Here is a 142,364-nt window from a genome sequence, read left to right on the forward strand (position 1 = left end):
CATCAGTAGTTGAATAGAAAATGGAGTTGCAGCATGTATATATATATAATGAAATACAACTCACCCATAAAAAAGAAGGATATTTTGCCATTTGCAGCCCTTCATTCACCTAATTTTTCACTTCAAAAACCAGAATTTTATAACTGGCAGAGACATTTCCATTACATCAAAAACAACAAAATACCTAGAAATAAACTTAACCAAGGAGGTTACCTATACTCTGAAAACTGAAATGACACAAAGAAATATAAAGATTTCTTGTGCTCTTGGATTGGAAGAATCCACACTATCAAAATGGCTACACTACCCAAAGCAACCCACAGATCCAACGCAACCCCCATTAAAATACTTGTAACATTCCTCACAGAACTAGAACAAACAATTCCACAATTTATAAGGAACCACAAAAGACCCCAAACAGCCAAAACAATCTTTTGTAGGTCTCTTTTTCTCCCCCTCTTTCTTCTTTTTATTCTCTTTTCTTATGATCTGATGACAAGAGAAGTTCCTTTAACATTTGTTATAAAGCTGGTTTGGTTGTGCTGAAATCTTTTAGCTTTTGTTTATCTGTGAAGCTTTTGATTTCTCCACCAAGTCTGAATGACAGCCTTGCTGGATAGAGTATTCTTGGTTGTAAGTTTCCCCCTTGCATCACTTTGAATATATCTTGCCAGTCCCTTCTGGCCTGTAGAGTTTCTGCTGAAAAATCAGCTGTTAACCTTATGGGAGTTCCCTTGTATGCTATTCATTGCTTTTCTCTTGCTAATTGTAATATTTACTCATTATCCTTAATTGTCAGTTTGATGACTACGTGCCTTGGTGTGTTCCTCTTTGGGGGGGTTGATTCTGTGTGGTACTCTCTGTGCTTCCAGGACTTGGGTGACTGTTTCCTTTCCCAAGTTGGGGAAGTTTTTGGTTATTCTCTCTCCAAAAATTTTCTCAGGTCCTTTCTCTCTCTCTCCTCTCTTTCTGAGACCCCTATAACGCAAATATTAGAGTGCTTCATGTTGTCCCAGAGTTCTTTTAAACTATCCTCATTCCTTTTTATTCTTTTTTCAGTTCTGAAGTAGTGATTTCCACTAATCTGTCTTCTAGCTCAACGATCTGTTCTGCCTCATTGAGTCTATTTTTGGCTCCTTCTAGTGTATTGTTCATTTCAGTGATTTCATTCTTCAACTCTGTTTGGGTATTCTTTATATTTTCTAACTTTTTGCTAAAAACTTTACTCTGTGCATCTGTACTCCTCTTGAGTTCTCTGAACATCTTCGCCATCATTACTTTAAACTCTCAGATTAATTATCTAACTCCTCATCACTTATTTCTTCTTCTGGGATTTTATCTTGTGCCTTGGCCTGGGAGATACTCCTTTGCTGCCTCATATCATCTATCTTTCTATCCACAGGCTTTGGGATTATTGTTTTCTTATTTCTAGTATCTGCCCCTGGTGGTTGAGGCTGGACTAGAGGCTTATGCAGGTTTCCTGGCAGGAGGAGCCGGTGCCTGCCTACTCCTGGGTGAATCTTGGTCCTGGACCCCTGATGGGCAGGGCTGTGTCTAGAGGCCTTTGTGGCTTAAGAAGTCTGCTGATTTGTGGGGCTGTGTTCCCACCCTGTATGTTGTTTGGCCTGAGGCTTCCCTACAGGCTTTTGGGTGGGGCTAGGTCTTGGTGCTAATGATCCAATCAAGATGTCAGTCTCCAGGAAAGCTCATGTAGATTAACACTCCCTGAATGTCTGCCACCAGCTTTTATGTCCCCTGAGTAAGCCGCAGCCATCCCCCACATCCGCATGAGACCCTCCAAATCCAGCAGGCAGGTCTGGCCCAGAAATTCTGATTTCTATGAATCACCGCTTCTGCCCTTGGACCTGGTGCACGTAAGTTTCCGTGTACCCATCTCAAGTGAATGTAGTCTCTGTTTCCCCCAGTCCCATGAGCCTTCTGGAGCCAAGCACCCGGCCTTCAAAACCAGATGTCCTGGGGTCTCCTTCTCCCAATGCCAGGACCCGAGCTGGGGAGCCTGACGTGGGGCTCAGAGTGCTCACTCCTGTGGGAGGGCCTTGGTGACTTAACAAATCTTCCACTTGTGGGTTGCCCACCCGGGGTGTATGGGGCCAAATTGTATCACGAGCACTCCCCTCCTACTGTCCTGCTGTGGTTCCTCTTTATGTTTCCAGTTGCAGAAGATCTTTTTTGCTAGGTTCCAGTCTGTTTTCGATGGTTGTTTAGCATTCAGTTGTGGTTTTGTTACAGTCGCAAGGAGAGGCAAGCTCGTGGTCCTACCACTCTGCCGTCTTGACCGGAAATCCAAACCATCTAGCATTTGCTCTTGGATACCTGAAGCCTCCATGCTGTGAGAAAGTGCAAGCCACCACAAGAGCCCACATTGGGACATCTGGTCGACAGGCCTGACTGACCCCTAACCATTTGGATCTTTCTTGTAGGCATCCCCAACTTGGTTGGGTAGAGGTAAATGAATGCCCCAGAAGCCTGAAAAACTCCTCACCCAGACTCTGGCCTACTTCAAAGGTTGTTATTTTATGGGCTAAGTTTGGAATGTTTCATTCCCCAGGAGTAGAAACCTGGAAGATTATATCTGTGGGGAGAATGCATGTAGGTATTTGTATGTACATGGATTCTTTCTAGAAGGGTTCCCTGGACACAGGGGCTACTCCCAGGGAAGGGACCTGGGTGATTAGAGGGTAGAAGAGGCTGCCCTTCCACTTTGGTGTCTCTTAAAACAGATATTCCTTTGACCAGAAAAGGAAATAAAAAGCATAAATACTGGAAAGAAAAAGACAAAACTGTTCTGTTCAGAGATAGGTAACCCAAGAGAGTTATCTGGCAAATGATTAAAATGAATGAGAGAATTCAGCATGCTGGTCAGGTTATAATGTCATTAAGCTAACATAGGTCTTCCCTCTGTTCCAGGAATAATCAAGTTGAAAATGCCATGACAGCAACAGAAATAGCAACAAACCCCATCATTAGTGATTTTAGTTTCTTCACTATACTGCCCCTTTTAAAAGGAAGCCCTTCAGGACAGTATGGAGGTTCCTTAAAAAACTAAAAATAGACTTTCCGTATTATCCAGCAATCCCACTCCTGGGTGTATATCTGGAAAAAACTCTAATTTGAAAAGATACATGCACCCCAATGTTCATAGCAGTATTTATAATAACCAAGACATGGAAGCAACCTAAGTGTCCATCGACAGTTGACTGGATAAGGAAGTTGTGGTATATTTATACAATGGACTACTACTCAGCCATAAAAAGGAGAAAATAATGCCATTTGCAGCAACATGGATGGGCTAAGAAATGCTCACATTGAGTGAAGTAAGTCAGAGAAAGACAAATATCATATCATTTATATGTGGAATCTAAAAAAAAATGATACATATTCTATTTACAAACCAAAAACAGGCTCACGGACATAAAACAAACTAAGGTTACCAAAGGGGAAAGGGTGGGGGAGGGACAAATTAGGAGTTTGGGATTAACAGATACACACTACTGTATATAAAATAGATAAACAACAAGGACCTACTGTATAGCACAGGGAACTATATTCAATTTCTTGTAATAACATAATGGAAAAGAAAAAATATGTATGTATGTCTATGTATAACTGAATTGCTTTGCTCTCCACATGCACCTAACATTACAAATCAACTACACTTCGATAAAAAATAAAGTTAAAAAAAGAAAATAAATAAACTAAATTCTCCAGGAAAAAAAAAATATAAAGAAACCCTTTAGAAAAGCCATCTTTAACTCCTCATCGCTCAGGCTGAATGTCTTTTCTCCAGAGAAGATGCAGCAGGTGTGGAGAAGGGTGCAAACAGCCAAGGGGCCGCCTTGATGTTGCCTTGAATCTCGCTCCTCCTGGAAGGTTTAAACAGGACCACAGCTGGCAGCACAGAGGAGTGCTTGGCCAGCAGGGAGAGGGCTAGGCGACAGAGGGAGGTTAAATAATGACCAGTTCTCCGTGGTCTCCTCCGGGCCTCCGCCTTCCAGGGCTGAAGCTCTCTCTGAGCCATGGCCCCGCATGGGACAAAGTCCGAGGAGTGAAGGGTTAATGCCTAAGCCAGTGGTTTTCACCCTTTGGTACCTCCAGAGCCCCTGGGAGTAGAGGTGCAGCAAATGCAGATTCCCAGGCGCCCCTCTCCCCGGAGCCCACCTCACCCGAGGGGTCCGGCCCGGACCTCACGCACAAGCAGGGCCTGGGCTGCTTCGCCGCGCTGGCCCGCGGGCAAACGCTGGGAGCCGCGCTGCCCGCCGCAGGGCCCGGCTGCCTGTTGGAGACAAGACACGTGGGATTTGCTCCCATAAGGCATCCCCTCGCGGGGGCGCCACATCCTCGGATCCCTCTGCCCATCTCTTGACTTTGTTTTCTCATCATTTTCTCCTTATCTCCACCACTCATCACAGGAACAGCCGAGTTTGTAAAATCCCAATGCCCATGCCCGCCGGCACCCCAGACCAAGTAAGTCAGAATCTCTGGGGCCCGCCGTGGGCTCAGGGTGTCCGGAGCGCCCCAGGGAACCCAGTGCGCAACCAAGGCAGCCATCACTTAAGGGAGACCCCATCTGGTTGTCTGTGATTGGTTCAGGGATGGGCATGTGACCCAGTTCTGCCCAATGAGAGGTGAGGAGAAGTCTTGGGGGGCGAAGCTTTTGAAATTCTCAGTTCTGAAAGATTATTCCGTCACAAAAAAGGAGTGAGACATTGTGCCCTTCAAAACCATGATGCTTTGAGCACTATTTACAATAGCCAAGGCAAGGAAAAGACCCAAATGTCCATCAACAGATGACTGGATAAAGATGTGGTCCATATACACAATGGAATACTACTTAGACATAAAAAAGAGTGAAATAATACTATTTGCAGCAACGTAGATGTACCTGGAGATTGTCATTCTAAGTGAAGTAAGCCAGAAAGAAAAGTGCCAAATGATATCACTTATATGTGGAATCTAAAAAAAAAAAAAAATTAAGGACACAAATGAACTACTTATTATTTATAACTTAGATGATTGATTTCTTGAATATGTATAAGCACATTTGGCTGTCCTTTATGATTGGATTATCTCATTCTGTTGATTCTTATTTTGTGGTTGGCTTTATTCCTTTGATAACTATGTAAGTTTAAAAAGCTAAAGCTCTAATCTGTTCTTAGAAACAATGATCAATACATATATGTAAACTAAAAAAAATTTGTGCAGTATATTGTATATATGTATTTACATACTATATAATTTATATGTGCAGTCAAATTGTAATAATTCTACCTAATAAAACTGAAAAAGAACCCCCCCAAACCCCATGATGCTATGTTTAAAAACCAGTCAAAAAGGCAACATCTTGTATTAGTCCACTTAGATAAATGTCCAGAATTGGCAAATCTATTGAAACAGGAAGTAGTGATCTTTCTAAGGTTGGGAAGAGGAAGAGGATCAGGGAGTGTCTGCTTAATGGTTACGGGGCCTCCTTCTGGGCTGCTGGAGGTGTCCTGGGACCGCATGGGGTGATGGTCCTGTGACATTGTGAATGATGAGGCTCCACTAATGGTCACCTTGGTTACGTGTGTTTTACTGTGCACAGGCGGAGTCCGTTTGTTCCCTAAGAGAAACGCAGGGAGAGGTGGCACCTCTGTGTCAGGGTGAAAGGAAGTGGCTCTCTGGACCCCGGGAGCAGCCTGAGGAGGAAGCCACCGCTGGGAAAGGCGGCGCAGAAGATGGGGCCAACCTGGTTTCAGGTGTCATGGCTGAGCCGCCGAATCCACGCCCCTGGGGTCCATCCTACCTCCAGGCGCCCCCGTACTGTTGACAATAAAGGCCTTGTGGTTTAAGGCAGTTGGGATCAGGGTTTAAGATCACACGTTTTAGATCTTCCCCTCATTCGTTGCTGCTGCTGCTTAATTGGGCTCAGTAGGTCTGCCAGTGGCCCACAGTGAGCAGTGATGTCCATCTCACCCAAGACGTGGAGCCAGACTTCCGGAGAGCCTGGAAGGGAGTGGTCCTCCATCTGTAAGAGGCGCTGAGTAGGGCAGACCACACACACTGCCCCCCGCAAAAAAAAAAAAAAAAAAAAAAAGCCAGCAGTGACCTCTGGGAGGCACCTGTTAGTGACTACTGCTAGAATTTCCACAGGCACACATGAGTTCTTGGTGCCAGGGCTGTCCCTCCGACCTTGCCCATAGACACACAGTGCAGCTAGACCCAGCTGAAGAAAGCGTGTGTTATGAAAGGGGCAGTTACAAAAAGTGGATCACCACTCCTGGGCATATATCCAGAGGAAACACTAATTTGAAAAGGCACATGCACCCTATGTTCATAGCAGCACAATTTGCAGTAGCCAAGACTTAGAAGCAACCTAAATGTCCATTGACAGGTGACTGGATAAAGAAGTTGTGGTATGTTTAAACAACGAAATTCTACTCAGCCATGAAAAGAATGAAATAATGCCATTTGGAGCAACATGGATGGACCTAGAGATTATCATACTAAGTGAAGTAAGCCAGAGAGAGAAAAAAATACCATATAATATCACTTATATGTGGAATCTAAAAAAATGGCTACAAATGAACTTGCTAAAAAACAGATAAAGACTCACAAATACAGAAGACAAATTTATGCTTACCAAAGGGGGAAGGTGGGAAGGGATAAATTAAGAGTTTGGGATTAGCAGACACAAATTAATATATATAAAATAGATTAAAAAAACAGCCATCACTGTATAGCACAGGGAACTATATTCAATAACTTGTAATAACCTAAAATGGAAAAGATTATGAAAAGGAATATATACATGTATAATTGAATCACTATGCTGTACACCTGAAACTAACACAACATTGTAAATCACTAGACTTCAATTTAAAAAGAGAAGAAAAAAAAAAGACATCAGCCAGTGAACTCGGGCTCTGGCCTCTGTTGGGGTGTCCTTAGCCCACAAGTCTGCCCTCCTGGTCCTCACAGCAGGGCCACACTTAAGGAAGACATCAGGGCGATATAGTTCTGGACCAGGGCCACTGAATTTGGCCACTGATGTGCCAACCTCAGGGAGGGGAACTTGGCCCCTGGCAGCTGAATTTCTCACTGTCAATTCAAACACTGGTGTCTGAGGAGCCCCTGGACCTGTCCCCTGTGCCGACTGAAAGGAAAACGAATTAAGTTGATTTGGAGACTTACTGAGGACTATGGCTCAGGTGACAGCATCTCACCTAGCTCTGAGGAACGGCTCCCAAGAGGAAAAGGAGGAGTCAGGATATGGATGAATTTTTTTTTGCTGGGAAAAATGTGTAGTCAAGCATCAAAAGATAACAGACATCTCAAGTGAATGATTTTAGTGCTTTTCCACATATGGGATGGTGCAAGGTCTGGAGTCATTTGAAATTCTTACTTAAATATGCACCGTGACTGTCTAGGGGTCAATATATCCAAAGCGCGAAATGTTTCCTGTTTTCCTCCATCCTGAATTCCCCTCGGGGCTCACTGTCGGTGGACAACGGCAGTGGTCTGATTCCTGTAGAACTAGAGTGGCAGGTGACATTTTTTCCCTCACACCTGGGACTGGGTGACATCAAGTGGCTTCTGAGACCACCTCCACGTGATATGCCCACCAGCTCCCAGGGCCGCTCCACCCCTTCTGGCTCTCCTGGGCCCCCGCCTCTGTGCTGCAAGGTCTTTGCAATAGGAGGGCACTTTATCCCTGGAATGGAGGGGCAGGAGCCTCCTCAAACTGCCTCCTGTTTCTCTGGAAGGAGAGCAGCTTCAGTCTGATTCTGCAGGACGAGATGATCAGTGGGTCCAGACGTCAAAGACTGAAGGGAAAATCGCCTGGAGACTCATGACCAACTGCCACTCAAACAGGGCCTCGTGAGTGACCTAGGCACCTGGGGAGATGCCAGCTGGAGGCTTCCCGGCACTGCCAACACCGTCATGGCTTTCATACCAGGAGTGCTTCCAGGTCCATCCTGGGAGAAGTTGTGCCCACCCTCTTGCAGGTGAGATCTTCCGACCGCCTGCCTCCCACTCCCCAACCAGGCTGCATGAGCAACGTCCAAACCCCGCAGGGCTTCTCTCTGCCTGTCTTCCCCACCTATTCCTTCCCCTCTCCAGGGGTACTAAGGTGTCCCCCCTTCTCCAACCCCCAGGAGTTCCTCTCCTGTTGCTAAGATATGGCTGCATCGTTAACCCTCAGGTCGACTTCTGTCCCCTCCTTTCCACCATGGGTGGAAACGGACCCTAGACCATTAGGTGGACCGCCCCTCCCCCACCCAGTTCCGTCAGAGGGTGGACACGCCCTGCAGACTCCCAGCCTCCCTCAAGCCCCCTTCAGGCTCTTACTCCTCCTTCCCCGTGTCCCCCTCACCCTTCCTCCTCCACTGCTCATCTCCCAAGGGCCCATCCTCTCTGTCTCCCCCATTTATTCCCCAGCCCTAAGCCCCTCTCGGTTCACTGATGCCCTGGTCTCTCCATTTAAACCAGTGCCAGTGTTTGGGACCCATGGGCATCTAATTCTCAGGGCCTCACTCCCACCTCACAATTCCCTGACTCCCCACCTCCACGGCCTGCACACTGGGCAGGTGGCCCTTGCTTGCTTTACCTCATCTTACTGCTTCACTGCAGACTCACGGGGAAGTGCTGTTTGTGGGCTCACACAACTGGAATGAACAAATGAATGTCTGCTTTCCTACAGGTGTGGGTGTCTCTAGGGCCTCTGCCCCTGGCTCTGACACACAGTGAGGCCCCGACAAGGATGGCTGATTGATTGGTGAACAATTCCGTGGTACTAGACTCAGTTCCTGGGTTTCAGGGATAGGGGATGAGAAGGCAGAATGACTTGTCAGGACAAAGGTGGCTGATGGGATGCTGAGCCATTGTCCATGAACACTTCCCTGGGCTGGCAGCTGAGATCCACTGAGCCCTTCCTGTCTATCCATCCATCCATCCATCTATCCATCCATCCATCCATCCACTCATCCATCCATCCATCCATCCACCCATCTATCCATCCATCCATCCACTCATCTATCCATCCATCCATCCATCCATCCACTCATCTATCTATCCATCCATCCATGTATCCATTCATCCATCCATCCATCCACTCATTCATCTATCCATCCATTCATCTACCTATCCATGCATCTGTCCATCCATCCATCAATTCATTCATGTAGCTTAGTGCAGCTGTCCACAAGACAATGTGGGTACCATGGGTAAGTGGAGGTCAGGAGGAGGCCCAGTGGGCTCTGATAAGGACTGGGAGACACTAGGGAGCAGCCAACTATTGCCAAGAGGAAATGTGGGCCCAGTGGGGCCTGATGCCCTGATTTTTCTAGAGAGAATTCAGAAATGAGAGTTTTTATATAAACTCTCACATCGTTAAATGTTGACAACTAATCAAGTTTAAAACACCAGGCAGGCCTCAGTTGTGCGAGTCAAGCCAAACATGGGTAGAGGCTGGAATCGGCCGAGGGGCCACCAGTGTGCAGTCTCTGGCGTTAGATCCAAAACACAGGCTTCAGAGTCAGAGATATAACCTTCTCTTCCACTGGCTGACTAGCTAGTCACCCAACCACTCTGAACCTCAGTTTCTGTAAAGTAGGGTGAGATCTACCCACCTCCAGGGTGGATGAGAAGCACCACGCACAGCACCTCCTTGGAGCGCCTGCTCAAGATGGAGGCTGTGTCACTGTTTTCATCACCATTGGTGAGCGTCTGCTCTGGGCCTGGCCCTGTGGCCGTGAGGACCCTCCTGGAGCAGCCTCTGAAGGCTCAATGGTGCTGGCTGCAGGAGGGGTGGCCTCCCGCGGGCCCTGAGGACCAAGAGGAGGACGAGGGGCCCCCCCAGTCGGGACTTCCCCTCCTCTGTCCTTCCACCTTCCCTTGGCATCCTTCCCCGGTCCTCTTCCCGTATGTCTGCTGAAAGTGAAAAGGGGAAAGGGGGTTTTTAAAAAAGCAGAACAGAGGTTTTGGTTATAGTTTTTTGTTGTTGGTTTGCTTTCGAAGCCTATTTGAAGTCCCAGTTTCCAGAAAAGCCATAGGCCATGAGGTAAGGGCAGGGGGTGGAGGTCATCTTCGCGGGGCTCAAAGCCTCTCAGAAATTTCCTCCTCCAAGTGTCTCTGCTCAGTGGGGAAGAGGGGCTGCAGTGAGGAGGCAGGGGGCGGAGTGAAGGGAGTAGGGACAGGAGGGCCCCTTGATTTCCAGCTGAGCGTGTCATAGATTCTCCTGGTGGCTTGAGTTGCCCTCAGTTAGTTTCTGTCATTTGAATCCTAGATGGAGTTGTTTCGGTTTCTGGGAGCAGAGACTGACCCACATTCTTATAGGCCAGAGAGGGTTCACTGTGGGTCCCCGGTGGTTCTCCTCTGGGTCTGGGCCCCCCAGGACTCTTATTGCTTCCTTTGGGGTCCCTACAGCTTCTGTCTCTCCTGTGATGGCTGCTGGTCCAGCTGCCTGTCATGGGGGTCAGTGGGTCATGGTGGGCTCCTGGGTGGGCCTGGGTCCTTGGTGTACCTTCCACTCCCACACCTGTGCTCTACCCACCTCCCCTCCCCTCCTTTCCTCTCAATCTCTCTCTCTCTCTGCATCCACATGTGTTCTCTCACTCCTGGAGGGTTTCCACCTCACGAATTCTCATCTCAGCATCTGTTGCTGACCAGCTAATCTTCTCTGGGTTTCCCAATTCAAAGAAAAAAGAACCCTGTAGGGAGGGGTCTGAGAGCACTTCTGGTCACTTGGGTTCACCATCATTGTCCATCCTGTCTTTCGTTGCTGGCTTGCTCCTGGATAGATTGCCCTCTGCAGGCCAGGTGTCCATTTCAAGTGCTGTGTGACCTTGAGCCAAGTCCTTCACCCTCTCTGAGCCTCCGTTTATCCCACCTGCCAAATAGGGACATTAATGTCCATCTTACAGAATCGTGTGACCCACAGGAGTATAATCCTGGTACTGTGAATTCCTTGAGGTCAGGGACAATGTCTTACTCATGTCTAGACACTTAGATTCAGGTTCATGATAAGTGCTCTAAATATCTGTTGAGTTAAGTTATTTGTAAGTGGTTATGTATGTATCAGTTAAGAATGCTTTTTGCTATAAGACACAGCAAATCCTCTTTACAGAGGCATAGTCAAAAAGCAAGATTCTTCAGATCAGGCAACTGCTTGTTAGTTCAGCCACTTATATCCTTGTAAGCTTACCTGCCAAGTCTCTTGCTTATTGCCTTGTGATCACAAAATAGCTGCTGTGGCTCCAGACATTTGATTTGTGTTCAGCATGAAGGAGGAAAAGCCTCACATTTCCCTTTAAACCAGAAAAACAAAATCCTCCCTTAATTCCAGAAAAATTTCACATTTCACAGAGCTTTGTCAAATGTCTGCTAGGTTTCAGGGGAGGTTGGGAAAGCGAGTATTTAACTCTCCCAGCCTCTTTAAGAAGCAGCAAGGACCAAGGGCGAGAAATCCTATTGGTTTAGCCAACTGCAGTCTGCCCCAGTCCTGTTTCTTTTTCTATCCTCCTTCTGATGCGACTGTGGGATAGAGGAATTTTTTGAGCTAATCAGGATTGTGTCTGGAGTAGGAGGGGGAGAGAGAGAGAGTCAAGTACAGGATTCAGGGATTCAGGCCTGGGCACAGGAGGTTTGTGTTACAGCAAGCAAGGCCATCAGCTGGACTTGGGCTTCCAGGCTCCCTAATGAGGTGACTGGACAAGGTAGTGTCTGAGGGCCTCCTGGCTTGTGTGGTCGTTCATGTCATCACTGTGCGAAGGCTGGAGAGGAAGGAAGAACAGAGTGGGAACAGAGAGTCGAATTCAAATGTGTGTGTGTGTGTGTGTGTGTGTGTGTGTGTAGCTGCACATACGTTTGCAGGCAGTGGGAACTGAAATGCTGATTGCAGCATCCCCTGCACCAGGCCAACCAGGACGGAAGTGAAAAAGCTGTGGGTTACTGTGTGTGTCAGTCCCCCAAGGCGGGCAGTACCCCCAGGTGGCAATAACTTCAGTTGGCAGCACTCCTAGGTGGGTAGTATACCCAGGTGGCAACACCTCCAGACAGACAGTACCCCCAGGCAGCAGTACCCCCAGGTGGACAGTAACCCCAAGCAGCAGCTCCCCCCAGGCAGATAGTACCTGGGCTTCAGAGATGGTGCCAGCTCCCTGGGTGGACAGACTGTGGGGCAGGGAAGGTAGTATGAACAGCCCTTCAATTTCTGTCCTGAAAGTCAGAGGTCTGGGACTCCTTCATCCCACGTCCTTCTTGGGAAGCACTTATCTATCATTGACTCTAAAACAATAAGAACATCTACTCTTTCTTGAGCTTGTCTTTGTTTTCTGCTTTTCTAAAAGCTGGGTCCAGGCAGGGTTTGCCATCTTTTAAAGGAAGAAACTCTCTCTCACCCCAAGTGTGGGCTTAAATTATATTTTTAAGTTAGCTTTATTTTTTAATTATTATTTTTTTAGTTTGTGAGAATGATATAGGCTTATAAAGAAGTCACTCATTATAAAAAAATAAAAACTGAATTTCTGAATTTTTGCTGTTTTTCACTAACTTTGTACATTTCCTTGCTGTTCAAGAAAGAAGAGCTACAACTGCCTTCATTGTGAGATCTCTGCTCAAAACTAAAGTGTTTTGATTATAACATTTCTTAAATATACACAAATATAAAATTAAGTATACACTTCTTATGCTGATAGCTCTTAAAAACCAAAACAAATTTAGAAATCATATATGAACAACATTATAAAGTAAGTAAAATTCAAAATAACATTAATATAACATGAGAGATGATGGTGTTTTTCTGAGAATAAATAACAATCTACAGTATTACTTGGAGGCAGAAGACTTCACTTTTGCTTTTTGTTTTGTTTTTGACTTTGCTCAGCATACCTATACTTCTAAGGACAAAGGAATTGAAAACAAATCTTAAACTCTATGTAATAGTTTTAGTCCTCCAAGTAATACTAGAAATGCAGTTTTGAAATTGATGCATATTGTAGAAGAAAGTAAATAAATACATACTAATTGGAACCAAGATTTTCAGTTTAAGGGGAAAATATACAAATATAAACTCAAAGAAGTTAAGGGGGAAAACCCTGTAATATTAAATTTGAATAGGAAATAGCAATAAGAACATATATATCTTTTTAAATGTGAGTTTTCTAGCTCAGCTCACTGAAGGGGCCCAGGAACAACCATATCTCAGTTACAATGAGCACACCTAGCATCCAGATTTTGGTTTCTAATACCATTTCCACTGAAAGCAATTGGAAATCTTGGAGGAGTGGCTGACTCCAGGGATGGAGAGAGAAAATACAAGGTGAGCTTGGAATATCTAATGCCAGAAAGAACTTTTGTGTTGGTAAATTTTATGTGTTAACTTGGCTAGGCTATGGTGCCCAGATGTTTGGTCAAATATGAGTCTAGATGTTGTTGTGAAGGTGTTTTGTAGACGTGATTACATCTATAATCAGCTGATTTTAAGTAAAGGAGTTTACTCTTGATAATGTGGGTCACCCTCATCCTATCAGTTAAAGGCCTTAGGAATAAAAACAGAGGTTTCCTGGAGGAGAAGGCATTCCACCTGACTGTAGCAGAAAAATCCTGTCTGAGTTTCTAGTCTGCTGGCCTACCCTACAGATTGTAAACTTGTCTGTCTGCACAATTATGTGACCCAATTCCTTAAAAGAAGCCACACACACACACACACACACACACATATGTTTATAAAACATATTTTTATTGGTTCTGTTTCTCAAGACAACTCTGACTGATACACCTTGAAAGACTAACAGGGACATATCAAAAAGACAAGAAACCAGCTAAAAGGGGCTCCCACTGGCCAAATCTGGGACAATTTGAGCATCTAAATAAATAAGGACTGAACTGATTAAAAACATTGAATGAATAAAAGACCATGAGTCCATAGCAATGTTTAAAAAGAAAGAGAAGAGAGAAAAAATCCCACCTCACTTACTGTCATCAATGACTCATACCAATTTCTGATTCTGGAAATAAAGAGAAAGAATTAAGCATTTATCCTATCGTTTTAGCTGGAAATGTAGAAGGAACGGTAGCGTTAAAAAAGCAATCATTTTGCAATCCCTGATGGAATAATTGATTTGGGAACGGATCATCAATGGAGACTAAAACTCCATTAGCTGAAAGTGTGCTAGATCGGGGTACTTGCGTGGTGCCAAACTACCACCCTGCCTCCCGTCTGCTAACTGCAAGATAAAAACACACCTTCACAGTGGGAGGAGCAGGCTGTCGCCACTTCAGTCAAGCGGTCCAACTGAGCATCTCTACCAGTGGGATCAGCTGACATTAGGTACCACCCATAGTGATGTGCTGTGAAGTACAGAGCATCGCCTGTCATGTGAGCCTGCCAAGGAGTGTTTAGACTCAGCGTCCAGTTTGTGAGAAGTCCAGGGAAGCAAGGCAAGCCAAACCCCGAGGAAACACAGTTCAGAATACGGGACATCCTATAAGACAAATGAGCTGGTTTCTTCAAACAGGCAATATCATATCCCCCCAAAAGACAGTGAGACTCAAATGTCCCAGCAGCAAGACCAAGACATGAATATTATTTGAATCCCATTTATGAACAAACAAACAAAACCCCCATGTAGATATCTTTTCTTTCTGTTTGTTGTTTTTTAGGGGGAGATAATTCCATTTATTTATTTATTTATTTATTTATTTATTTATTTATTTATTTATTTATTTATTTATTCTAATGGAGGGACTGGAGATTGAACCCAGGACCTCGTGCATTCTAAGCACATGCTCTACCACTGTGCTATGTCCTCTCCACTAAACGTCTTTAAATGTACCTATATGTCTTTGTGGCAAGTGGTAAAATTAAGTTTAATTTAATACGGATTGGATGTTAGATGGATGAAATTAGATATACTATTGTTTAATTTCTCAGGCATGACAATGTTAGTGTAATTTAGGAGAATTCCTTATTCATTGGAGAGGCACTGAAGTTTCATGAAGGATTGAAGTGTCATGATGTCTGCAGCTAAATTTCAAAAGGTTCATATATATTACATGAAAATATATGTAATATATAAATTATATAGACATTATATATAATATATACATGGCTTATGTATACATTTGTATATATGATATACATTATATGTAGAGAATATATATATAATGTTTTTACTACATATATATGTGGCAAAGTGTTCACACTTCTTGCATTGAAGTGATGGGTATATGAGTGCTATGCCGTTCTTTCCACTTTTCTTTATGTTTGAAATTTCCCATTGAGAAAAGTCGGCAAAAGCTGTCAAATCAATAAAATCAAAATAACAGCATAACTGTAATGTGATGGAGGATGTTCCTGCTTTGCTTGCAGCCCTTGGAGGCCGGCTCTTGGCACTGTTTTACTTTCCGAGTGCTGCATGTCCAGAGAACTTGGTGTCGTGAGGCAACTCAATTCCCCAAATATCTTCTCTGCGCAAACTATTGTCAAACCTTTCTTTGGGAGCATTATGAAGTTGTGTGGACTACGACCAAGTGGAATTTATTCCAGGGGTGCAAGGCTGGCTCAGTATTAAAAAGAATCAATCAATGTAATCCATGGCATTAACAGTCTAAAGAAGAAAAATTATATGATTGTATCAGTTGATGCTGAGAAAGCATTTGACAAAATTCAGGACCCATTCACAATTTAAAAAAAAAAACAACTCAGAAAACTCAGGATAGGGGAAACTTCCTTAATTTGATAAGAAAAAAAAAAACATCCAAAAGAAACTTGCAGGTAATATCATAGCCAATGGTGAAAGACCAATGTTTTCTTCCTAACATTGAGAGCAAGGCAAGGACATTAAAGCCGTACAGATTGAAGAACGTAGAAATAAAACGATCTCCATTTGTAAGTGACATAATTGTGTGCATAGAAAATTCTGATGAAAGAGTCAAAAAGGATCTAAATAAATGGCGAGACACAGGGTGCTCATGGGTTAGAAGACCTCATGTGAAAAGATGTCAATTGTATTCAAATTGATATACAGTGCACTTCCTCTCAAAACCCAGCAAGAATAGATATAAACAAGATTATCCTGAATCTATATGGAAAGGTGAAAGAACTATGATGGCTATTTCATTTCAACATTTCAACCCCAACTATTCTGACACCAATGGATGTACTGAGGTATAATTCTGACTCTAACCCCCCAGGTTAGTGCAGACCCCGTAAATCAAAGGACATGGTCGCCAGCAAGACTGCTCCCACTTCAGATTCCAGCCACAAGTCGAGTCCCAGGACGCTGGCACTTCTGATGAACTGGGTATATCTGGGGGTCCCCAAGACCACCTCAGGTTAGATAATTCACTAGAACAACCCACAGAACTCAGAAAAACGCTGTGCATATGATTACAATTTCATTGTAAAGAACACAAATCAGGAACAGTCAAATGAAGAGATACACGGAATAAGGTTTGGGGGAGGAAGGCAGAGCTTCTGTGCTCTCTCCTTGTGGAATCAGGTCACGTCAATGTGTTCACCAACCGGGAAGCTCCACTGCGCTTCAGTGTCCAGGGTTTTTATTAGGGTTTCATTATGTATTGAATCATTGGCCGTGTGATTGGACTCCGTCTCCCATTTCTCTCTGATTTCCCTGAGTTAAGAGGTTGGGCTGATGTGATGTGGCTCAAAGCCCCAGTTAATCACAAGGTTGATCTTTCTGGTGACCAGCCTCCACCTGGAGTCATTTCATCTCAGAGCATCCCTTACTTATTCCTGAGTAACAGAAATTCCTATTACTCTGGACATTCCAAAGGTTTCTTCTCTCTCCCAGGAACCAAGGACAGACGCCAGTCAAATCCTTTATTATGTAATAACAGCTAAAACAATTTTGAAAAAGAAGAAGAAGGTGGGAGGAGCCCCTCTATCTGCTGTTGTGACTTATGCTGTAGCCAGTGTTACAAACACGATGTATGGGCAAAGGAATAGACACATAGGTCAATGAACAAAGCAGAGAGCCCAGGAGGAGACCACACAAGTATGACCAATTAACTTTTGACAAAGGTACTAGGGCAATTCAGTGGAGGAAAGAGAGTCTTTTCAGGGCACAGTGCTGGAGCAATTGGATACCAATAGGCAATCCAACACCTCATATCGTTTATAAAAATTAACTAAAAATGGATTGTAGATTTAAACATAAAACTATAAACCTTTTAGAAGATGATATAGGGGAAAATCTTTGGGACCTAGGTTATGGTGAAGAGTTCTTCAATATGACACTAAGAGTGCAATTTCTGAGAGGAAAAAAATTGCGTAAATTGGACTTTAAAGTTAAGAGCCTTTGTTAAGACTTTGTTAAAAGATCCTGTGAAATGATGGAATACGATTCAGCAATGAAAAAGAATAAAATAATGAATGCCTTTTGTAGCAACATGTATGGACTTGGAGATCGTCATTATAAGTGAAGTAAGCCAGAAAAAGAAAGAAAAATATCATATGATATCATTCATATGTGGAATTTAAAAAAAAAGAAAGAAAAAGAAAAGACACTAATGAACTTATCTACAAAACAGAAACAGACTCGTAGATATAGTAAACAATCTTATGGTTACACAGAAAGGGGCGGGAAGGGATAAATTTGGGAGCTTGAGATTTGCAAATGATAACCACTATATATAAAAATAGATAAAAAACAAATTTCTTCTGTATAGCACAGGAAACTATATTCAATATCTTGTAATAACCTTTAATGAAAAAGAGTATGAAAATGAATATATGGATATATATGCATGACTGGAACATTGTGCTGTATACCAGAAATTGACACATTGTAACTGACTATATGTCAATAAAAATAAATAAATATTAAAAAATTCAAAAAATTCAAAAAAAAAAAAAAGATCCTATGAAATGGATGACTATAAGCTGCAGACTGTGAGAAAATATTTGCAAACTGCCTGTCCAACAAAGGACAACTACCTAAAATAGACAAAGAGCTCTCAAAATGAAACAGTGAAAAAACAGGCAATCTAATTGGAAAATAGGAAGACAAAAAAATACATTTCACTGAGGAGGATATACAGATTGCAAATAGGCACAGAAACTATGTTCAACATCTTTAGCCATCAGGGAAATGCAAATTAAGCCTGTGAAGGGTTATTACTATATACCTATCAGAATGGCTAAAATGAAAAATAACAACAACACCAAGTGCTGACAAGGATGTAAAGCAACAGAGACTCTTATTTGTCACTGGCGGGATGTACAATGATACAGCAACTCTGGAAAACAGTTTGTCAGGTCCTTAAAAACAGAACATACGCTTATCCCCAGATGTGGTAACTGCACTCCTGGGTCTAAACACTCTGGGATAAATAACAGAGAAATAAAAATTAGGCTCACATTAAAAACATGTACAAGATTGTTCATAAGTCTTATTTATAGTAGTCAAAAACTGGACTTAACCAAAATGTCCCTTAACATAGGTGAAGCCAAGTGTGGTACGTCCAACCACATCATAGAATACTTCTCAGTAACCCCAAGAGTAACTACAAGAAATGAACTATTGGTAGAGGGGAAAAGCCCATCTCCGAAAGGTCACATCTGCCACGATTCCATTTATATAACATTCTTGAAATGACAACATTATGGAATCAAAGAATGGATTAGTGATTGCCAGGGTGGGAGGGTGGTGGGGAGGGTGAGACTATTAAGAGAGAGCACCAGGGAGGTCTTTGTGGGCATCTTGACCGTGGTGGTAGTTCACATGAATCGAAACACGTATGATAAAATGACAAAGGGCAAAGCACATACATTGAACCAATATCAGATTCCTGGTTTTATATTGTATCATAGTTACGTTAGCTGTTACCAAAGGAAATGGGGTGGAGGGTACATGGGATCTGAATGGCCTTGTCACTTCCTGTGATTTGTCGTTATTTCAAAATCAAAAATGAAAGAAATGGGGGGAGGGTATAGCTCAGTAGTAGAGTGTGTGCTTAGCGTGCATGAGGTCCTGGGTTCAACCCCCAGTACCTCCGTTAAAAATAAATAAATAAACCTAATTACCTAACCCCCAATAAAATAAAAATAAAAATAAAAAAATCAAAGAAATAAAGGATGGCAAAATTAAAAAAAAAAAAACTTCTTTTAGGAAAAAATTATTAAGATGGAGTGTATCAGGGCCCACAGTCCCCATGTGAGAATCACGGGGTCGGGGCGGAGGGGCCGGGATTGAGGCCTTTTCTGTGCAGATACTGTCTGGTTGCCTGGCAGGTGCCCCGATGAAGTTAGCAGCGCTTGCCCCAGAGGAGCGCGCCATCAAGTCAAAGGGTACCGGTAATACGACATCCCTTGCCCCCTGCCTCCCACTCCCTGCTTCTCCCAAGCATCAGGTGCGTCATGCATCAGGGCTGTCGGGCACCGGGGATACGATGATGAATAACGTGGAGGCCTCCTCTCAGGACGGACAGAGAAGGCGCTGGAAGGAGAGCTGTGGGGTCTCGGAGCAAAGGCAATGGTCCAGCTGGCGGACCTGGGGAGACTTCCTGGATGGCGGAGTCTTGAACTGGGTCTAGGGAGATGAGCTGGAACCAGTGAGGCAAAGAAGGGGAGGCTGGTCAGACAGAGCGGAGAGCTCGGGCCACGGCATGGGGGTGAGGAGGGGCGGAAAGGGCTGGGCGTGCGGGCGGAGGCAGATGTACGGCCGCGGGCGGGGCCTCCGGGGCGCTGGGTGTCTATCTAAGGTATTTGTAATTTATGCTGCCGTCTCGGGGGAGGCAGTGAAGGGCAGGAGAACGGCATGATCAATCGATGAACATCTTAGAAAAAGATCTCCCTGGGCAGTGGGGAGGAGGCAGGTTGGAGGGGGAAGATCGGGGTCCAACCAAGAGGGCTAGGCACACGACGGAGCGGTGGTAGGGGCGGTTAGGAGGGGTGGGGGTGGGCCCTGAAGGAGGGCAGGCTGTGGGCGGGAGGAGGAGGACAGGAGGAGGATTCGGGCGAGGCCGACTTGGGGGGCGTGGTTACTTAGCCGTGTAGATGCAGCGTAGATACGATGGTTCCAGAAGCCAGCCCAGGGCCCTCTCCAAGAATCCCTGGAACTCAGCTTCCTCTTGGCTGCCAGATTGTCCTCGCCTGGACCCTGGGGCAGGGTGGACCCAGCCCCGGACTACCTCACAGCTTTCTCTGACCTGCTGGGCCAAGAGCCTGCTCACTGCTTGGGAATGTCTTAGTTTCTGCAGATGACTTGCAAAAGTGTCGGGCTTTTGGAGTGGGTACCGCAGGGTGCTAGCTGCCGGGAACCCCACCCCCACCCCCATCCCCAAGAGCTGCAGCTGCAGGTCCAAGTCCACTTGGGGCAGGTGCTCTCCTCCAGTGGTGTCCACGTTTGTGTGGCTGCCAAGCCAATTCACAGTGTCTACCCTTGTTCGGGACGCTCTCCCACTGGTAGAAATTTGGGCCACAGGCAGCGCCTTTATGATGTTATAGATGAGCGTCTCCCTTGGGTACTTGTAGGGGACTGCCTGTCTTCCTCCCAGGCTGAGGACTCCTTGTAGGCAAGACGCTGCTTGATTCTACTTTGTGTGTCCCCGGTGTCCACGGCTGGCTGGCTCAGTGCTTGCCTAATGCTGGCTGGATGTTTCTCTCAAGTCCCAGAACAGACCCACGATATGGGTGACACAGGACCCCAGACTGGAGAGAGGCCAGGGAGCACCCTGTGGTGTATAGAAGTGTCCAGAAGGCACATGTGAGAACCAGAGCTTTCTACGTCTGGAGAAATGGGAGTCCAGCCGGGGCGGGAGTGACCTGCTGGTGCAATAAGGTTTTGAGAAAGAAGAATAAAGGAAGTCGATTCTTTCCTGCACGGCCAGGACCATGGATTGTGATCTGTCCCCACTACCTTGGAATGCACATATTTTCAGCCACTTTTTTTTTTTATTTAAGGAAGCATTGTTGTGTATTGAATCGGACATTGTCAGCTGTTTACTTGAAATGAACAAAAACTATTATTATGTTCTGTGTCCTCCTCTGTAAAATATAAAATGTGAGAAACATGATTTCATTGCAAGAGTGATGCTGGCCACCTGCACTCTGTGAATGTGCATCACTGTCTGTCCTGCCACACCCCTACACCCCAAGGTCCACCAGTTATAGCTCAGCAGTGTCCTCAGTGCTCCCACCAGCTCCCCGGGTTGGGGAACTGGGCTGGGGTGGCAGAAGCTGGTTTTAGAAGCAATACAAGTCAGCAGGAGATAAGTGAATCACTCAAGGTCAGTGGCATAACCGTAAGCCAATGCAGCATACTTCAGGTAGCAAATGTCAGTAAGGTGGGGAGGGTATAGCTCAGTGGTAGAGCACATGCTTGTCATGCATATGGTCCTGGGTTCAATCCCCACCACCTCCATTAAATAAATAAATAAATAAATAAATAAATAAATAAATAAATAAATAAATAACTACTTACCCCCCCCCCAAAAGAGAGGAGGTGACAAGGGTGGGGCATATATGGAAAGACAAGGAGGCAGGTGACTTTGAACGAATGCAGCCTATCCACTAGTAAGACCTCAGCTCTGGTAGATCTCCACACTTTGGTGCTGAGCGCCTCCCTGAACTTGGGTGGATCATGCCCAGCGCCACACACAGGGGTAACATCCAGCATCCATTGGCTGAGCACCTGATCTGTGCCCAGTCACGTGGAGGAGATCGGGGGTCAGAGCTAACCAGACCCAGTCCCTGCCCCTCAGGAGCCTCAGTCGGAGGCTGTAGTTCTCAAACTGGGTATCACGTCCACTTAAAGGCAACCACAGTTCCATGCAAGGGGTGGTCACTTCTCAACTTGGAGTATGAGCAAGAAATGTTTCTTCCTCCCCAGAGGAACATAACCTCCTCTGCCAGCTCTGGTCGTCACCAAGGCCAAGAGGAGCACAGTGAATGCTAGCAGGAAGAGTGAAGAATTGACTCCCAGAGTGCCTTCCCCCCACTATTACAGAATGACTTTTTGTCGGGGATGCTAGGTGTGTGAGAAAGGCAAGCACAGGACTCTGGGGAATACAGAGGCGGGTCACTGAGCTTTGCCTGAGTTTGATGGGTGGAAGAAGGCTCTCTGGAGGATATGATGTGTGTGCTGGGTCTGAAGGATGAGGAGGGGTCGCCAGGCAGCCCGATGAGGAATGAGGGCAGGAGAGTTGGGTATGTGCGTATGTCCTCAGGAAGGATACATTCAAAGCCCCAGTGCATATTGGGCACTGAAGGGATGAGCTGGGCTCCTTCCACCAAGGTGTAGCCACAGGACTCTCTGGGGGTGAAACACGCAGATGGGCCCAAAGCAGAGGTAGGAGAAAAAGAGAAAGAAAAAGAAAAATTTGTCATGAGCAAAGGAGGAATCCGAATCAAGGGAAGATGTGGCTCTCGGCAGAATTCTGGTTGCTTCACATCTTTGTCAACATTTGGTGTTGTCAGTTTTTTCATTTTAGCTATTTTGGGGAGTGTGTAGTGTCCGCTCATTGTGGTATTAATTTGCATTTTCCTAAAGACTAATGAATTTTAGCATCTTCTCAGGTGGCTTATTGCCACTTTCTTTGGCGAAGGTTTTTTTCCCAGATCATTTACCTGTGTTTTGTTTTGTTTCCTTATTTTTCTTTCCTTTTTTTTTTTTTAATGGATTGTTTGCCTTCTCCAGGAGTAGTTTTTATCCGAGGCGATCACTTTCTCATTGTCCTAATGGTATCTTTAGAAGAGCAGACTTTCTAAATTTTGAAGAAGTCCCATGTATCAATTTTTAACTGTGGATTAATACTCAAAATCTAGATAGACTGAAATTTAGAAATTAACTTATTTCACCAACTCATGCTTGGACATTTAGGCTGTTTCCAACTTTTCACTGTTTCTCTTGTAAGGAATGTCATTGTAATTGTGCTTTTAACTGTTTTAAAGGATAGTCTCAGACGCATCTTAGGAGGCCAGTGTTCGTAAGGCTTTTGTTACATGCCCTGAAAATGCTTTCCTGAAGGGTGCCTCGTATACTGTAAATGAAGCCCAGCTTCAAGGGACTGGCCAGTTCTCTTAGTATTCCTTCTGATGGCTGGCTAGTTTGTTTATAGATAAATGAAACTTTAGAAATGCTTAAAAACGTACGTGGGCAATCTTGTTGGGACATTTTGTTTTGTAAACCATTTTTTTTCCAAGATAAGACCAAGACAATGATCATAAATCTCCAGTGAGCGTTTCCAAAGGCTGGACTCTTGCTTCTAGAGGAACTCAGGCATGACTTATTGAAGGAGAGTGCAGGGCGAAGGGCTATTTGCTTTTCTGTACCCCTACTGACCTGTCTGTCAAGCTGGCAGAGGTCAGCCTCCTGTGCCTCAGCAGCAAAGAGGACCACAAACCAGATTAACTAAGAGACACTGTCCCTGATCTTCAGGATGGGATGGCAGAATAGTTAACTGCCATTTGCCAAAGTCACTAAGCACTGGGTTGGAAGCCAGGAGGTGAAGCCTAGCGACAGATCTCCATTCAGAAGATCCTTGGGGGGGGGGGGCGTGCCCTCCCATATATGCAAATGTCCCCTGCAAGATGACGTGACAGGCCTGGGAGAATGGACAGGCATTTGTCCTGAGGACCAGCCTGACCATAGGCTGTGAACTGCGTGCCCTTAGCTTCCTTTGCACTGTATTCTGCACTCCTACCCATTGACTCTGTATTCAGAAGTCGCGATTTGCCCAGGTTAGTCCTGCGTTAGGCCTAAGATCCCAGTGTAATTATTTTTCCCCTTTCACGCAAAACTATCCAAGTTTGGGCATTTTATATTAATTCAGATGGACCAGGTAGAGATGCTCAAGAGAAACTCTAACTTGAAAGCACTTGTAGCATTAGGGATTCACCAGGGTTGCCTCTTAGAAGGACAGGTTTTGGGTAACTGTGTATTAGTCATGACAATTGTGAGTGACCTCAGATTGGCTTTAGAAAGAAAAAAAAAATGTGTTGGCTTGTTTAGCTGGATAGTGGGAGGTGGGGAGTGAGCAGGATTCTGGCATGACTGGAACCAGGCTCTACAATAATATTGTTATGTCTGTCTCTCTGTCTTTGTTTCTCTCTCTGTCCCCATCTCCCAATTCTCAACACTTGTCATCTTCATTTTCTAGGCAGGATCCTAGACATATCCCCTTCTGGTTCTGCTACAGATTCTTCAGCATCCTCCCTGTCTGTGTAAGAAGTGAAGCCTGCTGTTCCAGGAGGAAGGTTTGGAGCTAGTCTGTTCCCCACACTGGAGATGGCCAGGTGCTAAATGATCCGAGCCCAGGACCCATTGGCCGCATGCCTTTGGGTCGACCTGTCTTCTCCAAGTTTCTCCAAGTCTTCATCTACAAGAGAATGGCAAGGGGTTCTCCTGCTATCGAACACAGGATTACTCTGACAGTTGAAAGAGAATAAAACAAAAAGTCTTGCTTTGTAAAGGACAGGATGAGGTTGATAAGAGCCATGGTGCCAGCTCTGAGCCTCTTATTCAGTTCTTGAAGGACTGAAGAAAAGCTGGCGCAAAGCTCTTTTGTCTCCCTTTGCTCGTCTGACTTTTTCAGGGTTTTAAAAAAAAATCATTTCCTCAGACCTCATGGCTCTGACACGCAGGCCATCAGGCGTGGCACAAGCTCGATCACACTGTGGTTTTCCAACCAGAGTCTCAGGGAACAGTTTCCTCCTTTCAGTCTGTATTTTGAATAGCATTTCCTTCTGATTACAAGAAGAGTGCATGAATGAAGTTTGGAAAATAAAAAAGAAGAGGGAAAAAAACCAAACAAAACCTAAGCCGAACTGCTTCACTCAGCGAGACTGACCACATTTGGATATCATTTGGCGTTCTCCTGTTGTACAATTTATTTTTATTTATTTAAAAAAAAATGAACTAATAGGCTTTTTTTTGAAGGGGAGGTAATTAGGGTTTTATTTATTTACTTACTTAATTATTTTTATTGAAGTATAGTCAATTACAATGTGTCAATTTCTGGTGTGCAGCACAATGTCCTAGTCGTGCATATATATACATACATGTGTTTTCATATTCTTTTTTATTAAAGGTTATTCCAAGATATTGAATATAGCTCCCTGTGCTATATAGAAGAAATTTGTTCTTTATCTTTTTCAGTATATAGTGGTTAACATTTGCAAATCTCAAACTCCCAAATTTATCCCTTCCTACCCCCTTTCCCCCCGGAAAGGGGGAATTATTTATTTACTTTTAATGGAGGTACTGGGGATTGAACCTAGGACCTTGTGCATGCTAAGCATGTGCTCTACCACTGAGCTATGCCCTCCCCACCCCCGCTGTATAATTTAATATCCTGCATTATTTCATTAACGCCCGTTACAGCAGTTCCTCATCCCAGACACATTAGGAGTGTTGTTTTGCTAAATATCTTATGTTCAGCTAGACTGGAGTTTAATCACTGTTGGTATCAGGCCTTGGGTATAGGCCAGGGGTTGGGCTGGATGGGCAGCCAGGTTGCTGTCAAGAGCGGGAGGGATGCAGAAGCTGGGAGGCCTGGGTCCTAAAAGTGCAGAAGGAAAGACACACCAATAGCACGTCGGATATTGTCTGCTCATCTGATGTCTGCTCATGGATTCCTGCCTCGGTATTTTCACAGGTACCAGGCTCCCCTCCTTGCCCTGTCAGTGCCTCCATCAGGTTGTCAACATCACTCCCTCAAAGGGCCTCCCACCTCTCCCAGCCCCAACCAGCCGTCCACACAGTGAACTCCAGAGGAAGGGGCTTCATCGCCCCACCGCTGGCAGAGCTGAGCCCAGGACAGTTACCTAGTAAGTGCTAAGAAACGTCTGGAGACTGAGGGAGTGCACAGACACGAATAGTAACAGCAACAAAAATAGCCAACACTCATGCTGTCAGTCTCGTACTATTATTATGTGATAAACATCTGTGTGACTAACGCTTTGCTAAAATTGTGAGTTATTTCCTGTACTTGGGATTCGAGAGTTGCAGAATATAGATATTTTGATGGTTCTTAATACACACTCCAAGATTGCTTTCCAGAAATTCTGTATCTGTAGTACGTGAGAGTATCCGTCTCTCTGATTTTAAGTAACATAATTGAAAAGACGATTTGCTGACTTGGTGAAAGTCAGGGCAAGAACGGTCTCACATTGATTTAACAAACACTTTTTCTTTTTCTTTTTCTTTTTTTTTCCTGCTGAAACAGAACTCTTAATATCCATGTCCTGATCATTTAAATCCCCAATTTTGTCAATTGTCCTTTTGTGCCATTTGTTCATTTATTTGTTGGAATATTAGCTTTTCTTATGAATTGTGAGAGTTCTATTTTATTTTCAAAAATGTTTCCCACTTTCTTCTACCTGTTAATTTTTAATGCCAACTTTCTTTTCAAAGTGGAAATAACTTAATTTTTTCCTGAAAAGTTTATGTTTTTCCATCATAAAAACAATGGACTATCTCAGTAAAAAGTCAGATACCATAAAAAACTATGAAGAAGAAAGTAAAAATCTCCTACATTTCTACCGTTTGGACTTATAATAACCTTTTGGAGAATTTCCTTCCAAATTTTCATCCTACGTGTTAATGGTATTTTTTGAGGTTTAAAAAATTTTTATTTTTCCATACCCTCAAACTAGCACTTTTTATTTCAATACGTTTTCCAATGGTTTTGTGCTTAGAAAAGTCTCTCCATTCCAGAGATCAGATAAAGAATTGCCTTCTCTAAAGAGATGTGTGTGTATTTTTTAGTTATGAAAGTAACACAGCATATTACAGAATATTTAGAAATCAAAGGGAAAAAAATCAGTCATAATGCCTTGACCTATTTCCTTGTGCCTGGTTCTTTTGGTCTTTGATCACGAGCATTTATATTTATTTTTGTGTGGTTGCAAAGTTAGTGCACGCACAATTTCCTGTCTTCTTTTCAGTCATAATTATACCTAAGTATTATTTTCATCATCACTGGCAAGTGATATTTTGAAACACCGCAGTCCAGCCAAGCAGAATCTCCCCGTTCCCTGGGGGCTGACTGTAATACGATTTGATTTCCTCCTTTTCTCCGAGGACTGCTGGAAGAAATTGCCCCTCGAAGATGGTTAGAAAAGTGCCAAACATAAAATTAGAAGGAGAGAGACCATGAGGTGAAAGCATGATGAGCTTTCAGGCGAAAGCTGTCTTAGAAACCCAGTCTGCATGGTTTAGGTTTTGCTTTTGTAACTCAGGAATCGGGCCCAAATTTATCGTAATAATTTTGACAGAGTGCTTTTCCTGGGAGGCAGTTTGGGGTATCAGCTGAGGGCTTCAGTGCAGGAGAGCCTGGGTCTGAATTTCTGCTTATCCCTTGTTCCCTTGTGATTTTCAGCAGCTGTAGAGCCTCGGTCTGTTTTCCTCCGAAACAGGAATAATGCTAGGCTAAGAAGACTGAGGTGCTGAGAGGCCTTGTAATAAACCGGGTGGAGTAGCCAGAGAGATTGGGGAGGAGCCTTCCCCGGGGAACCCAGGCTGAACCTTTTATTCCTGGGCCTCAGTTTCTCCATGCGTATGGGGGTCTTGGTGTAAGAGCCTCCCTGCTCCTCCCAGGGACTTCTGCCCTCACTCCTCCGGGGCGCTGGACACATCTGGGCCCCCTCAGCATGGCCTCCAGGGCTCCCCTCTCCAGCCAACTCAGCCCACATCCCTGAGGAAACTTCCAGGGACATACCCTGTCCTCTAGGGCAGTGCTGTGGCATCCTTGGGGAGGGGTGTGGGTGGTATGAGTAGACCCAGTGGACATTTATTAGTTTCAAACCAGTGTCATTGGTCTGTTGGCAAAGTTGTCACTGGTCGGTTAGCAATAACCTTATCTACTCTTTGAATAATGACCATTGATCATTTATGTTCCAGCCCGGAATAGGAGACAACCCCAGAGATGGTGGCTGAGAGCCTGGGATGGAGAGTCAGAGGTCTGGTTCCAGGCTTCTCAGTGCCTTATTTGTAAGACGGAAAAATAATAGCACCAATCGAATAGGGCTGCTTTGGAGACTGATTCTGAGATAATGCCTGTCGAAGAGGCACTGAGTGTACTGTTAGGCTCTTATTATAATAATAATAGTTATCCGCAAATTAGAAAACCGAGAGCCTGGTTGGCCTGGAACTAGGCACGGGGGACAGCTGACCGGAGGCGCCCGAGACCCCAAGTCGAGAAGGGTGAGCCTACAGGCCAGGAGGAGGCCGAGGGTCGACAGCGGGGCCAGAGGTAAGCCCCGGGGAAGGAGAGGGGGCTCCGGCGGCGCGCTCCCAGCCCGGGCGCTCCGATTTCGGGGGCGCGCACCAGTCACTACACTTGATCTTTGGTTTTTGAAAGCACCCTTCTCCTCCATCTAGCCTCCTTTCCTGGGCTGCAGGAGGCGACTACTTGGGAGGGAGGCGGGCCCGCGGCAGCGCGGGTCCCAGGACTGTCGTTGTAGTCCCCGCCCCGGGGCGGTGTCATCGGAGCCACCCTGGAGTCCCACTCGCCGGCGCAGCCTCGGCCACAGTGGGCGCCGCTCCCTCTTGGCCGGCCGAGCGGTTCCAAAGCCTGGAGTGGCCCTTTAAAAGGCAGTGTCTTGTCCGGAGGGGCGGGCGGGGGGCGCTGACCGCTGCTCGCTCTAGGCCCGGCCCCTCCTCCCCCTCCCCGCGTCCGTCCGTCCCTCCCTCGGTCCCCGCGTAGCTCGCTCGCTCGCCGGGCGCACGCTCCGCCTCCGTCAGTCGGCGCGGCTGTCTAGTGCGCGGCGTGGAGCCGGAGCCGGGGCCGGACGCGCGGCGGGGGCCGGGGCCGGGGGCTGGGAGATCGGCGCCCGCCACCGGGCGAGCCTGAGCCGCGATGGCCGAGATGGGCAGCAAGGGGGTGACGGCTGGGAAGTTCGCCAGCAACGTGCAGAAGAAGCTCACTCGCGCGCAGGAAAAGGTGAGCGAGCCTGAGCCCCGGCCGCCGCGCGATCTGGACACCTGTCCCCGACCCCCGCACCGGGGGCTGGACCTCACCCGGGGTCTGGCGCTGTCACCTGCGATAGACCGTTGCCAAGGGCCCTCGGGGGTCCGCAGGCTGCGCCCCCCCGGCACTCTGGGTGCCCTGTGCGTCCGCGTCCTCTGTCTCCTCACCTCCGGCGGGGGCAGGAGAGGGCGCAGCTGTCCCCTTGTCCCCCTCCTCCCCCCGCCGCCGCTCTGCATCTTCGCCGCACGTCTGCAGCTAAGAGACGGCCCACGCTCTTCTCGGGGCGCGAGGTCCGGGCTAACCTCGCCCTGGAGGCCGAGGCCCGGAGGCTGGGAGGCGAGGTGGCGCCCCGAGCCCTCTGGGACCACGCGGGCCGGGCATGCGGAGCGGGCGCTGGGGGGAGGGGGCCTGTCCCTGGTTCCCCGGGTCGCTCAGTTCCGGGAATCCCGAGGTTGCCCCTCCGCCCGCGGGGCCCGCGCGCTCGCTCCAGGCCTCTGGGCGCCTCCAGCGCCCGCTGTTCCCTCCTCTCCACCCGCCTCTCCACCTTCTTTCCCCGCGGGCCGAAGGAGGGGTCAGGTTTCCTTGCCCGAGAGGTGCCTGCGGCCTGGAAGCTTCGGCCTGGCTCCCGGGGAGCAGAGGGCTGCGCGCCCCTCCGGAGGTGCCCTCGCCCAAGCAGGGGCTTCGCGTTTCCGGCGGCCGGGGAGAGGGTGGCGGCTATGGTTTCGGGAGCCCGCGGCCGCGGGGATGGCGGGCACCGCAGGAAACCCGACCCCCTGGGCGCGGAGAGCGGCTGGCCCTGGGCCGGGGGCATAGAGCCGGGGCTTCCCGGGGCACCCTGACACTGCAGGAAATGCAGGATGGGGCGGGGGGCGGGGGTCCGCGCTCGCTCGTCTTTCTATCCCTAGCTGCCTCTGGCTTATTGAATTGGATCACGCCAGCTGCTGACGCCACTTCCCCTGCCGACGCCGACTCTGAAATCTGAGATTGCAGAATCTGTGCTCCAGCCAAGGTGGCCCCCCTGGTGCCCCCCTGACTGGGTCTGTCCCCTCTCCCGCCCGACACACGGCCCACGGCCGGTTGGGAATCCGGAGACCGGCCTGCCTTCCCCCGCCAGGCTTGTGGCTGTTTATAAACAATGACTTTTGCAGCTGAGACCTGCGGGCTCCCTGAGGATGCAGCCACGTGATGGTGGGGGTGGGGGTGGCCTGGGCGGCGAGAGCTTCCCCTGCTGCTCATCCTTGTGGTCCCGGGCTAAGGAGGTGGGCGGGTGTGCGTGGAGGGAAGGGCCCTCAGCCAAACTCCAGATCTGGCCTGCCCCAGCTGTCCTCCTCCCCTCCCGGGGCCGGCCGAGGGATTAGAGCCCCACAGATAGCTGGCTGGGGCCTGGGAAGATTCAGTCGCCCAGGTTGGGAGGGGGGACATGCTGCTGCCCTTGTGGCACCCCCCCCCCCCGCCCCGCCAACTCCCGTGACTGATAATCCATTTAGGTGCCCTGGGCCTAAGCCTGCTTCCTGCCCCTAAGGGGCTGAGGAAGATGAATGGGAAGGAGAGGAACAGCGGAAACAATTTCCCTGCCCCCACTCCACTGATGTCCAGGTTCTCCCCGGCTTCCCTTTGCTCTTGCTGTGTCCCCTTTGCCCTATTTGCCTTGTTCCTGCAATGGCACCTTCCAGTAACTGCAGGGGCAGTAGGCAGCCATGGGCTGTATCCCCTCTGCGCACGTGGCGATGTGTCATCACTGACCCCACTAAGCTGTCACCCTTCCCTCTTTGGCCCCTGCTCTGTGGCCATGGGCAGTTGGCTGACAGCTGGTCAACTATGGATGCTGGCCTTGGCCAAGGGCTGGCCCTGCCGGAGCCTGGACCTCTGGGGAGCTGGTGTTGCTGAGCACTGCTGCTGTTCCCTGCCCCACGGGCAGGTGCTGGTTGGGAGACCCTCCCCCATCACAATCAGAGCACGCCCTGACTCAGCCAGGGAAAGTAGACTCCTTTGTTGGCCTGACTGCAGTCCCCTTTCCCAGGAAGCTTGACTCCTCTGCACACACCGGTCTTTTCCCTGTGCCCTCCTGAGGCTCAGAGTCTGTGTGGCAGCCTGGGTTCCGCTGACCTGGCTGCCTCACTGTCTTCTGCGGCATTCAGGACCACATCTAACTCGCATGGTCCGTGGCCTCAGAGGCACTCCGCCCCCACCTCACCTTGGTCACATCTGTGAGTGATGGGGAAATTACAGTTGGCCCATTGGTATAGTAGGGCCTTTCCAGACCAGGGACAGGAGGAGCTTTGGTGGAGGTCCTAGGTCTAACCATGTAGAAAGGAGGGTCCGATCTCTCTCTTCTGTTCCTCTCCCTCAATTTCCCCGCATCTCCTTTCAGCCCCAATATCTGCCTAGGCTTAGATGGACAGCATACTGGAGAAGGGTTGCCCTCTGGTGCCTACCTGTGGAGCCAGCCCTCCCGTCTCCCTGCTCAGTGTGAGTCTCACCATGGGCCCTGGCTTGGTGTGGCCCGTCCATCTGCCGTCCTCCACTCCTGGTCTGGTGCTGCCTGTGCCCAGCGTTCATCTGGCCCCAGCTGGTGCAGAGTGACTGTTTAGGAACAAACAAGGGTCTTTGGGGGCTTGGCTGGGGAGACCTGATGCAGGCCCTTGAGTGGGCTGACTTGTGCTGTGTGCTGCCCTGCCTTCCCTGGTTCAGCAGATCCTGCCTGGACCGGTGTTCGGTGCCTGGTCCTGAGCAGAGCCCAGGGTGCCTTGGGGAACAGGGTGCACACAGCTCTGGCTGGCAAGGGGATTATCGTTGTCAGGTCTTGTGGCCTCTGACCCTAGTGTGAGGGGGCATGAGACCATCTGGGAGGGGTCCCCAGGGGCTGCCAGCCTGGCTCCATCACCGCTAGCCTCCCAGTCCCCGGCTGCCCCCAGGGCCCTCCGGTGCAGACCGCGTGCCTGGAGTTCGGACCCAGGCCCCATGAGGTCATCTTCCCATTGCATTTGGCTGGTCGGACCCTCTATAAATGACTCTGTCCATTTTTGGGCCTCAGTAGGTGGCTGGGCAGAGCTGAGTTGGGGGTGGAGCCTGGGTCAAATGACAGAGGATTAGGGATTGGCGGGCTGGGTCTTTTGGGGGATGGGACTGTTGGGGAGAAGGGACAGCTGGGGTGGGGGTAGAATCTGGCCTGCTTGCCCCTGAGGTCCACTGCCCAGAAGTGCTCGTGGAGCAGGCAGGAGGGAGGCCGGCCTGTGCTGGTGGAGCCGGACCAATGAAAGGCACAGGGAGGAAGTCTCTCTGCCCCTGGTCTGCCCCCCACCACATCCTTGAGCCCACAGGGGATGGGGAGGCAGGGCTTGGAGGGGCTGGGCCCCGGGGGGCTGTCAGTGGGCAGCCTAGCCCTGGCATGTCGGGGCAGATGCTTACTGGAGAAAAGGTGCAGTGGCAGTCATTTTATAGGACCCTGACATATGGCCACCATGGTGCCATGCTCATTTGCATGATTAAGGTTCTCATACTGTAGCCACAGTGGTCTCCTTGGGAGGAGCCAGGCCTTTACCACCAGACTTTGTGCTTACAGCAGCCTTCAGAGCAGCCACGCCACACCGAAGGCAGGTGCCCTGGGAGCAGGGAGCCCACCTGGGCCTGCTAGAGGGCCTCTGAGGCCCCGGGCCCCAGCCAGCGGGGCTGTCCTCCACCCAGATCCCACATTGCCCTCCCCTTCATGGTGTCCACCTCTCTTCCCTGGGTGTCCTCTCTCTCATCTGCCCCCATGTTGTCTTTGCCCCAGTCTCTCTGTACCTCCCTGCCCTGGGTCCCTTTCCTCTGATCTTGCACCAGGTTTTCTGCCCTTCTCCCTGGACCTGAGTTATTTACAGAGATGGTGCCTCTTGCCAGTGCTGGAGGAAGGCTTCCCAGCCAGGCGTCCTTCCTGGGTAGGGTGTTCATGGAGGCTTGGTGGACATTTGGCTGAGGACTGTGGGCGTGGAGGTTGGAAGCACGGCCTCCGGGGTGGGCTGGGGCCCAGACGTGAGCTGAGCTCCTGTTTTGGGCTCATGGCAGGGCCTCAGGCAGGCTCAGGCTGTTTTGCTCAGGGGCCTGCAGAGGACGGTCAGCTCCTGGGGCTGCCTGGAGCCTGGAAAAGGTGTTCCCTGAGGGACAGAACTGGGCCAGGGTGTGTGCCGGGGAGTGGAGGTGGGCTGGCTAGTCACCAAAAGAAGGGTGGGGTGTGTCAGGAGTGGTGACGCTGGTAGACTTGGGCCGGATTTCATAAAGTCTTGAGTGATCTCTGTATCCCGTGTGCTCTTGGAGACGCTGAGGCTTGAAATCTTCACCTCCCTCCTTCTCAGATGATCCTGCCAGGGCCCCCTCCTCACCTTCACCCCCGGCATCCTCCCAGGCCCTTGCCCCTGGACTAGGCGATCTCTGCCCAGCTTGCCGCTCACAAGGCATGTGGATTGGACAGGCATGTGAGGAGAATGCTCTGTCCCTCCCTCCTGCTGGAGGCCAAGGCCCGGACTCACATAGTTCTTTTTCCATGAAGTTCTAGAATCCCTGGGTCCTACCCTCGGCTGCAGGGGTGTGTCAGAGACGGAGCAGGCGTGTGGCCTCGTGGGCAGGTGGTCCCAGGCTCCCCTGACCAGCGGGGACACTGGGCAGGTTGCAGGACCAGCCTGAGCCTGGTTTCTTCGTGTATAAAATGTGGATAATAATGGTTCCTCTTCGCTGGCTCGTGGAGACTAGAGCCTTGGACAAGGGCCCATCACACAGCAAGTGTGATGACCTGCAGGCCTCCCTCCCCCACAGCCCCTTCTCTGGGCCCCTGTCCCCGCGAGTGTCCATTACAGGCCTCTATAGACAGCTAATCCCAGCTGAGCCCTGGACTGATGAGGGTTTATAATGTCCCAGCCCAGAGTGGTGTGTGTGTGTGTGTGTGCCTGTGCAGAGGGGCTGGGAAGGGAATCGGGTGGTGCCAGGGGGGATCTGGACTCACCTCCACAGAAATCCGGCAACCCTGGCTTAGTTTCCCTCTTCCTGGGCTTTGCTCTGGCCATCAGTAAAGTGACTGCAGGGTTTACTTACTCACTCATTTATTCACAAAACAAATATTGAGCACCCACTCTGTGCTGGGCACTGTTGTAGGGACGGGGGATACAGGGCTGAACAGAGTCAAGCCCCCATCCACCTGGAGCTGACGTTCTGGCTGGGGGAGACTGTAAAGAAATGAAAAGTACTGCGGCAGGTAGCTTCCCTGAGAGCAGGGAAGCTCTTCCTCCATGCAGTTTGGTTGCTCAGCTCAGCCTTTAAAAGTGCAGATCATCCTTCTTCTTCTTTTTTTAAATGATCATAGTTTTTTAAAGAATTTATTTAAAAAAATTTTTTGAGGTGGCGGTAATTAGATTTTTATTTATTTAATGGAGGTACTGGGGTTGAACCCAGGACCTCATGCATGCTAAGCACGTGCTCTACCACTGAGCTGTTACTCCCCACCCCACCACTCATTATTTTAAGCAAAGTAAGCCAGAAAGAGAAAAATACTGTATGATATCGCTTATAAGTGAAATCTAAAAAAAAAGAGACACAAATGAACTTATCTGCAAAACAGAGACAGACTCACAGACATAGAAAACAAACTTATGGTTATCTGGGGGGAAGAAAGGTGGGAAGGGATAAATTGGGAGTTCAAAAGTTGCAGATACTAAGTACTATATATAAAACAGATGAATAACAAGTTTCTACTGTGTGGCACAGGGAACTATATTCAGTATCTTCTAGTAACCTATAATGAAAAAGAATATGAAAACAAACATATGTATGTATATGCATAACTGAAGCATTATGCTGTACACCAGAAATTGGCACAACATTGTAAACTGACTATACTTCAATAAAAAAGAATGCAAAAAAAAATTTTTTTTTAAAGTGTAAAGAAAAGGACACTTAATGCTGAAACCAGTCAGCAGGGCACCACCAGTTGTGGGCCTGGGCAGCTTGGTGGGCGGGTCTCTCACCCAGGATGTGGGAGGGGAGGTGGGAGGGGCCGATAAAAGAGGAGGAGGAAGGCTGCAAAGGTGGCAGAGACTGGGGAGGACCACCTGTAAGGTTTTTCACATCCAGCAGCACCTCAGGGTGGTAGAAGCCACCAGTCTCTAGGCAGCTGGGGTTGACTCCCTCCCCCCCCACCCCGTTACTACCCTTGCGCAGGTCACGTTGACCCCTTTGAGCCTCAGTTTCCTCAACTGAAGTAGGTGGTGGGTGCCCCAGAGGATGCTGTGAGAATTAAATGGACACGAGCCAAGGGCAGGGTGGGTGGTTCTTGCGCCGGGGTTGGGGCCTGCATCGGGGGAACTGGGGGGGCTCCTGGGGCCTCCCTGAAGAGGCTGCTGCCACCCCAAGAGGCCACGTGGTTCTGGACTGGGCAGTGAAGCTGGCTTAGGGCCAAGGGCTGGCAGGAGTCAAGGCTGGGGAATTCAGAAGAGAAAGGCGGGCTCTTCCTGCCCTAGGGGAAGCCTTTGTCAAATATTAACTTAAAGGTAGCCCGGTTTGTGGCCTACTTGCTGAGTGCCAGGTGCTGTGTAAAAATGATCATCCTCGCTGCAACCAGGTGAGCGTTGGCGTGACTTGTGCATGAGCTGTCCTGGTCAGCTGTCTGGGGTGCCGCGACTTCCTTGGTGAACAGCTGTCAGGCCTTGGGGGAGGCCTGGACACTAGCAAATGGGTCTTACCAGGGAGAGAAAGCCTGTCTTCGGGGGGTATCATTTGACAGACTTGGGTCCCCACACCTTCTCCCCCATTAAATGAGATCTGGGATTGTTTATCTCCTTCTGGACCCCAGCCTGGGGTCTAAGCTTTACTTTAGGGTATGACCTTTCTGTTTTGGGAGTGTTTGGTGGGCTCCAGGGTTAGGGGACAGCCTGGCATTTCATGATGCAAGTCTTGGGACACGACTTCTGCTTGCAGGTGAGGACAGGTGAGGCAATGTGCGTGTTGTCCCAACTATAAAAGCTGCCTCTGGTTTATTCAATATAATAGAACATACTTTATTCTGAGATTATATCTCCATTTGTGTGTATTGTTGCAACAGTGTTTCTTTTATGAAATGATTGTTTCTTCATGTTCTTGGAGAGGAAATAGTTATACCGATGAACACACACACACACACACACACACACACACACACACACACACACACACACACGGAAGGTTTTCCTAGAAGTCTGGGACCCGCAGCTCTGGGGAACTTGCGGTCCACCCTGTGGACTGGCTGCCTGGAGCCGGGGTGGGGAGGATGCTCTCCCGGGTCCAGGCTTGACGCAAGCTCCCTAAAATATCTGCTCTGTGCAGGTGGGTCCTGCCTCCTGTGGTTGCTGTGGCACTCCCAGCTCTGCACACAGTAGGTGCTCAGTGTATATGTGTTTCTTGGATGCCTGGATTCTTCTAGCGGGTGGAGACAGGCCCATGGCCGGCAGAGGCCCGGGAGGCCACAGGGTTTCAGGGTGTAGGGTGGGAGGGGTGGGGGAGGTGTGGCTGCAGGATTTCCGGCCCCCAGAGAGCACAGGGGCCGGTTTGAGCTCAGGTCTTGGGGTTGGGTGGAGGGGGTGCAGCATACCCCAGCAGTGGCCATTCCGGGGGACCCAGGCATCACCATTCAGTACCTTTTCTCTAAGTAAAATGGCTCAGGGCTCCGGTGGGGCTTACCTGAGCTGGGGGCTGCAGTGCTCCGCCCAGAGACCTGAGTTCTCAGGAGTGAGTTGGGGCCCTCCCGGGGGTCCTTGTCCTACCTGGGAAAGCTTTGGGGTGACAGAGGTGCGGGGGGTTGCTGACCTGGGGGTTGTGGAATTTGCTAGACCCAAGAGTCACTTCTGTCCTTAGACCCCTTTCAGCTTGTTCTTTGCCAGGCCTTTGCCCGCTGCCTCCTGGACCTCACCTTTGGCCCCGGCCCTTGACCCCGGTCTGAGTCCCACAGCAGATGGGGTGGGATCAGCGCCACAGTATGGGTGGACGGTGGGGTTGGAGCTGGGGTAGGGGCTTGGGCCTTGGGTGCTGGGAACTGTCCATGGTGCCCCCGGGAGTGGGCATTTGTACCCCCCTCCCCATGCTGTCCCCAAGCCTGGGGTGACTGCCAGGTCCCCAGTGCTGTCTCCGCTCTGTGGAAGGGTGGCGACACAGATATCTCTGCCTCTGCAGCTCGAGGCCCGCAGTGGGGCAGCGGGGAGCCGGCCCCGCGGGCTGGGAGTGAGTGGGCAGCAGCCGCAGCTGCAGCAGGGCTGGGGGGAGGGGCTGGGCCAGGGCTCTCAGGCCTCCCGGGCCCCTGCCAGTCTCCCCATCCTGGAGCCCCCAGGGCACCTGAGAAGGGCATCCCCGCTGGGTCCTTGCTTTAGAAGCCTCAGCTTCTTATGCTGAATTAGCTGGTGGAGGCTGGGATGACCTTATGCCATCCTCTTGCTTGTGGCCTGCCCACCGCGGCCAGGATGCTGAGGCCTGAGGGCACCTAGAGGAGAAGAGCTGGCCCCTGCCCTCAAGGAGCTCCCAGCCCCCTGCACAGTGCCTATCCCAGCACCGGGGGTGGGGTTGGGGGGGAGGCAAGAGAAGGGCCCTGGGGCCCTGAGGAGCGTCCCTTCTGGCTTGGGCAGTCAGGGAAGACTCCTTGGAGGAGGTGGCATCTCCTCCTGATGGAATGACCCCTGCCAGTGTCCAGGAAGGCACGGAGGGGTCTGGAGTAAGGCTGCCATCCTGGAGTCGTTGGGGCTGGGGCCACTTCCTGGAAGGGCCAGTGTACCTCCTGTGCCCCCTCCCATTACATGCATACCTGCTTCTCTCTGTCTTTCTTGAAGCCCCAAGGTGACACTGAGGAGCGGATGACGCCGCTAAGCTTGTAGAGCTGGACAGCAGGGAGGGCTCGGTGGATCTGCTCACCCCTGTCCAGGGCACCCCTGTGTGCTCTCCCCTTGCAGGCCAGACCACAGGGCCAGGTGGGGGACCTCTAGCTCCTGGATCAGAGCCGGGGAGGGTCCTCAGAGGATGAGGGGGCATGCCAGCCGGTGGGGACCCAGGTTCCAGGCGTAGACGGCCGGGCGAGTCATGGACGACAGTAAGGTGACGTGTGGATGAGGCTTGGGGTGAGCGGCTGGCTGGTGAAGGGTCGGGCTTCCCCCCACCCTGCCCCCACCCTGTGCTGGAGGAGCTTGGACGCTGTGGGGCCGGAAGGGGGACCGGGTAATGGAGACTCTCCAGCCCTTTTTCCAACAGCTGCTGCTACTTTCTTTGGACCCTTTGCTCAGCTCGGCCCCTCCCTAGGATGACGGCCAACATGCCTGGGCCCTGGGTGAGCCCAGGCCCGCCGTGTGGCACTGAGGACAGACCTGGCACAGGGAGACCAGGGCCGGAGAGACCCCTCGAGGGGACCCCTGCTACCCCTCCTGGCTGACGTGGGCCCCTTGTTTCTCTGCTCTGAGAGGGCACCCATCTCTCAGGACAGGTCCTCCAGCCCATCAGTAACCATCTTGGGGCCTAGATGTGGGTGATGAGTGAATGAGAGCAAGGTGGGCAAGGGTCGAGGTGACACTGAACGAGGGAAGGAGGTGGGGGGCGTGTGTGGGAGGAAGACAGACCTGGACAGAGAGGAAAGGAGCCTGGCCCCAGAGACCACCCACCTGCTCTGGGGCCCTGGGCAAGTCATGCCCTCTCTGATCCCCATTTCTTCTTTTGATAATGGGATGGGGCTTCCACACAGGGCTTGTGGAGTGGGCCCAGGAGGCAGTGAATACGGGAGCGAACACATGGGTTCTGTTCTCTGGAGCATCTTTTTTGGGGAGAGGGTAATTAGGTCTGGTCTGTCTTGTCTGTCTGTCTGCCTATCTATCTATCTATCTATCTATCTATCTATCTATCTATCTATCTATCTATCTATCTATTTAATGGAGGTACTGGGGATCGAACCCAGGACCTCATGCCTGCTAAGCACATGCTCTACCACTGAGCTATACCTTCCCCCCATCCAGGGAGCATCTTGAGGAGCCCCGGGAATGCACAAGTGCAGACCATTCTGGCTTTTGTATTGTGAGCTGTTTGTTTTTGCTGATACAGGATTTTTGAAATTAAACTGCATTGAGTGCCTTTTTTTCTCTTTCTTTCCTGTCTAGGCTACAAGCACAATTAGGAAGGATGATATTGCCTCCCTTAGGAGGGAAGTCAGAGCCCCCCCACCACTACCCATCCCAGCCAGAGCTTGATTGAATGGGTGGGGGGAGGACTGATGGTTCCAGGTTTGAGGGGCCTAATGAGGGGAGGGAGCTGGGGACAGAGATGAGGGGTCTCTCATCATTCATTCATTCATTCAAGGAGTCAGGTGTGTGGCAGAAAGAGCCCAGGCTTGAGAGACCTGGGGTTGAACCTGGGCTCGGCCACCGAGCCTCAGTGTGCCCATCTAGGGACTGGGAAGCGAGATTCCTCTCTAACTGTGGGCAGGTCACCTCTGGGACTCTTGGAAGTGACGGTGGCAGAGCTGAGTTCTGCTGGGTCTGGCTAGGTCCAAATGATTCTGTAGGGGAGGGCCATGTGAGCATCTCCATGACGTTTTGTACTTTGCAAGAAAATGCTCTCTCCAGCCGTTTCTCATTTGTTCCCCTCAGGGACCTAGGAGGTAGGCAAGACTGGGTAATGGTTCCACTTGGCAGATGAGGGCCCTGAGCTCAGGGAGAAGCTGTGATTTCCTCCCATTCAGTGTCAGACTGGGCCCCAGGTTGGCCTTTCCCAGGGGCTGCCACTCCCATCCCTGAATCCCGATCCCTGAATCCCGGGAGAGGGCAGTTCAGGATGCTTGGGGGAGACTATTGTGGTGCAAACATGACTGCTTAAGTGTTTTCAAATGAAAATTGGTGTGTGTGGGCTGCCTTTGTGGGTGAATACTTGGGTGTGTGTGTGTGTGTGTGTGTGTGTGTGTGTGTGTGTGTGTGTGTGTGTGTATGTATTGGGGGACGGGGAGGGTGGGACCCTCGGTTGCCCCAGCAGGCCGGCACAAAGCTGACCCTGCAGAGCCATGTCAGAGATTTCCATGTGGCCCAGGGATCCCCGACGACCCCACCAAGGAGGTGGAAGGACCTGACTTCACGCAGGAATCTAGGGACTTCAGAGTGCCAGGGTCGGATTTGAATGGAGCGGACCTGACCCTGCACCTCCCAGGGAGCCCCAGGTAGAGAGACCTGGGCGCTGACACGAAAGCTCCCAACCTGCATGAAGACAGAGATAGGGAGGGTGGGGTTGCCGGGTGACGGAGGGGACGGGGGAGGGGAGACTTAGGGAGGGAGTTAACGCCAGGAATATGAGTTGAGTCTTGATTTAAACCGAGAAACAGAATCCACAATGGAGTGTGTGTGTTTGTGGAACCTGGGACAGGACGGAAAATATTGTTTTTCTGAAATATAAACTAAGCCAGGCGTTTCCGTGTCTGTGTGCCTAGGCAGGTCCTGGGCCCTTCCTGTGGACACTGCCCTGGGTCCGTTGGACCTGGTGGGAGCCCGGTGGTGTGCCCCAGGAGGCTGCCCGAGGTCGTGGGAAGCCCGAGGTCAGCAGCGGGACAGAACCGATTTCTGCGTCCGGGCTTTGAGTCGCCACACCGTCGGGTCACAGTGTCTGCTGCGTGCCTCGATTGACCAGGGGAGGCCACCCCACATCCTGCTCTTCCGAGCAGTGTGGTGAGGAGCGGGGCGAGTGCAGTCAGTGCACGGGAGGCACAGGGCTGAGGCCTTAGGCGGGGCTGGGGTCTTCCGCTGGGCCCATGCCCTCTGTGTGGGTCCTGTGGGGCCCTTCTGCCTAAGTCCAGGCCCACCTTGGCCCACCAGCGGTAGACGAGTCCAGGCTCAGCTTGGGATCCAGGTGGCGGGGCCTCAGGGGAGGAAGGAAGGGGAGGGGTTGGCCCAGAGAGGGCCTGGCATAGACCCCTCTACTTCCCACCACATTCAGCCCTCCCACCCTGGTGCCCTCTCTCTGTAGGCAGCAGGAGTCCCTTCCAGTTTTTAGATGCTCCAGAAGTGTCCAGAGCACATGCTGGCTGGGGGCCGACCTCCCAGGGTCTCGGGCTGGGCGTCCGTCCCCAAGCATGTCCTGAGCTGTGCCTTTCTACTCTCCTCCTTTGGCTGTTTCCCATGATTTTGTATTTTTTTAAGGGGGGGAAGTAATTTGGTTTATTAATTTAATTTTATTATTTTTTTAATGGAGGTACTGGGGATCGAACCCTGGACCCCATGCATGCAAGCACATGTTCTACCACTGAGCTATACCCTTCCCCCTCATTTTGTCTTTTTTAAAGGACATTGGTGACTCTGTCTGGCTGCCCAAACTCTCCTTACCATTGAACTGCATCTCTCCTGGAAAGAGGGCCCTGGGGGAGAAAAGGAACGGGAAGACATGAGACCCTCTGCAGTGAGGGGTGAACTGGTTTTACTGTGATTTCTGGGGCCCAGCGCCCTCTCTTTTGAGTGTGTGTGTGGGTCTCGGCCACTCAGTCCTGTCTGCACTGCCTCCACTCTTCTTGCTGAGGGATGCAGGCCAGATCCTGGAGACCTCCTTAGACGGGGATACTGGCCCCAGGGCCTACACTCTGCCCCAGCCCTGAGAAGTCAGGGATGAAGGGGACCTTTCGTGCTCACCTGGTCCTCTCTGCCCCACTTTGATTGTGGAGGCAGGACGCCAGGACCTGGAGGGCAGTGACCTGCCCAGGCCTCTGGAGGCCCCTGCATCTGCTAGGTGGGAGGAACAGTGCCTTCCCCTCTGGCCCCTCCTCACCCACCCTATTTCTGTACCCACTTCCCTCCCACCCTGTCCCAGCACAAGAATAGCGGGGTGCAGAATTGGCAGGTGGGAGCCTGGAAAAGCCCCTCTTGTCCCCTGAGCAGTCGTTGCATCTGCTGGGGGCTGGGGCACCCCCTGCCTCCCCTGTCTGTTCTGTTCTTGGCCCCTTTTGTTTCCCTCGTCCCCATCTCCATCCTTGATCCGATTACCTTCCCTTCTGGTCCCATCCCAGCCCTCCTCCAGCCTCCACTTGAGTGGAAAGCAGTGGAACTAGTCCTGGGCTGGAGGCAGGACCACCTGGTTCTGCTATGGGTCCCTGAACCAGTGAGTCCCCCACCCCGACCCTGCCCCACCTTGATTCTCCATCTGCAAAGTGGGGTGTCCTCACAGGTACTGGAAACTCGGCATCTGTCCAGGGCTGAGGTGGGACAGCTCCCCTGCAGCCGAGGGCCTGGGACTGGCCACAGGGCTAGGGGGCGGCCCTCCCCACCGCTGTCTCGTGTGTCTGTGCTCTGGTTGGCAGGATTGGGTGGAGCTATTTAAAGCTGACTCTGGGCATCGACTCCTTTGAATGACAAAAATAACAACGATAACCCAAGTAATAGCAATAATGCGTTTGGAAAAAATACCACGGGTCTTATGTCCTTCAGGTGCTGTTTAACAGTTTCAGATTCACAGATGTGGGTGTGGAGGATTCTGAGTGGTGAAATGAAGGAATAGCCTGGTTACATGTTTCGGTCGAGCTTCGCAGGCAGGAACAGACATACAAAGGGCTGAGGGCATTCTGAGGGACAACTGAGTCCCTGTGCCTGGAGTGGGGGTAGTCAGGGAAGGCTGCCTGGAGCAGGTGATGTGAAGGACCAGCATGGCCTGGCATCAGTAGGGAAGCGGGTTTCCTGATGAAGATTGTGGGGTTGTCGGTGGTCCAGCTGGGGTCAGACCTTTGCTTGGCCCCAGGGGGTGGGTGGGGTCGGAACTTCACCTCCCCTGCTTGGGCTCTGTGCTCTGCTGAGCTGTGGGCTGAGCTCAGGCTTTGCGGCCCCACCACATGGGCTGTTCCTCCACTGAGCCCAGGAGACAGCTGATGAGGGGCTGGTGGGAGGTGGCTGGGCTGGAGGGGCAGATTCCACCCTTCTGTTGGTGGCTGGCATCCTGGAGCCTGGGGCTGAGAATAGCACCCACACTTGCATGGAGGGGACAGGTGGGCGGGCTGCGGCTCTGGGGGTGGCGGTGCTGACATTTCTGAACAGGTGGCGAGGAGGGCTGGGCCAAGGGTGGGGCCGTGCCTGTCCTCCACAGGCCCCACCCAGCAACTCTAGTGGCCAGCAGCGGGTGGCCTTGTGTCCCTCCCATCCCAAGTGCCCTGGCTGGGAGCCCTCCTTGACCTCTCTGGGGAGTGGGCTGCGTCCCGGGCTCCGTGCTGGGATGTCACACATCAAGGCCCATCAGGGCTGCTTGGGGCGGGTGCTGCTGGTCCTAAGAGGCCAGTGCTTTCAGCTGCTGTTTGGACCCCAGGGGGCCTTTCCCAGTTTATCCTTTTACCCAAGGGGCAGGGTGGTGGTGGTTGGGCTTGCCAGGTCCCTGCAGAGCCGTGGGGGAGGAGGCTGCTGGGGGTGGGGTGGGGCGGGGAGTGGGAGGTGGGGTGGGTTGCTGTCTGCTGTCCACGAGGAATGTAAGCTTAAGCCGGCGTGAGTCACAGGGAGCAGGTGCGCGGGGCGGCAGGCACCAGGCAGGGGAAAGGCATGTGGGGGCTGGGGCTGGGGGCTGGGGGCTGGGGGCTGGGCCTGGAGGCATGCAGGGGACCAGGTGGGAGAGGCTGCTAAAGCTTTCTGGCTTGGCTAGTAGGAACCTAAGACAGCACGGGAGGAAGGGGACGGGGACGGGGGTTGGGGGGAACCAGCCAGCACTCTTCCTGACACAGCCTCCCTGCATCCTTGCACCCCCTGGAGGGAGAGGTCTGGCTCTGGTTCACTGATGGGGCTCAGGGCCCAAAAGGTTAAGTTCCCTGCCCCGGGCTGCACAGCCTGGGCTGTTCCCCATGCCTCCTGCCCCGAGGCCTCCCCAGCAGAAGGGGTCCCGAGCCAAAAGTGCCTCTTCCCTCCTCCCCTTCTTTTCTCTTAGCAGCTGTCCAGACCAGACACCAAGCTGGTCACTGCCCTGAGCAGGTGGCCGGGGTGGGAGACACTGAGGGGGCAGGAGCCCGATGGCAGAGTCTGTCCTGGCTGCCCTGGGGCTCCTGGCTGTTGTATCTCCAGCTCCCTCCCCAGCATCTCTGGCCACCTCAAACTCACTGTGACCCCCATGTATCCCCCTCTCAGGGTATTAAGTCTCCTTCCCTCTTGTTACTCAAACCTGGCGTCCCCCTCACTTCCCTGCCCACATTTGACCACTTCTCCCCATCGCCTTTGCTTGCCCTATACTGTCATTTCCCCTACCTGAGTCATTGTGGTCACCTTGAAAACGGGCTCCCTGCTCCAACCTGCTCTGCATCCTGTCCCCACGCAGCAGCCTGGGCTTCCTGGTTCATGCTGGAGTTTCAAAGCCAGAGTTTTCCTGGGGCCTCCAACCAAGGCCCTGTGACCTGGTCCTGGCTGCCAAGGAAGTTTTGTGCATTGGTTAGAGCACATAGCCTCTGGAGCCAGGCTTGGGGTTGGGATCCTAGTCACCCTGCCGGCAGCCCGTGTGACCCTGGGGCTTTTTTAAGGCAGTGCCTCAGTTTCCTTATCTGCGCAATGGGGATGATGACAGTAGTTCCTTCGTGAGGTTGCAGAGGGGATTGACTGATGAGTCATGCCAAGGGCTCAGTACCTGTGTTTCTGGGCATCTTCCTCCTACGCCTGCCCTGTTGCCCTCTCTCCACACTCCAGCCTTGCTCTGCCAACCTCAGGGCCTTTGCACTTGCTGTGCCTGCTACCTGGTGTGCTCTCCCTCCTTCATCAGGTCTCAGAGCTCACTTCTCTGAGCCCCACCCTCTCCATGCTCTGCTGTGTTTTTGATCAGAGACCTCCATCACCACTGGACATGCCTCCCGCTGTGTGCACCAGCCCCTCCTGCTTCCTATAGAATAGAGCCAGGCAGGCTGGGAGAGCGTGTCCCAGAGTCCAGGGGTGGGGACTCCTCCCTGTGGTAGGAACGTGGGATCCTGGCAGTGAGGGGAAAATCAAGTGAGGGTCCCTGCAGAGGGAGCAGCTGGGGTCCACCTCTAGAAGTTGGCGAAAAGTTCCTTTCTTCCATTTGATTGTGGAAGTGGGTGGCCAGCTCCGTCTGGGTGGTCCTGGCCCTTCCAGAAGCCCTCTTACTGACAAGGAGGCCTGGTTCTGGTTCTGATGATGTCTAGAAATGGGCTCAGCCTGATGGGTGGTCCCTGAGGAGTGGGGAGCCAGTCACCACCAAGCCCAGGCCCCCCTGTACTCCTTGGGTTCCTGGGCACCTCCTCTTGGCTGACCTCCCACGCCCTCTCACGTGGAAGGGGCTCTGTTAGAGCCACTGGCTTGAGAATGGATGACCACATTCAGATTCTAGCTCTTGCTGATGGAGCCCTGACACCTGGGGCGTTGAGCCTCAGGTTTCCTCGTCTGTGGAACACCTCCCTCTCAGCACAGGATTCAGAGAACACCTGTAAGACTCTGGGACGCCGCTGGATTCAGAACCGCCTCTGTTTGGTGGCTGCCTGTCTCATTCCGCCAGCCCAGCCCCTCCCAGCTCCCTAGCCCCTTCCCCATCCTGACCGTAACCCCTGCTCCCCTGTGCTCCATTCTGGGCTGTTCTGCTGCCCTCAGCACACCCTAGTTTCCTGTGGGGTCTGGGTGGCCCCACTCTGGCTGCTGGCCACTGACTTATCTGCTGAGGCTGGATTTTCAGGCTTCCTGGGAGGGGAGGGGAGAAGGGGGTGGGGGAAGGGCTTCCTGGCTGGAGTCCACTGGAAACTCTTTACCTGGGCTCAGAGCCCTTCCCTTCCACCTAGTGATGGGTGTGGAGGAGACCCCAGCCCCTACCTTTCCCAGGGGTTGGGCTAGCCCAGTAAAGGGCCCTGCTGGGAGGCAGGTGGGGTGTCTGCACTTTGGTTTCATATTTGAAGGCATTGTTATGGGGCTGAGATAGGTGGCAGCCAAGTTTTTATGCACCAGTGAAGGATGGAATAAAAGCAAACCAAACATCACTTTTTACTCTCGCCAGTATTTCAGAAGAAAAGGGAAAATCACTAAAAGAGGAAGAAGGTAATTTTAGAGTGACAGTCTCCCGAGAAAGGGCAGTTGGCTTCCCCAATCAGTCAACCGTTCTTACCAGGGGCCCATGGAAAAGGATGATGAGTCTCTGTGGACTGGTGTCAGGGGACAGTGACCTCTGGAACATGAAGACTTGTGAAAAAAAATAGATCACCGAGCTTCGGGGATGGGGGTGGAGGGGACGGTGCAGCCCGGCCTCAGTTGGCCAGTGGGAACCTGGAAATGCTTTTCAGTTTTGCATTTCATTGTAAAAAAATCTTTGCAGACTTTGCATTCGAATACTCAATCTGTCTCTCTTGGTTATGTTGCAAAAGTGGTTTCTTTACCAGTTAAATCTTTGGAACGCAGCAAGATGGAGTTGTAGTAAACAGACACCCTGCCTGTTACCCCCAGCTGTCTGTGTACCCTCGTTGAAGAGTCGCAAGTTGGGTTTGGGCTTTGAAACCCATCAGGTTTGGGGTCCGGGCTCTGTCACTCGTTAGGAGAGTGACCTCTCTGGGCCTGTTTCTTCAGCTAGGTAACGGGACCAATGGTCATCCCTTGGGATGTCCTGGTGTTAAGAACCCACTTTTAAGGGGATGTCAAGGATGGTGGCCCCCCCTGGTGGGTCCTTGGACTGGGCTTCCTGGGGTCATGCCCCGCAAGGGGATCTTTGTGGAGCTTCAAAGGAGCCAAGCAGCCGATGCCCGGGTCTCAGCGGGAATCTGCGAGGAGCTTCACTGGCTGGACTGGAGTGTGGCTGAGAGCGGAAATCTGAGGGTGAGGGGACCCCTCTGGGGCAGGAGCTGAGCTCACAGCACTTCCCCTGAGAGGAGGGCAAGGTGGCAGCCCCTCTGGCCACCACCTCCCAGCCAGCCTCTGGGAAACAGATCCTGAGTGAGGAGGGGGGTGCTGAGGAACCAGGGGAGAGGACTGAGGCCCTGGGTGCAGGCCCATCTCTTGGGGGCAGCCCTGCATGTGTGTTGTGTTGGGGAGAGGGAGGTCCCCTCTCCTCCTCGACACCTATCTGCCCAGAGCTTGCCCTCCCTGACCTGGAGCCCCTCTGGCCACCCTGGGAGACTGTCAGTTCCCCTCTGGTTTTCTCTCCAGCTCTCTCTGCATTCTAGGTTCTTCCGCACTGTCTCCTGGCCTCTGCTCTGCTTCTTGTCTGGCTCTGTGGCCTCCTCGTGGTTCCTGCCACCTTCCTGCTGTGCCTGGAAATGACTGAAGGGCTGTGGACAGGAGCCTTGTCGTGTGCATGTGTGTGTGCCTATGTGTGTGTGCAGACACGTGGTTGACACCAGCACATGGACACGCGAGACTGCAGATGGGTGCTGCGTGGGGGCCCGAGTTACGGGGTGTTCTGGACCCCTGGGGGTTCCGTGCTGCTCCTGGCTCTTGCCCAGGGCCAGGGTTTCAACATTAATCTTTCTTAAAAAGTCTTCACCCTGCTGGGAAGCAGTAAGGCCAAACCTGATGTGCAGCCAGCCCGGCACTGCAGCTCGGCACCAGGAGATTTATTGGCTGGGCCTCTGGCCATTTGTTCTGGACTTGCTTTCTGGGCCCAGGGTGCCTCTCCCAGGCAGCAGCCTGAGCTGCTCCTTGCCCCTGCCAGCCACAGCCCAGGAAGGCCAGGCCCCTCATTCTTGCAGATCACCAGCCTTGGGCGTGAGCGCCACTGCCCTGGAGGTGATGGACACGTCTGTGGGAGTGAGCGCACGGGGCCCTGGAGGGAGAGGCAGAGTTTCTGTGGGCTGGGCGGCAACTGAAACTGTCCCCTCCTGCAGTGACCAACCAGCCTGGGGGCAGAGCCACCCACCTCCCTCGCCAGAGTTGCACCCAATAGAAGGGACTCACGGGTCAGGAACCTGGGGTCCAGTCCTGGCCAGTCCACTGTCCCTTCAGTGCTTTTGTCTCCTCCCTCATAAAGTCGAGGTACCATGCCCTGGGGCTCACATTGCAGCTCAGTGCCAAGGAGGGTTCCACCAGGCCAGCAGGGCGTCCCTGGGCCAGAGCTGTCTCTGCATCCCCAGTGCTCAGTCACTGGGCACGTGGCCTTGGCCGGGACACAGTGATGGACCCAAAGGGCAGCTGCTGTGGCCTTGAGTCCAGCTCACTTTGCCATGGCAGATCTGAGCCACACTTGCCTGGGTACCACAAAGCCACTGAGTCTTGGCTCTGCTCCCTCTTAGCCCCGTGGCCAATTCCTGACTTTTCTTATCCCTAAAGTGGGGGTGAGAGAATGTAGCTCAAGGCATAAGATAAAAAGAAGGACCTAGAATCAATGACACCCAGGAGCAGTGAGCACCCCCTCCCCACAAAGGGGAGCTTGGCTTCTTGGAGAAAGGGCTGATTCTGGGGCCGGGCAGCACACACTGAGCCTGGGTGAGCCTTGGGCATCCCGTAGTGTCAGAACGCAAGGAAGTGCTCAAAGACCAATGGAGACGTGTCCACAGGCTCCCGCTGGCCAAATTAGGACAGTTTGAGCATCAAAAGAAATAATGATGGAGGTAGATTATAACACGCTGAATGCAAAACGGAAGCAGGAGTCCATAGTGGTATCCCCATAAGGCATGGCCAAGGGAAAGTCTTCTTTCAGAACACCAAGTGGTGTAGAGTGGGTGATGGAGGCCCTAACAGTTGGCTCAGGCAAAGACCAGGGGTGCAGAGCTTCTCAGGCTTTAATGTGCATCTGGAGCACAAGGGAGTTGTTTAAATGCACAGGTAAATCCGGCAGTTCTCGGGAGGGGCCTGAAACTTTCTACCAGGCTCCATTGAACCACTTTGAGTAGCCAAGTATTCAACGGTTGTAAATGTAGGCATGGGGTGAAAAGTTATCAGCCGTGGACATTCACAGAGTGATGCTGTGTCGCGCCTCACTAGGGTACCCCTAACTGATGCTCATGAGCGAAGTCACCTTTGCAGCAGAGGTCTGGTAAACCCTGCCTGAGCAGCGGGCACGCAAGCTCAGCACGGCCAACAGGGGACGTCCTGATGGGATTCTGCTGGAGGGACACACTGCCTCTGCAGGATGCTTGCCAAAACAATGCTGAACCTGAGCTCCGTCTCATGGAAACCAGCAGATGGACCTGCAGGAAGGACTGGTTTGTCCTCTTTAAAAATGTCAGTATCACGAAAGAGAAAAAAATCCGTACAGGTGTGCAGGGGAATATTCTAGACTAAAGGAGATAAAAGACGTGACAGAAGCCCTGTGTGAGCTGTGTTTGGATCCCAGATCAGAAAAACAAACAAGTAACCCAGGCATAAGGGAGATGTGGGGGCCCACGACGGGTGTTTGAATAGGGACCGCGTACTGGAGGAGAGTAATAAGTAAAGAGTCAACACATCGGGTGTGCTCGGTGCTAAGCAGATGTAGGAGAACATTCTTAGGGAACCTGCAGAAGTCAGGAGTGAAGGATTTGGGGTAAAGGGTCACGATGTCCGCAGCCTGTTTCCAATTGTCCAGCTAATGTACAAACCAACTGTGTAAATAGAAAGAAAGAGATAAAGCAGAGGTGGCCTCGTGTGACAGTGGGTGACTTGGGGGAAGGGTAGATGGCAGTCTGTTGTACATTTTTTAAAAATTATTTTTTGGTGGGGGAGGTAATTAGGTTTATTTATTTATTTAATGGCCCGACTGAGGATTGAACCCAGGACCGGTACGTGCTAAGCACACGCTCTACCACTGAGCTGTACCCTCCCCTCTGCTGTACTGTGCTTTCAACCGGCTGTGCGGTTTAGGCTTCAGACTGGAAGTGGGCAGGTGCAGAGGCAGCGCCTGGTGGGCCTAGGGGCTCACCTCTCTCTCTTCCGCCCCTGCTCTGCTGAGGCCTGCCCACAAGGCTCTTGGGTTACTGGAGGGTTGGGAGGAAGGTGGGGACAGGCTCGGGCCACTCTGTGGTTGGCATCCATCCCAGGGGGCCAGGGGCCTGGGGCCTGGGCAGCATCAGGGTGGGAGGACCTTGAGGCTGGCTGTCTGCCCAGCTCTCCTGCCTGGGACCTCCAGGTGTGTAGAAGGGGATGGAGCAGGTGGCGGGGGACACTCGGGGAGCCCCCTGGGGTGTCAGGGAAGGGACCAGAAACCCCCTGAGGCTGTGAGCATGTGTACCTGGGGAGGGCGCAGCCCCAGCCTCTCAGTGGCCTTTGGCTCCATTCTGGAGTCCTCCTCCTCATTTTCACCTTTTGGGGTGTCCCCCTCAAAACAGTCCCGGCTGTATGTGCTGGGGGATCCGTGGGAAATCCTGCCCGTGCATCTCTCTGTCTGCATCCCCCCTGCCTACCAGGGAGCCCCTGTGGCAGGACGAGCATCCTGCCGCTGCGGTCCCCGGACCTCAGGCTCTGCCGAGAGGAGGAAGTGTGCTGGTGACGCCTGCCGCCCCAGCTCAGCTCACTGTGGGACCAGCCTCGACACAGGCTGTAGCCAAGGAGGTTCTGGGAGACAATGAGGAAGGTGAAGGCCCGCTGGAGTCTCAGCAACTGGGTGGTGGGTGCCTGGGGGAGCGGGACGAGGCCTTCTTGTGTGTGCGAGTGTGAAGGCTGGGGTGCTGGGGGTGCTCTGGGTGAGGGGTGGACAGCTGCTCTCTAGGAGAGCTCTCGAAGCGTTCTTCCTGCCCTGTGCCATGCAGTTCAGATGTGGGCCGGTGTCCCCAACAATGTGGGGCCTCGGCCACTCTCTGGGGGTTGGGGGGTCAGAGCCTCTGGAAGAGGGTTGCCTGGAATTCAGGGCTTAGCATTCCCAGCGGGGCCTCCAGGGTCAGGGGTGGTGGGTGCCAGCACACTTGTCCTCTGCCCTGTGCTGGCCATGCTGGGGTGGCTGGGAGGGGGCCAGGTCGACCGGGTGCCCCTCCTCCAATTGTGGAGCTTGGAAGCAGCCCTGTGCTGGCTCCTGTGAGTCTTAGGCTGTGTGTCCTGATTCACTTGCCACCTGTCACCTGGAGGTGAAGACACCTGCTGTGAGGAGGGGTGAGGGGTGTCTGTAAAGTGCTGTGCTTGGGGGTGGCTCCTCGTTCCAATGGGACTGGCCCTGGGGGGCCTTTCTGTCCCTCTGGGTTTGGTGGCCGTGTGTGGGGAGGCGTGTGGGCCCCGTGGGCTTGTCTGTCTCCTGGGGCGGTTGGCCAGCTGGGAGGAGAGGGCTTGGCCAGATGCCCTGGAGCAGCTGGGAGGGTCGATGCTCTTGGCTGTGAGAGGGGCTGGGGCAGGCAGGGCCCCTTCCTGCCCTGCAGCACTCGGGCCACAGGAAGCTCTTGCCTTAGAGGCGCTCAGTCATGTCCTGGTGGGCCTCCCGCCCCACCCAGGGAGGGGCTGCCGGCCCGTCACAGCCCAGGCCCAGAGAGGCTGGCTGGTGGATGTCGGAAGGACGTTCATTCTGCCCCCAGCCCCCTCCTCTTTCTGCCCTGGATTGCTCCTTCTGAGGCATTTCAGCCCTTCTCCTATCTGGCTGAGTTGAGGATGTGGTGAGGGCAGACACAGTGGCCCTGATAAGGCTTCTTGGATGGTGTCCCCGCTCCTTCATCGTGGGTTCACTGCTCTGGGACGTCTGTGTGTCAGGCTGAGTACTTTACATAGGCGATCCTCCCATTTTACACAACAGGAGACTGAGGCTGAGTGATGGGCTGTTTTGTTCAAGGTCATGACTCTGCCTTCGAAGTTCACAGCTCTGATGAGAGCACATTGTGTGTCTCCCCTGTGCCAAGCCCCGTTAGGGAGCTGGGGTCACAGAGAGGGCTAGACGTTGTCCTCAGGCTGCCCAGGATTGGGCAGGGTCAGAAGCAGACACTCCTGCAATGAGGGGAGCTGGTCCCAGGTCCTAAGTGGTACAGAGTGAGGTGGAGGAGGGGGAAGGGAGGGGCAACTTTGCAGAGGAGGTGTTGCTAAGAAAAGTTTTGAAGGATGAATAGGAGTTTGCGATGTGCACATGCATTCACGTACAGAGTGTCTAGCATCTTGGGCTACCATCAGTCTGGACTGAGAGGGTGGGTCAGTGTGGGGCTCGGCGTCCAGCTGTTTGAAGGCTGCTCGGAAAGCCTCTTAGGGGATCGCCAGTACTCAGGTACCCACTATGGGCCAGGCACAGAGATGAGCTTTACGACATGAGCCTTAAGGAGGGCGCTAATGTTCTCTTTATTTTCCAACAAGGCGCTTGAGGCTCAGAGAGACAGTAAGAGTCCCTTTCCTCAAGGACCTCCTCACTGCTGCTGCTGGTGTAGTCTCACCATGGCTGGCCTCCTTCTCAAGGCCTGAAGACCTCCCTGGAGGCTTCAGATATCTGGGTGGACCACACAGCTCTCTCTGAGGATGGGGGCCAGGCGTGCATGTCTGTGTGGACATCTGGGGCCTTGGAAGCCTCGGGAGCCTTGATGGTAGGGCGGGGACTGGGGACTCTCTGATTGGGTGCATCTCCTTGGGGAGGAGAGGCAGGGGGCCACCCAGGCCCTGACCCTGCTTCCTGGGACCCTCTGGTTCACTCTGGTGGCCCCTGCTGACTTCCGGAAGTTCTTTCTCACCCTTGGTGGTCCGTTTCTGTCTTTGGACATGGTGGGGCTGTGGGGCGGGTGTTGGCGAGGGTAAGTCAACTGCCTGTGCTCAGTGCCGAGCGGACCAGGCACCTCCACGGCTCCACCCTGTTTCCCACCAGACCTGATTGCCAAGGGGAGTAGGGGAGCCTATGGATTGAGGGACATGCCCTTTTCTTGCTTGTCCTTGTCTAGTTTTGCTTTTCTCCTCTCAGCTCAGTGTCAGCGCTTGGCATCCAGCTGCACTTGCCCAATGGACAGTGTCTTGACTGTCATAGCACAAAGTTGTTGGCGGCCGCCCCCCAATCTCCTCCCAACCCCCTGCCACTCTCACCTTTCCTCTCCATCCTCTGTGACTTCTAGTCACCTCGAGTAATTCGAAATTCCCTGGTCATGGACCTCATCTCTTCGGTCTCTCCTTTGCAGCAAGATTTCCCCTCAGTTTGAGCTGCCACTTCCCCCAGGAAGCCTTCCCTGATTGCCCAAGCTGGATAGGATTTCCAACCTGGGCTCCCACAGTCTCGTGGATTCCGTGTCTTGGGACTGGACCTGTGTCTGATGGATCTGCTGTCCCAGCAGAGATGCCTAAGCACCCTGAGCATGTGCTTGGCAAGAGCTGGCCAAATGCATTACATGAAGAGAGAGAGGGGGTCTGAGGGCTGACTGGCCTCACTGTGGTTCCTGTGCAGCTGGGGACAGAGCAGAAGGGCAGCACAGGGCATCCTAGGACCAGTCAGGGTAGGAAGTATCTGGGCTCTGCTCTGGGAATGGGCATCCCTGGGTCCAGGACCCTGGCCTGGCATTCCATGCAGGGTGGCCCACTTCAGGGTCTTTGAAGGGAGGACACGGCTGAGGGGACCTTCTGGCCCCGGACAGCTGCTGGGCTGGCTCACAGGCTCCTTGTGCCTGTTGGGCCCATCCTCGTCTCAGCCCTGCCCGGGGCCCACTTTTCTTCCGTCTCCACCTGCCACCCCCATCCACTACCACCCGCTTTCTCACTCTTGTTGGGTTTTGGCCATAGCCTCAGTGTTGCCCTTTCTGCTTCCGGTGGAGGTGCCTGTCCAGGCCTGTGGAGGGGGCCTTTGCTTCCCTCTCTCCCTGCAAAGCTCACTCCCTCTCAGCCTCACTGTAGCCCCATCTCTTATCTTTCTCTTTCTTTGCTCTCTTCTTGTTGCCCTCAACTCTCTCCTGCTCCCCAACTTTCTCTCCAGGATTGGAGGGAGCAAGAGCTGAGAGAGGGGAATCTGGGAGGACCTGGTGGGCCAGCCCTCTGGTCAGGCGCCTCTCAGGCTCCTGGTTCAGTTCCTGTGTTTTCTAGGTCTTTCCCTCTCTCCTGGCCTTGGGTCTCTCTCTCTTTCACTTTCTCTCTCTCTGCCTTTACCCACCCATCTCCCCTCCTCCGCCCTCCACGTCCTCTGCTGTGAGACAGCAGAGAAGGGACAGCTGTGACTCACCAGAGGGGACAGTCTGCCTCTGAGATTTTGGGAGTAGAGCATGTGGCCTTGAGCCCATGAGCCCGTGAGACCGTGTGTGTGTGTGTGTGTGTGTGTGTGTGTGTGTGTCAGTGTGGGTGCCGGGGTGGGAGGGAGTCTGGATGTGGCCTGGAGTGGATCAGATTGGGAGAGGACTCCTAGTGCCGGCCAGAGGCCCCCCTACCCTCCCTCCAGCCCTCCCTGCCCTCTTGGTCTTGGGGTGGTTCCCCCACCCCCCCGCCTTTCCCTCTGGCGTTTGTGAGCCTTGGGCCCAGGAGGGAGGTGGAGTCATGTCTGGAGGGGAGCTGCCCCTCCTGGCCTCTCTGCTGCTCAGCTCACTTTTCAGCCACCAGGGTAGGGGTGGGGCACCCAGGGGTGCGGAGTGAGATCAGCTGGGAGGGGGTGCCCCTTCCTTCACACTGTTGGTGAAGCCCTCCTCCTCCTGGTTTCGATGACTACAAGCCTGTCCTAAGCTCCTCCTCCTGGCTGATGGGTGAGCCCTGTGTAGAGGGTGGAGAGGTCTCAAGAATCGGTGGACCCAGTCCTGCCCTTGGGGATCACAGCGCCACAAGGCCTCCCAACGTGCCCAGTGCCCTGGGCTGCGTGGCATTGGCTGTGGGCCTCTCAGACCTTGGCTGGGGTGGGGAGGGTTCCGTGGGATTGGTGACAGGACATTCGTGGTTTTTGCCACTCTCCTCAGGGTAACACTCCTCCCTTCTCCCTCTGCCTCGGCAGGTCCTCCAGAAACTGGGGAAGGCGGATGAGACAAAGGATGAGCAGTTTGAACAGTGTGTCCAGAATTTCAACAAGCAGCTGGTGAGTGTCGGGGGGTGGCTGCCAGCCTTAGAGAGCATGTGACAGTGGAACTGTGGCTGCCAGGTGGAGAATGTCAAGAGCTGAAGCTGTGGAGTAGGGGAGCATGAGGAGGATTTGAGTGGGCTGGTGAGGTCATGGAAGACTTCTTGGAGGAGGGAGCACTGGTGCTGTATGTGAACCATGGGAAAGAGGAGGGAGGGGCAGGGGTGTACTTGAGGTCCTCGGTCAGACATCAGGTGTGCAGGAGCAGGCAGTAGATTGTGGCCAGACTCTGGAAAACTTTGAAGGTCCAGACAAGAGGGAACCTTAGAAGCTTCTCATGAAGAGAGTGTGTCTGCGGGGTTTAATATGGGAGCAGAGTGGACTGGATTTGGTTTGGGCACCTGCTGAGTGGTGGGCTCCAGGCCGGGCCATTTATGGAAGGCTTGTGGGTGCCTCTCAACCCCTCTGTAAGGCAGCTGGTATTATTGCTCCCTTTTGTAGAGGGGCAGCTATTGAGGCTTATAGAAATTGTGTACTTTGCCCAAGGGCATCCAGCTTTGGGACAGGATTCAAACCCATACTCGTCTGGTTCCGAAGACTGCAAGGGACTTGAAGGGCCTCCTTGCCCCCTATTCCTTTTATGGGCCGGGGTGGTAGCAGAAGGGCCTTGATTATGTTGTCAGCCTTGGGGCGGTGGTTAGGTTCAAGGGAGGGCTTCCTGACCAAAGGGCTCTAAATATCTCATCAGGGTTGTACCTGAGACCTTCCCCCTCAGATCTGCTAAGTCTAGAATAAGCTACTATGGCAGCTGAGTCTGAGGACAGTAGAAGGGAGAGTGAAATGACCCTGGTGATTTCCCCTCTCTGAGGAGGGCCAAGAAGGCAGGGAGAGAGAGCTGGGCCACGGCTTCTGCAGACCAGCCCCAGTGAGGGCAGGCGGAGGGGAGTGTGCATGGAGAGTGAGGTCAGGAAAGGGGCCAGGTGGGCCCAGACTGGGGGCCGGAGGGACCAGGCCTCTTCCTGCTCCTTGTCCACATCTGAAGCCTCAGAAAGCACTAAGGGTGCCCCCAATGTCTCCGCAGGTGGAATGGAATCCTGGGGTGAAGGGGCCTCCTTTGGAGAACTCAGCTCACTGGCCAGGGGCAGGGAGCATGCTGGGAGAGAGCCAAGGAGCATGCTGGGAGAAGAGGGTGTGGGGAGCATGCTGGGAGAGGGGCGAGGGGGGCATGCTGGGAGAGGGCTGAGGTGGAGAATGCTAGTGGAGGGCTGGCAAGGAGCGTGCTGGGAGAAGAGGGTGCAGGGAGCATGCTGGGAGAGGGGCGAGGGGGGCATGCTGGGAGAGGGCTGGCAAGGAGCATGCTGGGAGAGGGCCAGGGAGCATGCTGGGAGTGGCTCCAGGGCCAAGTCCACCCTGCCTTCCAGAGAAGCTCCCCAGAGCAGGGATGGGAGCCTCCATGGCTGCTTGTCCCCCAGGTCAGTGAGGGGAGGTGTTTCAAGGCCCATCACAGAGACATCTACTGTCTGTGTGGCTCGGGTGAGCCCTTGCCCTGTTGCCTCAGTTTTCTCACCTGCGCAGTGGAGGCTTGAACAAAAACTCTGAAGCCCTCCCTCCTGATTCTGTCCCCCGGAAGGCCCAGGCCTGCCCCTTACTCAGCTGGCCTCCCCGTGTTGCCAGCTGCTTTGAAACCCTTTTAGAGAATTGCCGTTACTTGAGTCCCTACTGCGGGGCTGGCAGTGCCCTATGTTTTATAGACAGGAGCCTCCCAGCCTTGAGGTGGGTGCTAATATTCTCTTCATGTGATGGAGGAGGGACCTGAGGCTCAGAGAGGTTCCCAGGCCACGTAGCTGCTTGGGGGTGGGGGCTTGGGGATTTAAATCCAGATCTGTCCCCTCTCGGGTCCCCTCTCTTGGAGCTGAGCCCCGGTCTTGATGGCAGAGTGGAGGAGAAATGTTAGGGCAGCTCCTGAGCTGCAGCCCCGGGGTGAGGGGATGGAATGGGCTGGGCTGTTTGGTGAAAGGTCTGGGAGCTGAGGTTCCCTGCAGCTGGCCCCAGGGCTGTGACCAAAGTGTTGCTCCCTCCGCTCGCCTTTCAGAGTCACCCCTTCTGGGTCCCTGGCCCTGGGCAGGGAGTCGCTCACTGATCCTCGTGCAGAAGGGCAGGGGAGTGAGGCCAGGGCTAAAGATAACCAGTGCTGGGGGCTGCTTGTGGCTCCCTGGCTGTGGACATGGGCAGTCATTTGACCTGGTGCTGTGTCTGCCTTCAGGGTGGGTGGGGTGGTCGGCTTCTCAGGGGCCAAGGGTGAAAGCAGGGGTGGGCAAATCTGAGGTCTCATTTGAGGCTCAGGGCCACCCTCCCTTAGGGCTTAAGGCTCCTAGGCAGTTCTGGATTTGATTGGTGTGTGGGACTGACGGGGGCCTGGGGGTGAGGGGGTCAGGGTTTAGAAAAGTTGAAGGTCATTATTCTTGAGGGGGTGAATTCAAGGAGCTGCAGGGCTTGGGGGCCCCTGGGAAAGGTAAGGAGCCCCACCTCATCTGGGGACACTGAGCGTAGTGGGCCTAGTGCCAGTCAGGGCCGAGGGTGGCAGGAAATTTGGGCTTCCGGGAAGCAAATCTCCCACCCCTTGCTATGGGGGTGCACCCTAGGAGAGGGTGTAGGTCGCCCTGTGTCATCTGCTTTCACAGGGACCCAGTTGGCACAGCCCCTCTGGGCCCACTCAATGCTAGTCACGGCACCGCTGCCCTCAGTCCTTGCACTGAGAAACCCTGGGGGGCCCACTTGTACCCCACCAGCCCGAGTACTCCAGACCGAGCTCAGGCCTTCTTGGAAGCCAGGTGGCCCAAGCTCTTCCTTCTGGGGCCGCCTGGACCTTGCACCCCAGGGCTCATTCTGGCTGTTTGTGTGTCACTGAGGTGAGGCAGGTCTGATTCCTGCTGGTCCCCCAGAGCTCACCCCGGGCTCTGCTCCGAGTGGGCCTCCCTGGCTATGGAGTGAAGATGCTCTGGCATTGCCTGCAGAGGGCCACGGGAGGCAGCTGGAGCCAGAGGCAGTCTGTGCAGAAGGGGACTTCCCTGCCCCCTAGATTCACTGGGAAGATGGGGGCCTGGGTCTTCAGGCCACCAGTGGCGGCTGATGCCAGGAAGGCGGGGGTTAGCCTTTTGTGGGAGGTACAGCGGGGACGTGGGGTACCTGCTGAGCCGCCCTGCAGAGCCCCGCCTGGTGTTGGTCCTGGGCTGTGGTGCCCTTCCAGACTCCCGAGTCTGGAGCCCGGAGAGCAGGCTGAGGGGCAGCAGCTGCAGGACTTTCCCCTTCCCCCAGCTGCTCTGCCAGGCATGTGTTAGCGCCCAGGAGCCTCCGGAGGCCAGTGCGGAGGGGAACACACACATTCTGTGCTGGCGGCCTGGGCATCACCCTGCAGGAGGCAGCTGGCTGGGAGCCCCGGGGCAGGCACTGGGGACCGACCAGGGAGCGGGGCCTGGGACCAGCTGCGGTTGGCAGCGGGGAGGCCAGGCTCCGGGCGGCCCCTTGCACATCTGTGCCCAGAGTGGCTGCTCACAGTGTGTCCCTGTTTTGGAAGCACAAGGGGCCCTGGTACAGCCTGAAGCCCGGGTGAGTGCGGCACCCCCGACCTTCCCCAGGGCGACCCCTCCTCTGGTACAAGACACTGGGGGACAATGGGTAGGGAAGCAAGATGATGGAGCCTTGGTGGAAAGAGAAGCTGGGTCTGGAAGATTCTGTGATGTCAGATGAGTACAAATAGCATTGCATCACAAACACACTTATTTTTTCTTTTCTTATTTATTTATTTATTATTTATTGAATTATAGTCAGTTTACAATGTGTGTCAATTTCTGATGTACAGCACAATTTTCCAGTCATATACGAATATACATAGACTTGCTTTCATATTCTTATTTTTTCTTTTAAATTCAAGTATAGTTGATTTACAATGTGTTAGTTTCTGGTGTGCAGCAAAGCGATACAATTACAGGTATCTATTCTTTTTCATATTCTTTTCCATCACAGGTTATTACAAGCTATTGAATATAATTCCCTGTGCTGTGCAGTAGGGCCTTGTTTAGTCCTCATCTCACCAGAACATTTACTTGGTAAGCCTAGGCAGGCTGCCTCCAGAGCAGGGCGGACCACTCCTGACTCCCCAGTCTCCTGGGGCCCACAGGCGATCCCTGGTGGAATGCCAGGGAGGTTTGAAGGCTTGTGGCTTGGCCTTTTCTTTTCTTCCTTTAATCTTTAATCAGCACACCTTAAATTTTGATGCTTGTAAGAATTATGTGTGGCTGGGGTTTTATGCTGTCCTCTGTGGGGTCTGAAGGAGTTTTGGAGAGGGTTTCCTTTTTTGACTCGATGCTCTGAAGTCCTCCCTGTGTGGTGTCTCTACAGTCCCATGGAGGCATCTGTCTGGATACACAGGCAGCTCATGACCCATTCAACACACTGGGGCCTGAGCGCCCAGGCCTTGGAGGTGTTGCTGGCTCTCTGGGTGCCTGCATCACCCTGCCAAGTCTCGGAACCCTGGCAAGTCTCGGAACCTCAGCCTTGGTGCTGGCCCCCATGCACAATTGATGCACGGAGCTCTAAGGACACTGTAGGGGTGGTGGTGGGGACTGTGTGAGGGGGACGGGAGAGGGTGCTGGGGTGAGCCTGTGCAGGGTGGCCGTGCCCCCGCATTTTGGACAGGGTGGAGGGATGTCTTCCTGCCTCCCCTCCGGGGCTGAGAATAGTGCCTGGAAGAGCAGGTGCTGACAAACTTGGGATGAGTGTCCCTTTGGGCAGAGGGGTCCCGAGATGCCCAGATCATAACGGGCACTCAGCATGTGTCGATGGCCAGACAGGTGATAGCTGCTGTGCTCCAGCCTGGGGGCACCGGCCCGTCGGGTCTTCTGTAGGCTCCCCCTGATGCCTTGGTGAGGACAGCCATCCACTATCGATGGACGGGGGCCTGTGGGAAGAAGAGGGCAGCTTTGGCTGTGCCCCAGGCCCTCACCATGGTCTGTCTTTCTCTTTGCAGACTGAGGGCACCCGGCTGCAGAAGGATCTCCGGACCTACCTGGCTTCAGTCAAAGGTAAGGGACAGACGTGGCCTGGGTCTCAGAGAGGGGCCTTTCCCTCTGGAGCTGACGGTGCAGAGCTGGGGAGGGGCAGCAGTGTCTGTGGTAGGGGCTCGGGCCGTCAGTGGAGACTCACCGACCTCCTGGGCCTTTGGGGATGGGGGCAAGGCTATCCCCTGACCAGGGGCCCCCGTGGCCCTGGCTGCAGCGTGGCCCTCCTGCCCCACAGCCATGCACGAAGCCTCCAAGAAACTGAACGAGTGTCTGCAGGAGGTATACGAGCCTGACTGGCCTGGCAGGGATGAGGCGAACAAGATCGCGGAGGTGAGTGCAGGGCCGGGGTTCAGCCCTTCTCCGAGGGACCCCCAGCTTCAGCTGGCCAGCCTAGCTGGCCCACCCTCTGCGTCCTTCTGGTCCTCAGTCCTGTGTGCTCTTGGGCAAGTCCTCTCCCTTCTCCGAGGGTCATTTTCTCCTCTGATGGCTCTCACACTGAGATGGCTCTTCTGATGATGTCCTGAGGCCACCCCTCCCCTCTGTGTTGTGTCTCTGGCCTCAGAAAGCCTTCCCCTGGCCCCATCAGCCCTGGGCCTGTCTGATCCTCATGTCACCTTGTGAAAAGGCAGGCGTGGTTACCCCCATTTCACAGATGAGAAAACTGAGGTTCTGAGAAGCCACCACTCTGTGAAGTGATGGGGCCAGGGCTGACCCCCAGGTCCCCGGGAGGGGAGGGCTGGGAGGGGTGTGGCCCAGTTCCCCTGGTGGGACCCTCCCGTGCTCTTGCCTCCTTCAGAACAACGACCTGCTCTGGATGGATTACCACCAGAAGTTGGTGGACCAGGCTCTGCTGACCATGGACACGTACCTGGGTCAGTTTCCTGACATCAAGGTGAGAGGCCTCCATTGGTCCATCCTGCTCTGGCCCTGCAGCCTGTGTCGGGGAGCTGGAGAGGGAAAGAGGGGCTGGTGGGCAGGGGGAAGCCCAGGGCTGGCTCAAGCCCTGAGGTTACTGCCCTGGATGCTGGCCCGCACTCGCCTGGCACTTCACCCCTCCAGGGCGGCTCTCTCTGAGCCCCCAGACCTGGGCCTTTCTGGGCTGGAAGCTTTGGGCCCCATAAAAGAACTCATGGTGCTTGGCCGTGGGTGGCCGTGTCACTATGGAGTGACATATTAGGGGCTGGAAGTCCTGGGCGTGAATGCCTGAAGGTGCCCGTGCGGGGCTGTGTGTGCTGGGAGGGGAGTGTTTATGTAGCTGTGCACGTGGCCGCTTACCTGGGCGTGTCTGTGTGCTCACACGTGTTCAGAAAGCAGCCGGGGCAGGAAGCTTGCTGGGCCCAGTGGGTTAGCAGTTGTCAGTGTGCCAGGATCTCACCGAGGAGAGTGGGACCCTGGGGCTCCCGATGGGGAAGAGGAGCTGTCTGGAGCTCAGGGGTGACTATAGTTCGTGCTGGACCCAATCCGCAGGGGGTCACGTTCCATGCTGGCCCCCTCAGCCCCCTGTGCACATGCCTCAGGCTCCCAGAGGTGCCTGTGGGAAGTGTGGAAGGGAGGTTGGTGGTGGCCCAGGGGGAGGGAGGCCTGAGGCCCAGGAGGCCAGGGAGGAGGCCTGCCCCACAGTCCTGGCCAGTGGCAACTGACAAAAGTGGGGTCACTATTACAAGGTCCTCTGTCTTGGGAAGGACCGCAGGAGGTGTGGACGGCCTTGAAGAGGGGGGCTCCTTGCCCCCAGAAATGTTCAAACAACAATGTCTCAAGCACATGTTAGATGGATTTGCCGAGCCTGGGGTCCGCTGCCCTGAGCCCTCTGGGCTTATGTAGGTCCAGGGCTCACGACCCAGTTTCCCTGGGCCCCGCCTGGGTCAGCATCGCGGCAGGGGTGCCGGGTCCTGCTCAGCCCCCTCTTCTTCCTTCTGTCCCCCAGTCACGCATTGCCAAGCGCGGGCGGAAGCTAGTGGACTACGACAGTGCCCGGCACCATTATGAGTCCCTACAGACCGCCAAAAAGAAGGATGAGGCCAAGATTGCCAAGGTAGGGCTGGGAAAGTGGGGTTTTGGTGGTGGGGAGGGTCTTCAGGGAGTCACAGCAGGGGCCCAGAGCAGTGCCCCTGGTGGGCAGGAATCCTCACCCCCTTTACAGCTGGGTTCACAGCTGCCAACTGGTCCCTGGTCCCTAGTCCCTGGTCTCGTGACGGCGCTGGGCCCAGGGCCAGTGAGTGAGCGGCCCTCGTGGGCCCACCCTATGGTGCCACCCTGTCCCCTGGCCCCCGCGCCTGCTCTGAGGCCACTTCCCAGAGCGAGAACAGGCCCGGCTTGGGTTACCCTGGCCCCGCCCCTCCTGGCCTGGCGAGCGTGGAGTGGAATTCCATCCTGGGATCTGATCCCATGTGACCCCGGCTCAACTGAACAAGCAGGTGTGGGGGGCGGACACTCCCCTGACGTGATGTGGGGAGGGTCTGAGCCGCTAACCCACCGAAGGCAGGACCCTGCTTGCGAGCCCCTCTGTCCCTGCTAACCAGTCTCACATTTTGCTTTGCAGTTGGAGTTTACCCTTCTCCACCCTGCTCTGCTTGGGGCTCCCCTTAACTCTCTCAGCCTCAGGGGGTCTTTACCTGTGCTGTGGGTGGTGGGGGGCTGGCCCTCTGGAGGGGTGGCCAGCTGTCTGTCCCTGCATTGGGGACGCTTGGACGTGGTGTTTAATATCTGTGTCTCTGTTTCTCTCTCCCCACCTCCCTTCCGTTTCTCTACTCTCCTTGGCCTTGACTCCCTCCCCACCCCCAGCCTGTCTCGCTGCTTGAGAAAGCCGCCCCCCAGTGGTGTCAAGGCAAACTGCAGGCTCACCTCGTAGCTCAAACTAACCTGCTCCGAAATCAGGTGACACTGGCTTCTAACCTTGCACGTGCTGGCGCCTTCTGGTCTGTTGTCCTGTCCTTGGTGCTGGGCACCTGTCTGCCCAGTTGCCTGGGGAGGTGGGGGAGGGCTCGGCCTCTTTCCCGGCTTGGGAGGCAGGGCTGTTTTCAAGTGTCTCTGCTGGGAAACTCCCACCTCTGAGGAGATCTGAGGGCCAGTGGAGGAGGTGGATGGAGGCTGGGGGCTCTGGTTGGCCTGGGCTGGGCCCAGCTCTGTTGCGTGGTGCCCGGCTCTCCGGTAGTCCTGAGACTCTGACATCCTAGCCTCTAGGAACCCAGGAAAGTCTCGGAGCCTCTGACCTCCATGAGGGCTCCTGCGGGGAGGGGTGTGTTGTCTTTAGGGCTCCTGTCCTGACATGTGTTGTCCTTCAAGCCGCACAGGAACTGTGAGGTTATCCTGAATTCACTGAGGGCACAGACCTGCCCAGAGAGGCAGCACCTCCTGCCCCTGGAGGGGACACTGGGAAGGCTCCTCAGTCTGGCTAGGGTGCTGAGACCTGGGGCCTGGAGGACTGGCTCTTTGGGAGTTTCATGGAGGGCAAACAGTCCACATCACGGTGGGCTTCCTGGAGGAGGCTCTTTGTTCAAAACTCCTGAGTGATATTACTATCCTGGCAAGACTTCACTCTTCTCAGCCCCCTGCCCTCGGAATGGGCCGGGTCCTGGGTGGGCACAGGGCACATCGTGGTGCCCTGGGAGAGGAGCCCTCGTGCTTTTCTCTCCAGTGAAACTGGCATGAGTCCAGCATCCCTTCACGGTCCCAGGGTGGGAGCAGGCGGCAGAGGCCCCATCCAGGAGGTTGAGTTTCTCTCTGGGCAGCTGCCTTCTTTTTTCTGGGCCACCTTCTGATTTCATCCTCCAGCCACATGTATTGAGTGCCTGGGGTGTGGAGAGCTCTGGGCTCAGTGTGGGCTTGTGGTCCAATTTCTTACCTGACCTGCTGCCTGAATACTTTTAGGCCAGAGTTGTGGGCTGACTTTGGAGGCACTGAGCAGTTGACAGCCTCACCCGTCCAGGGTCTGGGGAGACCCCCTGAGGGTGTGGTCTTCGACAGACTCACGTCCTCCTCTGCCATAGGAGGTGGAGGGGGGCCAAGGGGCTGGAATTGGCCTGTCCTGCTGGTTGAGTTCAGAACTTGTGTCTAGAGGGGGAATGGAGCCCTTGGCCCAGAGCCAGGGTTTCTGCATTATTTTCCCTGGAACAGGTTTGGCAGGAGGCCAGGTGAACATTTCTGTCCAGTGGGGGGAGCCTCCAGGAGACTGTGGGGCCTGGGGTGGGGCCTGTGACTGCCTTGGGGCTCCTGGGGATGGGTGTTGTTGAGGACCGTGCTGGGAGGGCCCCCCACCCTGCCCTGGGGGACCCGCAGGGGAGGCCAAGGCACGGGATCTCATCTCTGGGTGTTGGACTGCAGATGTTTCGCCTTTCGGCCAAACTGACATTCCCATTTGGATCCAATTTTTATTTGAGCCTCTCCTTCTGACCCGCCCTGCCTCACGCCTGGCTGGAGGCTGGGGAGCTGTCAGGCAGCTGACTGGCTGTGAGCTGGGGCACTTGGGGCCTTGGGGCTGCCCTGCTGGCTGACTTGACTCTGGGGAGACAGTACAACCTCCCGAGGCTGCTCCCCTGAGCTGACCAGCTTCAGGTGTCCCCCGAGCTAGTTCTGAGCTGCTGTCTTCTAAAACCCACCTGCAGGACCCTGGTGGCACTCTGTGTGGCGGGCAGGCCGATTTCAGTGCTGATCTCCATGTCCGTCAGCCTGTGGCAGGGCCACTGGGGCTGCAAGGCCTCCCCAACCATGGACAGCTCTTTTCTACCCCCTCCAAGGGCTTCTGAAGAACAAAGATATGAGAAATGTGACTCAAAGGGGATAAAAGACATAGGTCTTGACTTCAGAAACTCTAGCACGGGACCTCCCCATGCTTCGCAGTGTTGCTGGTGTGTGGGAACGGGTGGGGCCCACAGCTGTGAGCTGCAGCGTCATCCTTGTGGACCAGCATCATGGGGTGGTGGCTGGATCCCCATGGAGAGGTGGTGTCTGCGGGCACAGGAGTGGCGCTGTCACGGCAGCTCTGGAGGACAAGGGTCTTGGGTGGGAAGCACGAATGGCAATTTGAGACGCTCACAGCTGTCCGTGTGGCAGTCATTTCCTGTGGGGTCTATAAACCATTGTCTGTAGCCCTCCATCAGGCTCTGGGTCTCAGAGGAGGAAGGCAAGGATGGCCTGGCCCACGGCCGGGAGGGCACACCAGATCTGATCCATTCCAGGAGGGCCTCAGGGCACACATGCTTGTAGATGGCTCTTTTATTTCCTAGTCTCCCTTTAATTTTTAAATGAGATTTTAAAAGGTCAGGCAGGGCTCACATGCTCACTCCAGCAAGTTCCAGCAACCTGAAGGTCACTGTAGTCTGGAGCCCTGGTGGCTTCTCTCCTCCAGGCCCAGCCCAAGTCAGTGCAGCTCAGCACGGGCACAGCAGGGGCAGGAAGCAGGGGACTTGGGCTGCCACGGTGCCTGGAGCCGGGTGGGACCGCTGGGTGGGCTTGGGGGAGCCGTGTGCCCTGTGGCTACTTGGCGTGCTGGCCAGTTGGCCTGGGGACGGGAGGCCTGGGCGGGGCCTGCCACATTCCTGGGCCTGACTCAGACCCTGAGTCACTGTTTCCAGCAGCGCCCTCCAGAATGAGCTTGCAGAGCCCTTTCTGGGGCCGGGGTCTGTGACTCATCCCTGCTCTCCCCTGATCTCTCCCCAAACTCCCAAGTTTCTTGGACTCTGTGGTGGGGCCTCAGTGCCCCCCAACCCCGTGGATGTGAGCAGGCCTGGAGGGTGCAGGGCCTGCCCTGGGGAAGGTATGAGGTCTTGGGAGTGGGCGGGGCGCCCAGCCCAGTAGCCCAGCTCCCTCCTCCCCTGCCCGCTTCCCTGTCTTTCCCCTAATGTACCTGAGCTGCGCCCCTGGCCTCAGTCTGGAGGGGACAGGTCACAGGAGAGAGAGGGGAGGGGATGGGAAGTACTCTCCCAGGGAGGTGAAGCCTGGCTGGTGGTTGAGGCTGAGTGGGGCCCGGCCTTGAGGACAGGAAGAGGAATACTCTAGAGAGCTGGGTGCAGGCTGACACGTAGCCTGGGAGGGGTTCTGTGTGGGTGGGCAGGGGCCCCACCTGGCTGGGCCTGGGGTGTCTACCCCCTCCTGGTGCCCCAGCCCCCGGTTCCCTTGACTCTGGCATTTTTTTGTGTGCCCTCAACATCCTGCACCTCCTTCCTGGCCCACCCAGACCGGATGGGAGGTTCTCCCTTTGCCTCGACTGCCCTGCATGCCCCTTCCTGGAGCGGCCCCCATGGGCCTGGCTGCAGGGGCCGGGGGCTGCGTGCGGAGGTCGGCCTGGGTGTCCACGTCTAGTTCAGCCTCCATCTTGCCTGGAGCTCTGGTTCCCCGTGCATTGGGGGAGCAGGTCTTGGGGGTGAGCTGGGCGTCGCCAGGGCTGGCGGGACAGAGGCCCAGCAGAGAGAGTGAGCAGTCTCGCCCCTTAGGCCGAGGAGGAGCTCATCAAAGCCCAGAAGGTGTTTGAGGAGATGAATGTGGATCTGCAGGAGGAGCTGCCGTCCCTGTGGAACAGGTGAGGGGCGGAGGTTGCGGGCTGTGCCCGGCCTCCCATCCGTCCGCTCTGCTCTGGGCCCTCCTGGGCTGCCCGCCCTGACCTGCCAGTTCACTTGGTCCTCCCCTCCCTCCTGCAGCCGTGTAGGTTTTTACGTCAACACGTTTCAGAGCATCGCGGGCCTGGAGGAGAACTTCCACAAGGAGATGAGTAAGGTAGGGCCTAGTGACCCCTGTGGGCCTCAGAGCCTCGGGGAAGTGGTCCGCCTGCCAAGGGCCAGGGGCAGAGGCATGGGCCCAGTTTCCCGTCCCCTGCTGGGGTCGGATACACACTGGTGACCACAGTGTCCTCTCTGGGCCCTGGGGAGGAGCTGCCCAGCCCCTGCCCTAAAAGAATAGAGTGTCAGGGCCAGTGGGAGCTGCTGGGGAGGCTGTGAGCTGGATCCCCTCCCTGCTCCCAGCTCTGTTCTCCCGCTGGCACAGAGCCAGCCCCTCTCCAACTGTGAACGCGTTGGTTCTCAGTCTGCCTTGGCCCGGGGAGCTCAGTGTCAGTAAATGGCGGCACTTTCGCGATTCATAGGCAGATAATAAATTACTAGAATTTTCTCAGTTTAAAAAATTTTCCTCATGTTTTTTAAGAGATTGAATCCGGTCTGCTTTATCTACAGAATCTGGTGTAAGAAGGGGTCCGATAGCTTAAATTCCTGTGCTGTGTTATTTTCATCTTGATCTGGCTGGCAGTTAAATTGCAAAGCTGCGTTAGAGAAACAGCGTAGGCAGCGGGCTCCCTCCCTGGGCCGTGGGGGGTCTGACCATCGGGCCCAGAAGAATGAAGCGATCGTGGTGGGTTCCAGGCCCCGGGCAGGCGGCCGAAGGCCAGCCTGCGTCTCTGCTGAGTGACCACCCACCAGCCCGCGTCTGGGTTCCTGCCTGGGAGGCCTTCCCTCCCCTTATGTTTCCTTCTTCTCTGCCAAGATTTGAGATAACATGCAAATTTTTAAAAAACGGAGAGAAGTGTTTGGGGAAGAAATCGTTTATGTAAAGTGGGAGAAAAACTCAGCTGTGGGCTTCCTGGTGGTTAAAATGAAGGGAACTACCGCCAGTGAAGAACCCCCCGGTGCATGGGGTGTGCTTTCGCTGAAGTCTCTGGCAGTTGTAATGTGGCCTGAAAGCATCTTGGCAGATGGCTTTAATGATGAGGATAAACAGTTATTGTGCAAAAACAATGGAAAAAAAATGAAAAACTGGGCAAGTGCTAAGTGGCGTTTTTAAGAAATCCCTTTAAGTAGAAAGAAGAGAAAGATGGTTCCCGAAGTAGTAACTGTTGGCAATGTGGCCCACGTCCTCCTCCCTTTTTCTCCTCCGTCTTTCTGGGGCCGGTGTGCTGGTCCCCAGCTCCCACTGATGGAGCTGGAAGAGCTTGGGGAGGGGCCTGTGGAGGGAGAGAGGCGGGGTGTTATCAGGGAGAGTGGGGCTGTCTGGTGGCCCCTCTCCCCATCCCTGCTCACCTTCTGGCTGTCCTTCCTGCAGCTCAACCAGAGCCTCAGCGATGTGCTGCTCAGCCTGGAGAAACAGCACGGGAGCAACACCTTCACGATCAAGGCCCAGCCCAGGTGTGTGCCGCCCCTGGGAGGGCTGTGGGCAGGTGTGGTCTGGGGCGAGGCTCTTCCCTGAGGTCCCCCCTTTCAGGCTTGGGCACCCTGTGCTGAGAGGAACAGGCCAGGGCACCCCTCCTCCTCCAGTGTGTCCCTTCGGGGAAGGAGAACTCCTGAGGGGCTGTCTGCAGATGCCCCTGCCCAGGCCTGGCCTTCCCATCTGTGGAGCAGCAGTCGGGGTGCCTGGCAGCTTTGGAGGGGGGCTGGGGTCTGAAAGATCCAGCATTTGGAAAGTGAGTGGGCCTCGTGGAGCCGGGGTGTGACCTCACCTCTACCCTCGCTGGCTTCCTGGAAGCCCAAGACCCTGGCCCGTGGCGTCCCTCCTCCTGCCCGGCTTCCCGCAGTGAAAGCTTGAGGGAGAGGGGGAAGCCACAGCAGGTCTGGGACCCCTTCCTCTCTGGCTGTGCAGTACACGCAGTTGTGGCACAGGCTAGGGAGCACCAGTGCACCCACTTTTCTTGTCTACAAAGAGGGTGATTGAGTCTGCTTCTGGGGTAACTGGGGTGTTCCCTAGGACAAAGAAGCCAGTCAATAGTCGATCAACATTATTGCCCCTCTTCACCCGGAAAACACAGCATGTGTGCCTGTGAGAGGGGCCACGGGGTGCCCTGGGGGCAGTCAATGTCCAGAGGTGCTCCCCAGGTCACAGCCTCCCTCGCTGCACCTGCCTGGCCTGATGGTCCCGGTGGAGCGTCTAGGTTGGGCGAGGAGTTGGGGGCGCGGCCAGGCCGGCCGTGCGGGCAGCTGGGACCAGGCTGCTCCGGGAAAGGGCTGGTCTGGGTGGAGAGGAAGGACGTGGGGCTTGTGAGCCTTCTTTACACCAGAGGGGCCCATTTGGCAGCCAGGTCGCCTTCTCTCCCAAGGCCCCACCCCGGGCCACCCACCCCACTCCTTCCTGCACCCTGGGCCCCTGGAGCATCTGTGTGGCTAGACCCCAGGCAGGGCAGGTGGCCAGCACTGTCCCCAGGCTCAGCTTCAGGGCTGCGCCGTCTTCTGCTCATTCTGTCCGTGCCCCCTCAGGGCACCTGGCAAGATGCAGAGGCTGGCGGGGGCCCTGGGATGGGACAGGGCCCCGAGCACAGGGCCTGGCCCCTTTTACAGCCTCCTGGAGTTAGGGGGGCTTTGCCCCTTAGCGATCCTCTGAGCAGAGGGGCTGCCGATGAGGGAAGGGACCCCCCCACCCGGCAAGAGTTTTCCCCCGATGAAGGCCCCCTCGTCCCGTCCGCCCCCACAGAAAGAAAACTAAACTGTTCTCCCGGCTGCGCAGAAAGAAGAACAGGTACCGGCAGTGAGTGCCGCGTGGTGGGGCCGCATGCGCCTGGCCCCACCGAGGGCGCCGCTAACCCCTAACCTGCCTTCCTGTGTGCGGAGCGCCCGCTGGGCCCCGTGCCCAGTGTGTGTGGAGGGGCAGCGGGGCATCGGTGGGAATCAGGGCAGACAGCCTGGGCATGTCCCTCTCGGGCTGCGGCCCGCCTGGGAGTGAGACGGGCCAGAGTGCGGCCAGAGGGAGCTGGGGGCTCGGGGAAGGGGCTGCGGGCACAGCGGTTTGCGGGGAGTCTACGTGCACGTGTGTGTGCTGGATGTGTGTGCGCTCTCGAGGGTGGCAGAGTCGTTCCCACAAAACACCTTCAGTAAAGAGAAGGAACCAGCGGTGTCCCTCACTCACATGTGCGTCCCGCCAGTCACCCAGACCTTTTTCTTGCAGGTGGCGGTCGCTAGACCTGCTCTGCCCAACACGGTGGTCGTAGCCCCTGTGACCGAGGAGCTGAATTTTTCATTCTGTTTAATTTAAACGTCAGTTTGAACAGCTGATCTCAGTCAGCACTGGTGCAGAGACTCTTTATGCAAGTTCAAACACAGATGTTTATTTCCTGTCCCCTGGGCGCCCAAGTGGCAGGCTGTGCACACCACGTGTCCTTGTTGGCCTTGAGACATGGTGGGGACCTGGCCCTCCTATCCCCACCCCTCTGCTCTGAAGGCTCCGCTCTTTTGTTACCCGCTGGCTCTGCCCGTGGCCTCCCCTTCGACTGGTTTTCCAGGGGAGCCAGTGGGAGCAAGGGCTCGGAGACAGTGATGGCATGGTGTGGCTGGGGAACCTGTGTGCTGGGTGAGGGTGCGGGTGGCAGGGAGGCCAACTGGGAGGCCCGTGGGGTCAGGCTGGGTTTTGCAGGGGCTGCTGTGTGGTGTGTGGGGTGACACTCACTTTGCCTCTAGGATGTTTGGCTTTCTTGTGCTGTGGGGCCTGGGCCCCCTGATGGAGGTTGGTGGGTGGCTGGTGGGGCCCTGGTGGCAGCTTCCGGACCTGCTCGGCACCCTAGGGACCGCAGACCTCAGCTCAGGCTCGCCCGTGATGTCACTGCCTCCAGGGCAGGCCCTGCTGCGAAGACGCGCGTGTCCCCACGTGTTCGGGCCACGTCCCCTCCTTCCGCCCTGTCTCCTGCACACCTACATGTGGTTTCACACGTGGACACGTGGGGACACACTGTGCACATGGACGTGCTGTTTTCACAGCATGTCTGCGGACACACTCGAGCCCCCTAGTTTCCCAGCATCTACGTGGAAACACGCTTACCCTCCTGTGCACACACGTTTCCACACACGGGTCCCCAGGTAACCCCTCCATCAGGCTCCCTCTCTGTCTCGCCTCTACAGTGACAACGCCCCTGCGAAAGGGAACAAGAGCCCCTCGCCGCCACCCGATGGCTCCCCTGCCGCCACCCCAGAGATCAGAGTCAACCACGAGCCTGAGCCAGCCAGCATGGCCATGCCTGGGGCTGCCCTCCCCAAGTCCCCGTCTCAGGTAGGCACGTGTCTCGGTGGCCTGTCCCGTCCGAACCCTTCCTCCCTCCTGTGCTGCCGTCAGCCCCCCTTCCCAGTCCTCTGTCCCTGCCCCGGGCCTGGGCAGCTTTGGATCCAGAGCCTTGGCCCAGAGAGGGCCTGGCAGGGCCTGGGCCTGGCTCTCCCTGGGGCCCTTGCAGGGGCATCTGTGACTCTCTCTGCTCCTTGAGTGTCCTCCCCGACCCCCCACCCCGCTGCCGCGCCCCCATTTTTCCTCTTCCCCAGCCTCCGGGCTGCTTGACTTTCTCGTCTTCCTTTCCTCCCTAGACGCAGGCTCTGGGCCCCCAACCCTGAGAGCAGCCAGAACTCTGGAGGCAGCTGCTTCTCTCTCTTTCTCGACTTCTTTCTTGCAGGGGCCCTTGTAGGACCCTGAAAGGGACGGCAGGAAGGAGGGCTCAGCGAGGGGATGGGGGGAAGCCTGGCCCCCACCCCCTGTCCCCACGGGGTTTCTCAGTGTCCCTGGGAGCTGGAATGGGAGAAAGGAGGCAGGGGTCCACCGTGCAGCCCGGCCTGAGCCCAGCTAGGCTTTCCCTGGCTGTTTGGCCCCTGGCCGCAGCTCCCTTGGCTGTCGGCCCCATCCCTTTGCCAGCTGATTTGGAGAGCAGTGCTGAGAGCCCGCACTTGACGGGCACTTACACTGACGTGCTCTCAGCCTGAAGGTGCCAGCGTTCTCTGTAATTTCATTCGTTGTCCTCACTGCCCCCTGCGAGGCAGAGGCTGTTATCACCCCAACTTGACAAATGAGGAAACCCAGGCATGGAGTGGGGTGTGACTTGCCCGAGGTCCCCCAGGTGGGTGTGTGACTGTCTTCCCGGCCCTCCATGCAGGCCTCCGTGGTGATGGGAGAGGCTGGGCTGCGGCTCCTCAGGGAGGTGTGCTGGGGGGCCTGGCTGGGCAGGAGCAGAGCGGGTGGGAGGGGCGGGAGGCTGGGCGCCGGCCCTTCCTCAGCTCCTGTTTCTCTCTCCAGCCTCCCCCTGGTCAGTGGGAGCCCAGACCACGCAGTGGCGGCCTTGGCCTTCGGGGCAGGCCCTCCGTTCCCTCTCTGTCCTGTTCTGTTCTCTCCTGTTCCTTCTCACTCCCTTGTCTTCCTCCCCGCTCCTCTCTCTGCACAGTTTTCTGACCTCCGGCCTCGTACCCCCTCCTGGGTGGTCTTGGTGTCTGTGTCTTGGGGAGCAGTGCCTCTTCCTCAGTTGCCAGTGGGGCTGGGGCTGGGGCGTGACTAACCGTGGCTTTGTCTCTGTTTGTCTGTCTCCCCCACCCCTGTGCTCCGCTGTGCCTCCCCTGCGGCCCCCCACCCGCTGCTGACCCACAGCTCCGGAAAGGCCCACCAGTCCCTCCGCCTCCCAAACACACCCCGTCCAAGGAGGTCAAGCAGGAGCAGATCCTCAGCCTGTTTGACGACACGTTTGTCCCTGAGATCAGCGTGACCACCCCCTCCCAGGTCAGCCGCGGCCACCGCGGCCCAGCTCTCTGCCCCTCTGTCGCGTTCTCGGGGTGTGCATGGCCTCGCCTCCATCCCACCCCTGCAGAGGTTGGCCCTGAGCCTCCCTCCTCTCATCCATCCATCCCTCTATCCATCCATCCATCCCTCATCTCTGAGCATGTGCACCAGACACAGGGACCCGGTGAACCGTCCTAATAGAGACAGTCAGCACAGCAATGGCCTCTCGATTCCACTGGTGCTTTGGCCAGAGGGGGTGGGGAGCACGAACGACCTGGGCCAATCAGGGAAGGCTTCTTGGAGCAGGTGACGTTTGCCATAGTGCTTTAGCCAGAGGCAGCAGCTTGTGGGCAAGGAGGGGTGAGAGCCAGGCTCAGGACCTCCTGGGAGTACAGTGTGTCCGGAGAGCATAGGAGGTGACACACAGCTGGGAAAGCCCAGCAAGGCACTGAGACGGTTGCTCCCAGGGCTGCTGACAGCCACTTGGAGGTGGGGCGGTGTCTGGGCCACAGAGCAGGACTGCTACTGTACATGCCCGCAGGAGGCGTCTGATGCCCATTCATGGGTGATCGAGGGGAAGGCGGAGCAGGCAGGTCACTGTGGGAACAGAGCCGTGGGCTACATGTGGTTGGATCAGCTCAGAGGCTGCGGTGCACAGGCCACTCCAAGCCTGGCTTCCAGGCCTCACAGCCAGGGCCCTGTCCATGCCAGGCCTCCCCTTTTGTGCAGGCTAACTCGTCCCAGGCTGTGGTGGGCCCGAGTTGCAGCACTGCCTAGGGGTCTCTGGGCTCTGCCTCCCATGGGCTCCTTGGCACAAGCTCAGAGGCCTGGAGGGGAGGGGAAGGGCTGGAGGGTTGACTGTGGAGGGGGAGGCAGCTGGGGTCAGAGGACAGTGCCCTCTGCTAAGATGGGCTTAGGGGCAAGCGGGCTTCAAGCCTCCATGAGGGGATTTCAGGTTAGAACTAGGAACTTTCAATACAGGGCAGTTGGGGGAGGAGGGTTGATGCTAGGGTGCTCCCGGCGCTGTGGGGAAACCACGACCTCCAGGGCAGCTGGTGGCTGGGATGCTCCAGGCCCTGAACCTGCCTCTGCCTCAGGGCAGGAGGGACACGGGGTGACACCAGGGCTAGGAGACGCTGCGCAGGGTCTGGAGCCAGCGGCTGACCCACCTGGCCTTGTTTGGTTGTTGGTCCCCTCTGGGAGGGGGTAGGTCCCCATTTGACAGGTGAGGAACCTGCGGGCCTCACCTGCAGCCAGGCCTCCGGGTCAAGTGGCCCTTCCCGGGCTCCTGCATGCCTCCCTGCGCCCCTGCGTCCACTCCTGGGGTCTGGTCTCTGCCCCGTGGGGCTGGGGAGCGCACGCCGTGGGCGCTGTTGCCCGGGGCTGGGTGGGCTCATCCGTCCACGACGTGCTGACGTGCTGTCAGGGCTACTCTGCTGGGCTGTGGTGAGTAGCCTGCGTCCCCGCCCCGAGGACGGTTCTGGTCCCGCATGGTGGGAGGCTGGCCTGCTGGGAGGCGGGCAGGGGGGATGTGACCCTGTCCCCTTGGAGCATGAGGGGGCGGCTGCCTGGGCTCGGCTGACTTCTGAGAGGGGACGGGTGTTTGGGCCACATGGGAGAGAGAAGTGCCGTGTGCAGCTGGGGGGAGGGCGCCCAGAGGCCACGTGCCACGGTGTCCTTAGAGACAGCAGTGACCCCCCTCCCTGTCTCACTGAACAGGGCTAGACCTAGAGGAGAGTCAGTCGCTGGGGGTGAACTTGGGCAGGGGGCGAGTCCACTTGGCCTGGGCTCCCTGAACTCGGTGCCTCGGCCCAGTGAGGATGCCGGGGCCCCTGAGCTGGGGGTCAGTGGGCACTGAGAGTTCTCAGGACCACGGGTCTTGGGTCTCCCTGACAAGTCGCAGCTCAGCTGGGAAGTCTCCTCTGGGGAGTCCCTGCCCCCGCTCCCAGGTCTCAGGTCCTTATAGGTGGAGGGCCTCAGGGGCTCTCTCAGACCTGGGCACAGCCCTGCCTGAGCCCCGGGGGAACCCCTCATAGGAGATGGGTTGAGCCAGCCCTCCTCCTAGGAAGGCAGCATGTCCTCCGGTGCTGGTGCTACGCGGCTTGTCCTCTAGGGCGGCTCTGGGAAAGACCCAGCTTCCTGTAGGGCTGGCTTCTCACAGTGTGGACAGGCCCCCTGCGCCTGCCGGCCACCTGCGCCTCCCTGGGCTGCACTCTGCCCAGCTGAATGGGATCCTTGGGGGTGGCTGGGGGAGGACCCGTTGCGTGAACACGGTGCGTAGGTGTTGGGGAGCTCACGTTTAAGATTGTGTGCTGGCGCAGCCCTGAGCCGGCTGGGGGCAGGTGTCACCACAGGGTGACCTGTCTATCTGGGGCAGCACGGGGAGGCCTATGCCTGTCTGGAGGCCCTCTGGACCAGGAGAATGAGTGTGGTCATGTCCAGCCTAGGCCGTGGCCGGGCTGCTGCTGGACGGATGCTGAGGTCAGGGGCGCTTGTGGGCACAGGTGGAGGAGAGAGCTGGGGGCTTGGCATTGGTCAAGTGAGCAGCTGCCTGGACCCACATATGAGGCAGGCCCCAAGCGTGTCCTTGTATGGGTGGAGCTTGTGCCAGGGTGTGTGACATGGGCCGGGCCCTTGTGCTCAGTGGGTGTGTCTAGGGGTGTGGGCCCGCTGTGCGCGCCCTCGGGAGTGCTCCCGGCCTGTTGCTAACTGCCTTCCTCTTCTGCTGCTGCTGCCAAGTTTGAGGCCCCGGGGCCTTTCTCGGAGCAGGCCAGTCTGCTGGACCTGGACTTTGACCCCCTCCCGCCTGTGGCGAGCCCTGTGAAGGCGCCCACGCCCTCTGGTCAGGTTGGTCTGAGCCCACCACTGCCCACGGGCCCGCCCGCCTCTGGGCACTGGGGCCAGGGTTCATGTCCGCCCAACGGCCGTGTGGGCCCCTTTAGAGGACCACCTTTGGAGGTCCTGGTGTCACCAGGTTCTCTTCTCACTCTCTGCCCTCTCCCGGAGCCCGGGCCCACAGCTCTTGTCACCTCCTCTGGTCCTGCCCACGGGGAAGGGGAGAGGGCAGACACAGGTCAGCCAGAGGACCCTCAGGAGGAGGTCAGCCAAACACTCACCTGGCAGCTTTCAGTCTGTCTCAGGATTCTTTCCCGTCCTGGTGGCAGCCCCGGGTGTGTGCACTGCCTGCCCTGGGGTCTCAGCCCCCTGGAAGGTGTCCGGGACTTGAACCTCTGGAGACCGCAGAGCCCAGCTCTGCTCTGCCCTGTCCCTGCTGGGCTCTAGGACCTGGGGTAGTGTGGGGTGGGCTCCCTGGGGCTGCTTGCCTGTCCCCGTCTCTAACCTCTGTGCTAACTCTGCCCTTCTCCCTTCTGCTGCGCTCAGTCAATTCCGTGGGACCTCTGGGAGGTAAGCTGTGTTTGCTCTGTGCTCACCCCTCACAGCTGCCCCCCTGTGTGTCCTGGGCCCACCCGGCTGGGTCCTGCACTAGCCAGGCCACTGTGCGTGCACGGCTGTGCCCATGCACACAGGCAGCTGGCCTGGGTGCCCGCGTCTCCAGCTGCTCCATTGCTCCCACTGGGAGACCGTGTGCCTGCAGCCAGGCCCCATGGGGCAGGGGCTCCTCGTTTTAACATGAGAAGAGTCCTCCGTGTTACGGCCCAGGGTCAGGGCTTGTGAGTGGCCCTAGATGGTGACCAGCTGGTCCCTCAGGCTGGATAGGGTGTCCCCCTGCCAGGCTGAGGCCTGTGGGCAGGTGGCCTCGGGGTGGAGGGTCCGTGTCCTTGAGCAGCTTTCTAGGGGTGGAGACCCCACCGGGCAGTGGCCTCCGGGAGCTGCTGGGACAAAAGGGAGGGCGGCATGGTTCTAGAAGCAGAGAGGCAGAGCAAGGCCAGGTGCCTCCCAGAGGAGTGTCATTGTCACCTGGAGGCTCAAGGAGGATGGGGGACTTGCCCTACAACTGGTGACACAGCCCCTGCAGGAACAGGAGGGGCTGGCGTGATAGGGCCAGCAGTCCAGGCCGCGGGGCTCTCAGCTCCAGGAGGTGTCACTGGGGGCCAGGCAGGCAGATCTGTTTTCATGAGCAGATTTTCGCTGGTGCTGAACTGCTGGGCTGCATGCGACAGGTGTGCACCTCCTGTCCCCTTGGCAGTGGTAGAAGCGAGGAGGTGGGGGTATGTGTCCCTCCAGGGGGTCTTCATCTGTCCTCTTTGGGGCTCTGGCCAGACTGCCGGCCGCAGGCCCCCAGATGCTCCCCTCTGCCAACCTGGGCCGCTCACGACTGTCTTCTCCTGTCTCGTGCCCCCACCCAACACCCCCCCCGGCCCCCACCCCTCTTGCCCTGTTCTCCCCGGCGGCCCGTCCCTAGCCCACAGAGAGTCCAGCTGGCAGCCTGCCTTCCAGGGAGCCCAGCGCTGCCGAGGGCACCTTTGCTGTGGCCTGGCCCAGCCAGACGGCCGAGCCGGGGCCTGCCCAAGTAAGTGCCCCCACCAGCCCCTCACCTGCCCCTGCCTCTGGGGGTGTAGCATGGAGGAGGAGCCCCGAGGAGGGGGCACAGGACGGACAGGACCACCGTGGGACTGAGGGTGAGGTGAGGGCCCTGAGCCTGGAGGCCCCGGGGGGCGGCTCAGGTCAGGCCAGCCCCTCGCCCACTCGCCAGCTCCACCCCGGCCTCCCAGCTCCGGCCTCCCATGTGGGCAGGAGGAGCAGTCCTGCTTACGGTGGGTACTTTCCAGAATTCTCTTTCAATCTTTGGCCTCACCTAGACACTTCCTCCTTTTCCAGATGAGGAAGTGGGGGCCAGGAGGGCGGAGTGACTGCTCCCAGACCTCGGGAGTGGCTGAGTTCTGGTGCTGGCCCGGGGCAGCCCGCCTTTGCCTTGCCTGGGCCCTCCCCAGAGGAGCAGCCTGTGAGGGGCCGGCCAGCCAGGCGGGTGGCGGGGAGCTGAGGCTTGGCCAGGGCCCAGGCTCAGAGGGCAGGGGCTGCAAGGGGGACGCAGGGGTGGCAGCCAGGCCCTGAACTGGGTTCTCAGCAGCACATCCCCTGCTGCCAGCACTTCTCCAGCTGCTCCCTGTGCCAGGGCCTTTGGAGGGGCCCCCCGTGCTGGGCAGAGGCCCTGGACAGCTCTGGGCACCTCTCCTTGTCCTGGGTCCTGGCCCCAGTGCCCTGGCCCATGTTGACCCCCCACTGGCATTTGTGTTGCAGCCAGCAGAGGCTTCGGAGGTGGCGGGGGGGACCCACCCTGCGGCTGGAGCCCAGGAGCCCGGGGAGACGGCAGCCAGTGAAGCAGCCTCCGTAAGACGGCAGGACTCGGCCCTGTCTTTCCCTCCCGCCGCCCGCGGCTCCCCGCCCCGTGTCCTGCTCTGTGCTGGTTCAGGTCACGGTTCCTGTCAAGGAACCTGGAGGCAGGCTGGTCTGGCCTCAGGCACAGACACCCCCCTCTCTGCCCGCGCGCCCCCGCTCTCCAGGACCCCTTCCCGCCCTCGCTGACCCATTGTCCCACCCGCAGAGCTCGCTCCCGGCAGTGGTGGTGGAGACCTTCTCAGGCACTGTGAACGGCGCCGTGGAGGGCGGCAGTGGGGCCGGGCGCTTGGACCTGCCCCCAGGGTTCATGTTCAAGGTGAGCTGGGGCTTGCTGACACCCAGCCTCTGACCACCTCCATCATCAGATGGGGGCCCCCTCTATAGATGAGGACCCTGGCCTGAGGCTAGGTGGTCGGCCCACAGAGTCCACCCCGTCCACCCCTGCTGCCCAGTGGGCGAGGCGATGTCTGAGCCCTGCTCTGGGTCTGCTGCTCTCACCTGCTCCTGGGCCACCGCGTCGCCATGTTGGGCCTGGTGCCCTGGGCGGGGCTGCATGTGGATTCAAGGGCGCAGAGGGAGGGGTGCTGAGCTCTTCCCACCCTCTGCAGGTGCAGGCCCAGCACGACTACACAGCCACCGACACGGACGAGCTGCAGCTCAAGGCTGGGGACGTGGTGCTGGTGATCCCGTTTCAGAACCCAGAGGAGCAGGTGAGGCCGGGCCTGGGGCCGGGTGGCACGGCCAGCAGCGGCGCTCCACCCCTCCCCTCCATCCATGACCCTCCGGTCATCTCCCCCTCCTGCCTCTCTCCCTCCCTTCCCTTTGCCCGGCTCTGGCTCCCACTTTGCCATCCCCTCCGGGTCTCCGCCGCCCCCCTCAGGCTCTGCCTGCCTCTCTAAACTTTCTGTACCCCCTTCTCCCTTCCCTGCCCCCCAGGGCCCTCCTCCCAGGACATGAACCCAGGCTCACTGCTCCCTGAGCCCCTACCCTGCAGCCTCCCCCTCCTGTTGGGCTCCTGTTGGCCCCACGTGGGTCCCGCACGCCGCCCCAAGGCCAGCCCTGCTCAGTCCACAAGGACCATGGGCTCTGGGACCCCTAAGCCCCTAGCCCTGTCCCCAGCTGGTCCTCCAGACCCTCCTCCTGCTAGGGCCTCTCCTTGTTAGTGGGTGTCCTCAGAGTGGACTCTGCTGAGCCTGGGGCCAGTGCAGAGCCGGGACAGGACCGCTCCCTCAGTCTGGACTGCTTCATTCCGGTCACGGAGGCCCCTCAGCAGGAGCTCTTGTTTGTGGGGTGCAGCTGGTGTGGTGGGGGTGCCCATGCGATATGCAGGTGGCAGCCGTAGGGCCCAGGGGCCTGCTGGGACTCTGATCTGTCTAATCCTCTACAGGTTCCTGTGACGTAATTGTCAGAGTGGCTGAGGGTGGGAGGAGGGCTGGGTTTGGGACCAGGCCAGCCTGGGTGCGGCGTCCTGGGTACTTACTGAGGCCACAGTGGGTGGGAGGTTTGTGTGACTAGGGCTTCCTGGTCCTGAATCCGCTGATTCTCCCAAACCCCCACTGATCACCCCAGTGGACCAGCCTCAGGCTGGGTGGGGTTTTCAGCAGAATCCTGGCCCCCAGCACGCAGTGGGAGTCACCTGGGGTGGGTAGAAGCCGCTCAGATAGGACACAGTAGGGTCTGGGACTAGGCAGGTGCAGAATGGAGTAAAGACCCAGGTGGGTCCCAGCTGCCCAGGCGGCGATGGCCGCAGCTCCAGACTGGGTGTATGGTCACTGCAGGCCCAGGGGTCAGGGTAGGGGCCAGGGAGGGCATTGGGGCCTGGGGAGATGACCCCTGTGCGGGGTCAGTATTAAAGCAAAGGGCCCATTTGACTCGGAGGGCTTGGTGGGTTGGCCTCAGTCACTCCAGAAACTTTCACGTGGCCAGTGCCCTGCAGAGCTTTCTGTCATTGTTCGTGGAAGGCCGGAAGGACAGCTGCCATCCTCAGTGATGCGTCCTCTGTGGGCACAAGACATGGGGAGCTCCTTGCCAGGGGAATGGAGGGGTTGTTTAAACATGTTCAGACCAGGGCTGCTGTCAGGCCACGTTCTACAGTGAAGAGGACTTACCAAATGACAAAGAGTTATTAAATCCACCTGCTGAAGGGTGGGATGGCTCCCCGGTGGGCTGGTTTGGTCTCAGGTGAACAACAGGAGTGCTGCCTGGAGGAGGCGTCCTTTAAGGGGGGGTGGGACAGAACACTGCCGATGGGCGGGAGCACCCCTCTCCCTCCCCATCCCCGTCCCATGCTCCCGCAGGATGAAGGCTGGCTCATGGGTGTGAAGGAGAGCGACTGGAACCAGCACCGGGAGCTGGAGAAATGCCGGGGTGTCTTCCCCGAGAACTTCACCGAGCGCGTGCAGTGAGGCCCGCGGGGGCGCGTGCAGAGCAACACCTTTTCCGGAAAAATGTGTGTTTCTTTTTTTTTTGTTTGTTTTTGTTTTTCTTCCCCCTCGTTTTTGTTTTTAAACGTTTGAAAAGCAAAGGGAAATGGAGGGGGAGAACTGAGCCGAGAGGTTCTTCTCCCAAAGACGAAGTGGTTTTTCCAAAGAGCCTGGTTCCGGCGAGCCCGGCGGCATCACCAGTGTTCCAGAAGCTGCTGTGTCCCCTAGTTGAGTTCCTGGCCGCCTCCCTGCCTGTGCCCGTGGGTGTCGCCGTCGCTGCAAAAGTGCCTGGCCACCGGCAGGGCCTGGGGGGCCACCGTGCTTGCCTGAGGTTGGGCCGCGCCCCGGGCCGGGGTCCTCTGTTCCTGGCAGCTGCTGAGGGTGGGGTCCCATCTCCCCAGAGACCAGCCTGGCCTGGCCCCGCCCCGCAGACCGTCTGTGTGCTGTTTGAAAAATAAATCTTAGTGTTCACAACAACACAAAACAAACAAACAAAAATACCCAATGAAAGCTCTCAGGAAACGTGTGTATGTGTTTTTCTCTCTCCACGTCTGTCTGCTCTGCGGTGGAGCCAGATGATCTGTGCTTTTGTCCAGACAGTCCCCTGCAGGCCCTCTGCCCTGGGCAGGTGCTGGGGGCACGAGGCTCCAGTCTTGGCCTCCCTGGCTGGTGAGTGACCGCCGCCGCCTTCTGAGTTTTCCTGGGCCCAGACCCAACCCAGCTTAGGCCCCTGCCTCTGACGTTTACACGGGCGGCTGCTTGGGAGACCCAGCCCTGTGCCCCGCCATCCGCTGGGTGCGCCTCAGTGACGTTATTCAATACGGGTGAGAACTCGGGGCGGGGGCAGTCCCAGAGCTGCCTCTCGCCGATGAGGAACCTGAGGCCCAGGGAGTTTTGGTGGCTTGCTGGTGAGTGGTGGGACAGGAGCAGGGGCTGGACCTGGGCTGCTGGCCTGGGGGGGCAGCTCCCCCTTCTTCCCATCGGCCTTCCTCTCCAGCGTGAAGGCCCCCCTCCCCCCACCCTCCGCCACACAGCCTGGTCTTCAGTCCTGTCTGAGTGGCAGGTGGCCTGGGTCCTTCCTGGATGGGGCCAGCCCGGACTTCCAGGTGGAAGGGGTCCATCTCTGCATAAGTCTGACCTACAGTAAAAGTCTGCGAAGGGGATGAAGGTCAGATTCTCAGGTTTATTTGAGAAGAAAACCCCCAAGCTTTGCCTCAGGGGGCAGGATTGTCACTGTGGCGGCCTTGTCCTGTGGCTGAGTACTGGCTCTGCCAACCAAAATTTCTGAGCAAAGAACAGGACAGTCCTTCCTCCCTCCCTTCCTTAGTTCCATGTTGACAGGTTAATTTTCTTACCCAAGGCCACATAGCTCATGGCTGGTGGAGCCCAGCTTGAAGCCCAGACCCGGCCAGCTCCACTGAACTTCCAAAAGTAGGGTGTGAGTGCCCTGGGGTCCCTGGGGTTGTGGGCTGGAGCCATGGGGCAAACACGAGATCGTCCATTCTATTTTGTGAAGGAAATTTAAAGATGTGATTCAGGAGAAAACATTTGCATTAGATTTCTTACAATATGAGATTCAAAGATGGACCAGCTGGTGGTTGTGAACTTCAGCCCCTGACCCTGAAGGGGGTCCTGCCCCCTGCAGCGGGGGTAATTTGGCGGGAAAAGCCCTGCTCTGTATGCCAGGGGTGGGACCTGCCAGGAGCTCGTTGTGGGAGTTGGGAGGAACAGGCCCTACAGAGACAGCTCCCAGTGGGAGGACCCAGGAGCATTACCCCCCACCACGTAGATGAGCAGCTGGCTCGAGTGTCGGGAGTGGCCCTGAGTGTCTGCGAGCTGGGGCACTACCAGGTCTGTGCCTGTCTGAGCAAATTCAGAGCCGGGCAGCTCACACCTCGTTAGTGCTCATGGCACCCACCCCATACCCAAGGCCACAGCTGTCCCAGCTTCTCCCAAGGAACCCCCACCCCAAGTCTCCCCTCCCTCCTGCCAGCCCTCAAGGTCTTCCACGGTGACTCGGACACTGTCCAGCCTGCTGGCTGGCCTCCCGCTCTTCCTTCTTGGTTGGATTTTGGGACCACACTGGCCTGACTCCTCTTGGTTTCACTGGCCTGGAGACACTCATCTCTGCCTCTGGGAATTTAAGTATTCACACCTGTCACCTCAGCTACCCCAAACGCCATGCTCTGTGCAGGGACATCGTGACAAATATTGGGTTCATTGGCTTGGCAAGCTTGGTTGGGCATCTTCAGTGTCTGAGGTGACAAGGGCTGGGGCCTCTGGGTTGACCCCAAACTTAAAAGGCCTAGAAATGGAGGTGGGGCTGGGCTGAGGGGTGGTGGGGAGTAGACACTTGAACAAAAATTTGGATATTCCAGAGGAAACGCTAATTCAAAAAGATACACGCACCCCAATGTTCATAGCAGCACTGTTTACAGTAGCTAAGACGTGGAAGCAACCTAAATATCAACAGATGACTGGATAAAGATGTGATGTATATATACAATGGAATACTACTCAGCCATAAAAAGGAAAGAAATGCCATTTGTAACAACATGGATGGACCTAGGGATGATCATACTAAGTGAAGTCAGACAAAGACAAATATTATATGATAATCACCTGTACGTGGAATCTAAAAAAAGGACACAAATGAACTTATTTACAAAACAGAAACAGACTCACAGACCTAGAAAACAAACTTATGGTTACCAGTGGGGAAAGGAGCAGAGGAGGGTTGAATTAGAAGTCTGGGATTAGCAGACATGCAGTACTATATCCAAAATAAACAACAAGGTCCTACTGTAGAGCACAGGGAACTATATTCAATATCTTGTAATAGCTTATAATGAAAAAGAATATATATGCATAACTGATTGCTTTGCTGTGCACTGGAAACTAACACAAATTGTAAATCAACTATACGTCAATTAAAAAAATTATTTGGGTACAGCTTCTAAGAAGAGGGATGATCCTAGTTTTTCAAGCCAGAGAATGTGCACTCCCACGGTGGCTTCCACAAAGGGCCATGAATGAGAACAGGGTACGTGGCTGGATGGAGGGGGGTGTGTGTGTGAGTGTGTGACACTTGGGAGACCCTGGCTTTAGTCACGCCGTCCAATCTATCAGGGCTGATCTCAAGGTCAGTGTCTGTTCCTCTGTGCTCCAGGAGTAATGTTCACCTGACAGCCCCCACCCCTCCCCCCAGGTCCCAGAGCCCGTCCCACCACTGGCGACAGGGCAGACTGTGACATCCCGAGTCTCCCGGAGACTTGTGTGGCTGGGGGTTCAGCTGTGTCTGCCTAGATCCAGGGTCCGGGGCATCCAACCCCTGTTCATTCATCCACTCACCCACGTGCTCACGTTTCTCACACAGGCCCCGAGATTAGGAGATGAGTCCCATGTGGCTCCTGCCCCGATGTGCTCACAGTTTGGGGAAAAGCAGACAGGAACACTTAGGACCAGAGCAGGTGCTGTCGCGGTGGTGAGTCCAAAGCTCTGGAGGTAAGCAGCGGCTGCCACCCGGCTTCACACGGGATGGGGCGTCTCCGCCCAGCCTTTAGAGGAGCTGGAGGCCCATGTCAGGCAGAGTCTGCAGGTGGGAGAGTCGGAGAGTCTAGGGGAGAGGTCATGGGCTTGGAGGGGCCTGCGGGGGGCTCAGGGGACAGGCTGAGGCTGAGGGGCAGGGGGGTGGAGGCTGGCCAGGGAAGATATGAGGGCACCTGGAGAGCTTATGTCTGATGAGGGAGAGGGGCCGGGGGGACCCCTGACCGCCAGCATCAGGAAGAGGGAAGAAGACAAGAAGCTGTCTGTGGCCAGTAAGGCTGGACTGGATCCAGAGGACTGCCCTGCCTAGTCCGCTCTTGGTCCCCAGAGGGGAGGGCCCGCTGTGAGTCGCCAGGGGACATGGGCTGGCCGCTGCCAATGGCATCTCAGGCCCAGCTCTGGTGGTGAGGACGAGCCAATCACTGGGAAAGCCCATCTCAGTGTAGTGAAAAAGGATGATTAACGATGAATGAGCAAGGAAGCTGCCTTCCTGACAGCCCTGATTACAGATGCAGAGAAGAGACAGCCCCCTCCCCACCAGCCAAGGCCACCGCCCCGTGACAGAGATGGACGTCCAGTCTCGGAATCCCAGGGTGGGCAGAGGTTCTGCATATGGTGGGTGGGCCAAGTTTCACAAGCAGAGACCAACCCAGAGCTAAGGCCGTGGGGGTCCTTCTTTGCAAGCCTGATGAGACACCCTTCTTTTTTGGGGGGGTTTCCCTTTTTTTTTTTAAATTGAAATATAGCTATTTTGCAGTGTTGTGCCAGTTTCTGGCGTACAGCATAATAGTTCAGTCATACATATATTTGTTTTCGTATTCTTTCTCATTATAGGTTACTACAAGATATTAAATATAGTTCCCTGTGCTACACAGTAGAAACTTGTTGTTTACCTATTTTATGTACAGTATTTAGTATCTGCAAATCTCAAACTCCCAGTTTATCCCTCCTCCCCTTTCCCCTTTGGTAACCATAAGTTTTTTTTCTATGTCTGTGAGTCTTTTTCTGTTTTGTAAATAAGTTCATTTGTGTCTTTTTTTTTTAGATTCCACAAATAAATGATATCATATGATATTTTTATTTGTCTAAAAGAAAATTTTTTTACTGCACCTAATATGATAATCTCTAGGTCCATCCAAGTTGCTGCAAATGGTATTATTTCATTTTTTATGGCTGAGTAGTATTCCACTGTATACGAATACCACAACTTCTCTATCCAGTCATCTGTTGACACCCCATTCTTATTTTGGTGAGTCTATGAGGCAGAGTCACAGGATGGGCTGGGAAATTTTTGGAAGGTCATCCTTCATCATGAACTGGCAGCCCTGAATTTACGTCTTCAGGCTAGTGTCATTACCCAAGGAGGGGGCTCTAACTTCCCAACTTCTCTGAGGCCCCTGGCCCCTCTAAGCTGGGCTTGTCAAATCTGGGGCCTCCCCTCGAAGCTGCCTGGTCCTTCTCACCTGACACTCCACTGCCCTAACTCAGCTCTGATTTGTTCATGGCACCAGTGAGCACCACTGGAATCACTCAGCCTTCCTTGCAGCTCTGGGTGTCCTCTTGACTTGAGATGAGGGAGGGCATCCTTTCCAAAAATGTCAAAGCCTTCTTAAGAGAAAGGTCCTTCAAGACAAGGATGCCCACTATCACCACTCCTATTCAACATAGTCCTGGAAGTCCTACCACAGCAGTCAGGCAAGAGAAAGAAATAAAAGGGATCCAAATTGGAAAAGAAGAGGTAAAAGGGTCATTATATGCTGATGACATGTTACTATATATAGAAAACCCTAAAAGGTCCACACAAAAGCTACTAGAGCTGATTGAAGAATTCAGCAAGGTAGCAGGTTACAAAATTAACCTTCAAAAATCAGTTGCATTTCTTTACACTAACGATAAATCAACAGAAAAAGAAAGTAAAGAAACAATCCCCTTTAAAATAGCACCCAAAGTAATAAAATATCTGGGAATAAATCTAACCAAGGAGGTGAAAGAATTATACACAGAAAACTATAAACCATTGATGAAGGAAATTAAAGAAGACTTTAAAAAATGGAAAGATATTCCATGCTCTTGGATTGGAAGAATCAATATTGTTAAAATGGTCACACTGCCCAAGGCAATCTACAGATTTAATGCAATCCCTATCCAATTACCCAGGACATATTTCACAGAACTAGAACAAATCATAATAAAATTTATATGGAACCATCAAAGACCTAGAATTGCCAAAGCATTACTGAAGAGAAAGAAAGAGGCTGGAGGAATAACTCTCCCAGACTTCAGACAATACTATAGAGCTACAGTCATCAAGACAGCATGGTATTGGTACCAAAACAGACATATAGACCAATGGAACAGAATAGAGAGCCCAGAAATGAACCCACAAACTTTTGGTCAACTCATCTTCGACAAAGGAGGCAAGAATATACAATGGAATAAAGACAGTCTCTTCAGCAAATGGTGTTGGGAAAACTGGACAGCAGCATGTAAAACAATGAAGCTAGAACACTCCCTTACACCATATACAAAAATCAACTCAAAATGGATTAAAGACTTAAACATAAGACAAGATACAATAAACCTCCTAGAGGAAAACATAGGCAAAACATTATCTGACATACATTTCAAAAATTTTCTCCTAGAAGAAATAAAAGCAAGAATAAACAAATGGGACCTAATGAAACTTACAAGCTTCTGCACAGCAAAGGAAACCAGAAGTAAAACAAGAAGAAAACCCACAGAATGGGAAAAAATTTTTGCAAGTGAAACTGACAAAGGCTTAATCTCCAGAATATATAAGCAGCTCATACGACTCAATAAGAAAAAAATAAACAACCCAATCCAAAAATGGGCAGAAGACCTAAACAAGCAATTCTCCAAGGAAGACATACAAATGATCAAAAAGCACATGAAAAAATGCTCAATATCACTAATTATCAGAGAAATGCAAATCAAAACTACAATAAGGTATCACCTCACACCAGTCAGAATGGCCGTCATTCAAAAATCCACAGTTGACAAATGCTGGAGAGGCTGTGGAGAAAGGGGAACCCTCCTACACTGCTGGTGGGAATGCAGTATGGTGCAGCCACTATGGAAAACAGTGTGGAGATTCCTCAAAAGACTAAGAATAAACTTACCATATGACCCAGGAATCCCACTCCTGGGCTTGTATCCAGAAGGAAGTCTACTTCAGGATGACACCTGCACCCCAATGTTCATAGCAGCACTATTTACAATAGCCAAAACACGGAAACAGCCTAAATGTCCATCAACAGGTGACTGGATAAAGAAGAGGTGGTATATTTATACAATGGAATACTACTCAGCCATAAAAACCGACAACATAATGCCATTTGCAGCAACATGGATGCTCCTGGAGAATGTCATTCTAAGTGAAGTAAGCCAAAAAGAGAAAGAAAAATACCATATGATATCACTCATATGTGGAATCTAAAAAACAAAAACAAAAACAAACAAACAAACAAAAACAAAGCGTAAATACAGGACAGAAATAGACTCACAGACAGAGAATACAGACTTGTGGTTGCCAGGGGGGTGGAGGGCGGGAAGGGATAGACTGGGATTTCAAAATTGTAGAATAGATAAAAAAGATTACACTGAATAGCACAGGGAAATATACACAAAATGTTATGATAACTCACAGAGAAAAAAATGTGACAATGAGTGTGTATATGTCCATGAATGACTGAAAAATTATGCTGAACACTGGAATTTGACACAACATTGTAAAATGATTATAAATCAATAAAAAATGTTAAAAAAAAGCTCATTTTCCTAAGCTGAAAAAAAAAAAAAAAAAAAGAGAAAGCTCCCTGCCCCCTTCTCAGCCTGGAATGAAGCAAGCTGTCCATCTGTGAGGGTGTCTGTTCCTGGAAGCCATCCTGGTTGCTCTGTGCTCTTGTGTCTATCACCAGTTCCTCTGGCCTCTTAAAGGTCTGAATCGGCCCCTGCCTCTTCCTAGTTCGGGCCTGTCGCCTCCTCCTGCAGGAATGTGAAGTGAGTGTCCCGGCCCATCCGGCTGCCTCTGTGGCATCGCCCTCTGGTCCAGACCTGGAGTGGATGGACCAGAGATGCCAGGGCAATTTTTCAGACACTCATCTCTGACCAAACTGCTCTCACGTTTAAAACCCCCAGGAGTCTCCAACCCAAATCACTTGTCCAGACCCATCAGGATCTGGCTCCCGGCCCCCTCTCTATGCCACCCACCCTGTGTGACCCTGCACGCCTGGCTCCAGGCTCCAGCTTGGGGTCCAGGTGCCCCCAGGCTCTGCTTGGTCCCTGTCACAGGGCCACCACTGCTGTTGCAGAGGCCACAGGGCACTGTTCACTAAAATTGGCATAAATGAGTCACACTCCCATCACCCCAGCCAGGGAACCTGTTTCGTGTTTGCCTGTTTTGGACTGTGGTTTTCAAAACTCGAGGGCAGGCTGGCGATTCTCTTGGCCATGCTTTCCCTGGTAGCGTTTGTCACCATGGCCAAGATGGGTTAGCCCTCGATGACTTCTGTTCATCTCAGCCTGGGTCCAAACATGGGCGATTCCTGGTGCCCAGGGCAGTGGACAAACGGAGGGGCAGGAGCACTTCCCAAGGGGGGACCTCCCTCAGTCCCCTTAGAAGCCTGGAACCCAGCTTCCTCACAGTTAAGTCGGGGGTGGATGATGATAAAATTGCGGAACGCCACACAACCAGCCACCCTCAGAGCCCCGAGGTGCACAGCATAGACTCACGCTCTGCGGATGCTCTCCTCCGGATGCTGGTGTTCCCAGTCTGACCCCTCCCCCCTTATTGTCCTGCGGCCAATCTTTCTCTATTTTGTTCACAAGAATTTCTGGAGAGACTGTGAGATTCTAAGGCAAGGGTTACATTTTAAAATGTGTGTCCATCCTTTTTTGAGCCAACTGTTCATCTAAGTGAACATTTATCTTTCAAAATACTGGGCTTCTCACATTTGTTCCTCCTTCCAACAAAAGACTGCTGCTGCTTGGCACATTCCAGGATTTCCTCTCTCAGAGTATCTTCCCGCCACCTTGGAAGCAAACTGTGCTTGAAGTTTATCATCTCTTGTTAGGGAATTCGATTTTTTGTGTAATAAGAAGAAAGCCATTTCTGTTTGAAAAGTTGGGCTACAGCTTAAGTTAGAATGGTTTAATCCATTCTGGGAAGAGGCAAAAAAGTTCTGCTAAATGAGAAAAAAGATCATTTGCTGGGAAAAAAAAATACCTTAAAGATCATGTTGGATTCCACATATGAGTGATATCATATGGTCTTTTTCTTTCTCTTTCTGGCTCACTTCACTTAGAAGGCACTAATGAACTCATCTACAAAACAGAAACAGACTTACAGACATAGCAAACAAACTTATGGTTACAGGAGGAGTGGGGAGAGGGGGTGGGAAGGGATAAATTGGGAGTTCGAGATTTGCAGATACTAACTACTGTATATAAAATAGGAAAAAAAATTTCTACTGTAGAGCACAGGGAACTATATTCAATATCTTGTAGTAACCTATAATGAAAAAGAATATGAAAACGAATATATGTATGTATATGTATGACTGAAACATCATGCTGTACACCAGAAACCGACACATTGTAACTGACTATTCTTCAATTAAAAAAAAAAAATAGATCATGTTGGGTTCTAACGGTGATTCCTCTTCCCTTCTCCCAGCCTGGATGGGAGGAGCCACAGAGGCGAATTGTTCTGCAGGAGAAGGGACTTTCCCTCTGCCTATAGGGGAGGAGGAAGGAGGATGTGAGGATCTCAGATGGGGAGGATGGAGAATGAGTGGGGAGGAGTCTGGAGGGGTGGGACCCAGAGGATGGCAGGAAGACAGGCGGAAGGACCCAGCTGCCAGAACATCCCTGGCAGGGAACGCGTGAGTCTGTAAGACATTGAAGACTAATATTCAATTTGTGTTTAATTCCGGGCTGGGCTGAAAATCCCACCTCTGATCCTAAATCTTCCGGGTGTCAAATTTGAGGTTGAGGAAACCAAGTAAGAGGAGACACGGAGAGCAGGATATGGAGAAAAGGGCTGCTCCCTGCCCAGCCCTTGGCCCTGCAGAGGCCCTAGGAGACAGGGCAGGGTCTGAACTGTTCAGAATAAGTAGGAAGGGACAGAGGGCCGTTGTACTTGGGAGCAAAGGAAAGGGTGATTCCAGAAGGGGCAGGGGCCCGGGGCAATGACAGGGTAGACTTTGGGTTGCATTCAGGCCCCTGGAAGGTGGTGGCGTTCAGAGCCCGACTCCAGGCTCCATGCATCTGGCCTCCATGGTGGGGTGTTACCTTGAGCCTCAGATTGTCTCCTGTCAAATAGCAGTGACAACACTCACAGCATTGTTGCCTGAACTAAGAAGGACTACAGAATATATTTTTAAAGATTTATTTATTTATTGGCAGGGGAGGTAATTAAGTAGGTTTGTTTGTTTGTTTGTTCATTTATTTATTTATTTCATGGAGGTGCTGGGGATTGAACCCAGGACCTCGTGACTGCTAAGCACACGCTCTGCCACTGAGATCTACCTTCCCCTTCCCCACTACAGGGTATTTTTTAAAAAGGTATAATCATACATACATATGTGCATACGCATCACACAAAGGAAAAAGCAACACGTTTTATTTAGTCAGTCTGTGAGGGACCACTGAGCCACTGACAGGCAGTTTAACTGGGAACCAGGGTCACAGAGATTCAGTGTTTCCCAAACCAGATTCGTGTGCACCCGTGCGTGGGAGTCGGATGTCTATCTGCCAGCCTTGCATGAGCGACCTCAGCGTCCACAGAGCTGCAGCCCTAGATGGTCACAGGTCACAGGCAGGCACCTCTTACAATCAGACACCCCCTAGGTGACACCCAGAATTCCATCAAAGGAACACTCAGTAATTTTTTGGGGGGAGCTCAATAAAGCCTGTGGCAATTTTTCTTTACTAGTCTTCCTCTCTCTCCTCCGGGGCCACGATGATCACCCCAAATTACTCTTGATCGCAGAATTCCGGGGCTCGTTAGGTTTGGCCTGATTATTTACGTGGGTGCTGTCAGAAGGTTCACTGGCTTACAGTCCTCCTTGAGTTTGCGGTGTACCAGTGAGGCATCGCCAAGGCTCTGGAATCAGCTTCTTTGGGGAATTCTATTCTTTTTTTTAAAAAAAATGAAGTATATTTTATTTACAATATTGTGTTAGTTTCTGGTGTACAAGCATGGTAATTCAGTTATATATTCAGTTTAGTTTTTTAAGGAATCTCCATACAGTTTTCCGTAGTGGCTGCACCAAACTACCTTCCCACCAACAGTGCAGGTGGGTTTCTGTGGGGAGTTTTCATAATGAGTCACAGCCTGGATTTTTTTTTTTTTTAACCCAGAACCTCATGCATGCTAAGCATGTGCTCTACCACTGAGCTATACCCTCCCTCCTCAGCCTGGAATTTTAAAAGCTGCTCTTGTTTGCTGGGAAACAGAACCCAAGGAACTGTTACCACTGGATCAGATAGTTTCTTCTCAAAGCTTCTCGGATGGGCGGGCACTCCTGGCCTGCAGGAAGGGACCCTTCTCACCACCTGGGAGCTGGGACGGCACGTTCTGCTTGGAGGGCTCCGTGGTCTTGACTGTCTCTGAGGTGGCTGGTCGGACTTGATTAAATAGGAATTGTCCTCAAGTCTGACATCCCAAGTGCACAGTCCAGTCATATCCCGGGAAAGAAGAGGACAGCTTCTCACGGAAACGATGACAATAACTCCATTTCCGTGAAAACTTGAGGGAACTAAGGAAGAGCCTCTGATTTCCGGGGGTGGGGGGAGGAGGGTCAGTGAAAATCAGATGAAAGGTTTCCTTTCCTGCCCAGCTGTGAACTGTTCAGCCGTTAAAAACAACGCCAGCTTTCCATTCGAGGCTGCTTCACTCAACACGTAGGACCTCAGACCTGCACAAAATATGTAGTGCATTGCATATGGATAAAAAATGGCAACACTCTACATGCCCACTGGCAGAGAATGGATAAAGGGTAGTCACCTGATGGCTTACGCAGGGGGAAATGAACAGGCAAGCATGATGGAGACTGATTCGGCCTCATCTCAAAAACGATGCCCACCACACTCTGCCCCCAAAAGAAAACTGCAGAAGGAGAGCGATAGTTCCAATTTTAGGGAGATTCTTGAAAGCTTGCAAACCAAACAAAACAAAACAAGCCCCAAAAAACCCCCACGCCATATATCACTAATGGATATTCCTATAAAGCAAAGTGTTTAAAAATACATGGGAGTATAACTCAATAAAAAAATTGCATGGGAATAAAATATATCAAATTCAGATGAATACCTCTGAGGAGGGATGAACATGAGGAACGGGGTACCCGGGGACTTAAGTCATTTCTGGAAAAAAAATGCTTCTTTTCAATTTATAAAAGCAAAGTGTACTAAACTGTAGGGTTAAGAAGGAAGAGAGAGGGCTTCCTCACTGATCCAGAAATGAAAGAAGATCAAAGCAAAGCCCCACAATCTTCCTAAAAGTAACCATAAAATGGCCGCATTCAATACTAAGTCATTCATTCTTTTTTTTTTTTTTAATTAATTTATTTCAGGGGGTAATTAGGTTATTTATGCATTTCTTTTAGAGGAGGTACTGGGGATGGAACCCAGGACCTTGCGCATGCTAAGCATGTGCTCTACCACTGAGCTACGCCCTCCCCGCTAAATCATTCATTCTCGGTCCCTGGATCCTGCGTCAATAGTCTGCTTTTCAGAAGGATCAGCTACAGACATAGAGTCCTAGAAACCCTGACCTGTGCGTCGGTGTGTCTGATGGGAGGCCAGCTTACCAGTCTGTCCCCAGGACGTGACTCATTGAGGCATCAGAGGGCAGAGAAGCCAGCTCAGCCTTTTCATAACGCCCTCGGGCTGCTCTTCTCTGCTGAAGACACAGGGTCTGGCCAGCAGCTAATATAGCTTCCAGACAAATAGCAGGATAAACTCAAGACTCTGTGCAGATGACAAAAACGGGGGTTAATTCACGACCGCAACCTGTAATGCAAAAATGGAGGAGAGTCAAAATTCTCTATATTTGGAAGCATCTGTTTCCTAAGAGTTTAGAGCAGTGTTATCCTGAGGGTAAAATAAATTATGAACAGCAAGGGCAATGACAAACCTTCAGGCCGCTGGTAAATCGTGCCACACCTAGAATATTTATACTGATGGCAGTTACCAATAAGAACTTAACCTAGGGAAGGCTGAGGGTCAGCTCTGATGTGATATGCAGCACTGATGAAGGATAGTGAGCCCATTAAACAAACAATTCCTTCTAGCATTTTGCTCTCTTTTTTCACAAGGTGAAAACAAATCTTTGTGAGTTTCCAGGGCCCCTCTGAGATGTTTCAAAGAATGTTGTCATTAAAGATATCTGAAAGTTTTATTTTACTGTTTCTGTATTTAGGATCTGATCTTGGGAAGGAGAAATCAAAAGAGCTGACAGAGAAGACCTCGACCCCGTGATTAAGAGAGTACCACGGAGAAGCGGGGAGGGGACAGCTCAGTGGTGGAGCGTGTGCTTAGCATGCAGAAAGGTCCTGGGTTCAATCCCCGGTACCGCCATTAAAACAAAAACAAAGAGTACTCTGGGGGCTGAGAAACCATTTTTGCTCGCCTATTTCGGAATAATCAAAGATTGTAAAGCAAACCTAAGAGGTGATAGGATTTTGAAGGTCCGCATCTCTTTTCTGAGTGAGGTTTTGTGTGTGTTTTGCTTTTTCATAATCAAGGACGTCATCAAGTCAACAGAAAGCACAGCGGTGTTTACGGTAACTCCTGGGTGAGGAAGTACGTTTCATATTGGAAATAAAGGCACTTGTCAGTCAACCCAAGCAGCAATCCGTCAACAGTGAGGGAGCCTTGCCAAAGTTTTTGCATGTTTCATGATTTCTTTTCCGACTCAGGTATTCTAAACCCAGGCAAATAAAATTTACTTTTTCAGAACAAAACCACTCTTCAGTCCCTCACAAAACAAAAGCAGGTAGACTGTTGTGTTTCTTTGTTACTATTGCTTAAAAAAAATTTTTTTTAGGGGAGGTAACTAGGCTTACTATTTATTTATTTATTTATTTATTTATTTATTTATTTATTTATTTATTTATTTTGAGGGAGGCACGGGGGATGGAACCGAAGACCTCGTGCATACTAAGCACACACTCTGCCACTAAGCTACACCTTCCTCCTGCTTTGAGCGTAGCATCAACCACCCATACTGATGATAACTTTTATCCAAAGTAAGCAACTTCCATCTTAACAGAAAACACAGGGGAGGTGGGTGGAAAATTGAGAGCTTTCCCGCACAAGCCTGTTAACCGAGTGGCAGAGCACACGGACCGACAGACACACGCCTCCCTCATTCCATCTTCAAGTGGCAAACAGGAATATGTTCATTAACATGACCCAAATACAGAGCCTTTCTGTAGTGTATAGAAATAAGAAGCAAAAGTGTGTAAATTTAAAATTGTGCTTAGTAATTATGTTTTGGTATTGTGACTTACTTAGAAATTACCTATTATTATCCATTAATTAGCTCCATTCAATGTTAGTTTAAGGTTTTACATTCTCTGAAGATCTTGGAACTTTACTTAATCTGATACACTATGAAATATGTAAGTTTGTCTGATTCATGACTCAATTTTGAGTACCACCAATTTATAGTTTTCATCATTGTAATATATAAGAGTACTGTTCAGTGTTTCAGTCAGCAAGCTATTTAAGAAGTTCAGATTAACTATTGTTTTCATGAGAAATCAAACCAAATAAAAGGTGCACTTGCATTATACTTAACACTGATAAATCAAGGAAGATGTATTTTTTTTTAAACAAAATTTTTACGCTAATCTGACTTACCTTATTTATGTGAATTTGGATTTATAAAATGTTTCTAAACTAGCAATTTCATTATGAAGGATAGTTTTTTTAACCAAATGCGGTGGAATAAAGGAATATTAGATTTATATATGTCCTTATTTTTTTTTTCTATAAACAAATCAGAACAGAGCTCCTTTAACTTAAGTGACGTATCAGTCTATTCTATTAACATCTTTCACCCTCACACGCCAAGAACTCACCGTCTTTCTCCACAATAGACTCACAGACACATGGACACACAGATACACAGAGAGATCTGGCTTTAGTGCTACAACCCCAGTCACAGGCTAAAAGTAAACACAAAGTTGGACCAATCCTAGATCTCAAAGAGCTATTCTTCCCAATGGGCGCCAAATTCTTCCTTTAAAAAAGTATTTACTGAGCATCTACCATGTATCTTGCTCTGTGTTTTATTTATTTTATTTATTTTTTAGTGGGGAGGTAATTAGGTTTATTTATTATTATTTTTATTGGGAATACGGAGAATTGAACCCAGGACCTCACGCATGCTAGGCATGCACTCTACCACTGAGCTGTACCCTCCCCACAATGGGCACCAAATTCTTAATTGACTTGAGCTCAAAATAGACAAACAAACAAACAAGAACTAACGAGGTGGATTTTCTCTTGTCTCTCATCAGAAGGTTCTAGATCTCAATCATCCATCCACAGAGATCATCAAATGCTCAGACCATAAAACCAAATTCCCAGCTACGGTTGCCAAGAATGGAGAATGACTTATCAGTCCCTCCTGAATCAGAAACAAAAACACAAACGCAAACTCAGTAAAGATGAAAATAATAGAGAAACAGAGAGTGAATAAAGTCAAAGTTCTCTTGCCGATTGGGACCCACTCTGGGAGCCTAGAGAGCTACGTCCTAGCTCAGCAGTCCAGGACGGGACTCTCTCCTGCACCTGGTTTACCTGGCTCCGCTCAGTGAACCACCTGGGTATCTCAGCGGGGCCTCTGAAACGGCTAAAGGATAATTTTCAAAGAGGCGAAATTGTGACTCTCTTACAAGTATAAAATGAGCACACATCAAAGATTTTATTTAACTACAAATGAACAAGACAGCCAGTTCCAATAATTGGATTTACCGAGATTTCTATTCTCCATTGGATAAAACCCACCTGCATTGCTTGTAAACATCTTTTATGTTCTTAGGACAGGAAATATTCACAGCACCAGCAAGTTAATTCCTGTCTCTTCAGAGCTGTCACATAGTCCACTTAAAGTCAGCCCAAGGTGCACACCCTCAGAGAATCAGACAGTTCACTAAGGTTCCGCGAGCCACTGGCCGGAATTCCATTGAAAGCATATCCTGGAACCTTTTTTTCCCATTCCGAAGTCTTTTTCCCAATAGAAAGATGCAGGAAGGATACCTGTCACAGAAGAGAGGCCAGCTGAACGGTGACCACTGGTGAGTCCAGTGATCAGCAGTCACCTGGTGTGTACAGATATTTTCAGGCAGGAAGGTGCACTGGCCCCAGGATGTTGTATAGACTTGGCTCTGCCCTGGCTCCTCAGAGTTGACTTTCTTCCTGTGGAAAGAGATCGAAAGTGCTGGTGGGGGAAAGGGGGTCCAGGAGTGGGAGAAGGTGGAGGCAGAGGAGTTGGTTTTGATGACCTGGACAGTGTCGAGGGACCAGGTGTTTTGTAGAACGTTCCTCAGTTGGAATTTGTCTACTGTTTTTCTCATGATTAGACTGAGGTTATGTGTTTTGGGGTTTGAAGACCACAGAGGTAAAGTGCCTTTTTTATTGCATTGTGTCAAGGGTACACATTCTCAATATGACTTTTCACCCTTGGTGTTGATCTCGACCACCTGACAGGGGTAGGGTTTGTCAGGTTCCTGGGCTGTAGTTAGAGTCTTCTTGTCATGGTCTTAATTGACTTGAGCTCAAAATAGACAAACAACTTTCTTTCTTTGGAAGAAAGTCACTATGTACAATTCACACTTAAAAGATGGCTGGTTAAGGGGGTGGATACAGCTCAGTGGTAGGGCGCATGCTCAGCATGCAGGAGGGCCTGGGTTCAATCCTCTGTACCTCCTTTTAAAAAAAACACACAAAAACCCATGGCTAGTTATGCCCCACCTCCTTGAGGGAGGAGCGTTATACAAATTATTTGGGAGGTTTATCTATTCTCCTCCGTTCATTCATTCACTTATTCAGTTGTTCATTTATATCAGAATGGACTCGTGGCTATTGGTTTTATACTCTGAATTATCATTCAGTGTCGCTTGATTTTGTTGCTCAAATTGTTCTAGCTTTGATCACTGGGAGCTTTCAATGACTCCTGTGTCCCATCATTGTGGGTTTTTTTTTCCTGACACTTCCTTAAGTGTCTGGCAGTACAAGCTGCTCTAGGCTTACCTTGAATAGTTCCTGACTCAGTCTTGGAAGCAGCAATCTCTTCAAGGAGCCCAGGGCATACAATTTTAAGGGACTTTGATACATATTCCTGAATTATCTGCCAGAAAATTTATACGATTTGTAATCCAGCTGGTACTGTATGTGTGTCTAGTTCTCATCAGGCCACAATGATTTAAAATGTATTTTAAAATAATATTCCATCACTCTTTTAATTGGATTCCTTTAATACTTAGTGACTTTATCTAATTTTGTGAGTTTATTAGCCACTTGTAATTTGGTAAATTGCCTTTTTATGTCCTTGACCCATTGTTTGTAACTGAACAGTAAAAGACTTTTCAGTTGGGAAACTTTAAACATGCACAAAAGAGGATATGTAATGAGGAATTCGGATGTACCCTTATGTAATTCTTATGTAACTTCAATACTTATCAATATTTTGCCGTCTTTATTTGAGCTACTCCTTCTCCTACATTATTTAAAAAAAAAAAAAACTGGAGTCCCTTAAAGCAAACCTCATACAGCATGTAATTTTACCTATAAATACATCTCTATGCATCTCTAACTAACAAGAGCATTTAAAAAACACAAACACCATACATTATTACACCTATTAAAATTAAACCATAATTCCTTAATATCACCTAGGGTACTGTTCATGATCAAATTCTCCCCAAAAAGGGAGAATTCTGCAACGGATTTGTCTAAATCAGTTTCCAAACAAGACCCCTATGTTGTATTTGGGTGTATCGTAAATATCCTTTGTGCTTTTTGCATAATTATTATTATTATATTATTATAAAAAAAGTCTCTGGTTCATTGGAGAAACTTGGTCCGATCTCTAAAATGTTCTGTATCCTGGATCTGGCCGATTGCCGCTAAGAGGTCTTCTTTCACTTTTCTGTCTGCTGTGTTTCCTACAAACTGGTGGTTGGTCTGTCCCACTGGAGCCTCTAGGGTGAAGGGTGTTTGTGTTTTTTAAATGCTCTTGTTAGTTCTCATCACGTCACTGCTCTGCCTCACTGGCAAACTTCTGCAAGCCGCAGGCAAGAGACATGTCCACATAAGTGGAGGGTTTATTCTATCATCCATAGTGACCTAAATCCAGGGAATGGACCTGAGCCCCACAGGGATGGAGAGAAAGGAGAGCTCGGGCTGAGCTGATGATCCGAGAGGGCTTCCCGGAGGAAGCAGAGTGCAAGGAGAACCGTGAGAGGGGAAAGGTGATTGGAGTTTGGGTAGGAAGAAAGTAGGGGATGAGCATTCTGGGAGGGGCCAGCACACATCAAGGGGAGGTAGTGTGTGGGCAATGGGGGAACACAGGGGTGACCAGCGTGGATGGCAGGGAGGGCCAGGTCAGGGGTGGCCCAAAGGCTGGCAGAGGAGCTCAGACGGGGGCACAGGTGATGGAGGACCCAGAAGAGTGATGAAACAGTCCAACTGTTCTTGGGCTGCTGTGCTCGGACCAGAGGCCAACAGACTGCAGATACGATCTCAGTTCAGCCCATTTTGCTGTGGAGAAGCTGAGGTTCAGAGAAGTGCTTACCCCGGGTCACCCAGAGGGAGAGGAAGGAGCCAGAAGTGGGGATCAGACCTTCTGAGAGAAGAGCTGTGCCTTTAACCACTGTGTGAGCTGCCTCTAGATGGGAGGGCAGTGGGGTGACCACCTTGAGGCGGGATGCTGGTGTGTGACCAGAGACGGCCAAGGAGGCTTCTGCTGGGGACGGGGCAGGGCAAGTGTGCAGGGGCAGTGTGTAGGCTCAGAGGGGGAGAGGCATGTTCAAGGGACACCAAGTGGGGAAACAGGATGAGGAGGAGAGAAAACTCGGAGAGGACTTCTCTGAAGACCCTGATGCTATCACCTGCCTCCTTGCACATGCCCACGTCCCCGAGGGCCTGCCTGCCTGCGCCCTGGTCCACGAGGGAGCTGTGTTCTCCAAGCTGGTACTTCCCAAACTGCAGGTGTGGTGGTGACTTTCAGCCGCCTGTCCAATTGTTAACTGGGATGGATGCTAACGAGGGCTGTGGTTTACATCAGATGACATTAGAATAAATCCTGTGTGGGAGGCCGCAGTGTGGCTGACAGGAGAAGTCGGCAGGAAGACAGTCAGCCTTTGGGGGCTCCACAGGCTGAGGTGGTGGACAATTCTGAGCCCCCCCGCCCCGCTGTCATTTGCTGTGTTAATTCTGTACCACTGTGGAGTGATTTCTTGAAGTCTTCATAGACACTTGCTCTCACACCAGTCACAGGAGGGTTTTAGCTGCTAATTGCAGAACTTCCAGCTTAAGCAGCTTCCCCAGCGCAGGGGAGCAACTTGTCCAGGCATCAGGCTCAGAGCTGCATCCTGAATCCTTCTCTTGGTTCTGCCTTCTGCCAGGCCGGGAACCTACGTTTCAGCCTTCCTGTCTGTGCCTCACAAAAGGGGAAGAGAAGAATCCATTTCATTCATTCATCCAAAAAATACTTATTGGGTGCCTACTGCCTCCATTATACTGTTCTAGATGCTGGAATTAGACCAGCAAACAGGTGGAGATGCCTTGCCCAGGAGCTCCAGCAGGGGGAGGTAGACGACAGTAGCTGTAGACAGTCTATCTAACCCGCAGGTGTAACAAGTGATGAGAATAGGATTGGAAAGGGGGAGACAGGGCGCAGGATTCCGCAGGGTAGTCAGGGCAGGACTCAGGGAGAAGTTTTCTGGAGGAAGAATGTTCCAGACCAGACCAAGAGCCGCTGCTGCGGAGACGCGGAGGTGAGCATCTGCCTGCGGTTGCTCCCGGAGCCGGACGGGGGCGCTGTGGCTGCAGCGGAGGTTGGAGAGGGGAAATCACAAGAGATGCTTGTAGGGGTGATGGGGCCGGGCGGTGGCTGTTGTAAGGACTTTGCCTTTGAAAGAAACGGGGGTCGTCGCAGGGCTCTGAGCGGAGGAGTGACACAATATAACTTGGCAACAGGGGCCAGTTAAGAGGCTCTGATGGTCCTCGAGGCTTGGGCCGGGGTGACAGCACTAGAGGTAGTGGGCGTGGTCGGGCTCTGGACAGACCGTGAAGTTAGTGCCAGCAGCATTTCCGGAAGGCTCAGATGTGGGGGCGTGGGAGGCAGAGAGCAGTGCAGCCTGACTCAGGGTTTTTGCTGGGGGAGTGCTCAGGTGGGACCCGCTAGGGAGGATTTGCCCATCAGGCATCTGGCGGAAATGGGAAAGAGGCGGGTGTCCAGGTGGGCCCGGGGTGCGGGGAAGAGGCGAGCGCTAGAGACCTGAATTCGAGAGAGGGCGGCAGTTGGGTGGTCCTTGGAGCCACGGCCTGAATGACACAATGGGGTGGGTGCAGAGAGGAGAGCTGTTGGGCTGAAGCCGGTGTCCCCACCAGGAAGAGTCGGGGAGAGGAGGACTCTGCAGAGGAACCGGATGAGGAGACGGGGCGAAACATTAGTCGGGGAGGAGGAAGGCCAGGAGAGAGTGAGGCTGTGATTTATAATAAGACATGTACTGGGTCTCTGTCTCCTTTTCTGGCACAAAACTCCCTTGGGACCTGTCTTTGTTATGTCAGTGAGGTGGCTTTTGAAGAGCACCTGAGGATGGGAGCTGGTGGCCAGCGGAACCAACCACGTGATGAGTGAATTGGAACCCTAAGTCCCGTGTCCCCTGACCTCCGGGGCAGAGGGAGAGGGGCTGGAGGCTGAACCAATCACCAGTGATCAGTAATTTAATCATCCATGTGTATGTAGTGAAGCCTCCGCTAAAACCCCAGAAGGACAGGGTTTAGAGAGAGTCTGGGTTGTGAACACGTGGAGATTTCAGGACAGGGGCGCGCTCAGAGAGAGTATGGCGGTGCGTGGAGGGGCGGGGGGGGGGGTTAAGTGGCTTGTTCTCTCAGCTTTGCCTCCTGCTGTGCCTGCCTCCGGGCCGCTGCTAGCATTTCCTCTTGGGTCAAAGAATCCAGCTTTTCCCGACCAGCTGGCTTCAGGTTAGGAACTCTTGGTCCAGTCCCGCCATTGAGGCACCTGCTCTCCCTCAGGGATGTCAGGCAGAGCTGATGATTGACACCAGAAGAATCCCAGATCCAGAGACTCAGAGATGCTGCAGGGAAGCCCTGGGGTGGGGGGTCGGGGGAAGAAGGGGACCCTGCCACAGCCTCACAAAGAGATGGATATCTGTTTTCCCCAGGACCAGTATGAGAGTGGAATCGCGGTCCTGCTTACAGAGAGGCAAACTCAAGCTCCAAGTAGTCACAAAACTAGTCCAGATACGTTCAGCTGGGCAGTGGAGAGCCGGGATTTGAGCTCAGCCAGTTTCATTTTCAGTCTCCTCTTAATCATCCTGCCTTACCAACTCTTAGCTGACTAGACTGGGGCTGCTTGGTTTGCAGAACCAGAAACCTAGTCCAGCTGGTTTCCACACAAACCGGAGGGTTCAGGGGTATTTCACAGAGCCGAGGGGCAGGATGTGTGCCTACACCCAGAAGTGCGTGGAACCAAGCCTGGATGTGGTCAGCCCCTGTCCTCAGTCTCTCTTCCATTCACTGATCTTCTCGGCCCCTCCAGCCACACGGAGGAACATCCCTGCCCAGCCCAGATTTGACCCATTCGCTAAACTGCCTGCCCCTAGTAGAACTGGGTGGGGGGCTCAAGCTGGGTAGACCAATGTTTTAGAGTGAGAAAATTCTGGAAACACACTGCCTGGATTCCAACCCCAGGGCCATTTACTGGCTGTACAACCTTGGGCATGTTCCCTAACTTCTTCAACAAAGTCGTGAGGACAGTAGGACTTACATCACAGGGTTAGTGTGAGGATTAAAGAAGGCACTACAGGCAGAGCATTTAGAACAGAACCTATCACGTGGTAAGTACTTGAATAATGTTAACAAATCGTCATCTTTTTGCCGCTGTGGTTGCTGTCTCTGAATTCCAATGTCAGTTTCTGGAAATCAGACTCTGATTGGCCCAGCCTGTGTCAGGTGGCATATTTGGTATAATCGGTCCGCTAGGTGGTGTGAAAACCTGTACTAGAGAGCCACCTAAGAGGACAGGGACGGAGGGGTAGACTGGTGGACCTCCGGAACTGTGGGAGCATCCCAAAGGTGTCTCTTAGATCTAACTATCTGAATTTGTCTGAAACTGAGTGGTTTCCTAAGAAATAAGACTTTCAGTGCTAAAATTAAAAAATTCCCAGGCCAGGGAAGCCTTGGTCATCCAACAAGTCTGAAATAATTTCACGAACTCCCAGGGGGACCAAAGCTCCAGTATGATATGTGTGGAGACTCTCTTTGGAAATCCTTGGAAAGAGAGTGAAAAGTGGGTGAGGCAGTTTTGCAAATATTTTGTGACTGGTCCTAGGCTGCTCCAAACATTTGCTCCAGCATTCCTCTTCCCTCCCACTCCCCAGCCCTGACCCCTGCTGGCCACTGATGTTTCTTGGATTCTCCACTGCTTCCAGCTTCTTAGCGGTCACCCAAAGTGGGGGTCATTACTCAGAAGGTCTTTCCCACATCTTCAAATCTCTTTTTCCACCAACCTACCACTGCACACAAAACACAGTTATTTCCTCCTTTGGCTTAATGTTCTCAGACTGAATTAAAGTTCAAGTGTTTTATGGAAGGCAGAGTCCATTAAGCTATATGGCTCATTAGAGTCTTAGCCTGGATAACTTCATTGGGTCAGTCAGTCCCTGAGTCATGTCCCAGCTTGGGACTCAGAAACTCATGTTTGGAGGAGAGGGGAAGACTGTAGCGTGACACTGCACTGGGGTGGAGGACAAGGGACCTGGCCACACTGAGGCAGGAGTCAGCCCAGGGCAGGGAGGGCAGGAATACTGAGGCAAGTTACTGTCTTCCCAAGTCAGCCGTCCCATCTGTGCTGAACTGGATGGAAGCGCTGACTTTCCTTCTACCCAGGAAAAACTGGCTCAGAACTCTTGACAAGTTTTCAAAGAACTAGAAAGAAAAGGATAAGGCGGAGAATGGACTGAGTCCTGAATGTTGCTGTAAAACACTCTGAATGAGTCTCTAAGGAAAACTGACTTAGGATTTTATTCTTTTCTGAGCCCTGTTTTATTTTCCCCTATTGACCATGCATGGTGGGTGGAAGGTATTGGGACATTAATAGGGGAGTTATATGATAATGTTCATTCAGTCACTTACCCCGCTGATGGAGTTAGTTTAGGAAAATTCACACTTTAAAGATAATCTTATAAGATTGACTAAGAAAAAAAGAGAGGAGGCTAAAATTACTCAAATCAGAAATGAAAGTGAGATCATTACTACCAATTCCACAGAAATAAAAAGGATTATGAGAGTACTGTGAACAATGGCCTGCCAAAAAATTGGATAACCTAGATGAAGTGGACAAATTCCTAGAAACACAGAACTTACCAAGACTGACTCATGAAGAAACAGAACATCTGAGTAGATCTACAACTAGTAAGGAGATTGAATCGATAATCAAAAAACTCCCAACAGAGAAAAACCCTGGACCTGATGTCTTTACTGGTGAATTCCACCAAAGATTTAAAGAACTAATATCAATACTTAAAAAAATGTACTATTTGGACCAATTTTTTTCTTATTTGAGGTAATTAGGTAGGAGGTAATTAGGTTTGTTTATTGGTTGATTGGAGATACTGGGGATTGAACCTAGGACCTCGTGCATGCTAACCACATGCTCTACCACTGAGCTATACCCCCCCATACCAATCCTTCTTAAACTTTACCAACAAATTGAAAAAGAGGAAATACTTCCTAATGAGGTCAGTACTGTCCTGATACCAAAGCTGGAAAAGTCACTATGAGAAAAGATAACTGAAGACCAGTACCTCTATGAAAATTGATGCAAAGATCTTCAAGAAAATACTAGCAAACTGAGTCCAGCAGCATATTAAAAGGATTATAAACCATGATCAAATGGAATTTGTGCCTTGAATGCAAGGATTTTTCAAAATATGAAGTAGTAGATCAATGTAATATACCCTATTAACAGAATGAAGAAAAACACATGATATCTCAACTGATGCAGAAAAAGCATTTGACAAAATCCAACATACATTCATGATAAAAACACTCAACAAATGAAGAGTAGAAAGAGACCATTTCAATGTAATAAAAGCCACATACAAAAACCCCACAGCTAACATCATACTCAATGGTGAAACTCTGAAAGCTTTTCCTTGAAGATCAGGAACAAGGCAAGGATGCCCACTTTTACCACTTCTATTCAACATACTACTGGAAGTTGTAGCCAAAGCAATTAAACAAGAAAAATAAATAAAAGATATCCAAATTGGAAAGGAAGGAGTAAAATTATTTCTATTCCCAGATGATATAATCTTACTGTGGCAAACTCTAAAGATTCTATGGAAAGTTATTAGAACTAATAAACAAATTCAGCAAAGCAGTGGGATACAGAATCAACATGTAAAAATCAGTTGCATTCCTATACACTAAAAATGAGTGATTCTAAAAGAATATTAAAAATAATTCTATTTAAAATAGCATTAAAACAGAATAAAATACATGAGGGTTAATTTAACCAAGGAAGCAAAAGACTTATACAATAAAAACTACAAAACATTGCTGAAAGAAACTAAAGAAAACAAATAAATTGAAAAACATCCTATGGTTATGAATTGGAAGACTTAATACCCTTAAGGTATTAATAATATCCAAAGCAATCTACAGACTTAATGCAATCCATATTAAAATCCCACAGATGTTTTTGCAGAAATGGAAAAATCCATCTTAAAATTCATATGGAATCTCAAGGGAACACAAATAGCCAAAACAATCTTTAAAAGGCAGAACAAAGTTGGAGTACTCACGCTACTTGATTTCAAAACTTACTACAAAATTACAATAATCAAAACTGTGGTATTGGCGTGAAAGACAGACAAATAGACCAATGGAATAAAGAGCCCAGAAATAAACTCTAGCATATATGATCAAATAATTTTTGACAAAAGTGTGAACACAATTCAATAGGGTAAAGTCTTTTCAATAAATGATGTTGGGAAAACTGGATGCCCACGTGCAAAATAATGAAGTTGGAACCTTACCTAACAACCTATGTAAAAATTAACTTAAAATACATCAAAGATCTGAAGCTAAGATCTAAAACTATAAAACTTTGAGAAGAAAGGACAAAGGCTTCAGTGAATTGGGCAACAATTTCTTGGGTATGGCACCAAATGACAGGCAACAAAACAAAAAATAGACAAATTGATTTTTATCAAAATTAAAAACTTGTGCATCAAAGAACACTATGGAAAACATTCCCACAGAATGGCAGAAAGTACTTTAAATCATATAGCTAATAGGAGGTTAATATCCAGAATATATAAAGAACTCCTACAACTCAACAACAAAAAGACAAATGACCCAATTATAAAATGGGCAAAGGACTTAAATAGATTGTTTTATAAGGTAGATATGAAACTGGCTATAAATACATAAAAAGATGCTCAACATCACTAATCATCAGGGAAGTAAAAATCAAATCTACAACAAGATAGAATCCTACACCCGTGGCTACTATAAAACAAACAAACAGAAAAGGACCAGTGTTGGGGAGAAAATGTGGAGAGACTGGAACTCTGGTGCACTGTTGGTGGGAATGTAAAATGGTGCAACTGCTGCAGGAAAACAGTACAGCAGTTCCTAAAAAAATTAAAAATAGTATTACCATATGATACAGCAATTCCACTTACATACCCCAAAAGAATTGAAAGCAGGGTCTCAAAGAGAGTTGTACACGCATAGTCATAGCAGCATTATTCACAATTGCCAAAAGGTGGAAGCTACCCAAGTATCCGTTGACACGTGAATGGATAAAGCAAATGTGGTGCAAACACACCATGGAATATTATTCAGCCTTAGGAAAGAAGGAAAATTTGACACTTGCCACAGCATAGATGAAACTTGAGGATAATGCTAAGTGAAATAAGCCAGCCACAAAAAGACAAATATTGTATGATTTTACTAATATGAGGACCTAGAGTAGTTAAAGTCATAGAGACAGAAAGTAGAATGGTGGTTGCCAGAGGCTGGGGACAGGGGAGGAGAAGGAGTTATTGTTTAATGGGGGCAGAGTTTCAGTTTTTGCAAGATGTAGTTCTTGGGATGGCTGGTGGTGACAGTGGCACAACAGTAAGAATGTACTTAATGTCACCAAACCGTGTACTTAAAAATTGTTAAAATGGTAAATTTTATGTATATTTAACCAGTGTTTAAAAAAAAAAACCAAATAGGCTTTTAGCCAGCAGAAGGATGACCTGGGATTTGTTATTCACCCTGTTTGAGGATGTGCCTCAGGCTTTCTGTAACTGCAGGTCCATAAGTCTCAGTTTCAGTAAGTGGTAGCGCTCAGTACTGTATCATTTCTTCCCCTTATGTGTCGTCTTCCTCCTCCTCTCTCTTCTTTCTTGAAAATTTGAAACTAAGTATGATTAACTTGGAACTTTGTATAATACACCCATGAGTCAGATAATACTTTCAGTAAAAGTGTTGATTTTTGGCTTGAGAATTATAGACATGGAACCTATAATAAGACAATGATGACCATTGATTGACAGCTGTTACTATAGCAAATGATGCCACAACAGACACCAAACGAGTGGTTATCAGTGGAGAGAGGGGAGGGGCCAGATGAAGGTAGGGGATTAAGAGTTACAAACTACTACATATAAAATAAATAAGCAACAAGAATATATTGTACAGCATAGGGAAATATAGCCATTATTTTGTAATAACTTTAAATTTGTTTTTTTTTATTTTTGGGAGGGAGGTAGTGGGTTTATTTATTTATTAATAAAAAATTCTTTTTTAATGATGGTACTGGGGATTGAACCCAGGACCTTGTGCATGCTAAGCATGTGCTCTGCCACCGAGCTATACCCTCCCCCCAGCCATTATTTTGTAATAACTTTAAATGTAGTATAATCTATAAAAATATTGACTCACTGTATTGTACAACTGAAACTAATATAATATTGTAAATCAAATATGCTTCAATTAAAAAAATCAGCCATAAAGCCCAGGTTAAAAAAGTAAGTTACCTGGAACATTCTAGACAAGAGAGCTAGGGGCGACCGAGCCTTCCAGTTATTTGAGGACTTAGTTTTTCATACTATTAAGAATGACTTTTATGAAAATTTAAAAATGCTTTTCAAATAGAAATAAAAGTAATTATTCTTTTTTGGAAGCTATTATAAATGGTACACTTTAAATTTCTTTTTCTAATTTACTTGCTGCTTAGGTATAGAAATGAAATTGCATATGTTGATTAAAGATGGAGGTACTGGGAATTGAACTCAGAACCTCATGCATGCTAGGCATGCGCTCTACCATTGAGCTATACCCTCCCTTCAAGATCATTTATTAAAAATAAGAAAAAGTAAGGGTACTTAATGATACTTTTACAAGCCTTTTGGGAAAGAAGCAAAATCTCCCTTTTATCTTGATGAGATTTTGTTCACCAGCATTGTGTAAGATCCTACCCCTCTAAGACCAGGACTTCAGGTAGCACAAGAGAAGGGAAAGAAAGGCAGGCCAGGAGCTCATAACTTGTAGAATGGAGAAGAAATAGGGGAGAACAGAATAATTAAACAAACAGTATAATATTTTGCATCTATGATTATTTGGGGTTTTAGTTGGAACTACAGTGACTCTACAGATTTATTTAGAGGAGAACCACCATTTTTATACTATTGTGTTCCCATTCTTGAAGGTATTTTATCTTTCCATTTATTTAAATCTTCTTTTAATGTATTTTTTGAAAAATTTACCTTGCACATATTTTCTGAGAGCAATTCCCAGGTACCTGATTGTTTTTGTCACTATTGTAAAATCTGTCGTTTTTAGAATTTCATTTTCTGATTGATTGTTGCTGTCGGGTTGAAGTGTGCCAGCCACCTCCTGATTGCTCTCACCTATTTTGGTATTTCTTTTCTTTTCTTTTCTTTTTTTTTTTCTGTACATCTCTTTCAGATATCTGCAAGGAACTATCTGCAAATCATGATTTTTAAAAACTTAACTTTTAATCCTTCGAGTTACTTGTTTTTCTTATATTGTTTTGGCAGCCAGGACAGCCCTGGGATGGTGGTAAGTAAATGTGATGATGGCATTGAGCACACAGATACGCTAGCAGGCTTCTCTGGGCTGTTCCAGGCTTCTAAAAGGATGCTCCTTCTGTTGTGTTAGTAACATTTGCTGCCGTAGGCTTTTGCACTGTGCGTTACCACTTTAAGAAAGTTTCTTTTTATTTCTAGTTTTCTAAGAATCTTGTCCCTTAAATTGTAAATCACAAATGAGTTTTGAATTTTATAAGATGATTTTGCTGCATTTACTGACATTATTTCACTGTTTTTCTCCTTTATCATGTATGATACACGTGTGTATATGTCTGAAATGGAATGCTTATAATATTTATTTCTGAATCTTTTTGTTTTATGCATTTTTGTATTCACATTCAAAGGTTAAGATTTACTATACCTTTCCTTTCTTTTTTAAAACAATTTTTTAAAGGGGAGGAGATAATTTTAGTTTTCTTTATTTGTATATTTATTTTTAAACAGGTACTGGGAATTGAACCTAAGACCTTGTACATGCTAGGCATTCACTCTACCACTGAGCTATACCCTCCTGGCTACTTTTCCTTCCTTATACTGTCATTTTTCTGTCTTGTATTCAAGGTATTACTTGTCTTATTAAATGAGTCTAACATAACTCACTGGTAAAACTGTCTGGACTTGGCTTATTTTGTAGATTGAACTTAAAATACAAATTCAATGTCTTTAATAGCGAAAAACCAATTTGGGTTTTTTTAAGTTGAAGTATATTTGACCTATAACTTTGTGTATATTAAAGTCACAACATATGATTTAATACATTTGTATATACTAATATGATTGCCATTGTAGTGATAATGTCTCTGTCATGTTGCATAATCATCATTTCATTTTGTGGTGGAAATAATTAAGATCTAGTCTCTTAGTGAGTCTGAGGATTGCAATGCTATATTGTTGTCTCTGTTCACTCTACTGTGCGTGAGATCGCCAGGACTTATTTACCAACTAATTTCAAGTTTGTACCCTTAAATGACATCTATTCCCTCACCCACTGGCCCCTGTAACCACCATCCTATGCTCTGTTTTTGAGAATTTATCTTTGTTAAATTCCACACGTAAATGATATACAGTATCTGTCTTTCTTTTTCTGACCTTTCTCACTTAGCATGTGTCCTCAAGGTCCATCATGTTGTCACAGATGGCAGGATTTCCTTCTTTCTCATGGCAATAAAACCGCTTTTTATATTTATATATATATATATATATATATATATCACATTTTCTTTTTTAAAAATATATTGTTATTGAAGTATAGTCAGTTTACAATGTTGTGTCAATTTCTGGTGTACAGCACAATGCTTCAGTCATACATGAACATACATATATTCATTTTCATATTCTTTTTCACTGTAGGTTACTACAAGGTACTGCATATGGTCCCCTGTGCTGTACAGTATAAACTTGTTGTTTATCTATTTTATGTATATTTGTTAGTATCTGCAATATATTCATCCACTGACGGACACTTAGGTTGGTTGCTTATCTTGGCTCTTGTGAGTAACACTGCAGTGAACGTGGGGGTGTAGCTATCTCTTTGATATCCTGTTTGCATTTCCATATACCCAGAAGTGGAATTGTTGGATCCCATTCAGATTTTTAATTTTCTTCTTGAGCTGAGCTTGGCAATTTTAATTTTTCTGGAGAATTGCCCATTTATATCTAAATTTCAATTTTTTTGGCATGATTTTTTTTGCAATCTCTTACGATTTAAATATAATTTTTCTTTCATATTTGTAATTAGGTTCTTTCCCCCCTTGCCAACCAGTTGTTGCTTATTCTGGACTTGCTCTTTTCCCCTTTATTCTTCTTGTCAGGGATTTGTCTATTTCATTGGTCTTATTAACGATCAGGCTTTGGAAATACATACTTGCTAATTTTTGGGTAAAGGGATTTATAGGAGTATATCCATTAAATCAAAATCATTTAAAAAATATGAGTATCTTTTTTTTTTTTGGGAGGGGGAGGTAATTAGGCTAGTTATTTATTTATTTATTTATTTATTTATTTATTTATTTATTTATTTATTTATTTATATTTTAATGGAAGTACTGGGGACTGTGAACCCAGGACCTCGTGAATACTAACATGCACTCTACCACTGAGCTATATCCTTCCCCCCAGAAACATTTATTATGGTGTCCAATTATTCTACATCCTTATGTTTTCTCCCCACGTTGGCTTGAATTTTTTTTCCCAATAGAGGCCTATTAATATCTCTCATTATGATTGTGACTCTTAATTTTCCCTTACAATTCTGCCAGCTTTTGCTTTGTATAGTTAAAGCTATGTTATTAAGTAAAGCTGTTATTTCTTTTCCAAATTTTTTTATAGTTGTAATATAGTTGATTTACAATGTTGTTTTAATTTCTGGTGTATAGCACAGTGATTCAATTATACATACATATTCTTTTTTATGTTCTTTTTCATTATAGGCTATTACAAACTATTGAATATAGTTCCTTGTGCTGTACAGTAGGACCTTGTTTATCTATTTTGTATATAGTAGTGTGTATCTGCAAATCCCAAACCCCTAATTCATCTCTCCCCACCCATTTCCCTCCCTGGTAACCAAAAGTGTATTTTCTATGTCTGTGAGTCTGTTTCTGTTTTGTAGATAAGTTCACTTGTGTCATATTTTTAGATTCCACCTATAAGTGATATCATATAATATTTGTCTTTCTCTGTCTTACTTCACTTAGTATGACAATCTTGAGGTCCATCCATGTTGCTGCAAATGGCATTATTTCATTCTTTTTAATGGCTGAGTACTATTCCATTGTACATATATATCCCATCTTCTTTATCCAGTCATCTGTCAATGGACATTTAGGTTGCTTCCATGTCTTGGCTATTGTAAATAGTACTGCTATGAACATTGGGGTGAATGTATCTTTTTAAGTTAGAGTTTTCTCTGGATATATGACCAGGAATGGGATGGCTGCATGATAGAGTAACTCTATTTTTAGGTTTTTAAAGGAATCTCCATATTATTTTCCATAGTGGCTCCACCTAAAGTTGTTATTTCTTGCAGTAAATTTTTTTGAAATGACCTTCCAGATCTACTCTTAATTGAATTTAAAAGTGGGTTGCTGTAAGAAGCAGTACCTAAAGGTGAAGGGAGTCTGGCTTCTGGTGTTGTGGACACAGATGTTGCAGGCTGGAGAGCGGATGGCCTTTGTTCTGCAGCAGTGGGAACACTGGGGCGGACTGTCCACTAGGGTGCAAGCCCTGGGTGGTGAAATGTGTGATGCTTTTATGACTGCTTTCAGGGAGGTCTAGAAAAAGAGTAAACTCAGACTAGAGGTAGCCAGTCTGCCAGCAGACGTGGAGATGCTGTCCTGAGAGAATGCTTCTCTGACCACAGCCTCAAAGGTAAATTGATCAAGTGCCCTGCGGGTTGAAGTGCTGCAAGGTTGAAGAGTTCAAACAGAAATGGTTATAAGTGGCAGCCTGAGCAGGAAGTGGATTGTGGGTCCCAGACTCTCACACAGCCCAGGTTCACTTCTGTCTGGCAGGATGAGCACATGAGGCAAAGCAGTCAGAGGTAGTTCCCTCCCTCATCTGTTGGGTTGATTCAAGGCAAAGGGCATGAGAACATATCAGACAAAGGTGAGAAGATGTGGAAGCATGGCTGCCCATCTTCTCCAACATCTAGTCTACTCCTCCTTTGTAACCAAGCCCCGAGTAAATTGGGGCATGAAGTGCCAGTTAAAAACTGCATTTCTCAACATTCCTTGCCTACCTTACCCAGGTAAGTTCTGGGTAATGAGATCTAAGAGGAAGTTTTGCGGTCCTTTCAGGAAATCTAAAAGTAAAGCCATATCTCTTTCCTTCCTTTGCTCCATCTTGCTGCTGGGAAGATTTATGTGATAGTTGAAGCTGTGAGACAGACTAGCACCTGGGACCTGGGACCTCTTGCTGTAGTGCTTGCACCTGGACAAATGTCTGTTGCTCAAGCAACAGAACACAAGGAAACTATAAGGGGCTAAAAATACAGCAGCTCTAGGAAACACATACACTAAGTACACAATTCTATGTTGACAGTTATTTTGTTTGAAACATAAAGAGGATGTTATTCTACAGTCTTTCTGAGTTTCTTTGTTCTTCTTGAGAAGTTAACTGTTGATCTAACTGTTGTTTGTAACCAGTCTCTCTTTCCTTGTTGACTGGTTTTAAGATTTTCTCTTTGAAGCTACTGACAGAGAAATGCCTGGGTTTGGATTTCTTCTTATTTATCCTGTTTGGACATATTGGATTTCTGTATCTGAGGATGTGTGTCCTTCATTGATTCTGGAAATTTCTAAGCCATTATCTTTTTGAATACCTTTCTTAATTTTTATCTCTACAATCTCATTCTGAAAACCTAATTAAATGTAAAGTAGCTCTTTTTACTCTAATCTCTTTCTTAATCTCCCTTTCATATTTTCCCATCTCTGTCTCTCAGGCTGTGCTTCAAATCTCTCTTCCACTTTACCAATTATTGACAGAGGTTCAATTAACAATCAAGTTAAGGAGGAAAAAGGAGAATTTTACTCAAGCCAAACTGAGAATTGTAACCTGAGAGACAGATTCTCAGAAGCTCTGAGAACTGTTTCATCTGTTAGAATCAAAGGCACAGTTGTATACATTTTGAGACAAAGAATGGTAAATCCAAATGATATACTGATATTTTACATAAAGTCCACCATGGATACAGAGTCCAGGCAAGCAAGTTCAAAGTGAGCAGCAAGTCAACCATGACCCCCTACAGGGTTGGGAAAGAACACTAATCTTCTAAGAAGTGACATTGCTAGCATCAGAAGAAAGGAAAACAAATTGATCTTTACGGCTGATCGGGCACTGCCATCTTTGAGGTGCTCTGGTTAGTAGGAAATGGAGATGCATACTGCACCTTAGGGAGGGAGGAGGCCCAAGTAGATGCAGAGAGAGAATTTTATGTTTAAATTTGCCTTGTTCTGCTTTAAAATATAAATTTTATTTCATCACAATTCTCTATTTGTATATAATACACTGTTTAATCCACCCATTGAGTGTTTTTTAAGACACAATATAAAAGTTTGAATGTTTAAATTTTTTATTGTTAATTATAGTAAACATACAGAAATATATGTAAAACACAAACATATTAGCTTAACAAATTGTGGTGAACACTTGTGTAATTGCACCATGTGAGGAGACAGAGCACAGCCAGCCCCCTGGAGCCTCTGCATAACCCTCCCAATCACACTCTTGTCCCTCCCCTGAGCAGTAACCACAGTCTTGACTTCTTTAGTACTATTTTAAATTTTATTATTTTTGTTTGTTATGCATCCCTAAACATCTATTTCTTAAAAAGTTTTTTATTGAAGTGCAGTTGTTTACAATGTTAGTTTCAGGTGTACAGCAAAGTGATTCAGTTATATATATACATACTTTTTTTTAGGTTCTTTTCCATTATATGTTATTACAATAAACTGAATATAGTTTCCTGTGCTATACAGTAGGTCCTTGTTGTTTATCTATTTTATATACAGTAATGTGTGTCTGCTAATTTCCAACCCCTAACTTATCCCTCCCTGCCCTTTCCCCTTTGGTAACCATAGTCTGTTTTCTGTGTCTGCGAGTCTGTTTCTGGTTTGTAAATAGAATTTGTATCATTTTTTTCTTAGATTCCACATATAAATGATATCATATGGTATTTATCTTTCTCTGATTTACTTCACTCAGTGTGATCATCTCTGGGTCCATCCATGTTGCTGCAAATGGCATTATTTCATCCTTTTTATGGCTGAGTAATATTCCATCACACACACACACACACACACACACACACACACACACACACACACACACACACACATGCATACATACACATACACACACATCTTCTTTATTCCAGTCATTTGTCGATAGACATTTAGGTTGTTTCTGTGTCTTGGCTATTGTAAATAGTGCTGCTATGAACACTGAGGTGCATATATCTTTTCAAGTTAGAGTTTTCCCTGGATATATGCCCAGGAGTGGGATTACTAGATTATATGGTAAGTCTGTTTTTAGTTTTTAAAGGAACATCCATACTGTCCTCCATAGTGGCTGTACCAAACTCCATTTCCATCAGAAGTGTAGTAGGGTTCCATTTTCTCCACACCCAATCCAGCATTTGTTACTTGCAGACTTTTTAATGATGGCCATTCTGACCAGTGTGAGGTGGTACCTCATTGTAGTTTTGATTTGCATTTCTCTAATAATTAGTGATGTTGAACATCTTTTCATGTTCCTGTTGGCCATCTGTATATCTTCTTTGGAGAAATGTCTGTTTAGGTCTTTTGCTCATTTTTTGATTTTTTTTGTTATTGAGTTGTATTAGCTGCATAAACAAAATTTCTTAATTTTAAGGTAGCTAAATTTACTAATACTTTCCACCGTCTAGTGCCTACTGTGTCCTTTTTAAGAGATCTTTTTCTACCTTAAAGTCATGAAAGACATTTTCCTAGATTGTCTTCTCAAATATTTGTTGTTTTGCTTTTCACTTTAAGCTTTATGATCTGCCAGTATTGATTCTTGGGAATGGGGAGAGGTAAAGATCCAAATTTACTCTTTTTTGTATGATAACCTGTTGTTCTAGTGCCATTTGAAACACAGCTGGCATTTCTCCAGACTGTGGAATATCACATTTATCGTAAATCATATATTTACATATTTATGAGTTTGTTTTTAGAAATTTTAATGTTTTCCATTGGCTTGTGTGTCTACCCTTGTGCCTATATCATGGTTTCTTAATTTCCATCTGTGATGGTTAATTTTATGTATCAACTTGGCTGTGCCACAGTGCCCAGAATTTGCTCAAATGTTATTCTGAATGTTTCTGTGAAGGGGTTTTTTGGATGAGATTATCATTTAAATTGGTGGACTTTCAGTAAAGCAGATTGCTCTCCACCTTGGGGGTGGGCCTCATCCAATCAGTTAAAGGCTGTATTAGAACAAAGACTAGCCTTCCCTGAGCAAGGAGGAATTCTGCCAGCAGACTGTCTTTGGATTCAAACAGCAACTCTTGCCAGTTTCCAGTCTGCTGGTCTACCCTGCAGATTTTGGATTTACCAAGCCTCCTTAATCATGTAAGCTAATTCCTTAAAGTAAATCTGTCTCCATATATACATCCTGTTCCTCTGTCTGGTGATCCCTAACTACTACATCATCTTTTTATAATGTTTTGATAGCCCATAGAACAAACCAATCCACTTTAAAAAATGTGCTCATTAATCTGGTCCTTTGCTTTTCCTTATATTTAGGTCTTCATTTCTCTCTGCTTCTCAGTGATAGAGGTCTTTCATATCTTTCCTCCCTAAGAACATCCCAGCCACTCTAATGGTCTGTTGTAGCCTCAGCACTGGAAAGGGTGTGACCTGAGGGTGTAAATGCTGACTTTTTCCCTTTGTATCCCTTGCACCTAACACAGCCTTGGCCCGGAGTAGCTGTGTAACAAATATTTCTTGCATAATTTAAATGAATTTTCTTATTCATACAGAAGGTGACTTTTTTTAGCAGTCTGTCAAAAGATTAATAATGCAGTAGCGAGTCATTAAACATTTATTGAACACCTATCACAGGCGAGGATGCACAGAGAGCACATCCGTTTCATTTTGTTGTGTCCCTGCTGGCAGCAGCAGGACTAGCTGAGAGCATCTCTAGGTCTCCCCTGCATCAGGACCACAATGGGCCCTTCAGGTTCGCTTCTCCTAGATCTCAGTGTCTCCTCCCAGAGAGCAACTTCAGTGGAGGCACACTGGCCCCAAGGATCCCCTCCCAAAGCGGTAGCTCAGAATTCCTGTGGCTTCAGCAACACCTGGGTCTCAGCTTCTCCCTCTATACAGGCCTGCCCCCTTCACTCCACCCTTTCCTTCTAGACACCTTCTTGTTCTCTTTGTGCAAAGCTCAATTTGCATCTTGATGGAGGTGAATAATTAGAACCCTTCAGCGTGAATAATTCTAGGCAAATTAATTTTCATGCCAATCAGGGAAAATTAATTGGCTTCATGATGTTTCATATTTTCCAGGCGGAGCTCCTCAGGCAGGGCCCCCGCCTCTTTCCAGCCTCAGGCTCTTCTTCCCCAGCACTTTGGAGAAGATTGCTTGTTAGTTTTATTGTTTGTCTATTTGCTTTTTTAACACTACCACAGGCAACAGTGCTACCCTTCCTTGCAGCTAAATGAGCCATTTAACAAGCATGATGGAAACCTCCTTCAAGCCACTACTGGCTGCATCTAATCCACGTGATCCTCTATAGCCCAATGTCTTTTTTAACCATTTCATTTGCTTTTGTGGATCCAAAAACATACAGAGAAGCATATAAAATATATAAATATGCAGCCTAATGAACTATTATAAAGTGAATGCTCACGAATATCTCCTCTCATTCTGTGATAACTTTTGATGGAAGAAATTCTTGATTTCAGTGTAGTCAAATATACCGACCTTTCCCTTTATGCCTCCATTAGTAATTATTCCAAAATAAAGTGTTTATCCTGCATTTTATGTGAAAACTGAACTTCTTTCCCATTTTTTTTCCAAAACGAAAATAGCTTTATTGCATTTTTTCCTATAATAAAATAATAGATGACCTTAGGATGTGCCTTGCACACACATATACACACAGTCACAAGAATAATTTAAAAGCAGGTTGCACGAATATATGTATATGTATACATGACTGGGACATTGTGCCCTACACCAGAGATTGATACACTGTAACTGTCTGTACTTCAGTTTAAAAAAAGTAGGTTGCAACTATCATTTTACTTTTTTGTCATTTTTAAAATTTTTTATTTTTTTAGTTTTAGCAGTTTCTTTTTTTTTAACATTTTTTATTAATTTATAATCATTTTACAATGTTGTGTCAAATTTTTCAGTTATAGATGAACATATATATTCACAATTTTTCAGTTATACATGAACATATATATTCTTTGTCACATTTTTTTCTCTTTGTCATTTATTTTTAAAAATTAATTTTTCTTCCAGTTTTATTGAAATGTAATTGACATATAGCACTGCATAAGTGTAAGGTATGCAGCATAATGATTTGACTTACATACATCATGAAATGACTATTACAATAAGTTTAGTGAGCATCTGTCTTCTCATGTAGATATAAAATTAAAGAAACAGAAAAAAGTATTTTTTCTTGTGATGAAAACTCAGAATTTACTGTCTTAACAACTTTCGTATATAATGGACAGCAATGTTAATTAGATTTACCATGTTTTACATTACATCCCTGGTAGTTATTTATCTTATAGCTGGAAGTTTGTACTTTTTGACTACCTTCATCCGTTTCCCTCTCCTCCAACCCACCACCTCTGGTAATTATAAATCTGACCTCTTTTTCTATGAGTTTGTGTGTTTGTTTGTTTATTTTTGAAGTATAATTGACCTACAATACTATGTTAGTTCCTGTTACATAATATAGTGACTTTTTCTATACATTTCCAAATGATCACCATGGTAAGTCTAGTTACGTATGTCACTGTACAAAGATATTAATTATTAACTATGTTTTCACACTGCATTTCCTCCCCGTAACTCATTTATTTTGCAGAATGGAAGTTTGTACCTCTTAGTCTCCCTCACCTATGTCTTTTCTCCCCCCACTCCCCTTCCTTTGGTAACAACCTGATTGTTCTTTGTATCTGTAACTGTGTTTTTGTTTTGCTGTTTGTTCATTTGTTTTGTTTTTTAGATTCCACATATAAGTGACGTCATACAGTATTTGTATTTCTCTGTCTGACATTTCACTTAGCATAATGCCCTCTAGATCCATCCATGTCATTGCAAATGGCTGAGTAATATTCTGTTATGTATTATTATGTATATTATAATTTTCATTATATACATACCACATCTTCTTTATCCGTTCATCTATTGATGGGCACTCGGGTTGCTTCCATATCCTGGCTATTGTGAGATGTGCCATAAAGATAAAGATAATGCTGCAGTGTAGGATGGGGTACATACATCTTTTCTAAGTAGTGGTTTTGTATTCTTTGGATAAATAACCAGATGTAGAATTGCCAGATCATATGGCAGTTCTATTTTTAATTTTTGAGGAACCTCCACAATGTTTTGTAATTTACATTCCCACCAACAGTGCACAAGGGTTTCCTCTTCTCCACATTCTCAGTAACACTTGTTATTTGTCTTTTTGATAAGAGCCATTCTGACAGGTGTGAGGTGATAGTTCATTGTGGTTTTGATTTGCATTTCCCCAATGATTAGTGATTTTGGGCATCTTTTCTTGTGTATGATGGTTATCTCTATAACTTCTTTGAAAAAATATCTATTCATAAACTCTGCCAGTTTCTTAATTGGATTGTTTGGATTTTGATCATGAGCTGTATAAGTTCTTTGCATATTTTGGATATTAACCCCTTGTCAGATATATTGTTTGCAAATATCTTCTCCCATTAAGTAGGTGGTCATTTAGTTTTGTTGATAGGTTCCTTTACTTTTCAGCTTGAAGTGGCCCCATTTTTTAATTTTTATTTTTGTTTCCCTTGCCTGAGGGAAATTCAAAAATATTACTAAGGCCAATGTCAAAGAGAGTACTGACTACGTTTTCTTCTAGAGTTTTATGGTTTCAGGTCTTACATTTAAGTCTTTAATCCATTTTTAATTTATTTTTGTGCATGGTGTGAGAAAGAAGTCCAGTTTGGTTTATTTTTTTATATGTAGCTGTACAGTTTTCCCAGCACCATTTGTTGAAGAGGCTGTTTTTCTCTGTTGCATATCCTCACCTTTTTGTCATAGAGTGATTGCCCATATAAGTGTGGGTTTATTTCTGAGACCTCTTTTCTATTCCATTGATCTTTATATCTATTTCTGGGCCAGTGCCATACTGTTTTGAGGACTGTGGCTTTGTAGTATACTTGAAAATCAGGATGCATAATAACTCTAGCTTTGTTCTTTCCTCCCAGGATTGTTTCAGCTATTCAGGATCTCTTGTGTTTATGTACAAATAATTTTAGAATTATCTGTTCTAATTCTATGAAGAATGCCATTGATATTTTGATAGGGATTCCACTGAATCTGTAGATTGCCTTGGCTTGTATGATCATTTTAACAATATTAATTCTTCCAATCTATGAACATGGTATATTTTTCCATTTGTTTGTGTTGTCTTCAATGTCTTTCATCAGCGTCTTATAGATTTCCAAGTACAGGTCTTTTACTTCCTTGATTATTCCCAGATACTTTATTCTTTTTTGATGCAACTGTAAATGAGGTTGCTTTGTTACTTTTTCTTTCTGATAGTTCATTATTAGCGTATAAATATGCAATGGATTTCTGTATATTAATTTTGTATCCTGCAAATTTACCAAATTTATTGATGTGATTTAGTAGTTTTTTGGTGTGTCTTGAGGATTTATTTTCTATATATTGTATCATGTCTTCTTCAAAGAGTGACAGATTTACTTCTTCCTCTCCAAATTGGGTTCCTCTTATTTATTTTTCTTGTCTGCTTGCTTTTTCTGGGATTTCCAATGCTATGTTGAATAAAAGTGGGAGAGTGGTCATCCTTGTCTTGTTTCTGATTTTAGAGGAAATGCTTTCAGCTTTTTGCTGTTGAGTTGATGTTAGTTGTGGGCTTGTCATATATGGCTTTTATTATATTGAGGCATATTCCCTCTATACTCACTTTATTGAGAGTTCTTACCATAAATTGATGTTGAATTTTGTCAAAAGCTTTTTCTGCATCTATTTAGATGGTCATATGATTTTTATTCTTTGGTTAATGTGGTGTATCACTGTAATTAATTTTTGGATATAGAAATATCTTTGCATCCTTGGGATAAATCCCACTTAATCATGGTGTATGACCCTTTTAATGTATTGCTGAATTCAGTTTGCTAATATTTGGTTGAGGATTTTTGCATCTGTGTTAATCAATGATATTAAGCTATAATTTTCTTCATTGATATTCATTGATAATTTTCTTCATTTGATATCTTTGCCTAGTTTTGGTTTCAGGGTGATGCTGGTGTCATTGAATAAATTTGGAACTGCCCCTTCATCTGCAATTTTTTTGGAATAGTTTGAGAAGGATAAGTATTATCTCTTCTCTAAATATTTGGTAGAATTCAGCTGTAAAGCCAGCTGGTCCCGGAGTTTTGTTTGTTGGGAATTTTAAAATTACTGTTTCAATTTCACTACTGGTAATTGGTCTGTTCAGGTTTTCTGTTTCTTCCTGGTTAAACTTTGGGATATTGTATAGTTCTAGGAATTTATCCATTTCTCTAGGTTGCCCATTTTGTTGGCATAGTAATTTATTATGATTCTTTGTATATCTGTGGTGTCAGTTGTAACTTCTCCCTTTTCAGTTCTGATTTTATTGACTTAGGTCTTCTCTCTTTTTTTTCTTGATGATTCTGGCTAAAGGTTTATCAAATTTGTTTATCTTTTCAAAGAACCAGCTCTTAGTTTCACTAATCTTTTCTACTGTTTTTCAGTCTCTATTTCATTTATTTCTGCTCTGATTTTTATGATTTCATTTCTTCTACTAACTTTTTTTCTTTGTCTTCTTTTTTTAAAGTACATTTACATATAAGGCAAGGTTATTGATTTGAGATTTTTCTTATTTCCTGAGGTAGGCTTGTATTGCTGTAAATGTCTGTCTTGGAACTGCTTTTTCTGCATCCTTTAGATTTCATATCTTTATGTTTTTGTTTTCATTTGTCTCTAGGTACTTTTTGATTTCCTCTTTGGTTTCTTCAGTGACCCATTGGTTGTTTAGTAGCCTATTGTTTAGCCTCCAAGTGTTCATGTGTTTTGCACCTTTTTTTTTCTTGTAGTTGATTTCAGGTAGTGTATGGTTCAAAAACACGCCTGATACGATTTCACCATTCACAAACTTACTGAGACTTGTTTCGTGGCACAGTATGTGATCTATCCTGGAGAAAGTACCATGTACACTTGAAAAGAATGTGTGTTCTGCTGCTTTTGGATGAAATATCTATGCATATCTATTAACACATTTAGTCTAACATATTGTTTAAGGCCAGTGTTTTCTTACTGGATGATCTGTCCGTTGATGCAACTGAGGTGTTAAAGTCCCCTACCATTATTGCATTACTGTCAATTTCTATCTTTATGTCTGTTAATATTTGCTTTATGTTTTTAGATGCTTCTATGTCAGGTGCATAAATATTTACAGTTGTTATATCTTCTTGGATTGATTCCTTGATCTTTATGTAATGTCCTTCTTTGTCTCTTGTTACAGTATTTGTTTTAAAGTTTATTTTGTCTGACATAAATATTGCTACCCCAGCCCCACATTTACTGTTTTTGACATCTTATTTTATATCTTTTTTTGCGTGTATACATTAACTACTTATTGTGGATATAGATGATTGGACTACTGTTGTCTTTTAGGTTTTCTACTAGCTTTATATATGGTTGATTTACTAGCTTTATGGGTATATTTATCTTTACCAATGAGATTTTTCCTTTCATAATTTACATGTTTCTAGCCATGATGATTTCATTTTTGCTTAGAGAATTCCCTTTAACATTTCTTGTAAAGCTGGTTTGGTGGTGCTGAACTCTTTCTAGCCTTTGCTTGTCTGTAAAACTTTTGATATCTCAAAAGCCTTGATGGAGAGAGTACTCTTGGTTGTAGGTTTTCTTTTCTCATTATTTAAAATATATTGTGCCACTCCCTCTGGCCTGCAGAGTTTCTGCTGAAAAGTAGCTCTGAGCCTTATGGGAGTTCCCTTGTATAGAACTTGTTGCTTTTCCCTTTCTGCTTTTAATAGTCTCTCTTTACCCTTAATTTTTGTCATTTTAATTACAATGTGTCTTGGCATGGACTTCTTTGGGTTGATCCTATTTGGGACTCTCTGTACTTCCTGAACCTGGATGTCTGTTTCCTTTCCCAGGTTAGATAAGTTTTTCAGCTGTTATTTCTTCAAAAATGTTTTCTGTCCCTTTCTCTCAATCTTTTCCTTCTGGGATGCCTATAATGCAAATGCTAGTACACTTGATGTTACAGAAGTCTTTTTTATTCTTTTTTTCTGTTCAGGTGTAGTGATTTCCACTACTGTCTTCCAGCTTGCTGATTTTTAACTCTGCATCATTTAATCTGCTTTTAATTCTTTCTTGTGTATTTTTCATTTCAGTTCTTGTATTCTTCATCTCTGTTTAGTTCTTTATATTTTCTTTTTGTTAAAAATGGCTAACTTCTCACTCTGTTCATTCATTCTTCTCCTGAATTCTTTGATTATCTTTACAATCATTACCCTGAACTTTAATCAGGTAGATTGTGTATCTCCACTTCAGTTAGTCCTTCTTCTGGGGTTTTATCTTGTTCCTCTGTTTGGATCATGTTCCTCTGTCACCTCATCTTGACTGATTTGATGGGTATTTTTTCCTATGTATCTGATAGGTTGGTTATGTTTCCTGACCTTGGAGAAGTGGCCTTTTGTAGGAAATGTCCTATGTGTCCCAACAGTGCACTTTCCTCTGGTTTCTAGAGCTATATGCTGTAGAGGTGCCTCCTAGGTGGGCTGCATGGGTCCTTCTGTTGTGGCAGGATGACTACTGAGGGGGTTCTGGTAGGTGTGGCTGGACTCTGGTCCAGTTGTGCTTGCCATGCCCTGCCTTGTGTGGAAGCTGCTGGTCACTGGTAGATGGGGCTGGGCCATGAGGCAAAAGCTGTAGAAACCTGGGGGTTCCAAGGGCTAGTGCTGGCTCACTGGTGGGCAGAGTTGCATTCTGGGGTGGGTGGCTGCAGGGCTGGGTTCTGAATTTTAGTATCAGCCTGTTGGTGGGTGGGGCCAGTTCCTGACACAGCCAGCTGTGGCGTCCAGGGTGTCCCAAAGTTTATGGGTGGGACTAGACCCCAGGGCAGGTGGTTGAGCGGCCCAAGATGTCCCAAAGATGGAGTTGGCCTGCTGGTGGGCCGAGCTGAGACCCAGTGAGTCCCTGGGCTTGTGCCTGTCCACTAATGGTAATGCTGATTCTGAGGCCAGTGACAGCTTGCTAGTGGGTGGGTCTGGAGCCCATGGGTTCCAAGGGCTGGTGCCCGCCCACTAGTGTGCAGATCTGGGGCTCAGGGTGTCTGGCTACAAGGCCTTAGGGGCTGGTACCTGTGCACTGGTGTGTGAGGCTTGATCCTGGCTCATCTGGTGGACAGAGCCAGGTCCCGGGGCAGCTGTGTGCTCAGCAAGTCTTAAGGCAATCTGCCTGCTGGTGGTAAGGCTGTGTTCCTGCCTAGTAGTTGCTTGCTCCCAGCACTGGTGCCAATAGGCTGGTGGGTGAGCCAGTCCTGATGTTATAAGCTAGAGAGAAGCCCCTCAGATAGCATTTGCCAGCACTATTGTCCACCTGGTAGAATGAGCTCCCCAAATGGCTGCCAGTGTTTATGTCCCCAAGGGAGCTGAAGTTGCCTCCTGTCTCTCCAGGAGGCTCTGCAAGATCAGTGGGTGGGTCTGACCCAGGCTCCTTTCAAATTACTGCTTCTGCCTTGGGTCCTGGACCATGTGAAATTTTTGTGTAAACCCTTTAAGAGTGGAGTCTCTATTTCCCACAACCCTCTGGGTCTCCCAAAAGTAAGACCCTACTGACCTTCAAAGCCAAATGTTCTGGGGCTCATCTTCCTGGTGCAGCACCCTTGGGCTGGGGGGCCTGATGTAGAGCTCAGACCCATTGTTCCTTGGGGAGAAACTCTGTAATCGTAATTATTCTCCCATTTGTAGGTTGCCCACTCTAAGGTTTGGGTCTTGACTGTACCACAACTCTACCCCTCTTACCCTTCTTGCTGTGGTTCCTTCTTTATGCTTTTAGTTGTAGAAGATCTTTCCTGGTAGATTCTGGTCTTTCCCATCAATGGTTGCTCTGTAAATAGTGGTAAATTTTGGTGTGCCTGTGAGAGGAGGCGGACTCAGGGTGTTCCTACTCGGCCATCTTGCAGGAAAGCCCTCTCATTGTGGTTTTAAGATGCATTTCCATAAGACTAGTGATGTTGGGCATCTTTTCATGTAAAATTGTATTATCCCTTAAATTTCACTTCTAAGTGTTCATTGCTTGTGCATAGAAATACAACCAATTTTTGTATACTGACCTCATCTCCTGCATTACTACAAAATTCAATTATTAGTTTTGTTTTCTTTTGTATTGTCAACACATACACACATGCCATTTGTGAATAAAGAGAGTTTTGTTTTTAGCTTTCCGGTGTTTATGCCTTTTATTTCTTTTTCCTTGCCTGCCTAGGGCCTTCAGTCTAATGTTGGCTAGAAGTGGTGAGAGTGGCCATCCTTGTGTTCTTCCTGACCCTGGGGGTGAAAAATAGTTCATTCTGTCACCATTAAGTGTGATGTTAGTTGCATTCTTTATCAGGTTTAGGAAGTTGCCTTTCATTTTCAGTTTGCCGAGAGTTTTATTACACTAACCAGGTCTTGAGATTTATCACGTGTACCTTTTTTGATATCTCTGGAAGTAATATGATTTTTCCTTCTTTTTTTCTGTTAATGTGGTGAATTACAGCAATTGATTTCTGAATGTTAAACAAGCCTTGTATTTCATGATATATATCGCTGGATTTATTTTCCTTTTTATATATCACTGGATTTATTTTGCTCATTCATTTTTCTTCTTTTTCAGTTTTATTAGGTAGCATTATTACAGTTTGACTGCACATACATATTATATTGCATGTAAATACATATATACAGTGTACTGCACATTTTTTAGTTTACATATATGTATTAATTATATTTCTAAGAAAAGATTAGATCTTTAGCTTTTTGAACTTACATAGTTACCAAAGGAACAAAGCCAACCACAAAGTAAGAATCAACAGAATGCAGTAATCCAATCATAAAGGATAGTCAAATGTGCTTACACATATTCAAAAAATCAATCATCTTACTTATAAATAATAAGTAGTTTTCTTTTCTCTTGCTGTCCTTGTCAGATATTAGAACTAAGTTCATGCTGGTGTTGTAAATGACCAGGACAGTGTTTCCTCTTTTTATATCTATGGAAGGGTATATGCAGAGCACAGGCTTTATTTCTTTAGGTGTTTGTTACATTTTTCTAGGGTAAAGTTCCATCTTGGCCTGGAGTGCTGTTTGTGGATGTATTTTAGTTTCTCTACTCATTGTAGAATTATTCAGATTTTCTACTTCTTCTTGTGCCTGTTGTGTTTTTATAGAAATTTATTTGTTGTTTAATAACCCATTTCTAAAAGAAAATTACTTCCACGCCATCCTCTTAGGCCTCCTTCCTATTTCCTGAAAGCTAAGAAATGTAAACATAATACATTAAAGCTGTCATTCCATCCTGGACATCATGTAGCATCTAGTCTATCGATAGATTTAAAATAGATACTCAGTATTTTGTTGTCCTTTTTGCTCCCAACTCTTGGTGAAATCTCTCTTTTTATTGTACTGATAGACCTTTGTAAGGAACCTCTATAAATAGTTTGGAGTTTTGTTTTTCCTTGAATCAGAAAGGATGCTATGCACGTTAACTCGTCATTCATCAGGGATCTTGATATCGAAGGTCTCTAAACATGTTAGGAATTTCTTGGCTTTTGAGCAAGGAATTCCTCTCTTCCTTGTTGGCTTGTGGCTCAGGGAACAGAATGTTAGTGTGTTTGCTTCCCTGTGGAAAAGGATCTGATGAGGACAAGAAGCCATTCTTGGCGTTTCATAGATACCAGCTTGCTAGAGCAGCAGGAAGACCCTCTCCAGCCTCTTTTGCCAATATTTGATGACTCAAAGATGCACCCAACAGGAGTTTGATTAGAAAGGGGCCACATAATCATAGTGAAAAGAGATGCAGCAGCTTGATGGACTTTAAGACTGATGAAGAAAGTCCTTACTCTCTCTGGACCATCAGAACCATAAGGGTCCTTGGATGTGACTTGATGCAACCCTCTTGCTGGACAGGTGGAGAGACCACTGCTCAGAGAGGAGAACAACTTATCCTTGTTAGTGCACTGAGTGAAGGTGGGGCTGAGACCAGCAGCCCAGTCGTCTGACAACCACAGTTGATCGCTTTCCGCAGCTGCAGGCAAACCTCCTCACTTTACTTTGGGTCTTTATTTTCATGCTCACTAATCTACCCAAACTACTAGCCTTAGGGAGAGATGCTCCTGCTTCTCTTCACAGCAGACCCCCTCTCCTTGTCCCCTTACATCCTCGCCCAGGGGAGGAGCCTGACTATTCACTGGGCCACGTTTCTTTAGTGATGTGATTTCCAGGCCTTCATATCAGGAACCACCTGCAATTTATCTCTTTCTCCTTATGTGGTCCCTTCATGGGGCAAGGACCAGGAGCAGGCATGCTCTACCAAGTGGCTGGTTGGGTAGGTGGATTCAGGAGTCTTCTTGGGGCCAAATTATCTGTTTAATTGTTCAGGCATGATGGGGAATATGGGTTGACAGAATTACTCTTGGAAAAGAAAGGAGGTCTTAGAACCTAAGTGTTATTATTATTATTATTTTTTGTTTTGGAGGGGGAGGTAATTGAGCTTATTTGCTTTATATAATGGAGGTACTGGGGATAGAACCCAGGACCTCATGCATGCTAAGCAGACACTCCACCCCTGAGCTATATCCTGCCCCACTAAGTGTTATTTAATACATGTTTATTGAGCCTTGAGCCTCTGCAGGTGCAGGGAATTCTACAGTGAACACACTAGATAGGGGTCCTGCCCTCAGGAAGCTAACATTCCAGTGAGGAAAATTTCAGTTAAAAAAAAAAAAGAAAGAAATAAGCACGGATCACAGGTGGTGATAAGATCCTTGAAAGAAATACCTAAAGTAATACAACAGGGAGGAACTTGGTGGTTGGGTGGGGGTCTAACTTCCACCTGGTGGCCTGGGAGGGCCTGTCTGAGGGGCTTCCATTTATTCTGGAAGATGAAGAAGAGGCATGCATGAGCAGAACCCGGAGGATGGCAGAGAGACCATGGCAGGGTTTGGATGTTGTAGGAAATGGCAGAATCTGGTCAATGCAGGCAGAGAGTCACATGCAAGGCAGAGTGAGGTACCAGATGAGGTTTGAGGGAGGGCGGGTACCAGATCTTACAGGGCTTTGGGGGACATGCAGGGGGACTGGACTGTATTCTAAGAGAATAGAAACATTTTAATTTGGAGGGGAGTGATGACAGGATCCAATTTGTATTTTTTTAAGAGACCATTTTGGCCAATGGAGCCTCCACTGTGTGACAGAGCAGTGTGATTCCCCCTGGTCCTTGTTCCCAGACCTTTGCTTACACAGACGTGGGTGGTGGGGACAGGGGTGGGAGGTAGGTGATTAAGATAGGGATTGTTCTGCTAACTCCTACTGGTCTCCGAGGGGGTGCCTGTTGCCCATATATTGGTGGCGTTGTTGAAATAGGGAGAACTTAGTGACTTTTCTTCAGCTTTGGGTCCTAGTTGCTAACTGTGGTGACATCTTTATCGCCCATTACAGCAGCCCATTACACTATTATTGCTGTAGTTAGCATCAGTAGTTAGTTAGTCCTTAACAATGCCAGCCCCATCATTATAATCATTAAAATTGTCACTGTCACCCTCACTGTTACCATCACTGCCATCCCCAGGATTCCTGCAGCCCTGTATCCGCTGGCCCTCATCTCAACCATCACGACTACAAACACTATTACCTCCTCCAGCATAACTGGAACCACTGTCTGTAATAGGTAGGTCACAGTAGCTGCTCTAACAAATGGACCACAGAATGTATGATGGCTCAAATACTGCAGAAGTTTATTTCTCATTTATGTAATTGTCTGCAGCAGGTGTTCTTGGTTGGCAGGAGACTTCCTCCACACGACAATTTAGAACAATTTTGGCATGTAGCCAAAGGAAGGGGAAGGAAGGTGTGGGTAGGCACACCTGCTTCTTAAAGCCTCAGGCTGGAAGCACACGCATCATTTCTGCTCTCATTCCATTGGCTAGAATGCAGTCATATGGCTGTGTCTAACCACGGGGTTCTGGGATGGGCAGTGCAGCTGAAAATGAAACAGTTTTGGATCCAGGGGTGGCCTCTCTGCCAGGCCATCCTCGCAAGCACCTCCATGCCTCTGCTGTGTTTCCAGGCTATGCTGGACCATTTCTGTCGTACATCATCGGGAGAAGAGGAGGTCGCTATGATCAAAGGCTTCATGAACCAAGTAAAGAGCGAAACAAAGGAACATATGTTGGGTTTATTATTCTAGACTGTTAGGACTGAGGTTGTTCAGAGTGTGCTGAGCTGGTGCAATCTTGGAGAATGGGTAGAATTTCTTCAGTTGGAGGAAAAGTGGAGTTTGAGGTGGGGAGGGTGCTTTGTGCAGAAGGATGGCCAGGGCACGGGCCCGAGTGGGCTCAGCTGGAGTGGAGAGGAGGCTGGCTTGGCTGGAGTGTGTAAGTACTAGGGAAAGGGGAAGAATAGGCTTTGAGCAACAGATGGAGCTAGAGTAACAAAGGCTGTTTAATGTATATTACAGATCTTTGGTTACAAGTCGCAGAAACCTCTATCCAAGTGAAGCAAGCAAGCAAGCAAGCAAAATCCCTCTGAAACCCCCAAATACACTGAAAGGATAACGGGATATCCTGCAGAAGCAGAGGGAGGACCCAAGGGCCAAATCCTAGGCTTTGGCATCTGCCAGTGGAACCCAGGGCACCTCCAGCAACGACTCCCAGCCTCTGTGTTCGTACCTTTAACACTCATACTCCAGGAGACAGCAATGCACGGCTCTGCTTGTATCACCTGCCATGGCTGGGGGGCTGTTTTGTTGCAGGCAGTGTTCTCCCCACACACTGCCCAACACCTGAGTGTGTCCTGTGGGAGACAAAGTGGGGGTGGCATTCGAGAGTCAGAAAAACCTCTGCAGCGAAGCTAGTTTTTCCTGTATTCAATTCCTAACTTCTCAACTGACTAGCTGGGTGATGAAGGCAGAAGAGTTGTCTAGCTTCTGAGCCTCGCTTTTCTTTGCTTTTATTATTACTATTTTTTAGTATTTTTTTTGAGGGGAGGTAGAGGTGTCTGTTTGTTTGTTTCTTTACTTATTTATTTATTTAATGGAGGTATTGGGGACTGAACCCAGGACTTCGGGATCGCTAAGCATGCACCCTACCTCTGAGCTCTATCCTCTCCCTGAGCCTCACTTTTCTCACCTATAAGATGAGTATCAAAAAATAGAAACCATCTGAGAAGATCAACCTAGAGATGCCGGTGGAGGGCTCCCCATAGGGCACCTTTTCTTTTCCGGTACACGACCTGACTGCCCTGATGACGGCAGTGTGACACTGGAGGGGCAGAGGGGACTTGGAGAGGCTCCATCAAGGCTTTCCTTACAGAGGAACGTCCCCTCCAAGGCCTGGCTGGCCAGCCCTGCATAACAGGTGGGAGTGCTGGCTGCGGAGGGCGTGAGGGAGCCTCTCTGTGGGGGTGCTGGCTGCTTTTCTAGAAGCTCTGAGTGCATCGGGGCTGTGAGCCTGGATGGAGCTGGAAATGTAATTTTCAATTAGGACTCCTTGCTTGTTCTTGCTTACAGTACACTCTAATTAAATTTCAGTCCAACATGGCACGGTGCTGCCAGGGGAGGGCAGGAGGTGGGCAGACTCCACCCCCCCCCGGATGTGAGGCTTCGTCTGACCAGTCCCAGTCTTCTCACCCCTCCTTCTCCACCTTCCAGACTATTTGGAGCCGGCGTCCCTGCTAAGTGGGTGCAGCAAAGCCCTGGGGGTGGGTGTTCCACAAACACAGGGACACGACAATAAAAGTGGCTACTGATGTCAGGACCCCCAACTAACTGGGGATGCTCCCTCCATCAGCCATTCTGGCTAAAGGAGAAGTTGGAAGAAAACCAGTGGTGTGGGGAGCTGGCAGCTTTCTGATCAGCTGGGCTTGCCGGGGCTCATGCCCCCAGGAGGGGGATCTGGGGCTGCCCTCTCTGTCTGTTCTCCCCAAAAGTTTAGCCAGCAAGGTTGGAGCCCTGATCAAGTTGCCCCAAAAGCTCCTTTAAAGCAAACAATGCTGTGAATGTGGTCGAGGCGGGGGAGGGGGGGAAGCCCCCTCTATAGGGGCCTGGGGCCGGGATGGGCCATGACCCCAGCCATCGGGCAGGTCCTGGAGGGCTGGCTGGGCTGCAAGGACCTGGCCACCATGGCTGGAGAGGCTGGGGATGGGACTCTACAATTTACAGTTTTTTATTTATTTTATTTTTTGGTTAAAATTTAAAATGGTTTATTTTGTAAACAAAATAAGTAGAATATAGAGCTTTATTCAAATATAGAGCTCTGTTCAAATAGTTCTTTTTTTTTGAAGTAACTGATTTTTCCTTTCAACAAATGTTTCTTCAACCTTCTGTTTTAAGGCATGTTGCTAAGGCTTAGTTGAATCTAAATCTCCTGTAAAATAGAAAAATTCGGTGACAGTCCAGCTAACTTTGTAAGTAAAAATAGCTGGCAACGTTTCAGGATACTAATCAAAAAGTTTTATTAATTGAATAAACATTCTTTAAATTTATAAGTAAAAGGTAATATTGTAATATAGGCTGTCTTTAACTTCTTTTATTATCCTTTTTCTTAAAATTGGAAATCCTAGACTACTCTTTTTTCCTTTATTATTGATGTATATTGATTGATTGATTGATTGAAGTCTAGTTGCTACTCTAAAGCACAGGGAAGTATATTCAGTACCTTGTAGTTGCCTATTACAAAAAAGAATATGAACAGGAATATATGTATATGTAGAAATAATCACTATGCTGTACACCAGAAATTAACACAACATTGTAAACCCACTGGACTTCAACAACAACAACAAAACCAATTTACGGCCTTTTAAAATCCCACCTCACATTTCCAGCAGCAGGAGGGGTTGCACATGCTCGTCGAGAGCCGTGAGTTTTAGAAACCAAGGTGCCACTGAAGAGTGGCCGGGCGTTTCCTCTGAGCGCAGGTGGACCAGGGCCGCCCTGCGGCCAGTCTCAGGTCAAGGGCAGACTGCACTCTTGCCCCGGGACGCCTCTTGGTTTCCTTCTGCTCCCCTCGGGCTGGAGTCACACCCTCCTCCCCTGCTCTCCCAGGAGACCCAGCAGCACCTCTCCCATTTGTGGATAACACTCCATTTTCTTTGTGACTGGGTAGCCGTCCCCATTTTTCAGTTTTTCTCTTTCACAGCTGAGGGTGCCCTTTCCAGCAGGGCAGTGACTTCCTTCCCTCTTGCTACACACCCTGTTGGAGATGGAAATGCCCAGCTCTTGTGTCAGCCGAACGGAGTGGGTGTTGGGGAAGACAGTTGCCTCTGGACATTTGCTGCACCATGACTCACTTTGGTGGTCCATGAAGACAGCTACAGACTCTGCCCAGGAACATGCCCACAGTACCTCACAGACTCCCTGAAGTCATCCAGTTAAAAACCTGGGACTGCATAGTCGTCGGGGGTTATGGCTCTGAGGTTCTGTGGTTCTCCTGAGGCTAAGACTGGAGGTGTTTAGGATGGAGCAGAGAACACCCAAGCCCATTTCCTTAGGACCCTTTAGGAATTCTCCTCCCATCGCCAGTCAGCCCTCTTCTCCACATTGGGGCAATAAACACCCTCCTTGGAGTGGGGATTCTGGTTCTGCCCTGGGGGGTCTGGTGGGGCGACCTGAGGGTGGTGTCTGGGGTCAATCTCAAGGGGATGAGATGTCTTCCCCTCTAGGGCGAGCTTTCACCATTCTCCCAGGTGAATTTTCTCCTCCCTGGGGGAGTTCAGACCACATTGCTGTCTACACCCTCCACTCCATCTCCCACCCTCTTCCTTCCAGTGTTCTGGCCAAGACAAGCTGGACGTGAAGAGCCAAGACAAGTAGGGCAAAGTACCTGTGTTACCAGGAACTTTCGGCTCCAAGCTGGTCTGGAAGACATTGATGGCTCTTCCTCTTGACTCCCTGAAGTGGACCTTGGGGCCCACATGACTCTGTCCTGCCCTCCCCTCTGCCAAGAGGCAGAACCAACCTTTTGTGAGAAGCTGTTCTGCTGGAGACATGAGGATAAGTAGGAGCTGTTCAGGAGAGGACTTTTTTCCCTTTTCCCATCCTGTCCCCTGGGAGCTACTGCTGGGACCACGACCTCCACTTCTGTCATGCACTTAGGCCAGGGAGAGCTGAGATGGGCACGGTGGTGGCTATGCAGGCAACGTGGGCTGCGTGAGGGCAGGTGCTCACCTGGGTGGGCGGGACAGCTGTGCACCACACAGACCCTCACAGGGGGAAAGAAGAGCTTGAGTTTTGGTCCAGGAGGGAAGGAAAAAGATCAGAGAAGGTGGAGAGGCAGTATTAAGATTTGGGCTTGAATATGATCCAGCAATCCCACTCCTGGGCATATATCCAGAGAAAACTCTTAATTCAAAAAGATGCATACACTCCAATGTTCATAGCAGCATTAATTACAGTAGCCAAGACTTGGAAGCAACCTAAATGTCCATCAACAGATGACTGGATAAAGAAGATATGGTGTATATATATTGTGGAATACTACTCATCCATAAAAAAGAATAAAAGAATGCCATTTGCAGCAACATGGATGGACCTGGAGATCATCATTCTAAGTGAAGTAAGCCAGACAGAGAAAGAAAAATACCATATGATATCACTCATATGTGGAATCTAAATTAAAAAAAGGACATAAATGAACTTATTTACAAAACAGAAACAGATTCACATACACAGAAAACAAACTCATGGTTATTGAGGAGAAGATGGTGAGAAGGGATAAAATGGGAGTTCAGAATTTGCAGATATTAACAACTATGTATAAAATAGATGAACAACAGATTTCTTCTGTAGAGCACAGGGAACTATATTCAGTATCTGTAGTAATCTACAATGGAAAAAATATGAAAAGGAATACATGTATGTCTATGTATGACTGAAACATGATGCTGTACATCAGAAATTGACACAACATTGTAAACTGACTATACTTCAATTAAAAAAAAAAGATTTGGGTTTGAGAGTCTGTTTCTGTTTTGTAAATAAGTTCATTTGTGTCACTTTTTCAGATTCCACATGTAAGCGATACCATAGGGAACTATATTCAATAGCTTGAAATAACCTGTAATGAAAAAGAATACGAGAAAGAATATATGAAAAAGAATACATGTATATATATAATTGAATCATTATGCTGTACACCAGAGGCTAACACAACACTGTAAATCAACTAGACTTCAATTAACAACAACAACAAAAGATTTGGATTTGGGAGGCAAGAAGCCAGAGATGGGCTTCTTGGGGTTAGGGGCTGGGATGAGGTAGAGTGAACAGCAGAAAGGTGAGGGTGAGAGCTGGGATTCACATGGTCCTGACTCTTGTACTCACTAGCTGGTGATCTTAGCAAGACTCCTGCCCTCTCTGAGCCTTAGTTTCTTTCTTTCTTTATAACACATGAAGATAACACCTCACAAGATGTTGTAGGAATTAAAGTATTTGTAAAGCAGTGACACGTGATACCCACTTAAAAAATTTACTATTATTATTACATAATTTACTATTATGAGCTTGAGGGGTCAGGGCAAGAGATATAGGTGCCTGGCTTCTTATCTCAAGTCGGTGGGGTACACAGGTAGGAAGAATGACCTCTTGAAATTTTATAGCCCACAAAGGAAAAAAAAGAGAACGTTTAAAAACATCCGGATAGAAGTGAAAGCAAGGACTCTGCACCCGTTATTTGCAATAACCCAAAGCTGGAAGCAATCCCTGTATCCATGGATGGATAAATGAATAAACGGAGAGTGTTGTAAACCTTCAGCCTTAAAAAGGAGGGAAATTTCAACACACCTACGACGTGGATGAACCTTGAAGACGTTCTGCTCAGTGAAACAAGGCAGTCAGAAAAGGACAGACACGCCTGATTCCACTTACACGAGGTCCCTGGAGGAGTCACATTCACAGAGGCAGAAAGCAGAAAGGTGGCTGCCGGGGCCTGAGGGAGGGGAAATGGGGAGCCATTCTTTAATAAGCACATAGTTTCAGTTTGGGAAGATGAAGAAAATTATGGAGACGGATGGTGGTGATGGTTACACAACATCATGACTGCACCTACTGATGCGCACCGTTTAAAAATGGTGAAAATCGAAAATTTTATGTTACGTATATTTTACCACAATAAAAAAATACAGAATTTATACGTGGGGTGGCATTCGCTGTGGGTGGAGGGGAAGGGGCTGACCGACCCACCGTCGGCCTCCTGAGCCCCACTCCTGGTCCCTGGCTGTCCCCGTCCGGCCCCGGAGGGCTCCTCCCCAGGAGGGAAAGACCACTTTCTGTTGGCCAAGCCGCCCTTGTTGGTCTTACCTGAGGCGGCTTTGAGAGTGAGGGCTGCCCCTCCGCTGCCAGCCCTGCCTCCCCTCTCCCCTCTGGAAGCCCCTGATTCATTAGGGGATGCCTCCTGGTTTTCTCCCAAATCCCGTTGGCAGCCCTGATGAGCACCAGGGCTGGATGCTCGGATCCTGGCCCTGGCGGCGGGGCTCGTAAGCCGCAGGGAGGGCCGGGGCTAGCAGCCAGGTGTTCCTGGCAGCCCGGGGCCCGGGGGCTGGCTGCCCACCCAGCACTAGGGATGCTCCTGGCAGGGAGCTCTCTGCAGTGCCCGCTTGGCTCGGCAAGGGGGAGACAGAGCCCCGCGTTTGTCTCCCTGGACCAGGACCTGCGCATCAAAGCGCTTCTGGCTTGGTGTGGGGGAGGGGCGGGCCGGGGCGGGCCGCCCCGCCCGAGCCCCGCCCACTCCCCACGCAGCTCGGACAGCTGGGGCTGGGGTCCATACCCGAGCTGTGTGCAAGCCTTGTTGTCAAGGCACTCGTGCTGGATACCTATTTGCTATGTAACAAACCACCCCAACACTCGGTGGCTTAAAACAGCCCTTTATTATCTCACAGTTCTTGAGTTCTGACTCTCGGGGTGTTGGCTGGGGCTGCGGTCCTCCCCGGGCTCGGCGGGCAGTTGGGGTCGGCTCTCATCTGGGAGGGCGCCACCTGCAGCCTGTGCCCAGAGGTGGCCCTCCAGGTGGCTGCCTTCCAGAGAGGCATCCTAAGAGAAGGACTTCCAAGAGGGACCAAGTGGAATTTTCCTCTTCTGGTCCACGTTCCAGGCAGGCACCGCGTGACTGCCACTAACTTTAAAATTTTTTTAAAATTCTTATTTTCTATTGAAGTGTAGTTGATTTATCATGTTAGTTTCAGGTGTATAGCAAAGCAATTCAGTTATACATGTACATGCGTATAGATTTTTTCAGTTTCTTTTACATTACTGCTCATTACAAGAAACAATATAATTCCCTGTGCTATACAGTAGGTCCTTGTTGTTTATCTATTTTATATATAGTAATGTGTATCTATTAATCCAAAATTCCTAATCTTTCCCCTTCCCTCCCAGTAACCACAGTTTGTTTTCTATGTCTGTGAGTTTATTTCTGGTTTATAAATAAAATTTGTACTTTTTTTTTAAGATTCCACATAAAAGTGACATATGATATTCGTCTTTTTCTGACTTACTTCACTTAAAATGATAATCTCCAGGTCCATCCAGATGGCATTATTTCATTCTTTTTTATGGCTGAGTAGTATTCCAGTGTGTGTGTGTGTGTGTGTGTGTGTGTGTGTGTGTGTGTGTGTGTGTCCCCTCTATCTCTATCTATCTATCTATCTATCTATCTATCTATCTATCTATCTATCTATCACATCTTCTTTATCCATTTCTTGGCTATTGTATATAGGGCTGCTGTGAACATTGGGGTGCATGTGTCTTTTCAAATTATAGTTTTCTCCAGATATACACCCAGGAGTGGGATTGCTGGATCATATGGTAAGTCTATTTTTAATTTTTTTAAGGAAACTCCATACTGTCCTCCTAATACTGCCACTGACTTCTGATTAAGCAGCCCCAGTGCCAGCCTGGATTTAAGACAGGGACAAAGAATTCTTGGTCATTTTCAATCCACTCTGTCTTCAATGTCTCTGGGCCTCAGTTTCCCCTTGTCAAATGGAACTGTATTCTGTAGTAAGAGTGAGCACCTGTTTCATGGGACTTAAGCAAAGCTTTAGAACCCCTTGGGAGTCTCAGTAGCAGAGAGCAGGTTGACAGTGTGGCTGAGGCCAGGAGGGCAGGGCAAGCTGGGAGCGGGGGCCGGGGCTGTGCTCAGTGGGCTACTAGTTGGCTAGAGAGGAGTTGTTTTTGCCAGGGAAGGACACCCACCAATGGGAAACTTACTATGTACCAGGGCATGGACTCCACTTTCATTTCCTCTAATCCTCATGACAACCCTGTGAGATGGGAAAGATTGTCCATATTTTATAGATGAGGAAATTGAATGCTGTTAATGACTTGCAGGATGCGCCAAGCTCAAGAGGCAGAAAGGTAGGCTCTGAACCCAAGGGCGCTTCTCTCTGGAGAGCTTGTGCTTCTTCCACTGCACTTGGTCACAAGGAAGCAAAGTTATACTTTGTTTACAGCTTGGGAATCTTCAGAGCAGAAAGACAAAGATGACTCTGACATCTAAAGGGTCTTTCAACTGGGTAAAGAAGTGGTATATTTATAAAATGGCATACTGCTTAGCCATAAAAAAGAATAAAATAATGTCATTTGCTGCAACATTGATGGGCCTGGAGATCATCATTTTAAGTGAAGTAAGCCAGAAAAAGAAATAAAAATACCACATGATATCACTCATATGTGAAATCTTAAAAAAAAAAAAGACAGAAATGAACTTACTTACAAAACAGAAACAGACTCACAGACATAGAAAACAAACTTATAATTACCGGGGGGAAAGAGGGATGGGACAGGATTAACTGAGAGTTTGAGATATGCGGATACTAACTACTATATATATAAAAAAATAAACAACAAGTTTCTTCTGTAGAGCATAGGGAACTACATTCAATATCTTGTAGTAACCTATAATGAAAAAGAATATGAAAATAAATACATGTATGTATGTATGTATATGTATGTTTGAAACATTATGTTGTACACCAAAACAAAACAAAAAAAAGGGCCTTTCAGAGATTTATGGCAGGGAGTAGGGGTGAGCAGGGAGCTGGCTACCCAGGAAGCTCCAGGAAGGGAAAGAGTCAAGCTGACAGTGTGTCTTGGCTGGGGCGGCCCCAGCTGGAAAGAAGCTCTGGGGAGTCAGAGGGAGAACCTGAACCCAGAAGCAGCTCTGGGTCCTAACAGACAATGGAGGAAGAGGGATGTCGAACCAGGAGCCAGGAGGCAGAGAGTAACATCCTTGTTACCAAGTCCAAACTCTTTCTACTTGCTACATGACAGGCCAGTAAATCCGGAGATAAGGTGTTGGGACAAGGAACAATGGCTTTATTAGGAAAGTCAGCAGACAGAGAAGATGGCAGAACAATGTCCTGGAGAACCATCTTCCCTGGGTCAGAATTCAGGCTCCTTTTACACTAAAAAGGGGAGGGGGTGTGGTTGGTTGTTGCAGACTTCTTGGTGTTGGAATCCTTTGTTCTTGCAGCTGTCCATGTAGGTCAGGTCATGGTGTCCCTGCAAACCTCCAATAGGACAAATGTTATTCTCTGATCTGTAACTTTTTATCTCTATATGAATGGGAAAGTGTTATACCCTTAAAGGTCAGAGCCTTGAGAATAGGTTATCCTGTATATTTCAGGCTCTAGGCAACATTCTTTTACAAAAGGTGCAGAACCAGCATGACTGAGCACAGGAGACAGAGCACAGGGTTAGAGCCAAAGGAACAGATTGGATATGGGGACAGATTCGTTCTTCCATGTTACAAAGACACTGGGAACAAACTGAAGGAAATTCTGGGTGGTAGGGATTGAACCTGGGAACAGAAGATAAAAGCTCTCCATCCTTTCCTCATCTATCCATCCGTCCTTCCATGAATTCATCCACACATCCATCCATCCCTCCATGAGTGAATTCATGACTGCTTTCAACCTCTGATTTTCTGTGATGTTTGGCCTTGCTTTACAAATATGATTAAGATGCAGCCCGAGCCCTTGGAAACCTCAGATTACCCTAGGGCGGGGAGACCTGACATCAGTGGTGGTGGTATTGTGTTGATTTTGAGAGGAGTATGCAGAAGGAGCAGTTGTGGGAGACCAGAGGAAGGAGAGAAGACTGAAAACCAGAGAGCCAGTGTGGAAGACAAGGGAACCTGAGTGTAGCTGGGTCTGATTCTGGAAAGGATAGGCCCAGGCCCAGAGACCCAGGCTCTGAGCCTGAGAAGAGCTGCTGTGTTTAAGGAGGATGTACGCCCCCAACCCCCCAACGGTGGCAGGGACTCCGAGGGAAGGGCGGGGGCCTCTCAGCCTACCTTAAAGGTGTGAGGGCTCTGACAGTTCTGACCTATGAGTGAGTGTTCAGCTGGGGACTGTGGCTGAGGCCATGCTTGTGACATCTCAGAAAAAGGTGTCTGACAGCTCTCCCTTCAGGGAGGACCGGATGTGAGGAAGGCAACCTTGAATTTGCAGCATGAAGGCTTTGGGTTCATCTTAAGACAGCCGTTGAAGAAAAAGTTTTTCTCATCTTGCTGTTAAAAAAAAATATGACTTTATTATATTGGGGCATATATAATACACAGTATTTTGATGTGGTAATGAAACTAATTTATCCTTGGTAATGTCCTTTACACAAAAATTGTTCCGTTTGGGCAACTGAACTGTGAGTATGACCACTACCTGGAGAAAGGGAACAAGACATTGTGGTAACAGAACTGGAGAACCCAGAATTTGAATTCTCACGTATGAGATGAAAGTAGAGGGATGTGATAATTCAGAAACATTTTCTTCCCAAGTCATATTGCCAAAAAACAACCTTGCTGTCATTTTTGTGGTTCCAGATGTTTCCTACCTGCAGGTGTTTTTCACCAGGCTTTAAAAAATGAATGAATGAATGAATGAATGAATGAATGAATTTTATTGAGTTATAGTCAGTTTACAATGTTGTGTCAATTTCTGGTGCACAGCACAAGTATTTATTCATACACAAATATACATACTTTCATTTTCATATTCTTTTTCACTGTGAGCTACTACAACATCTTGAATATATTTCCCTGTGCTATGCAGTATAAACTTGTTTATCTATTCTATATATACCTGTCAGTATCTACAAATGTGGAACCCCCAATCTGTTCCTTCCCACCCCCTCCCCTCTGGCAACGACAGGTTTGTATTCTATGTCTGTGAGTCTGTTTCTGTTTTATAGTTAAGTTCATTTGTCTTCTTCTTTTCTTTTCTTTTTAGATTCCACATATGAGTGATATCATATGGTATTTTTCTTTCTCTTTCTGGCTTACTTCACTTAGAATGACATTCTCCAGGGACATCCATGTTGCTGAAAATGGCATTATGTGTCAGTTTTTATGGCTGAATAGTATTCCATTGTATAAATATACCACAATTTCTTTATCCAGTCATCTGTTGATGGACATTTAGGTTGTTTCCATGTCTTGGCTATTGTAAATAGTGCTGCTGTGAACTTTGAGGTGCAAATGTCTTTCTGAATGAAGGTTCCTTCTGGATATATGCCCAGGAGTGGGGTTGCTGGGTCATATAGTAAGTCTACTTTTAGTCTTTTGCGGAATCTCCATACTGTTTTCCACAATGGCTGCATCAAACTGCATTCCCACCAATAGTATAGGAGGGTTCCTTTTCTCCACACCCTCTCCAGCATTTATCATTTGCTTTTTCACCAGACTTTATGCAGCCTACTTAGATGTATAATATTGCTCTTTTTCTTTTTTTTTTTTAACATTATGGACTTTTTGTCATCATGTAATCCTCATACTTACCTGGTGATGCAGATAATATTTCTTTCATTCTATTGATGAAAAGTTAAGTCTAAAAGAGCTTATATAGGCAGCCTAAGATCCCACAGCCAGTGAACAGTAGAACTGAGACCCAAATCCAGGTCTCTGATGCCTGAGCTGAATTCTCTTTTCTGCTGAGCTGCTCCATGTAAGAATTGAGGCACCTCAATCAGTTTGGTGTTTGGAGGCTGATGGGTTGGGGTTTGGACTCCCAGGGGCTCTTCCTTTGCTCATCTGCTGGAGCTGCATGGATCAGGTACTGATCTTATGTATCTTGAGTTTGTGGCAAACAGGGTATCTGTTCCTTTGGTTCCAACATAACTTAGGAATGTGGCAGATATTAGTTCTCCTTTTCCCTCCTGCTTCAGTTACCATACCTGGTCCTCAGGTCTTCTCCAGATCCCAGGGGTTGGCATGTGACCCTTACCTGGCCAATGAGAGCATCCCAATATCCCTGGCCTCAGCGATCTGTTCAGGAATATTAATGTGGTTCACTTGGCCAATTAGAGTCTTGCCCCAGGATTTTTCTCCTGTTGAACGTGGAAAGACTGTCTCTTACCTGGGAGTCACAGTGGAAGAATGTGACTGTGAGCTGCCAACAGCATCTTCCCCCCTCATGGAGGAAGCCCATTTTTTTTGGAGGAGAGGAGGGCCAGGAGATGGTGAGAGAGCTCACCAAGGACACACCCTGCATCTGGATTCAGTTGTGTGGGGTGTCTGCTACCTGACCCCACCTCTCAAGTTGTGTGAGTGAGCACAGCACGTTCCATCTGTGATGGAACCAGGTCCTTCAGGGTTTCTGTTACTTGTGATCAAAGGTCCTGACCAGTACTGGGATCATTTGTTGTAATGAACAGAAGCCTAGTCAAACTCACTCATATTTAAAGGCATTTTATTGGGAGGACTTAGGGACATATGTTGGAATTGAGGAGAAGGGTGTACAGCTAGACCTTGTGAGGAACAGAGAATCCCTAGGAAGCTCCTCTCTCCATCTTTCCTTCTCTCCCTCTAGGGTCTCATGGCCTCAACTCTGCTTCCTGCTGGGTCTCTGTCACATTCTTCTGCTTCCTCTGTAGACCAGTCTCCTCTGTGACTTGTTAGACCCTCCTATACCTAAGCTCATCTGTGGCTTTGGCCAGCCCTGGTGCCCACAGTGGCCCTGAACTACATGACTTTGCCCCCCAGCCAGTCTGTACCCTGGTGTGATGTACTAATTACATGACCTGGGAGGAGAGCAAAGACACCTGCTCACTTCTGGGCTATCTGTGGCCAGAGGCATGGGGTCAATGGATATAATTATCCACTGGACCAGCCCTTCAGCAGGGGCTGTGGGTGGAGCCGTTCTTCTCAACAAGTGTGATAGGAAGGTGTGGCTGGTGCAGGGTGGCTGACACCGATGTCATGGTGAGATAGGGATGTTGGACCCCTGCCCGTTCTCCCAGTGTCCACTTGTGTCCATAGTCCCATGGCCTCCAGTGACCCAGATCATTCTGCCTTGCTTCTTCCCACCTTCCTTCCTGCTTCACTATGTAGTTCCCATCCCAGCACTTGTCCTAGAAGTGGGACTCTGATCCTGCTGGCCACTCTTCCCACACTTCCACTACCAGGACTGAGCAGATTCTAACTCTCCACGCTAGCCGTGCTGCACGACTCTGCCACCTCACTGTCCTCTCTGATCCTGGCATGAGTCTCTCCAGCACTGCCACCACCTTTGATCACCAGGAGGACACAGCTCCGTGTTAAAGCCTTTCCTGGGCCCCAAGCTTTCTTCCCTGTGCTCCCTCTGTGCTCCCTCCAGGAGAGTATTTATTACATTGAGTTACAATTACATTGTTTATTTGTCTCTCATATGAGACAGTAATTGAGTATGTAGCAGGAAGACTTTGGAATAAAAAAAAATCCAGAGTTCAAATTCTGATCCACCACTCATCTATGATGAGTGATTCAACACCCTGAGTGTTAATTCCTACCTATTAAGTGCAGACAACAATGGCACCCACCTTATGGTATAATGTGAATGTTAAATGAGATAATGTCAAGTGAATAACATTGTACCTTTCTTGAAGGCAGGGACAGTGTGTAACTCATCCTTGGTTCCTCAGTATTAAGCACAGGGACCATCACACAGGAGACTTAGTACAACTTGGTTGAATGGATGAATGTTTACTTCAAAGAATAAAGCTCAAAGGGTGGATGAGCAGGCACTGTGCCGGGAGGGGATGCTCAGGGGCTGGGAGGTCTCTTCTAGTCGACTGAGAATTGATGTAGAAGGCATCTCATCCCCTGCCCTTTCCCAGGTCCCATATCATGTGCCTTTCTTCTCTGTGATTCAGAAAACAGGATCACTTCTCCTTTTGGTCACAAAGGAGTTGGCAGTATCAGACTTACTCTCTGTATTAGTAACCTTTTGCTGCATCATGATATTACCACAAACTTTTAAGCTTAAAACAACACACATTTATTATCTCATGGCTTTTGTGGGTCAGGATTCTGGGCACCTCTTAGCTGGGACTGCTGCAAGGCTGCAATCAAGGCGTTGGGCATGGCTGGATCACATCTGTTCCTAGCAGGCTGTTGAACTAAAGATCCTAGTTTTGCACTGGCTTTTGGCCAGAGACCATCACCAGTTCCCTGCCACATGGCTCTCTCCATCTATCTTCAAAGCCAGCAAAGGAAAGGGAGACACTGCAAACTGCAGTAAAACAGGCACTACAACTGT

At 49.7% G+C, this 142,364-nt stretch overlaps 1 protein-coding gene and 1 non-coding gene across 14 annotated transcripts; both read left to right on the forward strand.

Annotated features, from left to right (window-relative positions):
- Positions 1-21,313: 21,313 nt before the first annotated feature.
- On the forward strand, positions 21,314-21,386 carry TRNAD-GUC (transfer RNA aspartic acid (anticodon GUC)). The gene has a single exon. It is a non-coding gene; the product is annotated as a tRNA-Asp (tRNA).
- A 7,117-nt stretch (positions 21,387-28,503) lies between these two features.
- BIN1 (bridging integrator 1) lies at positions 28,504-80,426 on the forward strand. Of its 13 annotated transcripts, none has more exons than XM_074363465.1 (18): positions 28,504-28,908; positions 54,631-54,711; positions 59,720-59,774; positions 59,989-60,083; positions 60,550-60,645; positions 61,678-61,785; positions 66,182-66,267; positions 66,386-66,461; positions 67,776-67,858; positions 70,553-70,700; positions 72,051-72,179; positions 74,919-75,026; positions 75,561-75,584; positions 76,543-76,650; positions 77,379-77,468; positions 77,683-77,793; positions 78,086-78,187; positions 79,775-80,426. In XM_074363465.1, the coding sequence occupies exons 1-18, from the start codon at positions 28,825-28,827 to the stop codon at positions 79,880-79,882; spliced, it is 1,692 nt and encodes a 563-aa protein (XP_074219566.1). In that variant the 5' UTR covers positions 28,504-28,824; the 3' UTR covers positions 79,883-80,426. The 13 variants fall into 13 exon arrangements, with proteins under 13 accessions (XP_074219566.1, XP_074219555.1, XP_074219554.1 ...); XM_074363453.1 differs by lacking the exons at positions 74,919-75,026; positions 75,561-75,584 and adding an exon at positions 69,135-69,179 and having other exon boundaries at positions 28,509-28,908; positions 79,775-79,926; positions 80,068-80,426; XM_074363452.1 differs by lacking the exons at positions 74,919-75,026; positions 75,561-75,584 and adding an exon at positions 69,135-69,179 and having other exon boundaries at positions 28,509-28,908.
- Positions 80,427-142,364: the final 61,938 nt, after the last annotated feature.

The sequence above is a fragment of the Camelus bactrianus genome, chromosome 5 (assembly GCF_048773025.1).
Source record: "Camelus bactrianus isolate YW-2024 breed Bactrian camel chromosome 5, ASM4877302v1, whole genome shotgun sequence".
Taxonomy (NCBI): Eukaryota; Metazoa; Chordata; class Mammalia; order Artiodactyla; family Camelidae; genus Camelus; species Camelus bactrianus.

Coding starts and splice junctions, on each gene's coding strand:
- BIN1 (XM_074363465.1), top strand. CDS start 28,825: ATGGCCGAGATGGGCAGCAAGGGGGTGACGGCTGGGAAGTTCGCCAGC. Junction 28,909..54,630: donor TCACTCGCGCGCAGGAAAAG/GTGAGCGAGCCT, acceptor CTGCCTCGGCAG/GTCCTCCAGAAACTGGGGAA. Junction 66,268..66,385: donor CTGCCGTCCCTGTGGAACAG/GTGAGGGGCGGA, acceptor TCCCTCCTGCAG/CCGTGTAGGTTTTTACGTCA.